We start from the raw sequence: 144,179 nt of genomic DNA on the forward strand, positions 1-144,179 counted from the left end.
TGGAGAGGACTGGCAACTGAGTACGCGGCTGGCTTTCTCAATTGGGAGGGAAACAAAAGCTCCCAACTGCTCTGAACTCCAGTTCCGGGCAAGACTCTGGGGACCCAGACTCATACGAGGAGAAACTGGACTGTCTGGCAGCGGGCAAAACTCAAGGGCGGCTTTCTCTCAGAGGTGCTTGCAGTGATTACCCGGGACACTGAGACCCAGAGGCCTCTTAGGGTAGGGCTGACGGGAAGCCATTGCTGTTTGCTCCACCCTGAGACTCCGCCCCATCCAAGCTGAGCACAGAGGTTTTTGCATATGAATGGCCTGGTCCTTTGAATTCTAAACTTACCTAACAAACTGCAGCTGAGTCAGTGAGACCCAGAACATCCAAAAGAAGGCCCAAGGCCCTGCAGCAGCTTGCATTGCTTCACAGCTGGGCCTCATCTGGGCACCTCCAAAACCCAAACAAAGAAGAGGAATCTGCAGATCTCTCCATAGCTCCTGCTGGGTGGCCTCAGGCAGAGGCTAAATTAGCACCTCCTTGGAGATCCAAGAGCCAGTGCACCCAGGGGTCAGAGTGGGACCATTCAGATTACAACTCCTCAGATCCATAAGGGACACACTCAGGGGGCAGACTCAGTGAGCACCAAAGCCCCACTGAAGCAAGTCTTGTCTCATAAGGGTGTCTCCAGCACAGAAGTTCTCCCATCCTAGACACAGCTGATCCTCACAGCCAATTGGCCTGGAGATCAATTCCTCCCAATGATACCAACAACAATCAAGGCTTAACTACAACAAGACTGTGCACACAGCCCACAAAGGTGTGCACCAAGAGTGTCCACCTCAGGTAACTGGGGAGGCTGAGCCACTGGACCCTATAGGACACCTAGCACACAAAGTCACTCTATCAACTAAGGGAAGCAACCAAAATGCGGAGACAAAGAAACAGGTCACAAATGAAAGAAATGGAGGAAAGCAAATGACTGGATATAGAGTTCAAAACCACGGTTATAAGGTTTTTCAAGAATTTTCTAGAAAAGGCCAATAAATTTAGCAAGACCCTCGAGGATATAAAAAAGGACCAACTAGAAATTAAGCATACACTGACTGAAATAAAAAATAATATACAGAGATCCAACAGCAGACTAGAGGATCGCAAGAATCAAGTCAAAGATTTGAAATACAAAGAAGCAAAAAACACCCAACCGGAAAAGAAAAAAGAAAAAAGAATCCAAAAATATGAAGATACTGTAAGGAGCCTCTGGGATAACCTCAAGCGTACCAACATCCGAATTTTGGGGGTGCCAGAAGAAGAGAGAGAGCAAGATACTGAAAACCTATTTAAAGAAATAATGACTGAAAACTTCCCCCACCTGGTGAAAGAAATACACTTACAAGTCCAGGAAGCACACAGAACCCCAAACAAAAGGAATCCAAAGAGGACCACACCAAGACACACCATAATTAAAACGCCAAGAGCAAAAGACAAAGAGAGAATATTAAAAGCAGCAAGAGAAAAACAGTTAATTACCTACAAGGGAGCACCCATACGATTGTCAGCTGATTTCTCAACAGAAACTATGCAGGCCAGAAGGGAGTGGCAAGAAATTCAAAGTGATGAATAGCAAGAACCTACAACCAAGACTACTCTTCCCAGCAAAGCTATCATTCAGAATTGAATGTCAGATAAAGAGCTTCACAGATAAGAAAAAGCTAAAGGAGTTCATCACCACCAAACCAGTATTATATGAAATGCTGAAAGGTATTCTTTAAGAAGAAAAAGGTAAAGATAAAAATTATGAACAACAAATACATAGCTATCAACAAGTGAATCTAAAAATCAAGTGAATAAAAAATCTGATGAACAAAATATACTGGTGAATATAATAGAATCAGGGGCATAGAAAGGGAGTGGACTGACAATTCTCAGGGGGAAAGGAGTGTGGGGGGTGCAGGAAGAGAATGGACAAAAATCGTACACCTATGGATGAGGACAGCTGATTGATGTCCTCATCCATGGGGGGAGTAAGGGCAGAGGGTGGGGTGGGAACCGAGTGGAGGGGAGCTATGGGGGGGAAAAGGAGGAACAATTGTAATAATCTGAACAATAAAGATTTAGTAAAAAAATAAATAAATTTAAAAATAAAGAGGTAAGGGCTACAGAAATAAATAAACAAACAAACAAATACCAGTCCTGAAACCTATAACATACAAGATGACTATTGCACCAGTCCAAGGACAAGTGAGAAAAACTAAGGACAAGGCGAGGAGTTTTTCAAAAGATAAATTTGTTAAATTGAAAGAACCATCTTTTTTTTCTGATAATATATGCTCCCTATAGTTCACATATTGGAATGTCATTTTATTTATAAAAATAAAGGTAATGCATCCTACCAGACTTTTTATGGTTTTACATTAATGATTTGTCAATTCCCAAACATGGTTTTGGAAATATTATTGCTTGATGCAATTAGATAGATTAGGAACGGCTCAGCTGGTCCAGTTTGGGGGGCCACGGGTGCAGAGCTGAGTTAAGAACACGCCTCAGTTCATGGGGCACTGCTGTCATCCATGTATCTTCTGTAAAATCTTTCTTCTCATTCCTGCTCCACATCCCTACACTCCTCCACATGAGTACCCACCGCGTAGGGAGGAGTGGAAAAGATAAGCAATGGTCTGTGTGCACTAAAAGCACAGTTACACACAAGCAGCATCACATCTGTATATATAAAAGCCTAAGCGACCAGATGACTGACCGACCAGCCAACCGGCCGACCAGCCGGTAGCTATGATGCACACTGACCACCAGGGGGCAGACGCTCAATGCACAGGCATGGAAACATGGAACAGACTGATGAATCTCAGAGGGAAAGGGGGAGGGGGAAGGGTGGGAAGAGATTAACCAAAGATCTTATATGCATACTAAAGGCCCAGTGCATGGATTCATGCACTGGTGGGGTCCCTTGGCCTGGCCTGCAGGGATCAGGCCAAAACTGGCTCCCCAACATCCCCCGAGGGGTCACGAATTGTGAGAGGGCACAGGCCAGGCCGAGGGACCCCACCAGTGCACGAATCCGTGCACCAGGCCTCTAGTATTTTATAAGGATCCATACAAACCAAAAGTCCTGTCTCAGTTCTCTCACTTCACAACTTCAGTGACTGAGGACCAGATAAGGGAAGTGACTTGCCCATGGTCACAAGAAGATATGAGTCAGAGCTGAGCTATGAACCAAGCCATCCTGCAGTCTCTCTGTTTTTTAAGAAGGTTTTTAAGTATTTTCCTAAGTGAAAACACACACGGACGCGCTATAAAGCAATTGTGAAAGAAATGAAATCATCACACACATTCACAGAAATATTCATTAGCTCTCAAAACAAAAACTATGAGTCCCAAGATTTCTATAAGGTTACTTTATCACTTGAAAGTCTTGTAGACTTGATCCATCTAGGATTTAACAAGTTGGAAGAAGATGTATTAGGGATTTTTCTTATTGTGATATAATGGACATATAACATTGTATTAGTTTTAGCTATACAACCATTACAACACACTTTTTTGTGATAATAACCTTTAAGATCTACTCTCCTGACAATTTTCAAATATGTAATATAGTACCAAACTACAGTCACCATGCTGTACATTATACATTTTTAAAAAAATACTGTAATGCACATAAATCCCTTAGGGGTCCTCCAAAGTGTGTTGATAAAAAAGTGGGAAACATATTAACCACAACAATCGAGAAACTCGTCTAGGATGCCTCTGAGCTCGCCCCATCCAAGCCCCAGGTTCCATCGTCCCTGGCATCCCCACTCCAGATCGCAAAGAGAAGGCCGTTTCCTCAAGTCACACCATCACTTCGGCCATTATTTGCCCCCAATGGTAGCACTGAAAAATGTCTCCTTCAGACACATTAGTGTCCGTCAGACCTGCCCGTGGACGTGGCCTGGGAAGCCACAGGCTGGGGCATTGAACACTTTTTTTTTTCACACTCTTACTAGAATTCATGAAGTGGCTGACTGCAGTATATGCCTCCAAAATATTTAATTTGTTACTTGCAAGTATATATCAGAGCAAAACGTTATCTAACTGTTTAGAAAATCCCGTATAGGCACAGCCTCTGGTCACAGGCAGCTTCAGTGACTGGCTTCCCGCCCCATAGGTGCTGACAAAGGAGCTGGCTCCATGGAAGACCCGTTTATGGAGAATGAACAGAAGAAACAGGCTCCCATTCGGCTTGGAGATTCCAAATTTAAACGGAAATCCCCCCACAAGCCAGGAACCAATGCTATTACCTACCAGAGCCCAGCAGCCTATCACCGGACATCGGGAAGCCAAAGGCAACCTTGACCATTCACACTACCTGAGAGATGTCTCCAATCACCACCCTGAGACTGACACTGTGCAGTTCACTTCAGCAGAAGCGATGCTTGCACGGTAAGAATGACTCTCGCTGCCGGGTGAAATCAGACTTCCTTGCAGTAGCCATTTGCATCCAGCACCAGTGAAAGCCACCCTACTTCTCCGATCCCAGGGGGACTACCCATCCGGGAAAATGCTTACAGGTTACATCCCTGCTTCTTTGGCTTCTCCTGGACCTCACTCCATGAAATGTGCTTCAGTCCCTGACACACCGCTTCCCTGGATTTGTAAAAGATGAAATTTTCAAATACGGTACTCTGTTTTAAAATACAAAACAGTGTTAAAGTGGACGTTCTTCACAACTTTCTCATAGAGTTTGATTCGTCTACTACAACCACATAGTCGCTAATGTACTCTATACACCAGTTAGAAAAGATTGTCTATGTCTGCCTGGTTAGACTATGTATAGGAAGGAAGGGAGGGAGGGAGGAAGAGAGATAGATAGTGAGGGTGAAGAAACTTGCTTGAATACAGTCATTTCCCAAGAAAAATGCATCACAGAAAAGTCAAATCCAAATAATAGAAAAGAAAACATAACTATCCTGAGGTAAACGTTATTCTTTGATAGAATTAAATACGTCAATCAAAAATTAACTACCAGTTTCTTTCCCTCTAGTTTATCTTCTGAGAGCTGTACACCAAACATGTGTGTAGGTATGTATGCATGCACACACATCCCAGTTTGCTGGCTATAGTGGAGGCACAATCAAAAGCATGGCGTGGAGCCGAAACCGGTTTGGCTCAGTGGTAGAGCGTCGGCCTGCGGACTCAAGGGTCCCGGGTTCGATTCCAGTCAAGGGCATGTACCTTGGTTGAGGGCACATCCCCAGTGGGGGGTGTGCAAGGAGGCAGCTGATCGATGTTCCTCTCTCATTGATGTTTCTAGCTCTCTATCCCTCTCCCTTCCTCTCTGTAAAATATCAATAAAATATATTTTAAAAAAAAAAAAGCATGGCGTGGAGTCGTCCTTCCTTATTTCATACATACTGAGATGTACTAGCTCTGTGGCCTTGAGTAAGTTACTTGTGACCTTAACAATAACAATATCTCTGAGCCTCAGTTTGCTCGTCTATTGAAGAGGGATTATAATTCTTTCTAACTCAGCTGGTTGTTGTCAGGATCATAGGAAATGCTTGTGGCATTTGGCCCAATGCTGACACACAGAAAGGACTGTGAGTGCTAGCCACCATCATCTCCGTTACTATTACCTTTGTCATTGTCATCATCAACATCGTAGTACCACAGGAACCTGGACTTCGAAAGGGAGTGGTAGGTTTAAGGAAAATCTTCCACGGAAATTCTTCTCCGTGACTTCCTGCTCTCTGCTGTCCTCTCTTGAGGCAGGTAAATTCTCCAAGGATATGGCCTGGCTCCATTTTCAAAAGAAGTGCTGAATTCTTTAGAGAATGTCTGTAGACATTACGCAATGGTTCTTATAAGGCTCCCTAAGAATATCACTAGGAAAGCTCCCGGATTTAAAAAGTCAACACATCACTCCAGTTATCAGTAAACAAGTCTCTGTTAAGTGGCTCATGTACAACTCACCCTACTATTGATTCAATTGCTACACCAAAAAGTACAGGTTATATGCTATATTCTCAAAGACTTGGAAACTACTTGGACTGGTCAAGTACGTAAGATATATACTTAACTAGTAGTATCTAGCAACATAAAATAACTATGTACACTCTGGGGGCTTCAGCAGTCAGGGAAGGCTTTCCAACGTAGACAGAACTCAAAATTAACTTTGAAGGAGGCGGGAAAGGGTGCTGACAGGAGCTTCACGATTATTATCTCATTTAATCCTCACAGCAACATCGAGAGGAAGATAGGACGATCCACATTTTACACGTGAAGAAACTGAGGAGCAGAGACATACGGTAACCTGCCCACCAACACTAACAAGGACTGGAGCTGTGGTTCCAAGCTAAGGTTTTTACCCCAGCCCACTCCTAGGTAGTCAACACCTCGGGTGAATGACACCAAGGTCCAATGATGGGAATTACAGTTCCCACATGGGCTCTATTTCCTTCCAAAAGTGTGTTCTTGTCTTTTGAAAAGTCAGATCACCATTGACCGCAGTGACTGAACGTATCAAGGGAATACATGAAGTAAATGTTATGAGACCATAGAGAACATTTGATTTCCTTGTCCAAAGAATACTACAGAGTTGAAAAATGGTTTGTTATAATGAATGCCCCCTTTACATATTCTCCCTAGGACTAGCCCACTTTTCTACATGGAGTCCTAAGGTGGGTGAAATACTTTCCAGTCCTTTTACCTTCCCCCACACCCTATTTAACATCGGTAAACTTGCCAGTGAAGGGAACCAGAGGCCCAGTGCCCATCTGGCTCACACAAATTGCCGATCTTCCTTCCATTCCACTTTCCCACCATTCTGAACGACCTTGAACTAGGATGCTGGTGGGACAATAAACAGAGACGCTCACCTGGTGGTCCAGAGAAGTCCCCAGTGCCATGATTCCTGACTTAGCCTCTGCATCCCAGCTTTTCCAGCATTCAACAACCATGTCATTAGTTAAAAGCTACATTGCAAACACGTCTCTCTCTTCCAGGCTGTTGCCAGGCTTCAGAATGGGTGAGCAGAAGGAAGGAGCTGAAGGGAATGAAACAGAACAGAAAGGACCAGGACAAAATAGGACAGGATCGGATGAAACAGGATAGAACAGGACAGGGCAGGATAGAATAGGACAGGTCCGAGTAGGACATTAAGGACAGGATAGGGTAGGATAGGGTAGGATAGGATAGGATAGGACAGGACAGTGGTCAGCAAACCGCGGCTCGCGAGCCACATGCGGCTCTTTGGCCCCTTGAGTGCGGCTCTTCCACAATATACCACGTGGGGGCGCGCACGTACAGTGCGATTGAAACTTCGTGGCCCGTGCGCAGAAGTCGGTTTTCGGCCTGGGCGAGACTATTTTGAAGAAGTGGCATTAGAACACTCAAGGGGCCAAAGAGCCGCATGTGGCTCGCGAGCCGCGGTTTGCCGACCACTGGGATAGGATAAACTCTTCATTATTCCATGGGATATAAGCCTCTTTGGGTAAGTAGAAGTAAGAACTATTAAAACAGTGCCGCATGATCTTACCACATAGACTCATTCTTTTTCTTGTCATTCAGCATGCATACTGTTAGCCCGAAATGACAGGTGACTTGAGAGTAGGTAAAAGGCTTACACAGTTCTCCCTAAGATAAATGCTTGTGAAAGTAGGTAGGTGTGGATGCAAAGAAAATATAATTTTTATCCTTAAAGGGAGAGAGGGAGGGAGGGAGAGAGAGAGAGAGAGAGAGAGAGAGAGAGAGAGAGAGAGAGAGAGAGAGAGCGCTGCCAGCGTCCTCAGTGACCTACACATATCAGATGACACAGGACGGGCTAAGAGGGTGGCCCATTCTCAAATCAGCCGGCAGATGCGCCACTGCATTCTGCACGAGCAGCAGGTGACAGGGAGGCCCTGCTGGAGGTCCTGCTGACAGAGAATTACGACCATCAAGCCTGTGCCCCCTCAGGGCCTGTGCTTACGGCAGCAAAATTGAATCCAGAGGCGCGACCTGCCTGCGGCCTAAAAGCACACGACCATCCATCGCCTTAACCTTCCCAGCACGGTCCATTGAAAGGGTGAGTGTGGTTTCCAAGCTCTGAGACTGCGCACAGCAGCCTGGCGTGGTCTGGTATTTGAATGCTCACCATTCAATCGCTGGCTCCGTCCGTCTCTGCGTGCTTCCTCCCGGTGGCCTTCTCCCTTGACGATGCTGCCCCCTCATCTGGACTTTCAATGAGGAGTTTGCAATCAGGAGGCTGAAAGCCGGGGACTGAGAAACGACTTCCTCCAAAGAACACTTTAAATAAAACGTGTGTGGCAAACGGTCTGAGAGAACTCAACAAAAGACTCGCAGCATCCAAAACGGTCTTGTGCCCTGACCGGCTTGGCTCAGTGGATAGAGCGTCAGCCTGCGGACTGAAGGGTCCCAGGTTCGATTCTGGTTGAGGGCATGTACCTTGGTTGCGGGCACATCCCCAGTAGGGGGTGTGCAGGAGGCAGCTGATGGATGTTTCTCTCTCATCGATGTTTCTAACTCTCTATCCCTCTCCCTTCCTCTCTGTAAAAATCAACAAAATATATATTAAATTAAAAAAAAAAAAAAACGGTCTTGTAACTTTCGAATACAACAAACCAGAATCTTATCTAGATCCAGCCACTGGTAATCTGGTTGGTTCCGTCACATGACTAGTATGTGTCTGAAAATGTCAATCAAACATCATTCCCCCCACTGCGTGGGTTAGTGGTTTTCCGGGTGGTGGTCCCAGAGCCGCAGGGCTCCGGAGGAGAAGCCAAGGAACAGCACCCACACTCAGCCCCGCTGCTTCCCCCTGTGCAGTCGGCCCGTCCCCGTGGCTCACCTCCGTCACCTGGTTCGAGCTGCCGCCCTGTCACCAGACCAGCGCAGGAGCCTCTCCCAGCTCTCCCCCTCCCCCTCCTGCCCGCCGCGCACAGCGGCCCAGCACTCTTTTTAAGACACGCGCTGGTCCAGGGGTCCTCAAACTTTTTAAACAGGGGGCCAGTTCACTGTCCCTCAGACCGTTGGAGGGCCGGACTATAGTTTAAAAAAAAAAACTATGAACAAATTCCTATGCGCACTGCGGGCCCGGGACGAGTCGGCTGCTAAGCAGGACAGGGAGTGGCACCCGGCGGGCCGGAGCAATGTCCTCGGCGGGCCGCATGTGGCCCGCGGGCCGTAGTTTGAGGACGCCTGCATCCATATTTCTCCCCTGCCTAAGCCCTTTGAATGGTTTTGCGTTTCCTTTCAAAGAAAATCCAAGCTCCTGGCCTCACCTCCAAAGATTCTGCCACACCTGGCAGGCGCCTACCCATCCTCCCCAGTTGGAGCCATTCTCGCCCTGACTCACAAGTCCCAGCTGTACAAGGAAGCAGTGGCTTGCTTTCCCTGTTCCTGTCTTGAAAATAACAAGCTCCTTTGCACCTCAGGGAATGCCAGGGTCAAGGCCTTTGCATATGCGGTTCCCTCCGCTCGGAATGTCCCCCCCACTTCTCTGCATGGCTGACTCCCCTTTATCTTCCCTATGAGCCTCCCCCCCACTTCTCTGCATGGCTGACTCCCCTTTATCTTCCCTATGAGCCTCCCCCCCACTTCTCTGCATGGCTGACTCCCCTTTATCTTCCCTATGAGCCTCTGCTCAAAGACACTGCCCCTGACCACCATCATCTCAGTATTTTTCTCCTCCGTGTCGCTCTCTCTCCTTGTGTCCTGTTCATTCTTTCACAACCACCACCACCCCATTAATGTCTGTCACAACAGCCATCCCGTTCATTTCTTTCTAATCCAATTATTTATTCAATTTATTGTGTCCCCACCCGGGCTGAATTCCATGAGCGTGGACGTTAACACCCATTTACAGGGTCACTGTGGCCTGCACTCCTGCCTTACCTTACATCGGCTCCTAGCAAAACTATCATGTAATCCATGTTTGATAGCTAAATGAAGAAAGGAAGGAAGACAGGAGGAAAGAAGGAACAAATCCGTCCACTTGGAATAAGTGACAAAAAGGAGAATATATGTCATCGGTAGGCTTAACCAATGCAGTCAGAGCATAAGGGCCGGAAATTTAAATTAAAGTGAACTCTGCCTGCTTTGAGCTGTTTCCTTACATGCCCTTTCTTCCCATGGCCTCGGGGGAGAGGATGAGGAAAAGGATTAGAAGTTTTGGATCTGGTTCTGCCCACCCAACTGGCCTTGCCTCCTGGAAGGCAAGCATCTGTGTGCTCCTGAGCCTCCGCTCACAGACGCTTTCCTATTGGCCCATGGTCCTCTGTGTGTGTGGCTCAGGCTGCAAAGTCCACACTTCCCACCCACCTCTGCGAGGCATCCCGGGCTCACAGAACATCTGGCAGCACCCTGAGATCACACGTCTGGATGCTCCAAAGGTATCTCCACACAGCACCTTCCCGCTCTGCGGGGAGAACCGTTATTTTTGGTTGAGATCGCTTTTTCATTATCCCAGGTCAAAGGGAGTTCATTCTCCCCATTGCTCAATTTCCCTCTGAGTCAAATTCTGTCTCATTTTAAAATAAGCTCTTTTACATAGATATATAGCAAAAAGCAAAGGCATGAGATTGAGTCTAATTTACAAGAATGAGTATAATAATGAAAATTAAGCCTTGTTTTAAATTGTAATTCACCATGCAATGTCAATGATTTCTACCCAACCATTAATCACACAATTTATCAATACACCTACCATTTTTTTAATTTCAAAAAGATTGTTATTCAAAGCTGCCTTTATACTGGGAAGAAGATCACCTACCAGAAAGTTTTAACTCAGTACCGAAAAGAGAAAAGAAATTGATGTACTGTAAAAACCCCAGAAGCCAGTGATTTAACAACTTTCACAAATGATGTTCATTTTAAAGCTAAATGTCCAAGTTCAGAGTTTTCAAACAAAGTTATAAAGCACTCACTCTGTCACCTCTAATTACTAACAATATTATAAAGAAATGCTCATACCATTTGGAAGAAATCCATGTTTTTCCATTTCTGTGAATGATGGGAAATTTTATAATAGATTAAAAGATTCATCAAAATCTGGTTAATAGCTTTCCCTCAACAACAGCCACACTACTGAATGATGTTCTAATACCTTTAATATTTTAAAATATTGGTGTGTTGAAGACCAACCAATTAGGACATGACTGAAAATGGATATAATGTTTCTTTCAGAGGTGATGAAAAATATCCTAAGGTTAGATTGTGGTGGAGGTTACACAACTCTGTAGACATACTAAGATCCATTGGTTTGTACACTTAAAACAGGCGCACATTATGATATGTAAATTACGCCTCAATAAAGCTGCTTTTAAAGCCATCAGTAGAGGCTGTGCTTCCAATCACACACCAACTCTCCCCCTTTCTCTCCGAAGAAGGGAGGGATCTGCACAGGAACAACCACCTTGGGTGAAGCTGGCTCAGCGGAACCCTGATGAAGCGGAAAATGCCAGCAACAACCACAAAAGATGGTGGGTGGTTTGAAGAAGATCATCAATACCCTCAACCTGGGGAGTCTGAGATACTCTTGGCGATGTAGCCATGGTCACAGTAAGAACACGAGGAAAGTCACAGCGTGTGCATTCCACGTCCCAGCAAACACCTCCCAGCAGGGACAGGGCCCCGTGGGTGCTCTCTGAGAAACAATGCAGCGTCTGGGCATTGCTCCGTGACTTCGAATGAAGACAGTGTGGCACCTGAGTCGGTAAGAGGAGGCCGGGCAGTGATGGCAGGCACAGAGGGAAGGAAGGAGGTATTGTCCCAGAGAGGACACTGTCACTGTGGGGAGAGCAGTAAGGATCACAGCAGCTGGGTCAGATGGTTTAAAAATCTAACAGCGGGCACAGACACTGGGGGGGTGGGGGCATGTGCCGGGGGATAGGGGAGGCTAGGAGAGGTCAATGGGGGGAAAAGGAGACATATGTATTACTATTTGTAACACTTTAAACAATAAAAAAACATGAAAGAATTAAATAGTAATATACAAGAAAAAAAAATCTCTAACAACAGCCCTGGTTTGGCTCAGTGGCTAGAGTAGCCGTGGGCAAACTACGGCCCGCGGGCCGGATCCGGCTGTTCTATCCGGTTCTCTTGCTCTCCCCTCTGCTCCTTTACTTTGAATTTATATTAGTTCACACAAACACTCCATCCATGCTTTTGTTCCGGCCCTCCGGTCCAGTTTAAGAACCCATTGTGGCCCTCGATTCAAACATCTGAGGGGAACTGTTTTGTCAAATCATGCCCGGTCATGAGAAACACCAGGGGAAGGGAGAAGGAGGAAAGATCACCTGCCTCCTCGCCTTTTCTTCTCTCATTCTTACACACACAAAAATGCAGCTGTGGCCCTAACCAGTTTGGCTCAGTGGATAGAGCGTCAGCCTGCGGACTGAAGGGTCCCAGGTTCGATTCCGGTCAAGGGCATGTACCTTGGTTGCGGGCACATCCCCAGTAGGAGGTGTGCAGGAGGCAGCTGATCGATGTTTCTCTCTCATCGATGTTTCTAACTCTCTCTCCCTCTCCCTTCCTCTCTGTAAAAAATCAATAAAATATATATATTTTTTTTTTAAAAAAATGCAGCTGTGTCCCAGTCTTCAGAACATCAGCTCTGAAAGATATTTGGTTTCCTCAAGTATATTTCGTTATGAAACAGCTAAAGTATGAATTAACAAGAATTCCAATGTCTTGAAAATATAATTCAACAACTCTATACTATTGCCAGTTAAAGCAATTTTCCAAGGCTCGTACTGGATTAGTTTTATAAGAACATCTGCTGCGTGTGTTTTCCTTCTAGAAAATTAATAATTTTGGCAAAGTGTCTGTGACGTGCTTTCTAACGCGCATCACAGGGGATATTGTTGCAACTGCCGCTTTGTGGACTCTGGCTCTCGAAGATGCTTTCTCACCTACTAAGTTGGAATTTTAAACTGTGGGCTTGGCCGTGGTGGTTGCCAGACAGCAGTATCGCAGAGTTAGGATAAAGTTAAGAAATTTTTCTTGTCATTTTGGATTTCTAGTTTTATTCAGAAAAGACACACATACACCTACATAATCTCAGAATTGCAGGCATGGGAGGTGTAGACTAATATTTTCTTTCAGATGAACAGTTTTCGCTAGTTCTGAGAGCTGTGTGGGGCACGTGCCATTGAAACAGCTCATTCCCAAACCAAGCCATCCTATATAAGAAAAGGATAATATGCAAATTGACCGAGCAGCAGAATGACCAGTCTCTATGATGCGCACTGACCACCAGGGGGCAGACGTTCAACGCAGGAGCTGCCCCCTGGTGGTCAGTGCACTCCCACAGGGGGAGCTCTGCTCAGCCAGAAGCCGGGCCCATGGCTGGTGAGAGCAATGGTGGTGGCGGGAGCTTCTCCCTGAGGCAGCACTAAGGAGCAGCGAGCCCGGCTTCTGGCTGAGCGGCGCTCCCACAGGGAGCTCCCAGGGGGCGCAGGCCTAAGCTGGCAGGCGGACATCCCCCGAGGGGTCCCGGACTGCCAGAGGGTGCAGGTCGGGCTGAAGGACCTCCTCCCCTCAGTGCATGACATTCTAGAATTGACAGCTACACAAATCCATCAAGGCCCAGGGGTGGGATGCTCAGTGAGTAGGCATTCAGGTAACTGACAGTGAAATGACGGGACCCGATGTTGGGAGAGAAATCAGATGTTTTTTAGATTATAATCTATTCAAAACCATCGGGCTTGAGAATATATGGAAGATCTTTATGTTTTTTTAATGATAAGCACACAGCTTATCAAAAATTTAACTTATCTCCTAAAATATGTTTAGATTACCCTCTCAAACCATAGCGCCAGGAATTGATTTTTTTTTTAATTAAAAAGACATTTTCCAGAAAAGCTAATATACTCAGGGTTTTGTGAAAAACTACGAGATTTAAAAATTTTTTCAGTAAAGTTAAAACCCTCTTATTTTAATTTATACATTGGGGTTTTTGGTTTTATGTAGCATTGAATTAAATAAGAAGGGGGTGAAAAAGAAGAGAGGACTTTTAAAACACATTCAATGAAATGATGGAATTGTATCCGGGGAACATGGGTCATGGGAGATACAAAAATTGTAAGTTTATTAAAGATAAGAAAAATTTCTTCAGATTCCACATAATTTTGTTTTTCATGAAAATTCTTAAAACACTTCCCATGAGCATCTTTGAAATTCTTACAAGGAGGGGAGGAAAGGGGGAAGATGGGAGATATCTGTAATACTATCAACAATAAAAAAAAATATTTTTTAAATATATTTTGTTGATTTTTTACAGAGAGGAAGGGAGAGGGATAGAGAGTTAGAAACATCCATCAGCTGCCTCCTGCACACCCCCTACTGGGGACGTGCCTCATAACCAAGGGGCATGCCCTTGACCGGAATCGAACCTGGGACCCTTCAGTCCACAGGCCAACGCTCTATCCACTGAGCCAAACCAGTTAGGGCAAAAAAAATTATTTTTTTTTTTAAGAAATTCTTACAAAAGGTAGGCAGACCTTCCCGATGGCACTGTACTTTGTCTATCACGGAGATATATATCTCTTACTGGATCAGCATTAGGGAGAAAATGACACACTGTTTCCAGAACACTGATTCCCAGTGGCATTCTTTAAGACTACAGAATGTCTTATGGCTTATAGAGGAAGGGAGATATACACAGGCATCAAAATCAAATGGGTGACACGATTCGAAATTCAAACACTGAGCTGGGCAATGTTGTCAATTATACAAGTTTTTTTAAAAAAATCCGTTACCAAAAGGCGCCATCTCCATACCTCATGGGCGTGACAGGATGTGGTGGAAGTTCTCTAAGGCAGGGAGCCAGTGTTCCTCACCCACGGGCATCACAGTGAGAAAATGACTCTCCTACAGAAATGTCTGCAACGGGGAAGCACTGTTTGCGTTTTTTACAAAAATGTGTGAAATGACTGCCTGGGAGATATGATGGCAAACAAATGAAAATCAGCCATTTCTAACTCTAAGGTGGTTCAACACAGAACTTGCTGAGGGAGACCTGGGAACACAGATGACAACCACAAAGACCTTTTTTAGTAGTTGACCAGCGCCATCTACTGTCTGGAAATTGCAACTGAAGCCATTTCATTCCCGCCGTGTGGTGGGCTCTGGGTTTGGGAAAGGCAAGGCTGTTACAGGTGCAGCTAATTCTGGAAACCAGCGTGAGCTCTGGCTGGTAAGGGATTGAGTATTCTGCAGAGGAGGAGGGAGAGGAGGGAGAGAGGAAAATAGGAAGAGGTAGTTACTTTGGCAAATGTGGTGACCCTGTAGCAACATCTGGCCACCATGAGCCTCTGTGGGAAGTAAGAAGGAATACAGCGTCCTGGGCAAAGTGTCACCAGCATGAATTACAGTTTCCCCGAGCCCTTGGCTCTTTTCTGAGAAAACCTCTCCTGTGCCATTTACTTTCTATACCTTCCTTTTTATATAAATATTTTTTATTGATTTTTCACAGAGAGGAAGGGAGAGGGATAGAGAGCTAGAAACATCAATGAGAGAGAAACATCGATCAGCTGCCTCCTGCACACCCCCTACTGGGGATGTGCCCGCAACCAAGGTACATGCCCTTGACCGGAATCGAACCTGGGACCCTTCAGTCCGCAGGCCAACGCTCTATCCACTGAGCCAAGCCAGTCAGGGATATATCTTTCTTTCTTTCTCCTTCTTTCCCTCCCTCCTCCCTAATGGCACCTTCTACAGATCTTTTAGATCTGGAAACCTGCTGACGATCCAAGGTTTTTAAAGTGCTTCCTAAATTAAGGAATTTCTGGCTTTAAGACAATACAATAACCTTTTAAAGCTAGACAGATCCTGACAGACCATCTAGTCTGCACTGAATAGATTAGGAGACTGAAGCTAGGAAAATTTAGGTGATCTTGGGGTCACCCAGAACGCAAACAGGACACACATTTTTCTCGAGGACTGAGCCCCGGAAGAATAAATGTTCCTGCAGTGTGGCCACGCCTACAAAATGTTCCTCAAACGTTTCACCACCTCCAGCCTGGTTTTATTTGTTTTGCATATCTTTGGAATTTCAGAGACTTAATAAAAATTATACATTTCTCTCATATATTTTCTGTGAGCTATTTTGAGGGAAATCGGAATTTAATATAAATACATAGCTACAAGAGAAAATAAAACTGGCAGTTATCTCGAAGTTGATTGTATCCAATACATTTCTGAAAAGACTAAACTGATTTAACTCTGAATTTTGTGATTTTATGGTCTTTTCTAACACAAGACAACAAATGAAGCACCTAGCTTTTTATTTTTAATTCCTTCTATCTTTATGCAACTTCCTGCCGTAACAATGCCATGTATTAAGAAATGAAACTTCCTAGAGTGTCAGGATGTAATCTTTATTTTTATTGTAAACCAGGTAGCTTCGGGTGACCTGGGTATTTGCCTTTATGGTGACGTTTCTAAATATTAAATCTGACTAATCAATCTTTTAAAGAAGATTTACTTTGTCCTATAATTACATATGCAATGCCTCTGCTAGTCAGTTACCACAAAGGTCACATCTTTTAATATGCACTTTATCTGCCAGAATAAAGCACCAAAGATACCTTTTCCTTTCATGAGTTGCTTTATTTATTCATCTTTTTTTTTTTCCAGGAACTCCCTGGAGAGGAAATTTCCAATGTTAAAAAAAAAAAAATAGCAACTATCAAGATTGTTTTTATTGTAATCCTTCTATAAAGAAGAGTATTTTCCAAATTCATTCTAAGTATAGAAGTTGACAATGTTGAATTTTACCTGAGAAAACAGTGAAGGTTAATGGAATGTTCTCGCCCTTTTGTGTCTGGAAGATGGCTTTCTACAAAGAACCATCCTTCTCCTATGACTTAACAAGCATTTTACCTATGACAAAGCCAGCCTTGGCCTCATACATGATTAGCTGAACCCCTGTTCCATTGATCAGGATAAAATGCTTGTTAACAAACTTTGGTTAACCTTATCTCCATCCGTTAGGCCCCTGAACTTGAGTCTCTTCTCAGCTGAGACAGCAAACAGGTCCTATTTGTGGATCCCTCCCAGAAAATAGCCTGATGTCAGGGTAAAACATTCTCTGATCTACTGTTCTGTAAACCATCCTTTCTCTTTTTGTTGTTGTTGTTTTTTTGTTAATCCTCACCTGAGGATATTTTTACCATTGATTTTTTTAGAGAGAATGGAAGAGAGAGGGAAAGACAGAGAGAAACATCGATGTGAGAGAAACACATTGACTGGTTGCCTCCTGCACGTGCCTCAACCAGCATACGGGCCAGGGAGGGGCCTGCAACCAAGGTATGTGCCCTTGGCTAGAATCGAACTTGGGACCCTTTGGTTCATAGGCTGACGCTCTATCCACTGAGCCAAACCTGCTAGGGCTACACCATCCTTTCTTTCATCCCACTTTCCCACACCCGGGTCTTGCTAGCCTTGTTCACTTCTCTTGTAAAAGAAATGCCCTTTTCGCCTAACTCTTGACATATGTGTACATCTTGTCTCCCTAATGCAGTAGCCCCTTACAGCATTGCAATCGTCCCTTTCCCACCTTGCAATAATCCTATCTAATAAAAGGTAATATGCAAATTGACCCTCACACCCTCACACAAGATGGCCACCCCCATGTGGTCAAGGATGGCCACCACAAGATGGCCAGCAGTGAAGGGCAATTGGGGGAGACCAGGCTGGTAGGGGAGGGCAGTTGGGGGCAATTGGGCCAGCAGGGGAGCAGTTAGGTGTCGATCAGGCTGGCAGGGGAGTGGCTAGGGGGTGATCAGGCTGGCAGGCAGGCAAGCGGTTGGGAGCCAGCAGTTCCGGATTGTGAGAGGGATGTGAATGCCGGTTTAGGCCCAATCCCCAAGGGGTCCCAGATTGGAGAGGGTGCAGGCTGGGCTGAGGGACAACCCCCTAGCCCCAGTGCACGAATTTCGTGCACCAGGCCTCTAGTCCTTTCAAATAAAGTCTCTCCATTCCAAGTCTGGATTTGCTTTTTGTCTGACAAAACCAAAATTCTGATTAAAGCTGAAGCAAATGGACTAAATAAAACATCAGGATTATAAGATAAAGTCTTCTTGCTCTAGAAGCAAAATCATACAACACCTATATACTCTCCACCGAAGATAACATTTCAAAACTGTTCAAGAGCCATGCTTTCTAGAAAATACTTGCATTCAAATAAATAGTCATTTTTTTTATTTTTTATTTTTTTTTTTTTTTTTTTTTTACAATTTCTACTAAAAGTCCCAGTATTTTCCAAATTTCACCCTGGAGTATCAAGTTTCCCAAATTTGCCCAGATCCAAGCTTTCCTTCAATGAGTGAAAAAACTACTTCTTTACTGTTAGCTCACTAAATAATCTTCTTACAACTCACTCTTGTACAGTGGGGTGAAAAAATCTAAATACCTTTATTCAAAATGCCTGTCAATATGCTCAGTGCTCACTTGTTTACCAAAATAGAAATGTAATCTAATTTTTCAATGACAAAAACCACACATCATAAGGCCCAGTGCTACCACAAATGTTCAGGACATTTCTATGGTCAGAACTGACCGGCACCATATGCCGTATCATGTAAACAAACATGTACCAATGGGCTCAACTGTATAAACCACAGGGGGAAACAAATACGATGAGCTGAACAGATGTCTTAGAAGCGTAATCATTACTCTGACAATCCAGAAGACAAAGACCTGTTTCCCTTTTGTCTGTGTAAATAGGTTGGGAATCTTTATACCACTCTTTATTAAAAGTATATATATGTATAGCAAACATTAATGAAACAATTAGTTGGCTTTTCATCAACTTAACAGATCCCGGTAAAAGTGAATTAATTTAGCTAGCGCCCTTTCCCACCTGTTGGAAAGAACCATTCAATTCCCTTGAATTCGTTCTGGGCTCAGATCCAATGCCTATATACTCTGATTCATTTCTACTGTAGTTATTTAAGGCTGCTATTTATTTTTTCCTTTATTTGTTAAATATTTACTGGGCCGCTACTATGTGCTAAGTACTTGAGCTACAGTTCTGAACAAAATAGATAAAAATCTCAAGTTCCTCATGGAACTTGTAATTTAGACCAAAAATGAACCAGATAAATTAATAAAATATACAGAATGCTGTAGAACTTGTAATTCAGACAGAAAAGGAAACAGACCAATAACTAAAATATACAGGATGCTAAATGCACTGAGAAGAAAAAAATAAAGCAGGAAAGGAAACTGCAACATGCTGTGGGACAGAAAGATTTCAGGAACTGACAAGTGATTTTTTTTAAATATATTTTTTATTGATTTCAGAGAGGAAGGGAGAGAGAGATAGAAACATCAATGATGAGAGAGAATCACTGATTGGCTACCTCCTGCTACCTGGGCATGTGCCCTTGACTGGACTTGAACCTGGGACCCTTCACTCTACCCACTGAGCCAAACCAGCTAGGGCCTGACAAGTGGTTTCTGAGTTAAGACCTTAAAGAAGTAAAGGAGCGAATCATGCAGATATCTGGGGGAAGGACACTGTCAAAGGCAACAGCGCGTGCAAAGGTGCAAGGGAGGAACACTGCTTCATCAGTGCCAAGCACTGCAGAGCCTATAAACAAGCTTAAAGAGCTTGGAATCTGGTAAGAAAGCCTAGAACACAACCGACTAAAACTGGTAACAACTCGACTCTTAAGTGTTGGATGAGAGATACAAACATGATTCCGTAGCAATAACGTAGTTGAAAAATGTCAACAGGCAGGGCAAGGTGGGGTTGGATTGTGTGTGTGTGTGTGCGTGTGTGTGTGTGTGTGTGTGTGTGTTGGGGGGACGGGGCGGGGGGAGGTCCAAGGAGGAGCTCAAACCTGAGAGGGGTCTGTACAAAGCATGTAGGCCCATAAAGCAGCACCCACGGTGCCAACTAGAGTTAGGACCAAAATATACATATGAAATACCTTACCTAATAAAAGAGAAACATGCAAATTAACCATCACACCGCTACGCCCACAGCCAATCAGAGTGAGTATGCAAATTAACCCTACAAAGATGGAGGTTAATTTGCATATGCAGGCACACGGAGTGGTGTGAAGCCTGCTGTGAGGGGGAGGGGGGCGGCGGAGGGAGCTACTGGAGTGGTGTTCCGGACAGAAGCGAGGACGTGCTGGCTCCGGGCGGCCCGGGAGCAGAAACGTGCCGGCTCCCGGGCGGCTGGGAGTGAAGCCAAGGGAAGGAAGGCCTGTTCTTGCACAAATATCTTGCCACGGGCCTCTAGTTATGTATCTATAGTATGTAAATTTATAAAAATAAATATTGTACAATATTTCAATTCTATGTAAATTATGTTTGCACATTTACTAAATCTATCACATTTCCCTAAGCATAGAACTTTCCTCAAATGTATATATGAAAGGGGCCCTCCTTATATATGTTATTTGAGAAAGGAAAGTGGAAAGTTCTTTGTCAAATATAAAGTCCTATCAATGGAGATGAGAGGACGGGTAGGAAATGGCATACAAATGTTGCTTTAGAACCCAGAAGAGTCCAGATAATTATTTTCTCTCCCCTTAGCAAAAGACAACCATTTAGCAAATATCATGAAATGTCTATTTTTTTCACGGTCCCTACCCTCCAAATGACCATACTCACCCCTTCTTTGACATGACCATACTCACCCCTTCTTACCTCTGGAATTTATGTCTTGGCTCCCTCATCAGGGGTCCTTGCTGTGAACATCTCTCTTCCTCCTTAGCCCCAGCCCCTTTATCCTTGGGTGAGGATTAAAAGTAACCCCAAATTGCCCTAGCCGGTTTGACTCAGTGGATGGAGCGTCAGCCCTCGGACTGAAGGATCCCATATGTAATTCAAGTCAAGGGCACCTACCTCGGTTGCAGGTTCAATCCCAGCCCTGATAGAGGTGCATGTGGGAGAAACCAATTGATGTGTCTCTCTCACATCGATGTTTTTCTCTCTCTGTGTCTTTCCCTCTTCCTTACACTCTCTCTAAAAATCAATGGAAAAATATCCTCGGATGAGAATTAACTTAAAAAAAAAAAATGTAACCCCAAATCTTCATTTACAGTATCTAGCAAGTACTCAGAAAACCTAAATTAATATTTCACAATGCAGAAAACCTAAATTAATATATAAGTTGGAGTTGGTGGTCATTTTCCACACCACTTCCTTCCTTTGTAAAACTTTAAAAAATACTTTATATACATGAATTTTAAGTTTCATTTCTAATTAAGAATATATAAGCATAAATACCCATTTTATTCCATTCTCTGCTTTTGAAAACAGCAAATAAAATATTCCTAACGAGCCCTGACCGGTTTGGCTCAGTGGATAGAGCGTCGGCCTGTGGACTGAAGGGTCCCAGGTTCGATTACCTTGGTTGCGGGCACATCCCCAGTAGGAGGTGTGCAGGAGGCAGCTGATCGATGTTTCTCTCTCATTGATGTCTCTAACTCTCTATCCCTCTCCCTCTCCCTTCCTCTCTATAAAAAAAAAAAAAAAATATTCCTAACGAATAAACACATTCTGGCATCTTAAAATATAAAATCAAAGTGGAAAAATATTTGTGATGCTGATATTTCAATCAATTCAGATCAAAATGATGATCCTCTTTCTGTAAATTTATGATTTCAAATTAATATTTTAAACGTTACTTATAGCATCACAGTCATTAATTTTACTCTAAAAGAATAAAGAAAAGCTGGGGAAGACTTCCATCTTCTTATTTGAGGGCTTATTAACTACAATTAAACAGTTTACAAAGCAACAGCTTGCTGCCCCCTGGATGTACAGAGATTTCTTATCTTTCAATAAAACTACCATTTTTAAAAGAATTAGTGTATATTGAAAAAGTGAAGTGGAGAATTTAGGAAATGCATTGCCTTCTATATATATCAGAGTACTAATTAATACTGATTAAAAACATGAACTTTTAGCCCAGTTGGTGTGGCTCTGTGGTGGAGTGTTGACCTATGAATCAAGAGGTCACTGGTTCGATTCCCAATCAGGGTACATGCCCAGGTTGCAGGCTCAATCCCCAGTAGGGGGCATGCAGGAGGCAGCGGACTGATGTTTCTATCTCTCCCTCTCCCTTCCTCTTTCTCTAAAAAAATCAATAAAAATATATTTCAAAAAACCAAAACATGAACTTTTAGATCAGACTGCCTAGGTTCAAATTCCAGCTCTGCTGTGTACTAGCTGTGTGACCTTAGTCAAGTTCCTGAATCTCTGTTTTCATTTCCTAATCCTATATAATAAAGAGCTAAGAAGCAAATGGTCGCCACGCCCTCACGCCATCATGCCATAATGGCTCAGACACTCAACAGTGGGGAGAGAGGAATAGGGACCAGCCAGGCACAAATGAGCTCACGAAAGAGGAATGGGGACCAGCCAGGCACAAATGAGCTCACAAGAGAGGAATGGGGACCAGCCAGGCACAAATGAGCTCACGAGAGAGGAATGGGGACCAGCCAGGCACAAATGAGCTCACAAGAGAGGAATGGGGGCCAGCCAGGCACAAATGAGCTCACGAGAGAGGAATGGGGACCAGCCAGGGACAAATGAGCTCACGAGAGAGGAATGGGGACCAGCCAGGCACAAATGAGCTCACGAGAGAGGAATGGGGGCCAGCCAGGCTGCAGCCTGGGAGAGGGACAAGCCACCTGCCCTGAGGTCCCAGGCGCCAGCGGCTGGGGCTGCAGCCCAGGAGAGGAACAAGCCGCCCGCCCCGCAGTCCTGGGTGCCAGCGGCTGCAGCCCAGGCAAAGCCGCCCACCCACGGTCCCTTGCGGCTGCGGCCGGCCCGGGCAAAGCCGGTCCGAGTCCTGGGTGCCTGCAGCCGGCCAGAGGGAGGGAAGCCCGGGTCTCGAATGCCTGCGACCAGCAGAGGAGGGAATCCTGGGTCCCGGGTGCGGAGCGAGGCAGAGGCGGTGAGGGGCAATCAGGCCAGCAGTGGAGCAGTTAGGGGCGATCAGACAGGCAGGCAGAGGTAGTTAGGAGCGATCAGGCAGGCAGAGGTGGTTAGGGACAATCAGGCAGGCAGAGGGATTAGGGGTGATCAGACAGGCAAGCAGGCAGGCGAGTGGTTAGGAGCCAGCAGTCCCAGATTTCGAGAGGCAGTCGGACATCCCCCAAGGGGTCCCGGATTGGAGAGGGTGCAGGCCGGGCTGAGGGACCACCCCCCCACGCACGAATTTTGTGCACCGGGCCTCTAGTTATATTAATAAAGATAATAGAACAATAATGCCTACCTTATTTGGGTAGAATGAGAATTAAATGAGTTTATAAAGTGCCGCAGCTGTTTAGCTCAATGCTATCAGTCAATGCCATACTTAAAAACAACAGGGAGGAACTGGAAATTGTCCACTGTGGTACCAGCACAGCTAATCTCTCTGACCTGCTCTACTTTTTGTCTTTGTTGTAGCAGTTATCGCCTTCTAACATACTACAGAACTGGATTATTTATGCCGTCTAGTATTCCTTGCCTGCATCGCATCACTAAGTAACCTCCAAGGGCACAGGGACCTGTGTTTGTTCTCTGATGCATGCCAAGCACCAGGGCAGAGGCTAACACATAGTAGGCACACTAAAATAGTTGCTATTCCGTGAATTTGCTGCCATCATTTTATCAACATTTATACAATCCTGGACTGTTAAAGTTGCAAAAAATGTCAAGAACAGCACATGCATTCTTCAGCCTTTTGTAGGCTTACTCTGTGACAGATGTCAATCAGGCGGCATGGTGTGCAAAATGACGACGGCACAATTTGAGATCAAGGAGCAAGAAATCCCAAAAACAAAGCATGTCCACATAGTAATGGAATGAAGGACAAAAGTGGAGGATTGAAAACGAGAGCGTGTACCCCTCAGCAGCAGAGGCGACTGAGCTCCAATGGGGTGCGGGTGCTCTCTGGGCAGCAGAGTATGTGCCAGTACAGGAGCACTTCGAAACAGAACCACCAAAGAGGTCACTGTATCTGAGGGAGTACAGGAGCACAGGGTGCTTATGGTGAGAAAAGGAAATGTATTACCATAATTGTTGGCTGCGAAGCTCTCAGGCACACAGGGGCCATGTTTGTGAGTGTGGGTGTTACCAGTTTTGGGGTTGGGTTTAGTTGGGTTGGGTTGGGTTGGAATGAGGCAGGACTACAAGCTGAGGGAAGGTACCAATGAGAGGCAGGGAACCGGCTAGCAAATAAACCAGGTTGTTACAGGTAGAGAATCCAAGAATAGATCCAGGAAGGAGCCAGGAAATACAAAGAAATGAGGGTAAGAGGAAGTCATGCAGAACACGGAAAGGAAATAACTACAGCTCTATTCTGTGTGAAGGTCCAACATATTATAAAAGTGTTTTATTCAATTTTTTAAATGTCTTATGGTTCACTGTATCAGAACAACCAGCAGGTTGGACCAACCAGAGGCAGGCTGGCAAGAACTGGGACAGCAAATAAGAAAAGCCCTCAGCCTGGGGCCAGACTAGAACCAGCTGGTGGCCTCTCAAGAACAACCTGAATGAGGAGGGTTTAACATTAATCCATTATTGGCTGAGATGACCCTATTGTCATGCTTGGATGTCATTACAGATTTGTTTTATTTGATTTAAATATTTAAATTCCCTGGTCGCCTCAGCATAATCCTGTCTAATAAAGAAGGAATATGCAAATGGATCATCACGCCATCATAAAGATGGTGGTGCCCATAGCCACGAGATGGCGGCGCCCAGTCCCCTCAGCCCCGCAGGAGTCCCCAGTCCTTTCAGCCCCGCCGGGGGGTGGCAGGCACGTGGTGAGGGTGGGTCCGGCCACTCCTTGTGCCTGCTGCCTGAGTCCCACAGTCCTTTCAGCCCAGCTGGGGGGGGGGGGGGGGGAGGGCGGCAAGCACACAATGCGGCTAGACCTGCCCTCAGCCCCCCAGCCACCCAGGGCCGGCCTGAGGCGCAGGCAAGCCTCGGATGGCGGCTGCCCAGCTGACGCCCGAGGTGTAGGCAAGCCTCAGATGGCAGCTGCCCAGCTAATGCCCGAGGTGTAGGCAAGCCTCAGATGGCGGCTGCCCAGCTAATGCCCGAGGTGTAGGCAAGCCTCAGATGGCGGCTGCCCAGCCACCCGGGGCCGGCCTAAGGCTCAGGTAGCCAGAGCCAGCCGAGGCTTGTGCTGCTGGCAGTGGCAGCAGCAGAGGTCTGATGTGGGCGTCGCCTTCCCCTGATGGCCAGGTCCCCTCCTGCCCCTGAGGGCTCCCGGACTGTGACAGGGGGCAGGCCGGGCTGAGGGACCCCCCCACCCCAGTGCATGAATTTTCATGCACCGGCCTCTAGTCTACTCAATAAAGCCTTTTGATGTCTCTGAAATCTCAAGTTGATCAGTCTCTCCTGGTATTAAGAAGGGGAACCTGAACTAAGTGCCTCTTAACTACCATTGCAGCCACCACCCTGACGTCCAGCGAAGGCAAGCCAGCCACAGAATGCTGTCCAAACAGACTATCCCTGCCGGGATGTACCACCCCTTCGAAGACCAGGCAACGCACCCAGCGGGCAAGCACGCTGGCATCATATACAAGAAGGCCAGAGCTTACTGAATAATAGAATGCTGGTCCAGCACTGGGTGTCAACAATCACCACGTCCAGTCTTCCCACGCTGAGACCTTGTGGTGTTAGTTACACTGTCAGCTGGTAACGTATACGACTCGGCCAAGTTGCCCCTACGCGAGGCAGTTGTTATAGTGAGTTGAGGGAAAGAAAGAAAAAAACCCCTTCAAACCAGTTACTCTGTACACAAAATGATGGATTGATGGATGAATTTTTCCACCTTTTCTATTGTTTTTCTTGCACGGCACAGAGGCCTCCACTCTCAGGATCTAAGTACTTCCCAAAGGCACACCTCCTAATACCATTCATTATCTCTTAGGGGTTAGGATTCTAACATGAATTTGGGGGAGACACAAACATTCAGATCAGTCAGCAGCGGCTTTGAAAGGTTGGTATGATCTGATCTACATTTTTTTATTCTGCATTACAGTGTGTAACTGTGGACATGGAGAGGCCCGTAAAAAGGTTTGTAATAAAGGTGAATGATGGTAGTCGCTTGGATTACAGTGATGGAGAAGAAGAGAAGAAGGAATGACTCAGCATATATGTTTCGGAAGAGCAACTAACAGGAATTGCCAGTGTGCCTGGGGAAAAGAAAAAAATATGACTACTGGTTTTTGACTGGAACCATCAGCTGGAGGGTGGTACCAGCTGCTGATACGTGTAAATTAGGTCCAGCTAAGAAGGTGGGGGAAGGGCAATTTGCCTACACTGTCCCGCTCTTTGAACTGTTTTTCCCTCTTTCTTCAACTAGTTAGCCCCCTCCCAATCTTTGGATCTCAGCACAAATGTCACTTTCTCAGTGAAGTCCTTTTCCCCACAACACAATCCAAACCAAACTTTTGTATTAAGTACTTGCTCTCTTGGTGTTTGTGCTTTTTCCTAGTTACTTGTGCTATGTTGCAAAAGTGCCCAGTAACATGTAGCCTCTGTTGCCTCTGTGAGGCCATCCCAGCTCATCCAGCCGCCAGCAGACCCGCCAGCTGAGCAGACTGATAGAACCCTGAGTCATCTCAAGGATTGTTGCATGCCACAAGGCTTTGTGTTGGTCTGTGAAGCAGCAAACTTGATACAGTAGCACATACCTCATTTGCAATATTATATATTTGTTTGATAAGTGCCTATTCCTGCAGGAGATTGTGAGTTCTAAAAGCAAAGACTCTTCTAAGGTTCGATTACTACTCCATGCTCAGGGCCAGGCATGATATCTGGAATACACCAGACATTCAATAGGTAACTGGATGAATGAGTAGAAGGGGAGGAAACAGGTATTTATCGTAACATGAGAGAATAAGAGTTCTAGAAGAGAGGTCACAAAGGGCTCAGGACATACATTTGTCCGAAACAAACTTTTATCAGTACATGGTACCGAAAAATATAAGTTTAAAAATGCAAGTTGTCAGGGGAGGTTTCTTGAGAGAGATACAGGCTTAAAAGGTGTTACTTGTAAGAGCAGCACAGATGAAGCCAAGGGGGCCAAAAGGACATGGGTGTTTAAAGGTAAAGAAAAGTCTCCTGTTTGTTATTTACCTCAAAGTACTTGTTCCGGTTTAAATCTCTGTCTCCTGGCGGGGAGCGCCCGCAGGGGGTGGGGGTTCTTATGATCTTTGAATTATTCCCAATGTCCAACATAATTTTTCCCCACAAAATAGGAACTCAATAAATACTTACGTATAAGTGAAAAGCTAAAGGTGAGGTGGTAAAGCACTGCTCCTTCCAATGGCAAAGGCTCACATTTTCAGAGTGAGAATCGGACAAATTGAGCAAATGTTTGAAGACGAAATGCCGCAGAAGAGACGGGACCCCACAGGCCTTCAGTTTCGCGTTCCTGGTGGGCTGGCCTGGAATTTTCCTCCTTTGCTCACACCCTGGCCCTTGGCTAGCCCGAGACGCGCCGCCCTTGGGGAACCTCTCTCCCGGCTCCCGCCGACTCCAGCATTAGCTTCCGGGACGCGCGCCGCGTTGCCTTGGAAACGCGGGCGGGACGCGGCGGCGCGCGGGGCGGGCTCTCGGGCTCCCGCAGCCGCAGCTCGCGCCCCGCGCATGCCCCGGCCCTTCGGATCCGGTCGTTGGGCCCCGGTCCAGGGTCTCGGTGGTGTGCGAGGCAAGATGCTGAGGCGCAACTTGGAACACCGGTAACCGCCCGAGCCCCAGCTGCCCAGGGGGTCCCGCCGGCGAAGGCTCGGTGCGGGAAACGGATCCTCTCTCCGTGCGGCCTCTGCGCCGAATTCGAGCCTCGGCGGGCGGCGGGGGTCCTGCACGCGGCGCCGTGGGGCCTACCTCCCCCGATTGCGGGAGCCCCGGTGGCAGCCGGGCGTCGGGGCTGAGCTGCCCTAGCAGCCGCCACCCGCTGCGTTGCGGCCCCGGGAGCCCGGCCTCTTTGTGCGCCCACCCCGGCGGGACTTCGAGGCCGGGCCCGAAGGGGGACGGGGGACCTAGAGGAGGGGAATCCGCCTCGGAGAAGCTGCAAAATGCCCCGGGAATGTTTGCCTATCAAATTAACGTGGAGATGAAGCCATCTTGTCCCTATTGAGAATGATTTGCTTTTTGTGTCACCTTTTTCTCTAGGGATGCTCAAACCAGACAACTGCAGAATGCTGTCACAAACGTGGAGAAGCATTTTGGAGAGCTGTGCCAAATATTTGCTGCTTACGTGCGGAAAACTGCCAGGCTGCGAGACAAAGCAGACCTCCTGGTGAATGAAGTAAACGTGTACGCCTCTACAGAGACCCCAAATTTAAAGCAGGGCCTGAAAAACTTTGCTGACGAGTTTGCCAAACTTCAGGATTATCGACAAGCAGAGGTACGGAGCGAGGTCACAGCGTCTTTGTTTTGAGTGAGCCCTGCAGTAGGTGGATGGAGGACCCAGGACGACTCACTGGTAACCTGCAGTGGTGAACACACGCTTGATGATAAACCTGTGTGGTCATGTCGGTGACGCTGTGTGAGTCTGTTAAAGGGAAGCTTCCCGTTGTTTTACCATTTTCAAACTAAACTTTAGGGTGTCTCGAAATCTTGACTTTCCCCATTTCATTTTCCAACCTCTGGCCGAGGAGGGGGTCTTAAACATAGTGTCCCTGGGGAAGAACAGGACATGACCTGTGTCTTGTGGTCAGGTAAGTGTGAAGTATGTCTGGAGATGGAAGATGCTGGGAATGGTCATGTAAGTCAGTAAGGAACACACGGACCAGAGATCTTGGCTGTTTCTTTGCTCAGGGAAGTTGACCACTGTTGTCACTGAGGGGGTGGGAGGGGCGCTGATTTATAGCGTGAATGCAAGCCAGTAGTGAGACTTCGTGGTGGTGAAATTGTTTTCCTTCCAAAAGCCCATTTTTTTCCTTTAATACCTCACAAGCACTTTCACTTATATTTATTTAGGTTTCAAGACAGGTTAACTTGTCAGAAGTTGTCCATTGCTTCTTTGGCCCTTTTCTCCTTAGTGCTTTTGATCTTTTTTTTTTCTAAAGCCTAAAACAGAAATTTCAATGATCAAAAACAAAAACAAAATGAGTATGATGATTTTTGGACCTATAATTGCTATTCATACAGAAATTTGAGTAGTTATGTTTGGGTGTACTTTTCTGGAAAACTGTTGAGTTTTGTCATACACTTCTTTTGCAATAAACAAGCAACTCTCATAGTTACACATAACTGGTGGCTTACTATTTCAGAAATAATTTCTACTGACAGGTAACCCTAAAATCCCTTGTTAACCAGTCATTTCCGTGTCCCTTTCTAGAAAACCTTTATGCTATTTATCAAATAGCAAAGTAAATCGATTCATTTGTTCTCCTTTTTATTTCCCTTGCTTACCAAATGGTGGAGGTGCTAATGAACAAAAGGTAGGCGACAAAAAGGAGAACAGAAAAAAGCCTTGGCTAACCCTTCCACTGAGTAATCAGTGTATGGATTATTCAAAATGGTATAGACTAACTATCCTGAACATTCATGGCTTTGACTTTAGGATTCCTAACATTAAAATGCTCAATGAGAACTTGATTTTCTTTGTTTTCCTAAAATCTTTTCAAATGAAACATTCAGATACATTTATAAAAGCTGAAGAAAAATCAATATGAAATGTACTCACTGATTATCTATCTAAACATGTATTATCAATAAAAGCCCTTTTCCTGCTACAAAATACTTGTTCTTAAACATTAAATACATGTCAGCTTGCATTACCTATCCTGAAAAAGAAAATTTTAATGTTCAGAAGTTATTTTTCTTATGCTATATACTTGCTTATAAAAAAAAAAAATCCACTTCTTTAAAAATCTATTAGTAAAAGAATTGCCCAATATGTGATAAAAGCTATGTTTCAGAAGTGTTTACTTCTAAATAAGAGAGATCAAATGTACAGGTGACAGCTCAGGAACACCTGAGACCATTTATCTTATTCCCTAAGCGTTGATGATTTATGAATGGCTTCCCAGAAAAAAATCGCAGCTAATACAGTGGTCTCTAAGCTTTCTTGATTTTGAGGTTTGTGTTGCTTTAAATGTTTCCAATATGCTGTATCCTTCAGCTTTGCTTTGCTTTTCTTATCTGGAAGATTGGTCTATTTACAGTGGTTGGCAAACTCATTAGTCAACAGAGCCAAATATCAACAGGACAACGATTGAAATTTCTTTTGAGAGCCCAATTTTTTAAACTTAAACTTCTTCTAACGCCACTTCTTCAAAATAGACTTGCCCAGGCCGTGGTATTTTGTGGAAGAGCCACACTCAAGGGGCCAAAGAGCCGCATGTGGCTCGCGAGCCGCAGTTTGCCGACCACGGGTCTATTACATTTTGGAGAATATATATTTAAAGTACCCAACACTGTGCTAAACACACTCAAAGTGGCAACTGTATTAAAATTTGAGATGTCTTGCCGCTGGTGTGGCTCAGTGGTTGAGCCTTGACCTATGAACCAGGAGGTCACAGTTCAATTCCGAGTCAGGGCACATGCTCAGTCCCCAGTGGGGGTTATGCTCTCTCATCATTGATGTTTCTATCTTTCTCTGCCTATCCCTTCCTCTCTGAAATGAAATCAATAAAAATATATTTTTTTAAAATGTTTGAGATGCCTTAAAACTTACCCAAAAGCTACTTACTGTAAGGTACGAAAGTCATGCAGAGATGGTACGGCAAGGATGAGCTCCTTGGAAACCTGAGGGATTTCCTTGCCATACTGTGCACCAGGTGATTTTCTGCTTTCATGGTTACTGTTCAGCTTAGCAGTTGTTTAATGTGTTCAAGGTTAGATTCTGAGTCTTATCAGTTCTGGTGATTACTGAAGATAAGTTGAACTGTGACATTTTAATTTGAAAATTTTTTCAATTAGTCTGTGTAGTAATTATTTTTAGGTTAAACAGCTTTTATTTCAGAATTGAAATTTTGATCTATGTTTCTTTTCAGTTATATTTTATAATTTTAATAGGTTGAAAGACTTGAAGCCAAAGTAGTTGAACCATTGAAAGCTTATGGGACCATTGTAAAATTGAAACGAGTAAGTAAATTCATTATTTTTCTACTATTATTAGGTATCCTAGCAAAAAGTATGATTCCCAATAATTTGTTCTTTTGATAAAAAGTACAATGTAGTGTTTAATCATTTTTTATACACGCTGAAGAGCTATTTCCTAGAACTTTGAGAATAAAAAGATGTTTTTAGTGAGCTTACTAAGTATACCACTGAAGCAACATAAAGCAATATTTTGTTTATTATGGACACTTTTAATATTTGTAGTCATGAAGACTATATGAACAGAAATTATTTTACTAAATACATATGAGTTTATACTTTTGTTTTAGAGCAGATAATAAAATGTAGACTAAAAATGGGAATAGCAAAATTCTATTTTTTAATTGAGGTATAGTTGACATAACATTAGTTTCTCGTACACAACATAATGATTTGATAATTGTATATATTGTGAAATAATCTCCACAGTAAGTCTAGTTAACATCTGTCACCATAATTACAATTTTTGTGTGTGTGAATAGGATTTTAAGATCTATTCTCTTAGCAACTTTCAAATATGCAATACAGTGCTATTAACTATAGTCACCATGCTGTACATTACATCCTCAGAGTTCTATTTTTTAAATAAACTTTTATTGATGTATAATTTACATGTAATAAAATTTTCCCGTTTTAAGTCTTCATTGAATTTTGACAAATGTGTATATATAACCACTATCAAAATTATATATGTGTAAATATATATATATACACACATATGTATATATACTGTATATGTATCTGTGTTTACATGGTTATAAATTTTCATTGAAATTATCTGGTCATTGTCATTTTGAGAGGATATTAAAGAAATACATATGTGTGCATTGTCACATACAGAGGTACACACTAATTCTGCAGCAGTAATTCCTGTGGTAATGATGCCTGAATCAAACAAGACCATTCTCCTATTCTTAAATCAGAGTGTGTGTATTTTATTTCTAAAATCACAGATTATTATTAACAAAAAAATGCCTATTTGCAGGATGACCTCAAAGCAACATTAACAGCAAGGAATCGAGAAGCCAAACAGTTAACTCAGTTAGAAAGAACACGCCAGCGAAACCCATCTGATCGACATGTTATTGTATCCTTTGAATTTTGATCTTTAAAAAAACATTTTGTAAGGTATGCAGTACAAAAGTAAATATATATGGAAATTATGCATTTCTACTTTTAAATGTGCAGAGAATCTATAATAAAAGCGTAATATGCAAATCGACTGAACAGCCAAACAGTGTAAAGACCATCTGGATGACCTTCCAGATGAAGCCACAGTTGCGGGGGCCGAGGTAGCCACCAGGGCTGCGAAAGCCTACTCTCACACGAATTTCGTGCACTGGGCCTCCAGTTTGAATATAATAGTCGAAAAGAAATATGCATTCATGAATTTCCACAATAAAAATTAGGTAATTTTAAAGAGAATACTAATTCAGTCCCCTTATATTGTTTTTCACAATAGATATTCAAAAAATAAAATAACATACATGTAAATGTTTTTATAAAGAGTATAAGATCCTGAGATTTTTTTCAAATGATAATGACTATTAATTATAAAATTAAAGATCTATGATTAATTATAATTTAGCAATGCTATCTGCCCTGTTTTTAAAAAAGGAAAGGAAAAATCTTTTTTTTGCCAAAATAATTCCCTTTATCTTAAAAAACAAATCAAAAACACTATATGAAACCACAGTTATGACTGCCAGTCAAAACCCTGAGATTCAAAGAGTATAATTGATGTCCACAGCACAAAGTGATCTAGATAGGAGTGTCTACTGTAACAAAGTTCTTCTGTTAGAATGACTGTTTCTTAAACTGGATTGTGCCTTGTTCATGACTAAACAAAAGAATAGAAAATTGCCAGCATCTGGGATGGTGCAATTGTATAGAAAGTACTAATTTATCCCACTGCCTCTTTTTCCCATTTCTTATGTCTCCTTCCTACTTCCTTAAGGTTTTTACTGCCCAGCTCAGCCAGAAACCACCTGAGGAGTGGCTCTTTGGGGTCTCTTGAGGTTCCAGAACACTTCCATTCCTGAGGGGAATCCCTTGAGCAGTGATTTGGGGCTTCGCCAATTGCCTGGTCCTCCTTCCTTTGGACCAAAGGTACATATGCCCAACCTTGTAATAAACAAAAATGGGCAGCCACAGGGCTGGGACTACCCATTGGAGGCTAGGACAGGAACATCTAGACAGTACTTGAGGCTTAAGATCTACAAACCAGAGATAATAGAGGTTGGGTTTTAAGTAAGTCAGACAAAGAATGCTAGAAAATTTATGACTGACAAATAGGGACTAAGGCAGAGGCCAGGGGATGTCACTAGTTTTTAAGAATTAAGTCAGAGGTCAAAATTTTGTTTTGTTTGTTTGTAGAAGAGTACATAGAGGCAGAAAAAAAAGTCACGTCTGAAATCCTGAGTGGTTGGCAAGATTGAGTGCGAGGCATTAGTATTGACACTCAACACGAGAAATGAATCTATTCCTAAAACACAGACGTTACTGACTTAGATGCTGTTCTTTCAACACTGCTGTGGAGGATGTAATCTTGTACCATAGATAAAACAGGTCTGCAGATTCACATGGGGAGGAAAATGCAACAACTGGATAGCTTATTGCTATAGGTGAATTGCTATGCTCACTGGGAAAGATCTGTGAATCCAATGGATTTTGACAACCTCAGACAAGAAAACAAATAACAATCTACATATAAATGTATTTGATATAAATATATATGTAAATATATTCAACCATAGCATCATAGAATATTAATCAGGATAGGCCCTTAAAATATATCAGACCATTCAAAAGAAGCACATTAAAGTTCAATACCTATATATATATAAAAGCCTAAGTGACCGAATGACCATTTGACCGGTTGCTATGACGCGCACTGACCACCAGGGGGCAGATGCTCAAGGCAGTAGCAGCCCCTCCCTGGATCCCCACAGGGCACACCAAGGGACCCCACCAGTGCTCATGCACCAGGCCTGTGGTGTGAAATAAAATGGCGTAGCTCTGGTACAAGAGGGTAAGGTAAAGAAGAATCCTAGGGCTCTGCCTCCTCACTCCTTAAGACCAGGTGGCTTCTGAACAAGCTGCCTGGATCACAATTTGAAAAACACCAATCTGACTCACCCCTTTATAAGCTGCTTTGCACTCATGAGATATACTGGTATTCATAAAGTCATATCGTATTTTAATCAAAACAATTTCCTACTCAAATCAGTATAGGATTTTGAAGAATTCTCAACAAGAAGAAACAAATCTATATCCTCTTTGTTAAAAATAGCTGTGTAACTTTGGGCAAGATGTTATGCTGGAATAAAAGGATTTGAGACTTTAAGAAATGAAGAGTAGTTCCTGGCGGTGGTAGATTAAGATACTGACGTCACAAGAGCTTCTGCTTCCCCATTTGTTCCTCCTTTAGCCAAATCTATCTACCCTTCCAAAATCTAAAATGAAACTATCAACAAGTGGGAAGGGGAAAGACGTGAACCAAAAGAAAGTACTTACAAGTAAAGAACTGCCTGAATCACAAATACTACTAAGAAATTAGTCCGCTTGAAACTCTCATTAGTAAAAGTTTAACATGCATCAAATAACTATAAGAAATTTTTTCATTCTAATGAATCTTCTGGGGAGCTCTATTTTACTTTTGAATTTTCTGTGATGAAGTTACATTTTTTAAAATCCCGAGCCCGGTAACATAGAGAATTGTTTTTGGTTACTAGTTATGATTAAAGTTAAAAGTTTGTGTGGTTTTAAAAAACTTTACACCCTATGGCAAGTGCATACACACACACACACAGAGGTATAAATGAATATATTTTTAAATGCTTAATATCTTGAAATTGTTTAATTAACCTAATTGTAAGAGTATATAATCAATATGTAGTTATAAAATTGTAAGAATATATAATTCTTTAAGAGTACTAGTATATGGTTTTAATTTATTGAAAAAAAACTGTTCTCTGAAATGTCTTTTTTCCTTTATGACAAATTTCAGTCACAGGTGGGTAATAAAGTGGTGTGTCGAGATGGATCCTTAGAGTAAACCGTTTTACTTATTTCAATTTATAAATTTTCTTGAAAAAGAAGGCAAGGGCTAAATGTCAATATTATGTGTCAAAAATGGTGGCAGATGCAAAGTTTCCTCATGGATTAACTATTAAATGATTATATGTGACACTTTTGAGCAAATAATAATACTAGCATAGGAAATTAAACTTGATTAAAAAGAACTGAATCAGAAAATTGGTCTGTCTTTTAAAATATCTATGTTACTGTTTAACAAAAAACTCTTAAATATTTTTGGTTAACTGTTGTCCTTGAAAGAGCTGCTTTTTTAAAAGAAACACATGATAAGATTGGAGATGTTCTGCACTTTTACAGAATTGCAGCCACAAGCTAATATATTGCTATTGAGCTCTTGAAATGTGACTAGAGTAACTGAGAAACAGATTTTAAATTTTCATTTAATTTTAATCAATTTAAGTGTAAAGAGCCGCATATGGCTAGTGCCACCATTGATTGTACAACACAGATCTAGACAGTATAAGTACTTACTATGAGTGTATGAAGTAAAGCATTAGACTTGTCATCTAATTTATTAGTTATTGGTATATGTAATATTTCATGTAATAAGCATTAACTAATAGTAACAGTGTAATATTGTTAGCTTATATGAATATACAAATAGAAACTCAATGTAATATATATTTTACTCCACCTGATTAGAATATTACAGAATTAGAAATATTTAATGCATTTGAAAATAAATCACAAGCCCTTCGTTTTGTGGGGGAGACAGGGATAAAGGGGAGAGAAATGATGAGAAAAATAATATTATGGGTGGCACAGACTGTGAAATATGTGAAAGAAGTAGAAAAAGACAGATATAATTGTTTTATAGTAAATCATCCAAAGGTGATATAGGAGGGAAAATGATTTAGTAGAAAGGGAGTTTTGTTTTCTTTTGTTAAAGATCATGAATCATGTAACTTCACAGATTTAACTTTATTTATTCTGCATGTGCTTTTTATATAGATCATTTTATTTTATGTAGCAAAAAATATTATCAGACATTTATACTGTTATGCCAAAAAGCCAATACTGCAATGGTAGTATTTACAAATTGACTCAAATTAACAGATTCTGACTTGATTTTTTTTTTCATATCTTTTGTTGGGCAATACTTTTGTAGGCAGAAACTGAATTACAGAGAGCTACAATGGATGCTACTCGAACAACTCGTCAGCTGGAAGAAACTATTGACAATTTTGAAAAGCAGAAAATAAAGGATATAAAGGTAATAAAGTAACTGTTAAGGTTCAAAACATGTTTTCTAACCTTTATGTTTTACTTAAATTTATGAAAAATTTAAATTACTGAATTTTTTTTTTCAATTACAGTTGCCATTTATTTTACATTAGTTTTGGGTATACAGCATAGTGGTTAGACATTTATAGAACTTACAAAGTGATTCCCGCCCCCCATAAGTCTTGCACCCGTCAGATACCATGTATAGTTATTACAATATTATTGACTACATTCCCTAAGCTGTACTTTAAATCCCCATGACTAGCCAAGACCGGTTTGGCTCAGTGGATAGAGCGTCGGCCTGTGGACCGAAGGGTCCCGGGTTCGATTCCGGTCCAGGGCATGTACCTTGGTTGCGGGCACATCCCCAGTGGGAGGTGTGCAGGAGGCAGCTGATCGATGTTTCTCTCTCATCGATGTTTCTAGCTCTCTATCCCTCTCTCTTCCTCTCTGTAAAATATCAATAAAATATATTTAAAAAAATAAATAAATAAAAAATAAAAAAAAATAAATCCCCATGACTATTTTGTAACTGCCAATTTGCACTTCTTAAAACCTCTGCCTTTTTTACCCAGTCCTCACCTTGTGGGATTGCATACTGGTTCAGCCACTATGGAAAACATTCCAGTGGTTCCTCAAAAAATTAAAAATAAAACTACCTTATGACCTAGCAATATTCCTTCTGGGTTTTATCTGAAGAGATCCAAAACACTAATTCAAAAAGATATATGCACCCCTATGTTCATTGCAGCATTATTTACAATAGCCAAGGTATAGAAGCAGCTTAAATGTCATTGATAGATGAATGGATAAAGAAGAGGTGGAAAATATATACAATGCAATAATACAAGCCATAAAAAAGAATGAAGTCTTACTATTTGTGACAACTTGGATAGATCTAGAAGGTATTATGCTAAATGAAATAAGACAGAAAAAAATCAAATATCATATGATTACACTTATATGTGGAATGTAAAGAACAAAATAAAACAGAAACAGACTTATAGAGAATAACTTACTCTGATTTTTTTAGCCGAGTCTGTGTGAAAAAGACATTTTTAAAATGTATCAGATGTTACTTTCTTATGGAAAAAAATGGTAGGCTACACATCCAACCAGAGACCAGGTATTCAACTTTTTATCACAAATATTATTTAATCAAAGGGAACATTTATTATGTTTTTATGTATCAGGCACTGTTCCAGGCACTTTATATAAATTATCTTTTAATCCTTACAGCAACCCCATGAGAATGAAGTGGCATTATCCATATTATCTAAAAAAAATAAGCAGAAGTATAAAGTAACTTATCCAGATAGAGACAAAATTTGAACTATAAACCAATTACATATTTTAAAAATCTGTGCTTCCATTATAATAAAAATATACTATTATTAATCTTTATAGCATAAAGATTTCTAATAACCACATTTTAAAATAAATAAATAGGGTAAGGATAACTAACCATATAAACTTGAATCCATCGTAATAAGGTGTCACAAGAATTGCCTTATTTTATTGTAACACATCAGTCAGTTTGAAACCTTGAGGATCATGGAGTCCAGAAGGTCTTCGTGACTTTTTCATAGGCATCTTAGAAAGATTTGAGGATTGTTTATGACCATATTATGTCCTTTAATACAAATCATTTGATTTACTGCAGATTTTCCTGGAACAAGTATTTTTGTCATTTCACAACTATTAACAAAGAAACATCCTGCTTTCAAAAAGTTATGTTCTTATCAATAAGCATTTTCTTCCACTTAATTATGTCATTCTTCTCTACAATCTGTGAAACAAAATCCACTTGCACCTTTAATTTCTTTAATTCCCTGCCAGTGTCAAAAGATTTCAGAATTTCAGTTTCACTGATAGCCAGGTTCTAAGGTCTCCGGTTTGGTCCTGAGGACCAAAAAACCTTTTTTAAACCTCAATTCAGTCTTCGTTCTGCTGGGTAAAGGTAGACTACTACACATGACAAGCATCTCAGGAAGCTGCCTGAGACAAATGCCTTTACTGAGATGGGAGAGTAGGAGCAGGATATATTTCGGCTTTAACCTAAAAAGTGAGAACGGAGACTTGTGAGGTGTGCCTGATTGCGCTGCCACTTACGGGCTTCCTCAGTGATGGGAATCTAATTCCTTGTTCTCACCAGTGTTCCTCAGGCCTGCAGACTCTTCCCTCACACAGGGCCATCTGTGTCTCTGATCTTGGGGCTCATGACCTCTGCAGGTGTTTTAATTCCCTGAGCACCAGCCATCATAAACTAGGCAAGAGTGAGTGCAGTATTCCCACTGCGATTTCTGATTCCTGGGATTTCCTGAAGAACTGGGACATGGAGCAAGGGACTGCACAGTGGAGGGTGCACAGAGAAGAAAAGGGCTTCCAAGTTTTTCTCTGCCTGCTGTATCATGCCCCTGGAAGAGGGAAGGCTGGTCAGACCACACACCCAAAAAAGGAGGACATGAAGAAACCCCTTTTTTAAAAATTCATACACCATGCAATTTACCCATTTATAAAGTGTTTTATCATGTTTTAAGATCTGTGCAACCATCACCACTCAGTTTTAGACCATTTTCACATTTCATCATCTTTGAAGTGAAATCTAGTACACTTTAGCTTTTACCGACCTGCTCTCATCCCCGCACACGCCCCCCCCCCAAACACACACACACACACACACACAGCAACACACACACACACACAGTCCTATCCCAGTCCTAAACAACCACCTCTACTCTCATGTCTGAATTTGGCTATTCTGGACATTTTATATGAATGGAATCCTAAAATACATGATTTTTGTCATGGTTTCCTTCACTTAGCATGCTTTCAAGATTCATCCATATTTGTAGCATGTGTCGGTACTTCATTCCTTTTTACAGCTGCATCTTCCATTATATGGGTATTGCCACATTTTACTTATCCACTCCTCAGGTGATGGACACTTGGGTTGTTTATACCTTTTGGCTATTATGGTTATAAGTCATCCTAGTGAGTGTGGTATAGTATTTCACTGTGGTTTTGATTTACATTTCCGTGATGATGTTTATTAGCCATTTAGTTTATCTTCCTTGAAGAAATGTCTATTCAGATTCCTCACCCATATTTGAATTGGGTTGTCTTTATATTATCCTATATAATAAAAAGGTAATATGCAAATCGACCAAACGGTGGAATGACCAGTCACTATGATGCACACTGACCACCAGGGGGCAGATGCTCAACACAGGAGCTGCCCCCAGCACGCAGGGGCCAACCTCTCAGTCCATTCTCCCAGCCAGCAGGCTCCAATTACCCAATGGCAAATGGGGACCCAGAGGTGGGGGACGGTGGGGGGCAGGGCCAGTTGCTGGGAAAGATGGCCCTGATCACAGGCCTGGCCTAGGGACCATACCCATGAATGAATTTCATGCGCCGGGCCTCTAGTATTGAGTTATAAGAGTACTTTGTATAATCTGATACAAGTCCTGTATCAGATGTATGATTTGCATTATTTTCTCCCGTTTTATGGCTTCTTTTCACTATCTTAATGGTGTTCCTTGAAGCATAATTTATTTTTAATTAGTCTGTTTTATTATACATCATTGCAATAGGATTTATATGCTAATGGTTTAACTTAATGTGAGTTAAGAAAGTAGTATCTCTAAACAGAATTCTACCAGCAAAAGTTAACTCAGAACAGACTTCTCAGAGCGTTTTTACAGTTTTACGTACATTTGACAGCCCAATGTATGTTTTTCTTTTGTTGCTCATGCTTTTAGTGTCGTATCTAAGAATCCATTGCCAGATCTGAGACCCTGAAGATTTATCCGTTTTTTTCCTAACCAATTTTAGTTTTTATTTCATATCTTTGATCCATTGAGTAAATGTTTGTATATGGCATGAGCTAAAGGTTAAAACTTCTTTTTCTTGTATGTAACTTTCCAGTTGTCCCAATGCCATTTGTTGAAGAGACTGTTCTTCCTCCAGTGAATAGTTTTGGCACCCTTGGTGATCTTTTAGATATTTAAATCAGCTGATACGGTTTTGTTTCTGGACTCTTGTTCTTTCTTTGACCTATAGGTCAATCCTTATGCCAGAACCATACTATCTTGATTAATTAGCATTACTTTTTATTAAGTTTTAAAATCAGAGTGTGTGTGTTCTTCCTCTTTGGTATTTTTTTTTTAATGTATTTTACTGATTTTTTACAGAGAGGAAGGGAAAGGGATAGAGAGTTAGAAACATCGATGAAACATCTATCAGCTGCCTCCTGCAAACCCCCTACTGGGGATGTGCCCGCAACCAAGGTACATGCCCTTGACCAGAATCAAACCTGGGACCCTTCAGTCCGCAGGCCGACGCTCTACCCACTGAGCCAAATTAGTTAGGGCCTGCTTTGGTATTTTTAAAGATTGTTTTGCCTACTCTGGACCTGTTGCAATTCAGTATGAATTTTATAATCAGTTTGTCAGTTTCTATAGGAAGTCAGCTGGAATCGGATAGGGATTGCATCAAATCTGTAGATCATTTGGGGGAATACTACCATTTTAATCCATTAACATGAGATGTTTTCCAATTATATGAATCTTCCTTAATTTAACAATGTTTGTACTTTTCCCTGCCTATGGATTATCTCATCTCTGTTTAGATCAACATGTACATCTTCATTCTCTTTGCTCATAATCTTCCTTGTCATAAGTTGTCAACATGTTCACAATTTATTTGTAAAGGAAATATTGTTTCCAGCAAGATCAACATAGTACAATGAGCAAGAGCTATAACTTCTGAAGACTCAGATTCAAGCCTTAACATTCCAATTGAGCAACACTGGGCAAGTCATATATTTGTAAGCTAAAAAGCTTTATGCAAATGTATGATGCTATTATCAGTAGTAGAAATATCATTATTACCACATAATTCCTTTGTTGTTAAAGAATGTAAGTAACATATAATAAAAAATATGGTGGGATATAATTCCTGTCCAAATAAACATTCTATTGTTTAAACATCAGTTGTAGTTGCTAAAATACCAGCTTCAGAACTGAGCTGCTTTACCTAATACTTATAGGCATGTGGTAACAGTACATAATGGCATACATTTAACTCAATATTTTTTATTACAAGTGTCAATTACAAGGCATAAGTAGAACTGACTAAAAAAATAAGAGGTAAGTAAATGGTAAGGTAGGAAATATTTTGCATAATTTGAAGGTTTTGCTACAAAAGGTCCTCCAACTATTTTTATTTGCCCTGTAGTAAAAAAAGATACCTCTGTATTCCATAAAATGGCAAGACTATATAGTAAGAAATAACTTCAGTACAGTCACAATGCAATTTTTATGATTGTTTAAATTCAAATCTTTGTGTTTTTTTAGACTATATTTTCAGAATTTATCACTATTGAAATGCTGTTTCATGGCAAAGCTTTGGAGGTCTACACTGCTGCTTACCAAAATATACAAAAGATTGATGAAGAAGAAGATTTAGAGGTAGGATTTTGTCTATCTAAGCTTAGTACTTCTATTAGTATGGAAATTTTTTAAAAAGAGCATTAGTTTATTTGGGTAAAAATATCTTAAATTAGAATTCTACAATGGTTAATTTGTTAATTTTGTTATTATACTGAATACATAGCAGTTCCAAATAGCTGAACTCGTATGATTTTTCTCTGTATTTTTAACTTTTCAAATTAACCACAGTGAAGTTTTAAGAGATAACTTGTTAATACCAGTAAAATATAATCTAAATAAAGCCATTACATGAAATAATGCATCATTTTAATATAATGGTAATAAGTCACTTAAGTGTGCTAAAAGCATTCACTGATTTGAACTAACATCTGAGTGTTTACACCATGCACAGTACCCAAAGCTTTTTGTGCATTTTCTCATTCACTCCTTAATCCTGTGAGGCAGGTGCTGTTATTCTCATTTTAGAGCTACAGAAACAGGTTTAGAGGCTTTAAATAACTTGTCCATGGACACTTAGCTAGTAAATAGCGGAATCAGAATTCTAACCAGTTTTCTAGGACTTCATCAGTAAGCCATGAAATAAACACAGGTGTGTGTGTGTGTGTGTGTGTGTGTGTGTGTGTGTGTGTGTATTATACTAGTATATATGGCTTGCTTTGCATCGATAAACGCAAATAAATCTGATTGGCCAACTAACATTAGAGCAATTTAATATCAAAACCTGGCTACAATAAGCATATCTGAAGAATTTATGTATGTCCTACCCTCTTACCTTCCAAGGGGAATGGGAGGGGAGGCACAACAGTATTTTTGCTAAAATAGATAAAATATTCAAGACATACTTTGTACATATTATCTCTACAGTAGAAATGAAAAAGGCCATGCATTCTCAAGATATAACTAGAATTCTGTAGTAAGTGGTGGAATTTGGGAGTGTCTGCCATTTGACAATTTTGAAGATTCCTCCAATTTCTTTTTCACTAACTTAACTTTTACAGGCTTTATACTACTCCGCTGGTTCCAGAAATTTAATAGAGTAAAACCAGATTATATTAAAAAAGGTACATGGATTTAGTTCGTGTAGTTTTCCAATGCCAAAATCTGTTTCGTTACTCAGACATGACCATATTTATGTTTACTGTTTGTCAATAGATGGCTTCCTGAGTGTCCATTTCTTCCAAATACTAAAGCTGTTTCTTCATTTTCAGTTTTCATGTCCTGTGTTTTTAAAACTAGGTTATCAAGCTTTTATCTGTCATTTGTGGAATAAAATAGCAAGTGTTTACTTTGGCCCAGCTACTGATCTATGCACTTTACTTTAATCCTTCCATCAACTTTGATGAAAGTACTTCTTGTCCTTTCTATGGATGAGAAAACTGAGGCACAGTGAGGTTAAGAAACTTCCCAGAGGTGCCCATAGCTAGTAACATAGCTAGGATCCAAATCCAGTACCTTTATAATAGACACTTTTTATCCTCTCTACATTATACTGCCAGAAGCGTGGTTCTTCATGAGTGACATGAACCATTTCCTGCAGAAACAATGCTGCATCGAGTAGCAGGTTCAGAATTGATCCCCCACTTTTCCTGTAAGACTGGAGCCCCCTTTACAAATATTTTCATTCTCCTTTTTCTAATATCCTTGACATGCCATTTAACTGACACTAAAGTTCCTTCAAGTCCTTTGGACCCCAGGATTTTTCCTCATTCCAGAGGTCCTTAAGATGTATTTTTGTCACACCACTTGCTTTACAACTTCTCTTACCACTATTTTTAATCAACTAGATAGGTAGCTTGTGGGAGGAGCAAATAAAAAATTAAAGTTCTCAGGGCTGTGTGGTAGATGCATCATAGTAGGTGCATTTTTTTTGTATCTCCCACTGTTTAATGGGAAAATGTTGAGCAAGTTAACTTTTCCACACTTCAGCATCCTCATCTCTAAAACAGATTCTTATGGCACTTACCTCATAAAATGTTTATTCAACAACTGTTTACTGAGCACCTGTTATAAGCCAGGCACCATTCTAAGTGCTGAGGATTTAGCCTTGTAAGTTGGAAATGGTCCAACTTGTCAAAGCAGAAACTTAAAAATCTACCATGGAGTTAAGACAATTAAAAAAATATACTTTGTAACTAAATTTTGTAATGCAGTCAGTCTCAGAGAAAATATATAGTGTGCTGTGAGTGAAATGTGATGGAGGATTCTAAATAGTCTGAAGCATCAAAAAAATGATTTAATTAGAAGCTTGAGGATAAGGAGAATGCCTGGCAACAACTTTTAGGCGCAGGGTATAGATATACAAAGGTCCTGAGGCATATGAATTATAGGTATAAACTATAACTATTACGCCATACAGAAATTGTGGAGAAGAGAGGACAATAGTCTGGGAGAGTTACAGAACCAAAGTAAAATTAAATCAAACAGATACTGAGAAGAGGAAGTTTCCTTTAAATGCAAGGTTTCTTGGCAATAAGTAGAGAAAATATGCAGAGAGGGACAGAGAAATTACTTGATATTCTTCTTAGGGAGTCCCTGCTTTACGACGACTTACTCTGGCAGCACCTCATTTCTCAGTTAGGCATCCAGCTGTGTCAAACCATCTTACCTTGTTTGTGCTTCACATAAAGGTACTGTCAGGCCCATTTTCTCTGTGCAGTCACTTCAGAGCATATTCGGACGTTGGGATTGACTCCTAGAAGAGTTCTTGGACCATATTGAAAAATGCATTATTGCCAATAAATCTGTTGTTTTGCAGTAAGAGATTAATATTTAACTGGTTTAAAATTTTATCCCAGGAGTGTATATTGTCTTCTGCTTCCTACATTTTACTTCATTTTGCTAGAAAAGTTTAAAAAATAATGTTCTAACAAAACATATATCCCTTCCAAATATTGGTAAGTCATCCAGTTTTTATATCACACCAGGATGCCAATGTTCCATGTCTGGTGCCAAAATACTATTGGGTCCTTGGTAACCTGCCAAATAACCTAATTAGCATGCCTGAATTTCCCTAAAACACAAGTCATGCCTCTTGTCTTAAGTTTCATTCCCTGATTCCTTTTGTGTCTGTACCTCTCTAAAGGTTAAAGGAATGCATAGATGTCCTATAGTTTGGTTCTCCTTTTCCCCAAAAACTTCAGAATTAAATTCATGTTAACATCATTAATTTACCAGGTCGTCACTGTCTTCAGCTAGGAAAATTTGCAGATAAAACAGGGCTCCTTGCAGGGGTGGAACTTTTTTTTCTGCCAAGGGCCATTTGGATATTGATAACATCATTCACAGGCCATTTAAAATTATCAACTTAAAAACTAGCCTGCTATATTTGGTCAGACATTTCATTAACTCACCCCTAATGCCTTGGCAGGGCCAGACCAAATGATCTCGTGGGCCTTATATGCCCGTGGACCAGACGGTCCCCACCCATGCTTTAGAGGAACTTAAAACTAGTTGTGGAGACATAAGTAATTACAAAACAGTGTGATGAAAGCTATACTGAGTATATGAACAGTAGGAGCTACTGACTAGAGAACAGGGGAAACCAGAAGATGGAATCTGACTTGGCTTTTAAAAGATGAGTAAGTTTACTGGAATTTCAGGATGAGAAACCAGCATTGCAAAGTGAGAGTATAGCATGTTCTGCCTGTAGGTATATAGGCTAGAGTGAAGAGTGATGGGTAGGTTTGGGTGATCTTAAGTCTTGGATGTCACCCAAGACATTTGGACTCTGGGTAGTCAGGAGCCACAAAATTTTTTGGTATAGGAATATTTTGGTCTTTAGTAAGACAATTCTAAGTAAACCATAAAGAAAAATGTATAGTCAAAAGTTAAAACAGAAATAGCTCAGGTGAGAAATTGAGAATGATGCCCAGCTTCTAGCTCAGTCTACTAAATTTGTGGTAATGTCTTTCATTATAAAGATAAGTCTAGAGATACACTGTCCAGTATATTAGGCATGTGTGGCTATTTAAGATTAAATTAAAATTAAAGGCTCAAAAGCCACATGCAGCCTTTTTGGACATCCTAAAACAGTAAGCATTTCCATCACTGCAGAAAGTTCTAGTCGACTGCTGGTCTAGGAGAACAGAAGACATTGGGAGTACAGATACAACTGTCAGAAGAGAGTCCATAGAGAATGGTTGAAGGGTAGCCATTAAACACTGCAAATAAGATCTTTCAGAGAAAGGTGTCAAAAAAGGAAAAGTGACCCTGACCAGTTTGGCTCAATGGATAGAGGATAGAGCATCAGTCTACAGACTGAAGGGTTCTGGGTTCAATTCTGGTCAAGGGCATATGCCCGGGTTGCAGGCTCCGTCCCCAGTTGGGGGCGTGCAGGAGGCAGCCAAGCAATGATTCTTTCTCATCACTGATGTTTCTCTCTCTCCCTCTCTGAAGTCAATAAAAATATATTTCAAAAAAAAAAAGGAAAAGTGGCCTAGGGGAAACCTTTTAAAAATATTTACCGTGTGGAGATGTGAAGGAATAGGGTAGCTGGCACATGAGGAGTGTAGCAATGGCATGCATGGAAGTTTCAGTACAAAGTCAGTGAAAAGGACAAAAAGATAACTAGTGATTTTTTTTTTTTGGCAAGAACCATTTCAGTGAAAAGTGATCGCTTAATTGTAGTTTATTGACAAAAGAATGGAGAAGTAGAATATTTGAGAAGTTTCTTAAGGAGTAAAGTTGTATCTTGGAGTGACTAAAAACAGGAGAGGGAAAAAGATTGATCTTGAACTTGTGTGCTGGGGAGGGAATCTGTGGAGAAATAAAGCCTTTTTTGTTGGTTTGATTTGAAATTTTGGACAAAGGAAAAATGCACCTTGAAAGAATCAGAATATTTACTTTTAAAAAAAGATGGGGTGAAGGAAAAAGGGAGGGAAGTTGAAGAAATTACATCTGGTAATCTTACCCATCAATTACATGTTAGAGAAATGGGGGAAAAGATACAGATAAGGAGGCTTAAGAAAGTGGTAAGATTTGGAACCACAGCTTTAAGGAAAAAGGACTGAAAGTAATGGCAATCCCGATCCTATTGAGACTGTAATGCATAAATTATAGTGGTTCCAATTTACTCTGATGTGCTGTACTACAGTGAAGTTAAATGGTAAGAGCTGAGTTGAGGACCAGCAGAGCAGAGAATCAAAGGGGGGACTTGCAGCCTTCCTACTGGATTGCATATTCTTTGAGGGTAGGAACTTGCACATTTTCCCAGGAAAAGCTCAAGTGATTGTTTCAGGGCCCATCACATAAGGTCCAAATAGATTTTTTTAGCCTTCATCTTTACAACTTAAAAAATATTTTTGGTAGTTTTGTTTTAAATGTACAATAAATGATAGAAATTTTGTATCAGGGAATTGGGATGGATGCTTTTAAAAAATAATATGTAAGAAGAATTTATCATGGCTTTCTAGATTTCCATTGTTTAATATCTCCTTTTATTGCAACAGGTTTTCCGAAATTCTCTGTATCCACCAGATTATTCATCTCGTTTAGATATTGTAAGAGCAAATTCAAAGTCACCACTTCAGAGATCACTGTCAGCTAAGTGTGTATCTGGAACAGGACAGGTGAGCTATAAACCATAATTTAAAAGAATTTGAGCTGCTGTCTTTGGAATTGTTCAGTACTAAAAATACTTCCCTTAAGTCATCTGACCTCCTATAACTACCCTTTGTTGTCTCTTAGGTAAAATGATGTCAGCTTGCACTAAGTGCAGCTCTGTTATTTCTTATTTTACTGTGTATACTATAACACATAATATTCTCTAAAGCAGAACACTTCAGAGCAAAGATGGAAAGCACAGGAGAATGCTAATCTAAATTTGTTCTCTGGTAGAGTAAGAGCAAATTCTCAAGTAAAACTGCTTAGGGTTTAAGCCCCACTATCATGATTAGTAATTATACCTAAAAAGGGCTTTTCCTGAGCATTATCATAGATCCAGAAGCACAGATCTTTAGAGAGCCAATTTTCTCATTTCTTCCATATCCAGAAAGTCTAAATTACCTGGTATATACTAGTAGAACAGGAAGAGGTCAACCACCTTTTTCTCTAAAGGACCACAGAGAAAAATAGATTTTGTGGGCTATGTGGTCTATATCCCTCTGTCCCAACTAAGAGCAACCATAAACAATACATTTTAAAAAACCAAAATGGTCCTGGCCGGTTTGGCTCAGTGGGTAGAGCATTGGCCTGGGGACTGAAGGGTTCCAGGTTCAGTTCCAATCAAGGGCACATCATTGATGTTTCTCTCTCTTCCTTCCTCTCTGAAATCAATAAAAATATTTTTTAAAATAATTTAAAACATAAAAAATGGCTGTGCCATAATAAAACTTTATTTTTTAAAGAACAGGCAAACTGGGCCATAGCTTGCCAATTCCTAATTGAGAGAGCTGTTTTCATATCTTGCCTTCAGAATTTAAAATTGAGCAAAATATTTTCAAAATACAACTTTTAGGTAAATTCGATCCAGTACTTTTTCATCTGACTCTCCTCTAAGCTTTTGCTTACTACTTTATATTCATGCATCTCTCCCCTTAAACAACTTACATTTTTATAATTCCAGCATTAAGTGCTGTAAACATAAACTACATAAATTTAGTATTACAGTACATATAAAGTTTTGTTTGACTTACAGTAATGATGTTACCTAAGTTAGCTAACATCTGTGTAGCACTTTAGATATCCCAGGGTTTCTCAACCTTAACACTGTACAGACTTGGTGCCAGACAACTTGGTGGTGGAGGGGGTAGTATTGGTCTGTGCCTTGTCAAGATGTTAAGGAGCATCACTAGTCATTACTAACAAGAGACTAGTAACACACACACCCAGTTCTGACAATTAACAGTGTCACCAGACACTGCCAAATGTCCCCTAGGAGGTATAATCACTCTCAGAAAGGTTTGAAACAAGATGACCCAAGTGATAATAGTAAGGACTTAACGCTAAGTGATGAATTCAGTTTATCAACTCATTCCATTTAAATCACACTATTTTTAAAGTTTAATATTTCAGTTGCCTCGTTGAAATATCCTTGTTTTTGCTATCCCTTTAATCATTCTCATTCAAATACCTGTTTTGAGACCCAAGAATTGTTTAACCTAAACTTTTTTTGACATTCATAATATACTGAGACTACTTTTTTCTTTTTTTTCTTTTTTTTTTTTCTTTTTTTTTTTTAAATATATTTTATTGATATTTCACAGAAAGGAAGGGAGAGGGATAGAAAGCTAGAAACATCGATGAGAGAGAAACATCAATCAGCTGCCTCCTGCACACCTCCCACTGAGGATGTGCCCGCAGCCAAGGTACATGCCCTTGACCGGAATCGAACCCGGGACCTTTCAGTCCGCAGGCCGACGCTCTATCCATTGAGCCAAACCGGTTTCGGCGAGACTACTTTTTTCTGAAAGTATTTTATGTTATTTTGAAGTACTGGTATCCAACTGGAATGATTAATTTCACATTTTTATTCAAAAAAATAACAAGTGAAAAATCTTTTGACTGTTTTTTACCTTAAAATACAGTAAATTCATAGGGAATTTTCATTACTAAAAATTACTACTTATGGACGTTTTTCTGAAATATTTGTCCTATGTATCATTCTCTTTTAGGGCATTTTAAGATACCAAGCATGTAAAAATATTTTTAAGTGAGAATTCTTTAAAATGTGCTTTTTAACAGGGACCCACTTGTCGACTAAGAAAGGATCAACAAGCAGACGATGATGAAGAAGAGGATGAAGACTTAGATGTAACAGAAGAAGAAAATTAATTTTCTTAAACTTCACATTTCCATTTTTATCTTAAATGCCTTGGAATCCAGAATTACTAAACTGTAAAACTTTATACTGGCTTGATACATCAAACTTCAAAATGAAATCCTTCTAGAAATGTAAAATAAAGGAGATTTATGTTGACAAAAAAATGGAGGCTTTAAAAAACATTACACACCAGTCATTTCAACATCCTATCTAGCGGTATGTGATCATTTTGTATAGGATTCTTTTTTTTTTTTTTTCAAAGACTATGGATTTTAAAAGTATTTCATATTAATGCACTATATACCTAGTTGAGGTTGCAATAGTAAATAGGTGACAAAAAAGAAAAATATTTAACAATTCCACTGGCTTCTTTTAGGTTAAGATACCATGCTTTCATTATCAAAAAAGGGTCCTTACTCATTCTGATTAAATATAAATTCTATTCCATTAAGCCTTAATCAAAAGGCATCTTTTTTTCTTTTTCACTTTTACTAAAACCTGAAATTTCTTCATTTAATACATAAATTTACTTTTCAACAAGAGTATAATCACTCTTGATTAAAAGTAATGGAAGTCTAGGATATCAGTGTTTTACAACTATATATACAGTATGTATTTCAGCTTTAAAAGGAGTGCCATATTCAGCCTGATTCTGGTTTTAAAGCAAAACTATCATACTAAAGTTGTCATGGTACTACAACTTCTAGGAACCTGTAATTTGGTGAAATGTTGCCTATGAAAGCATCATGGAAAACCATAAATCATTAAAAATTCTATGAAAAATGCTACCAAATTACCACCTAGTAAAATTGTCTTAAATTTTCACTTATTCCTGAAAATTTAAAACAATTTAATTAGAGCCTTTAGTATGCTGCTGCTTTTGTTTCTTTGGATAGGACATTGTACTTTATTTCATGGGTCCCAATCAGGCATATAAAAACTATGAAATTTATAAAATCATTTGGGAAAACTACAGAAAAATAAAGACTTTCTAGAAAGCTTTTTTGACTGTTATTCATGGTTCTGTTCTTAAGCACTGCTTCCTGAGGAAAATCCTATGTGGTAAAATTACTTCAGAACTTTAAAATATTCAACACATTATAAAATACTAAATTGATATTCTTAAAAAATTGAGGATATTATTGCATCTTTATGTCCCAGTATTTAATTTTGGTGTTGCACTTGAGAAATAAAAACAGGGTTATAGTATTTATTTTGCTGCTTACAATTGCAAGTCACTTTCTCTTGAGCATCAGTTGCCCTTTCTGTAAAGTCAAAATAGTGTCTGATATATATAAAACAATTAACAAATGATTCTGATAAAATGTATGCTTTGCTTACCTCAAAGAAATATTCTAAGGGCAAAAGGAATACTATAGATGATAATACCTTTCACCAATGTAAAATTAGGTTTCTTTTAGACCAGATAGAGATTGGCAAACTTTTTCTTTAAAGGCTAGATGGTAAATATTTTTTTATATTAATGGGCCGAGAGACAAAAATCAACCATTTAAAATGTAACCACCTTTAAAAATGTGAAAACCTCTTTTAGCTTTCTTGTAAAAAAGAACCTCCTCAACCAGTTAACATAGCCTACTTCTTATCTCCAAAATAGGTTTTAGGTTCTTGGGTTATTGGGATTAAATGATACAGTTAACTCATAATTGCAGATCACACATATATATTATCTAATGCAGCTCAATAAATGATAGCTAACATTTAATACAAATATGGAGATGACAGAGTCACTCCTTAATAGATGATATATGGACTAAGAACCATTGCTGTTGACCATGTTCTCAGTAATTGATAAAAGTACACTCCTAAAGAGATTCTTACCCACCTATTGGTTATGGGATTGGTTACTTCCTATACATGACTGATATTTTTTACATTAAGAGAAAGTAAACAAAATTAGCTATGAGATGATAATTACTGAAGCTGGATGATGGGGATATGAGGATTTACCATATTTTTTGTGTTTGAAATTTGATGGTTTGCTGGTAAACTGGCTCTCTAGAATAGAAAGCACCCCAATTTGTCTCATTTGCCAATTTCCATGGTGTAATACTCCATGGCTAATCTCAGTCATTAACATATCATTGGAGGCAGAGCTGGGAAAAGATGGGGAAAAATGGCTCCCAACCAGTAGAAGCCAGCTTTGTATAATAAACTTTAAAAAATAGTTTTAAAATATATTAAACTGGATTATGGAATAAAATTATTCATATCAATTCATTAATTTTACATTTATAATCTAAATACAAAGCTTATGTTTACATCTCACCAGGTGACTCAGTTGTTTAGAGCATCCTGTACACCAAAATGGTTATGGGTTCGATCCCTAGTAGGGACACTTATGGGAGGCAACTAATCTCTCACATCGATGTTTCTCTCTCTCCCCACGCCCCTAAAATAAACATACCCTCAGGTAAGGATTTTTTTTAAAGCTTATGTTTACTATTGTTGGCCTCACCTACCACTATCACACCACCCCAGCCTTTCAGCAGTTCCACATTGTGATATTTCACTTTTTAAGTTTCATTTTAGCTTTTGATATGTATTTGAGAAGTGTTTTTGTATTCCATACATTCCTTAAAAATGCTGATCAAATGAACCATCTATATAACCTTTTAGCACTTAAAAATATCTATTTTGTTCATTGTGCTTGGTTTGGATATTAGTTTATCATTTTCTTAGCTACTTAAAAGCTTACTAGTTTAAGGAGACATACATACTGATGTGCTTTTTTTTTTTTTAAAAAACAAATGTACCAGTTTATTCATTCTACCAGCAAGCAGAATATTCATTATTTAAAAAAAAAAAAAAACAACTAAGTTGGCTTCCTTTGACTTTAAATCACTGAAGATTAATCCAAAATACGTATAGTACTATTGACTAAATATATTCTACTTCTGCAATACCCTATTACTAAATGATAACTACTGTGTATAAACTCAAATTTTATACTTATTTGCTCAATGTGGATAATCTCTGGATCACAGAATTGAAAAAATTAACTTTTTATAACTATAAAAGCCCACAATCAAATTTAGTTTGGTAAAATGAACAATTTTAAATAAGTCAATATATAATGTTAGTATATAAGAGAAACCCTTGATATATAAAAACTTTTCAAGTTACTTTGTCTTTTATTAACAATGTTTGAGAATACTAATTTTATTTTTAACGCTATTTTTAAAACAATGGAAGAAAATTTGGCTCACGCTTGAAAATATTTTTAGCATCATCTTACTAAAATTTAAAGTACCATTTAACAAAGTTAGCTGGCAAAAGTGTTAAGAACATGAACTGAAGTCAGTACTGAGTCTGTTGTAACGGGCTCCATGATTTACTAGCTATGATTTGTTATTTAACCTCTCCAAACTTCATTATCTCATGTGTAAAGCAGGGGTAAATAATACTCATGGTTCTTATCATACCAAGATTGTGCATGTAAAGCACTTACATTTCCTAGCACATAGTAAGTGCCCAGTATTTTTTAGCCGTTGTTATGGGTATAGAAAAATCAAATCCAGTATCTGCAAAAATGTCTAAACTAAATGTTGAATATCAAAGTAAAAATTCAATCTCACAAGTCTCGTTATATTTAGTTATTAAGACTTTTGATACAAAGTTTTGAATTTTAAAAAATGAGAACCCAAGAGTAAATAGAAGTTATATGGATCATCAAAAAATTCTTCCTAGAAACACAAACTATACCCATTTATCAGCTGTTCCCAGCATAAGCCTGAAAGTCTCCTTGAATCTACAATTACTTTATTTTTTGTTTTTTAAATATTTTGAGTTAAATTATCAGTTTGTTTGATGAGATGTTGAAGAAACCATAGAACTATACATAACACTCTGCACTACATAAATATTGTTTAATGTAGCTGCTGAAAAACTTCACAAAAGAAGTTGTAATTCTTTTTACCTTTTATACAAATACAAGTTAATTAGTTGGTCTCTCCAGTTGTAATTTTTTATTTTTATAAAACTTTTCAAGATGTGAACATAGAAACTAAGAATCTCCTAACTTTTTTACATAAGTTCACAGTATTTTCATTTTGAAGTATTGATAATTAATGGGAAGCTTAACAGTAATATCTCAGACAAGAAAGAGGGCATTAATTCTGCAGGCAGTCGCAATAAAAATGCTAAACCTGAACAATCAGTTACTGACCATTTCCTTATACATTTTTTAGTAAAAGATGCAGACTACAGAATGCAAACGAAAGTGAATATAAAATTTATCTTCTTCAAATACAGCTCTACTCATACAGGTCTTGAGGTTTACCCATGACATCAACAAAAAAATTAATGCACTCAGGGAATGAGTCCTCTCCCCTACTGTCAATCAACAACAACCAAAAAAACAAACAAACAAAAGAAAACCATTTAATTTTAATTAGAAAAAAACGACAATTTGCAAGCAAAAGAAAACTAGACTTACATTCTACTACTTACATTTGTTCTAGTCACAGGTCAAATTTAAAATGCTTCATTAGATAATTAAACACTATTTTTAAAAAATGAAAGCATTTTACTGCATCAATACTGGGAAGAGGTAACTGACTTAAAAGTGCTCTCTAGAGCAAAATTAACCGAACTTTGCGCGGGCCAACTGGCCTATCATTTAAATCTTTAATAGCAGCCATGGCTTCGTTATAGTTTATCATAGCAACAACGGCTTCCCCTGTAGGTAATCCTTGCTCAGTATACTGTATCCTAACTGAATCAGGTATAATTCTATAACCATGGAAAAAGTCTAGAATTTCATTAACATTAGCTTTAAATGGAAGATTCATTATCTTAATAGGTGTTACTCTACCTGAACTACAATTTAATTTTGGATCAGGCATAAATCTCCCCTGAGGAAAACTCCCCACATTACGCTTTCCAAAATCAAATTTGCCACCTTCTGGGCGACCAAAATTCACAAAAGGGCGATGACTTCTAAAATCATCGGATGGGCTCCTGAACTCCTCCCCGGGCGGTCTGAAATCGTCCAGAAGTCTCGCGTCCTCCTCCGGAGCCTCCCTGCGCTCTTCCTCTGGGAGCCGCCTGAAGTCCTCATCAGAAGGGCGTCTGAAACCTTGCTCCTGGGGGCTCCGGAAGTCCTCCTCCCGAGGGTTCCTGAGGTCTTCATCCTGAAGGCGCCTGAAGTCTTCATCCCGCGGGCGCCGGAAGTCTTCATCCCGCCGGAAGTCTTCATCCCGCAGGCGCCTGAAATCTTCCTCCAGAGGGTGCCGGAAATGCTCCTGGGGCCGGCGGAAGTGCTCCTGGGGCGCCCTCCGCAAGTGCTCGTGGGGCCTCCGGTGTTCCGGGGGCAGCCGCCGCCGCAAGTCCTCCTCAGGAGAACGCCTGAAATTCTCCTCAGGAGTCCGCCTGAAGTCCTGATCGGAAGGCTGCCTTAAGTCTTCCTCCCTGAGCCGCCTGAAATCCTCCTCGGGGGGCCGCCTGAAGTCCTCCTTAGGTCGACGCCTCCATTCCCCCTGGGGAAGCCGCCTAAAGTCAGCCTCGGGGGGTCGTCTCCAATCCTCCTCAGGTGGGCCCCTCCAATCCTTCTCCAGTGGCCGTCTGAACTCTCCCTGGGGAGGTCGCCTCCGGTCTTCCTCCGAAGGCCACCTCCAGTCCTCCTCAGGGGATCGTCTAAAGTCCTTCCTAGGAGGCTGCCTGAAATCGTCCTCTGGTGGCCGCCTCCAGTCCTCCTCCCTGGGGTGACTTAAGCCCTCTTCCCGATGGTACCTGAAATCCTCCCAACGTCGTCTGAAGTCCTCCTCAGGAGGCCTCCGGAAATGTCCCTCTCGCCGGTGCCTGAGGTCCTCTGGGGAATGCCTAAAGTCTTCTGGAGGGCACCGCTCAGGCCGCTGGAAATCCCCCTGGGCATGCCTGAAATTGTCCAGTTGCCTCACGTCTTCCTGCTGATGCCTAAAGTTTACAGAAAGGCCCCTTGTGTATCTTGGGGGATCATCTGAGTCAAATGAATGGGCAGGGTCATCTCTATCACATGACTGGGAATGGTCTTGCCTTCTCTTGCTGGAAAAATTTACACCAAACTCCTGCATTTGTGCCTCAGATATAAGTCTTAACAATACCTCTGTCCCCAAGAATCTTCGACGATTTAGACGTTCGGCTTTCATGGCCTGTTCTTCTGATTTGAATTTCACCAAAGCTTCTCCCAGACCAACTCCTTTGTCATCATAAAGCAAGTAAATGTCATCCTCAGCAAGAGAGAAGTCTGCGAAGAACTTTTGCACTTCAGCTTTTGTAACATCAAATGGAAAATTTCTTATATATATGCACAGTTTCTGGCCAGAGTAGCCTTCTTGAGAGTATTTTTGTGAAACATGTCCAAGCCTCTCTTTCTCTATTGATGCTGGTCTTTTCTTTTCATAACATTCAATGAACTTCAGCATTTGTTTTCTAGAAATTGGATCAACAATAACTGGACGATATTGTAAAACAGTCTTATGTAAACCCAGAGCACTGTTATAGTCTTTCAGAGTCTTGAACATCACAAAGGCATATCTTGTTCTTCTTTCATCTTTATATAAAAACCTAATCTGTTCATTAGTCAGATCAGTATCTCTAAAGAAATTCCTTAAATCTCTTTTGTTAATACTTAGGGACAGATTTTTTAAGTGAACATAAAACCCGAGAGGGGAACGAGAACGTGTTCTTCTGGAAGATTTTGAATGAGATCGTTTTCGAAAATGTCTATCATTGATTCCTCTTGGTGGAGAATGTTCTTCAGTTCTCACAGGAATGTCACCCTCCTTAACTGTACTACCACCAAACTCAATCCACTGTTCTTCTGAGCCTTGCATTACTTCTATAAATCTGGAACCCATAAAACTTCTATGACATTTAAGACCTCCTGAAGCATCAATACATGAAGCAAATTTTACTATGGCATCACCATTATTTCGGCCATCATGATGTTTTAAGAAAATTACTCCATCCACACACAAACCAGAAAAAAAGACACGTACATCATCTTCATTTACTAAGTAAGGCAAACCTCGTAGAAACAAGTAAGGATTCTCTGCCTTCAATGGCCGTGTCTTTCTAGGCCTTATATCACCATGTCCTGTACCATTAGTATGAAACCCAGCATCTTGATTAATCGGAGAGCCACAGCCAGAATTACTTGCTTCTTCTTTAATACCCTCAACAAAATTAGATAAGCAGCCAACCCTTGATGCCCCAGATCCTGGTCGCTCTCTTCCTATGTGGTCAGTTCTTTTCATTTCTAGAATCTTCTGCATTTCTGCCTTACTGCTAAGAAAGAGCTCTACAGATGAATCCTTGATAAACCCTCCTGAACGACTTACGGCACGTCTTGCATCTTCATCTGTTGCAAAAATAATAAAAGCCTCCCCTTTTTCCCCTCCAATTATATGCACTCCTCCATCAGGAATAGTCAATCCCGTGAAAAAATGACGAACATCCACAGGCCCAGCAATAAAAGGAAGCCCCAGTAAACGGATGACTACAGCCATGCTGAGCTCAAATCACAGCAATAATGACCTGCAGACAAAAAGGTACACATAATAGCAAGTCTTATTTTTGAAGTACCTTATCCCACAATAAGCTTAATAATTACTTGGTTCCTACCTTCTTCAGCATATATAAATGAAAACAAAATACAAGTTCACAAAAATATTGATTGCATCCAATTTTTAAAAAAGGAATAAACTTCCTCCTATCTAAACATGTAAATAAACCAACTACTTCGAAGGTACATTTTCATATCACCTATCCTATATAGTATGAACAACAAAAATATCAAATCTTCTTGTAAGTCTGCCAAGTGCTGCTTCACACCAAGACCAAACTATTTTCAAACTCACTAAGAAACATATCTTCTGACACATGAGAGAGAACTTTGTGGTTTGAGGAATTTTACATATTTACAAAGCCATCTATGGTCAGTATATAATTTCTGCTCATAAGTTGCTTGCTTACCACTAGGTGCATCACTGGCCAGACATAAAGTACAGAAGGCATGGATACCCAAGATGTATTATTTTACTTTTACATTTTTTTTGTCAAGCCTCTGTAAAAAGCCTTAAGCTCTGAATATCTTACCTTTTTATTATTTCTTGGAGACCTGTTAATTCTGTAAAAGCAACTTAACTGTGGAAAGAAAATGAAATATAATTAATCCCAGGACCCTGTAATTGATCTTAAACAACGCCAGATTAGGATAGTCACTTCAGAATGACCTACTTAAACAGTGAAGCAATATAAGGAACCACAACTATGGACATTACAAGATGACCTTTTTTATTCCAAGAGGAAATGAATCATCCGTTAGCAAAAAGGAGGTACAAATTCAGAATAGACATCTGCAAATTATTTAAAAACAAAAACCTTTTATAAACTAAACTTGAGATGGTACAAGGAAAGGCATGATGGAAATGTTACGTATTTTAATTGGAGTATAGGTTACATGGGTGTATAAATTTATTAAGACTAAATTAATTCTATCTTTAAGGTCTGCATTTCACTGTATATAAATTTTACATTCACTTAAAAAAAAAAAAAAAGACAACTGCTCCACAAGTAAAATGACAATTTAAAAACACCAGAAAATTCCCAAAAACTTTCAATCTCTTCCAACGATGAAAAGACCCAACACCTAACTTATGTCTGACTCTTGCAATTCTCCTCCCTTTCCAAACATAAGACCAAATCAAATTTAAAAAGCAACCATTCCAAATGACAATAAACTAATGAAACACTAACATTTCAAATTCAAACACTACTTTTTAAAGCAAAATCCAAACAATGGCTATCATTTGGATACAATGTTAAGTTTTACATATACAGCTCACACAAACATGGAACCAAATATAATTAAGGCAAATAGTAAAATATCACTAAAATCAAAAATCTCAACTACTACCACTCCCTATCTTAAACTCAACTACTACTCCTTAAACTCCTAAAAGAATTACTATTAAAATTCATCTTGCCCTCGCCAGTTTGGCTCAGTGGATAGAGCGTCGGCCTGTGGACTGAAGGGTCTCAGGTTCGATTCTGGCCAAGGGCACATGCCTGGGTTGTGGGCTTGATCCCCAGTGGGGGGCGTGCAGGAGGCAGCCAATCAATGATTCTCTCTCATCATTGATGTTTCTATCTCTCTCTACCTCTTCCTTCCTCTCTGAAATCAATAAAGAAATATATTTTTTAAAAAAATTCATCTCAAGCCAAACAGAAAAATGTTCAGACAGAGAATCTTCTTAAGCTATGTCCTGAGTCCTAATGAAGAAACACAATTGACAATGTAGGAAAGTAAAAATATAATAAAAGTACATTAATTTGGAATGTTTGGAAACTATCAGTATTAACTACTGAAAAATCTCAACTTAGTGTTTAAGAAAATTCACATCTAATACTTTGAGATACCCAAAGTAATCTTTCCAAATAAGTTTTTATGACCTGCTAATAATTATAAATTTGTTCTTAATGGGCAAACAAATGTTTTAATTCAGTACTTACAGTTAAGTACTACTCTTCCACAAAGTAGGATCTTAAGTCATATTCTTTAAGGTCCACAAAGTTTATTTTCTTTTGAAAAGGGTCCATGGGTTAAACTTAAAACTATTAGCTAAACTAAAAAAGTTATCAAGAAATTACTTGACACAGTCTACATCTTAATTATCAATGTCAAATTGGTATTAAAAATATTGCGATTTACTGTTAAAATATTTGCATGGTAGGTATATGGAAAATCTCTGTGCCTTCTACTCAATATTGCTGTGAACCTTAAAAAAACTGCTCTAAAAAAATGTGTATTTAAAAGAAAAATCTGCACAGTATCAAAAAAATCGAGTACAGCCTAATTTATTCAATATACCAATCCACACCAGCAATTTAACAAAAACTATAAATAAATGGTTTCTGGAATAGTTGTCCCCATTCGAGTTCTGAGACTCCTTATGCAAACTGACTTAGCTCCTTTACTTTTAAAATATTTTAGAAAGCAGTGTAAGCACACATCATTTGTCCTTGCCAAATTTCTATTATTTTATTTTTTTAAAGATTTATCCTGAGAACAAAAATAAATCTACAAGAAAAGTTAGGGATGTTTCAATGAATAATTATATGTCAAATTCAAAAGATCTCACCGAAACCGGTTTGGCTCAGTGGATAGAGCGTCAGCCTGCGGACTGAAGGGTCCCAGGTTCGATTCTGGTCAAGGGCATGTACCTTGGTTGCGGGCACGTCCCAAGTAGGGGGTGTGCAGGAGGCAGCTGATTGATGTTTCTCTCTCATCGATGTTTCTAACTCTCTATCCCTCTCTCTTCCTCTCTGTGAAATATCAATAAAAATAAAAAAAATTAGCCGAAACCGGTTTGGCTCAATGGATAGAGCGTCAGCCTGCGGACTGAAAGGTCCCAGGTTCGATTCCGGTCAAGGGCACGTACCTTGGTTGCGGGCACATCCCCAGTAGGAGGTGTGCAGGAGGCAGCTGATCGATGTTTCTCTCTCATCAATGTTTCTAACTCTCTATCCCTCTCCCTTCCTCTCTGTAAAATATCAATAAAATACATTTAAAAAATAAAAATAAAAATAAAAAAAATAAAAAAATTCAAAAGATCTCTAGTAATAGATCCTCCCTAACTTAAAAACAATTACTGTAACTAAGTAGTTAAAATGAGGGCAAATTTTATAAATTCAGTTTAAGCAGACTATATAAAAATTGTTTCAATTTGTCACAGTTAAATATAACAAATGCTTAAACTTTTTTGCCTTGAGATATGAGGGTAATGTACCATTTATCTCTCTATAACAACATACGAGACCACCAACTACCTATAAGAGACCAGTTCTCAAAATAAGCACTTTTCCTGTGGTTGCCATGTAATTTCCTTAAGTAAATTCTGCAGAAATTCTATTCTTAGAACATCACACACAAAAACAAAACACAAAATACTCAAAAGCACTTAAAATTTTATATTTCTGAATGCAACACAAGTACTTTTTGTAACTGCTGATTTAAAGACAGAGATAGAACTTCTAACCTATGAAAAGAAGGAAATGGGTCCTTAAAAGCTCATTTAAGGGCAAGTTAGTGAAATTAATAAACTTACTTTGCTGCTATTTTTAGCCAACAATTCATCCCCCTTAATACCATTATCACTAAACAACAAGAAATGTGTATATTCTAACCAAGCCTGAGCGGGGAAACCGGAGGAGGGCTAAATTTAAATAGGCTTTATTTCAGATCCATTTGGTTTTAACTAGTGAATAACAAGTCATTTCCCAAACATGGTCAAGGAGAGAAAAATGCGACAACTTCTTAAAGCCCAAAGTTATGATAAGGCACATTCAAACTCTAAATGCATGAGTTTCCCCTGCAGAAAATAATCTACCCCTCGTCCACAATTATTCTTTATGATGACCTGCCCTTTATCCTTTTATGATTAGATGGTTAAAATGAAAACCAAAGGCATGAAGATACAGAGCCAGGGTCCCCAATAGGCACTGTAAATGACGACGAATCCACATGGCACAGGTTTTCCCAAAACATCCATCAATCCTCAAATGGGGAACAGCCGAAGGCAGAGCTTCTATACCCACAGCCTTTGTCCAGACTCCCAGGGGTCAGAGCTTCCTTCTTTCACGCCAGGCCAAAGTTGCTCTGTACGATCCGATGCTGTCGCCAGAACCTTCAGACAAAATCAGCTTTCAAATTAACTTGGACCGCCCAACCTCCGTGCCTTTCCGTTACCGGGTCCCAAGGACAAATATTCCACCATAACTCGCCACAGGGTGAACTGCTCCCAAACCTAACACTTTGCCCCTTCTCCTAAGCCTAACGAGCAGGGCCTTCTTTCCTGCCAACACTGACTACGATGACATAGCAAAGGGGGGGAAATACCTAGGAAATCCGTCGATATCTTCACTTTTAAGAAACCTGGGAAGCGCACACACAACAGCACATGGAGGCCGACGGGAGTCGGTGTTGAGCAAGGAAAGAGGGTGCCCTAACGGCAGAGCGGTGCTAGATGCTGGCGCGGCGGCCGGCCCCGCCTTTCGCGGCTCTTCCGTCTCCGAGGCCGACCCCTCCCCACCCCCGACGCCCCCACGGTAACGGCTTCGCACTTGGCAATAAGCACACACCACTGCCGCCGGGTCGGATACACAGGCGGGGGGCTGGGGGGCGGGAGGGGGGACACTCCCCGTCGCAGCAGCCTTCCCAGAAGGGCCCTCAGTGAACCTAGAAGAAGATGGCGCCCACTCACCCCTCCACTCCGGACAAACGGACGTACAGTTTGCCCATGCGCTCTCCAGGCGTAACCCACCAGCCCCGCGCCCCGGCCAGGTTTGCGCACGCGCCGTGACGCTCACCCACTTCCGTTTGTCGGGGGTGGGGGAGGTGCCAGCCGCAGCCCGCCCGGCCTCGCAGAGCTTCTGCGCATGCTCAGATTCCAGCCAACCAAGGAAAGGAGATATTCTGAAGCAAAACTGGGAGGTTAATTTGTAGCACTTCAGAACCTTCCATCAAGAACTGCCTGCGTACACTGCACAAACGTTCGCGATTTCGAGGAGTTAAAGGATGTAAAAGCAGAGAAAAGTTGGCGATTTCTTTTTTTTCTTTACAGCGCTGCACAGTTACTTGTGTGGTGTAAACAACTTACAAAAGGATCGTTGTAAACTCTTAAAAGGCCACAAAATGTTAGTTTTACTGCCTTAACTTATTCCCCAAGTACAATGCCAACACCCAGGGGGCTTAATAAATGCATACTATATTCAACTTTATAGACATTAGTAACTTTATGCCTGCGTTTGTTGATCGTCTTTTATGGTGTTTTGAAACATGAGAACAGAAAGGCCAATCATGAAAAGTGGGAAGTAAAAAGCACAGTTACGGGCATGTTCGGTAATGCCTGTTCTGTAATAGCTGGTGAACCACCTTGCATGTAATGTTATTTTATTATTTACAAATAACAAAGCAACCCACCATGTTCATAATTATATATGCATTTATCTGTTGATGCAAAGCTCACTAAGAAAGCAAAAATCACATCTTTAAAGTTTACAGATGAGAAAGAAAAATTGAGTTTTCAATCCCTAGCTCAGTGCAAAATACCCATTCTTTAATTTAGTGATATGATTGTGAGAAAGAAGAGGTAGTTTAACAAATGGACAATAGGTGGTTCCTGCAGTGAGAGCCACCATTTCCTGACTTGGGCAAATTACTTATAGAAGTAAATATGTTGTATCTGAGACCACATAAGTATTAATGACTTGTTTCAAATGTCAATCAGGGGTCCTCAAACTTTTTAAACAGAGGTTCACTGTCCCTCAGACCATTGGAGGGCCGGACTATAGTTTAAAAAAAACTATGAACAAATTCCTATGCTCACTGCGGGCCGGGACGAGTCGGCTGCTAAGCAGGACAGGCAGCGGCACCTGGCGGGCCGGATAAATGTCCTCGGCGGGCGGCATGTGGCCCGCGGGCCGTAGTTTGAGGATGCCTGGCAGAGACAAGCCTTGGGAAGGTAGGCTCATTGACTAGGTAGCATTGACCTTGATTATTCCCCATAGTCCAGGGTTGGGTCCTGGCCTGGCAAACTCAGGAACCTGAACTTAAAAGCTAACATTGCCCTAGCCCAGTGGTCGGCAAACTCATTAGTCAACAGAGCCAAATATCAACAGTACAACGATTGAAATTTCTTTTGAGAGCCGAAAACCGACTTCTGCGCATGGGCCACAAAGTTTCGATCGCACTGTACGTGCGCGCCCACACGTGGTATTTTGTGGAAGAGCCACACTCAAGGGGCCAAAGAGCCACATGTGGCTCGCGAGCCGCAGTTTGCCAACCACTGCATTAGAGGAATCACTACCTATGGCAGCTGTATATAGCCTTACAAAATGTATTTCTTAAATAAATAATACCTGCTAAGCACAAAAAGCAAAGTGCGATAAAATGCGGTATGCCTGTCCTCTGTTATAAAGGAAGAGGATTCTGTCCTCCGAGGCAGACTCCCTTTAAAAAGTATACAAAGGAGCTCCCTTGGGTCCTCGCTTCTAAGACAACTAAGAAAAGAAGGAACCATGGTTGTGCCAAAAAAGGCCGTGGCCATGTGCAGCCTATTCACTGCACCAGCTGCACCCATGGACAAGGTCATTGAGAAGTTTGTCATTCGAGCCCTGGCAGGTTGTGGCTCAGTTGGTTGGGCATCATCCTGTGTGCGGGAAGGTTGCCGGTTCGATTCCCAGTCAGGGCACATGCCCAGGTGTCAGGCTTGATTTTCACCAATGGAGGGTGCAGGAGACAGCCTACCAATGTTTCACCCTCACATCAATGTTTCTCTTTCTCCCTCTCCCTTCCTCTCTTTCTAAAGATCAATAATATATATATATATATATATATATATATATATATATATATATATATATATATATATTTTTTTTTTTTTTTTTTTTTTTTTTTTTTAAAGAAGTTTGTCATTCGAAACACGGTACAGGCCACAGTCCTTAGGGACATTTCCGAAGTAAGTATCTTCAATGCTTATGTGCTTCCCAAGCTGTACTCGAAACTACATTACGGTGTGAGTCATGCCATTCACAGCAAGATAGAGTAGTCAGGAATCATTCTCGTGAAGTCTGGAAGGACGAACACCCCCACACTGAGTTAGCACCCTGCAGAGGCTGCCCCATGACCTCCACCAATGCCCATGTCAGGAGTTAAGTCCTTAAAGACTGAAGAAAAGTTCCCTAGGGGAAAAATAAAATGCAAATTGTACTTAAAAAAATAAAATAGAAAGCACACGAAAGAAATGCTCCAGAATGTTAATATTGTTGATATTAATTCACAAGAAGAAACACTAGTAAAGTGAACCTGAGATGAACTCAAGCTGACCAGAACTTTCGTGGATATACACACTCTGTATATGAAGTCAAATTATCAGAGAGTTGTTTCCTAAGCATGGAAACAGCACACAAGTTACTGAATCTCAAAAAGTGTTTCTCTTATTACTATAGGACACTAGAGTGAACATAGGTCTTTTCTTTTTTTTTGGTCTTTTCTAATCTTCCGCTGCCTTTCTCAGGTGACCATACCATTACAATAAAAAATATTCCAATCTAAGTAATTGGGTTTAATTACATGGTATTCTAGTTATTGAATAATTTTTTGAGCCTTTAGTGTGTCAACTTTAAAATCCAATCATTTTAGAGAACAGAGAGAAAACAAAGTTTCTGAAACAGCGAAACAGAAGACTCTACCCTGAAACATGGTAACTACACCAAGTCATGGCCATTCTGTGGCTCTGTCTGGGCAATTAGTCAGTCCCCCATGTCCCACCAAGTGTATTGCCACAGTTATATACTATCTACCCTTCTGAATGATTTTGGCATCAGTTTTCAGCTGCATTTCCTAGCTCTTCAACATCCACAACTACAGTCTGTCAACTCCAAGGACCTTTCTCTCTCTTGCACACCTTGACTCCCATTGATTCAACCGGTATTTATTGAATATGGACTGTGGGTCAAGCGCCTCGCTTAAGACTCTGGAAAGACAAATGTGAAGAACCCACAGTTCTCTCTCCTCAGGAAGCTCATGCTATAGCAAAAGAAACAGCACACACGTGCATTTAGTCATCACACACAAGAAGTCATGTAGAGCATAGGAATTAAAACCATGAGCTCTTGGATCAGGCAAATCCAAGTGTAAATTCCAGCTCTGCTGCTTATGACTATTGACAATTCATATCCTTACTAGAGGCCCAATGCATGAAATTTGTGCAAGGGGCTCGGCCCCCACCACCACGGCAGTCGCCTCTGCCTCCACCCCTGCCGCCATGGCTTCGTCCGGAAGGTCATCTGGAAGGATGTCCAGAAGGATGTCTGATCTAATTAGCATATTACGCTTTTATTATTATAGATACTTCTCCATTTATACAGTAAAGATAACAGTATCCATAATACAGGCCCATTATGAGGATTAGGTGAAATAATGCTTATAGAGCACTTAGCACCATGCTTAACACACAATAAACTCCCCTTAGAATCCAAGGAGGCTGGCTCAGAAATCAGAATACCATCATAGTTTCAAGCCTAACTCTATCACTTCTTAGCTATATCACTTTAGTTGCTGAACCTCTCTGTGCCTCAGTTTCTTCACCTATCAAATAAAGATGACAACAGCAGGGTTGTTGTGTAGATAAAATGATATCTCTCACACACACACATGCACTAAAGGTACATAATAAAGCACCAATAAAGGCATATAACATGAAATATTGCATATTGCTCTGGTGGCCTGCACGCTCCTTTCCTATTTCTCCATTGCAGTGGTCCTCAAGGCACATCTGCAAAACCCCTAAGAGTCGTTAAGAGTACTGTTTGGGCACTACTGATTAAATAGGGAGCTCGCTCAACTGTGTGTGACACAACTCAGATCTGAAAGACTTAACAGAAGCAACAAATGAATGATGGAGGGAAATAAGAATTATACAGGACCCCCAGCATTTTAACTTGGATAATTTCTTGCCAGAGGTAAATGAGAGTCTTTTCTCCATACTGGAAAGATGGAGACAGAGATCCTGAACACTCTATGGATGCTACAGGCTAACAAAGGAGGCATGCAGAAAGGGTACTGTATAAATCCTTGTGTTTTACTGATGAGATGAGCCCATTTCTGGTGAACAGCCAAGAGCACACGTGAAACAGGATGTCTCCTGCTGTTCAGATTCCCTCTCCCTGGGTTTCACCCTGTCCCAGGAACATAAATAGCAAGCAGCAGCAGTAGGAAGACCTAAGAATCTACAAAGAAATTTCCAAGAGAGAATATAAGGAAAAGACCCGAGAGAGAGAGAGAGAGAGAGAGAGAGAGAGAGAGAGAGAGAGAGAATCCAGAAGATTTTGTATTGGAAAAGGGAGTCTCATGAAGCCCATCCCCCTCAGCTGCATATGAGCCTTGGGTCTGGAATACTTCTTACCAAGAGGTAAAGAGCCCACTCAGATTGCATATGGCTTACCACCTTGTATAGAAATAACTTGCCTTGTTTCAGGCTCAGTGAATACTCTCATCTCTGCTTTAAGTGTGTGCATCACATGGCACCTGGCCAACCCACTGTTATATCTGTCCTCCAGGGAGAAGAGGCAAGGTTCCTTCCACTGCAGCAGGAGTGAGGTGCAGTGTCTAAGCCAATTACCTTGTTGTTAGCAGCCAGGAAAGACCTGCTGGCCACTGGAGACTGACACCCACTATTGAAGCTAATCTTGCTCTGTCTCTTCTCTGTGTTAAGCAAAGTCTTGTCCCAGTGCTTGACTGTGTATTATTATTACTATTATAACTCGAGGCCCAGTGCATGAATTCATGCACGGGTGGAGTCCCTCAGCCTGGCCAGTCTGGCGGGGCCGTTGGGGGGTGGGGGGAGGAACCATGGGAGGTTGGTCGGCCAGCCCAGCCCCCAATCAGGGTGGGGGGCCGATCAGAGGCAGGGCTGGCCAGGAGGAGGGGCCACGGAAGGTTGGGGGGGCCAATTGGGGCCCCGATTGGGTCAGTTGACTACTGCAGTGTACATCATAGTGACTGGTCGTTCTGTTCCGGTAGCTTGGTTTATAGATAGATAGATAGATAGATAGATAGATAGATAGATAGATTATTTGGCAATTCTGATACCAAAATACAATGGAAAGAAGTATTTGTTAAGAATGAAGATAAGCCGAAACCGGTTTGGCTCAGTGGATAGAGCGTCGGCCTGCGGACTGAGGGGTCCCGGGTTCGGTTCCGGTCAAGGGCATGTGCCTTGGTTGCGGGCACATCCCCAGTGGGGGGTGTGCAGGAGGCAGCTGATCGATGTTTCTCTCTCATCGATGTTTCTGGCTCTCTATCCCTCTCCCTTCCTCTCTGTAAAATATCAATAAAATATATTTAAAAAAAAAAAAAGAATGAAGATAATAGGGTGGGAGGGAACAGCAAAAAAAGCTTTGCAAGCAGGAGGCAGATGGGAAGGTGATAATTTCTTTCATGAATCCCAAAAGGTTGAATCCTAAATTGACAGTGGAGAAGCTAAAAAGAAACTTGATATGCACCAAATAAGTTGTTAAAGACTTAGGAGTCCTCAATAGCTTCTCTTGGGGAAAGAGATGAAAACAGAGTTCATTCACATCAATTTATAAAGCACTAAAAACATGCATTTAAGACTTCCTTCCCACCAAGAAACCAGCTAGAGTAGAAAATTGAAAGCTTATTCTCCAGAGGAAGTATGACTAGGGCACAACCAATACACATGAGATCAGTGGGTCTATATATAAAAGAAGGACATTATATGAATGATGAAACTGAATGATGAAATTCACACCCTATTTCCCCACTACACCTGGCAGCAGCCAGGCTTAAATCCTCCAGGGAGAGAGGGTTCTTTCTGGGGAATCTGATGAGCACAACAGTGGGGTGAGAAGGAGGGAAAAATACTGACATGGAAAATACCCTATGACCAGCCCAGGCAAATCACACCACACATTGTAGTCCAGTCAAGAAACCACAACTATTCTTGTAGAGACCAACATAGTGGTTAAGAACATACATGCCTGAGGCAACAGAAGCAAAGTGGGACTCAATCCAACTAAAAAGCTGCACAGCCAAGGAAACCAGCAACAAAAATAAAAAGGCAACCTATGGAATGGGAGGAAAATCTTTTCAAATCATATATCTGATCAGGGGTTAATATCCAAAATACATACACAACCCCTATAACTGAATAGCAAAAACACACTCTGATTTAAAAATGGGCAGATGGCCAAAACCGGTTTGGCTCAGTGGATAGAGCGTCAGCCTGTGGACTGAAAGGTCCCAGGTTCGATTCCGGTCAAGGGCATGTAACTTGGTTGCGGGCACATCCCCAGTAGGAGGTGTGCAAGAGGCAGCTGATCGATGTTTCTCTCTCATCGATGTTTCTGACTATCTATCCCTCTTCCTCTCTGTAAAAAATCAATAAAATATATTTTTTAAAAAAATGGGCAGACGATGTAAATAGTCACTTCTCAGGAACAAAAACATACCCATGGCCAACAGGTACCTGAAAAGGTGCTCGATATCACTAATCATCAGGGAAATGCAAATCAAAACCAGAGTGAGATATCATGTCACACCTGAAAGAATGGTTATTATAAAAAAGATGAGAAGTAACAAGTGTTAGAGAAGATGTAAAGAAAAGGGAACCTTTGTGCACTGTTGGTGGCAATGTAAATTGGTGCAGCCACTGTGGAAAATCTTACAGAGATTCCTCAAAAAAATTAAAAATATAACTGATACCATTGTAATCAACGTAATGATGAATACCTGGAAAGGCGCAAAGGGAAGGCCAAATATTATAGGCACACCATTATATTACAGTGCAGTTTAACACTCCCCAGGGAGTCTCAGGGTCTGCTTCCCCACTCTTCTCCAAAGGTCGCTGGGGGAAGGCACTGAACAGGGGAGAACAGACAAATGCCCAGTAAAGTCTAGGTGAAATAGTGAAGGTACTTGTCTGTAAGTCACACCTGGAAACAGGTCATTGGCCAGAGTAGGCGTGGCCACGGTAAGCACAGGAAGATTTGAGATATTTAATCTCCTAAGCATTGGTCTGTTCTTGGCCTCTTGGCTCCTGGCTTCCTCTTGATCGACTCCTGGCTTGTAGGGCTCTCATGCGCCTACATTCATGGCCGTGAGCCATGTGGACCCCGCACCATGCATGGACTAATGGACTGCAAGTAGCCTGATGGTATACCGGACCCAACTCCAACATGGAACAGAAACTCTGGACTCTGATTCTGTTTCTAGCTTTACTGGAGAGATGTAATTCCATGGAAATAATGCTTTCTACCATATCAGATCTTCCCGTGGGGGCCTCCAGAAATGCTTATTCCAGCAGCACTCCAAGAATCCCACTCCCACTAGCAATGGAGAAAGACCACTCACGCTTTTCTCCAAATACGTAACTACCATATGATCCAGCAATTCCAGTTCTGAGTATTTATCAAAGAAAATGAAACACTAAACTTAAAAAGATATATGCAGCCCTAACCGGTTTGGCTCAGTGGATAGAGCGTCGGCCTGTGGACTGAAGGGTTCCAGGTTCGATCCCAGTCAAGGGCATGTACCTTGGTTGCGTGCACATCCCCAGTAGGGGGCGTGCAGGAGGCAGCTGATGGATGTTTCTCTCTCATCGATGTTTCTAACTCTCTATCCCTCTCCCTTCCTCTCTGCAAAAAAAATCAATAAAATATATATATATAAAATAAAAATAAAAAAATAAAAAGATATATGCACCTCCATGTTCATTGTAGCATTATTTACAATAGACAAGATATGGAAACAACTTAAATGTCCATCAATGAATAAATGGACGAAGATGTGGTATATATATGTGTGTATATCTATACTAATAAAAGGGTAATATGCTAATTAGACCGGATGTCCTTCTGGACAAAGCCACAGTGGCAGGGGCCAAGGCAGAGGTGGTTAGGGGCAATCAGGCCGGCAGGGGAGCAGTTAGGGGGCGATCAGGCCAGCAGGGGGGCAGTTAGGGGCATCAGGCCAGCAGGCAGAGGTGGTCAGGGGTGATCAGGCAGGCAGGCAGGTGAGTGGTTAGGAGCCAACCAAGGATATTCTTCTATTGCTTTTTGATATAGTGGAAGCAGGGGGGCGGGGGGAAGGAGGAAAGGAGGAGAGGAAGGAGAAAGAGAGAGAGAAACATCCATGTGGGTGGGGATCGGGATAGAAGCTACAGCCCAGGTACATGCCTTTGACTGAGAACTGAACCCATGACCCTTCAGTGTGCAAGCCGGTGCTCTAACCACTGAGTAACAATGGCCAGGGTGATAAACATTAAAAAATATATATGTATTTATTGATTTCAGAGAGAGGAAGGGAGAGGGAGAGAGAGATAGAAACAGTGATGAGAGAATCATACTAGTACATGGGCTGCTCTCTCACGCCTCCTACTGGGGATCCAGCCAGCAACCGAGGCACACGCCCTGACGGCAAATCGAGCCATAACCTCCCGGTCCGTGGATCAATATTCAACCAGTGAGCCACACCAGCCAGGCTAATGTAACTTTTTTTGATCCTCAGTTTCCGTTTTTGTAAAAGAATTCAAAGAAATAAGATTGCCTCAAAGAGTTATTATGAAGAGTTGAGGTTAATGCCGTCATGTGCCCAGCACAGTGCCCTGTGTGGGACACAAAGAAGACCATCGTGAGTGGGAGGTCTTTCAGTACTTTAATTATATAGCAGGCAATGCATACATTTTATTATCCTGATCTTTTTTATAAAGCATATAACAATAGTGTGCATTTCATTAAGGAAGACTAAAGTGATTCACCCATAGGAAGCTTCTACATATTAATCTCAACGATTCTCACCGTACCCTTTCGGAGTCCCCATTAACATTTATACAGTCATATGGTTTTACAAAATTGTATTCTGTAAGTGATTTCCACTTCAAAGTAGACACTTCAACAACACAGTAATTATTCAAACATTTCTTAGAATTCCTCTTTAAGGAAGGGTTTTCAGAACATATACCTCCTGTGTCATAGATATTAGTGGGGGCCTCCAGAGTGAATGCTGATCTTTTGGGGTTGATCACATGAGAAGTCTTAGGCCTAACTGTGCCAATAAAGTTAACTAACATCCTTACATGCATTTTTCATGGGCATTGAAAATATTATGTCATTTTCCTTAAGAGGAACAAATAATCATTTTTATTACAAAATGTGTATGGGGAGGTTTTGTTTGTTTTTGAGAAAGCCAAAAGTTGTTTTATGCTGTTGCTGCTGAATAAGGTGGTTTAAAATAATTCCAGGCCATTTGGGGGTGGGGGACAAAAATACCAAAAAAAGAAAAATACAACAATAATAAGTGAGATTTAAATATTAAGAAATAAAAAATTTATTTTATGACCTATAAACTGGCTCTGAAGGTAATTTTGAATTGTTTTGGGTCTAATAGCCTCCAAGGGTGACTACTTTGCCTTTTAAAAAATATTTTTCTTTTACCTTTTTTTTTTAAAGGATGTCTACTTTGAAAGACAACATTCATGTATGTATAAATTTGATTTTAAAATACGAGTTTCCTTCTTTATTCACAGGTGGGATACATATGATCACATTTTACATACATGATTTCCTATGCTCAAAACAAGGAAAGTAGAAACGCAAAGAAAGGTCTGGCAGGAAATATCTTTCTTTGGTTCCTGGGCCAGTCTTCCAGCATTGCATATCAGTATTTTGCCTACTTTTCTGACAAATGTATTTTGCCAAATACTTTTTTGGACTGTCTCCTTTAACACGAAATGACCTAGTCTGGAGAAATTCTGATATAAATATCATATAACAGTTTAATGAAACAATACTTTAAATATATATATTTCTATTGATTTCAGAGAGGAAGGGAGAGGGAGAGAGAGATAGAAACATCAATGATGAGAGAGAATCATTGATCGGCTGCCTCCTGCATGCCCCCTACTGGGGATCAAACCCGCAAGCTGGGCATGTGCCCTTGACGGGAATCGTTCCGGTCCCGGGACCCTTTCAGTCCCAGGCCAACGCTCTATCCACTGAGCCAAACCGGCTAGGGCTGAAACAATACTTTTAATTTGTGAGATGCAATCAGCTATTTTCTTTCCGGTGGCATTTTATTTCCCGACCTCCACATTGATTTCACGTCCCGCCTTTGGATCGCGTCCCAGAGTTTGAAACAAACCTTTTAAAGAGAGCGTCTCCCAGCCAGGCTTCAGGGTTAGCGCACCCCCAATCCGTCCTTTTTAGGACCAGCCAGCTTCCCGCGCGGCTTTGGTAACCTAGCAACCAAGCAGCACTAGTAGACACTTCCGGAACCTTAGGCGGGAGTTGTCCAATCGGCTCTGCAGAGTCGCCGCAAAGGCTGACGGGGCGCTGGAGTCTGGGCACCGCCAGCGTCGGCTCCTGGTAACTGGCCGTGGCGGGCTCGGGTGGCGATGGCTCTTGGGTCTAGCTGGGCGGTCGCGGCCGTGACTGTATTCCTCCCGTGGGTCCTCCCTCGCGTCTCACAGGCCCAGACCTTCTCGTTCCCTTTCCGGCAACCGGAGACCTGCGGCCACAACCAGTACTTCGATATCTCCGCGCTCTCCTGTGCGCCGTGCGGAGCCCACCAGAGGCAGGACGCGCGAGGTGAGATGGTGGGCCCTGGCCAAGCCGACACCCCGGCTTGCTGCTGTGCCCAGTCCCCGGCCGCTGAAACACCTTGTCGTCTGCGGGAAGACTGTTTCTGGAAAGTTAACCGCCAACGCCGGGCGGATTTCCTTGGAGGATTGCAGTTTAGGGGACCCCCGAGTCCGCTGCTTGCCGCCGGTGCCCCTCCTCCTCGGCCCAAGGGTCTTTAGGGAGCACCTGGCAAGCTGCCTAGCGAAGGCAGAAAAAATGGAGAAGTCATCTGAGGTACAGAGGAGCAGGTGACAGCACAGGTCGGGGAGGGAATGCAGATTAGCCCTCGGGGCTGTGATAACCGTTTACCTTACTTTTCAAAAGTCAGACACTTAGAGCTGGAAGGGGCCTTACACTCAAGCAGGTCCAGTCTTCTCACTTTACAGATCAGGAAATTGCAGTCCAGGTAAGGTTGTAACGTTCTCTTTGCCACCTCAATTGGGGACTGGAAGAGCAGTTTGCCCTGAGCCTGGACCTATGTATTTCCACTATAGCATGCATCTATAATATTATAGATTTCCTTAGGACTTATTCCTTTCATTATTGAATATTACTAATTGACCTTAAAGTCTCTTTCAATTAAGCCTAATTTTTATCTATTTATTTTTTTTGCTTGAAACATTCATCATTTGGTCCTGGTTCTCTTCACGGAAACTGCTTAGAACAAGACTTTTCCTATGTTCTAAAGTCTAAGATGTTTTTTTGTTGTTGTTGTTTGTTTTTTAATTTATCTTTATGGTTGAAAGCATTATAGATATCTCCCCATTTTATCACCCTCTCCACCCCACACCAGCCCCTCCCTGGCCTTCACCACACTATGTGTCCACGGGCTATGGATATATACATCATAAGTTCCCCGGTTAATCTCTCCCCACCCACCTTCCCTCTGAAATTTCTCAGTCTCTTCCATGCTTCCATGTATCTGGATCTACTTTGGGTGACCAAATCAAGATTGAAAAGTCTTAAGATGTTTTCAGTCTCGATTTGGTCACCCAGGGTATTAAATTTCTGCCATCTTCCAAGTTGACATATCCCCATTTAAGTCGTCATATAGGACAGGTCAGGCCCCTCCGGTGAGGAGATATCAATGAGAAAGAATTTCACAGCCTCTATAGTGTCTGGTGTCAGTTTCGTAAGTATGAACGCGGATATATGCATTCTAGCACAAAGATTCCTATAGGTGCTCTTTCCACTTCAGGCTTCCTTAGAGAAGGAAGTCCTTACTTCCCAGCAAATCGCATAGTGATTATCTCATGATGTTTACTATCTGTGCAAACAGAAGAATATGGTAATTTACTGGGATGAATGTAACTTTTCTAATAAGGTTTTGTTTTGTCAAAGTGAATGTAAATTTATTGAATATGTGTGTATGTTTGGGTAAAATAGAAATGTGAAATTTCCATACCAGTTAATAGTTTAATAGTTCAATAACTTATTATGCTTGCACTAAAAAGGGTAGCGACAACAATACCTACTGTATGTCCCACACATTCTAAGACCTTTACATATGATAACTAATTTAATATTCCTACTAACCCCTATGAGGAAAGGATTGCTTTTTTCCACTTTACCAAAGTGGAAGCCAGAACACAAAAAGTTCAGTACTTGCTCAAGGTTAGAACCCAAGGAGTATGTTTCTGGATTTGAACCTAGGCAGTACTGCTCTAAACTACTATACTACTTTTCTAGATCTTAAGACTTACTAAAAGTTTCCCTGTCTTGGAGTTATGTTTTTATTTACCAAGGTCAAAATTGGCTCTCTTGTTTTTAGGAACTTCCTGTGTGTGTCTACCAGGATTTCAGATGATCTCTAATAATGGAGGAGCAGATATTATTTGTAAAAAGTGCCCAGAAGACAAGGTATGGAGTATTTAAATAATTTTACTGTGAAAATAGTAAATTAAATGCATTTTTTAAACTGCCATTTAATACTGTACACTACTATTTCCCCACAACCTTTAACATTGTAAAGCTAACTTTTTTCTTGTTTTACTAGAGTAAATTTTGAGAGATTGGTAAAATTTTATAGCAAACTTGGAGTAAGTGGGAATCTATTGCTTTGCTTTATAAAATTTGAAATAAAAAACTCCCACAAAGATGGTGTGTTTTTACTTTTCCTCAGAGTAATTCAGTTATAAAGAAAAATAAATGAATGATACATATATACAGCAAATTGGAATATGTGTATCCTTTGGTACAAATTGAGTTCCATGTCTTAGACCTATATTTCAACGTTTTATATAATAATTTATGCTTGCAATGATATTACATTGGTAAGTTCATGAAATGCCAATTTGCATCGTTAAATAGGTTAAATAATATCTGTTGCTATTCTCTTAGTCATTTCATTATATCATTATTAGAGGCCCAGTGCATGAAATTCGTGCACTGGTAGGGTCCCTAGCGGCTGGCTGCTGCCTCCCTCCCTTCCCCCTCCCTTCCCCTGGCCGCCTGCTGCAGGCCGGCCCCGCCCCCTGGTCGAACTCTCTGAAGAACTCAAGGTCAAGGGGACAATTTGCATACTACGCTTTTATTATGTAGGATTTTTGGAAAATTAGGAAGCTAACAGTTACTATATGATGATTTTTTTTTTAAATATATTTTATTGATTGTTTACAGAGAGGAAGGGAGAGGGTTAGAGAGTTAGAAACATCGATGAGAGAGAAACATCGATCAGCTGCTTCCTGCACACCTCCTACTGGGGATGTGCCTGCAACCAAGGTACATGCCCTTGACCGGAATCGAACCTGGAACCCTTCAGTACGCAGGCTGATGCTCTATCCACTGAGCCAAACCGGTCAGGGCTATATGATGATTCTTAACAGAAATATCTTTTCAATCATTTAGGATAATTAAGAGTCTCTGTGTGCCAGTTCTGACTTTTCTAATATATCTTCTCATTATCTGTGTTAAAAAAACCTTGAATTTGGGAATATAATATACAGTTACCAGTTGTTCTATTTTATGGCTAGTGCTTATAGATTTGATGATCATTTCAATACTTACTTTTTACTTTTGGAAATATTGGCCTTATGATAAATAGCCACTATTAGGAAATGATGCCAAAGGAGATTTGTTTTTCAATGACATTACTAAGAAGTCATAATTTTTAAGTAGTCTCATATAAATGTGCTGCCAAATATAGGAGCACTTATTGATATATCCAGTTTTTCAACCCGAATTTAAAATAATTTGTGGCATTGTTTTTTTATTGCCATTGTTCTCTGTTAATTTTGGCTACATTCATGTTCGTAATGTAATTACTGTATTTTTGTCTCATATTTTTCCTCAATCATATAATAAGCCCAATTTTGAATGATGTCGTATTTTACTGATATAAACTATTAATAGATGGAAGGAAATAGCCTCATAATTTAATTTTAACAACTTTGTTTACGTATCACTTATATATCATATATTAGCCTATTTTGAATCATAACTTTATTTTTAACAGCTAATGTATTTGGATTATTAGAGATTAGAATAATTTAAGACAAGTAAAGCTAAACTGAATTGGCTATTTATTAAATTCTGTTGAATGTTGTTTTATCTTTGTAAATGGAAAAACTGAATGACAGTATTAATTATAAAAGCAAGGACTATTTTGAGCTGAAAATCATGAAGAAGGAAAGAACTATTTCCCAGAGTTAATAGTAGCCAATACATGGTTATAAATGTATATCTTAATTTTGGAATATAAACACAAATTGGCTACAAAGGAAATTTTTATGTGGACCATATGTATATTATGTATGTGAATAAAAACTACAAATTATACAGTATTGTGGCTTTTGGACTTACATGATCAAAAGGAGGAAGCAGTTAAGAAGGAGAAAATAATTTTTTTTTAATTTAGAAAGGTGTTACCAAAGATGGCTGGAACTGCATTTCTTGCCCTGGTAGTTTAACTGAAGAAGGAAAATGCTACTGTCCCAGTGGCCATATTTTAGGTAAGAAGTAGATTTCTTATGAAATAGTAACACATCTTCATTTGTGTTTGTTTTTGATAAGGGCATTAATTGAAATAGCATGGTGATTTCTTAATTTCTTTATTACTCTTTTTTCAAAATTTAATGATGTTTGAAAAAGCAGCAGGCATTAGGAAGAAGATAAAAAGCCCTACCTGATTTTTAATAATTCTTAATAATGTAAGATTAGATGGATACTTCCTTAATATAATATGATAAAATATAAGTTTCAACTCAAAAGCCAACATGATGCTTAATAAGGAAAAATAATAAGCATTCCTCTTAATGTCAGGATCCAGCAAATGGAAAAGGAAAAAAAAAAAAGCTGGGGTAGCAATACTCATCTCTGACAAACTAGACTTCAAAATGAAGGCCATCACAAGAGACAACAAATGTCACTACATAATACCAAAGTGATCAATGATACAAGAGGATAGAACGCTGGTAAATATATATGCACCCAATATAGGAGCACCTAAATATATAAAAAAACTTCTAGAGGACTTTAAGGGAGAGATCGACAACAATACAGTCATACTAGGGGACTTTAACACCCACTAATTTCACTGGATCGATGTTCCAGACAAAAAAATTAACAAGGAAACAGTGACGCTAAAGGACACTCTAGATCAGATGGACTTAATTGACATTTGTAGAACATTTCACCCCAACGCTGAAGAATATACATTCTTCTCAAGTGCACATGGGTATTTCATAAAGATAGACCACGTTAGGTTGTTTTCTAACAAATACTGCTTCGATGAAGACCCTCATATGCATGTATATGTGTTTCAGTAGGTTAGGTCTCTAAAAATGAAATTGTAGCGTGTAGGGTATGTGAATGTAAAATTTTAATAGATACTATCACGAGCCCTCCAAGTGGCAGAAACTTAGCAGCAGTCTGTAAAAATGTTTGTTTCCCCATTCTCAAGTGTAGCAGGAACATACAGGTAAGAGGTAAGGAAAATTTTCAAGAAAAAAATATTAATTTATCATGAGGATTTGGAGAATTAGTTTTTGTATTTTTTTTATGTGAATGGGGAGGATTTCACTTTTCTATATAATTGAGGTGCTTAACATGCCTTTAATGCAGTTAATGTTTTGAGAATTATTAGAATTGCCAGTGAGATTTAGTAAGTGTGTACAAGCTTAGATATTGACTATGAGTCACATCTGAATTTTGTTTTTCTATTTTAGTGGAAAGAGATGTAAATGGAGCGTTGTTGTCTCAAGCAACTTGTAGGCTCTGCGATGGAAATGAAAACTCTTTTACAGTAGCAAATGCTTTAGGAAACAGGTAAGCAGTGTGCTGCGTGCTGACTTCATTAACATCATGTTATATTTATGCAGACTCTGTACCTTTGTAAAGTACTCTCCCATGTCATTTGCTCCTCACAATAACCCTGGGAAGGATAGAAATCGACATTAACAACTAAAGAAGCTGAGACCTAGAGAATGAGACAGAATAGGGTCCATAGACCCTGGATAGCTCAATAGGTCAGTCTCCTTGCTTTAGAGTGGTACATCCCCCCCACTTCATAGGCTGTTTTCACAGCTTAGAAATAAATGTTAAACTCTTAGCATGGTGCTCCAGAGTAAGTGCCCATTAGCTACTTTTGTTTGTTATTATGTAATTTGCATATATATCTGTAATACAATATATAATAGTAACTTCTGTTTACATCATACTTACTATATACCAGGTACTGTGCTTTATATATTAAGTTACGTAAGAAAACACATTAATAAATGTAATGATAAATATAATAATTTAGTTACACTCTTGTAGCCCTCTTCTCTATCACTTCCTGTTCCCCCTTTGTGCATGCATATGTACACACCAAACACGCATGCATACACACCACTCCCTCTCTCTAATTCAGACACATTATTCCTATTTCAGCTTGTTCAGTTTTAGAGGTTACTTCCCTTTAAGTATAGTTTTCAGTTCACTTGTCAAGTTCAAGTAGAAAATACTTGAGGAGCTTCTTCTGGGGATACTTAGTGTTGAATCATCTTTTCTTCCAGGCTGCCCTGCATTGTAGACCCAAATACAGACTACTGGGCGGGTCCTCAGATCTTCCCCTCCAATACCTCTCTAAGCCACCCCGAGCCCCTCCTCCTACCTGCTCTATCTTGCAAGTAATAAATATCCATCTAAAACCATCAGTGTCCCCAACTAGTTTAATGCCTCTGTCCCTTTATATTGTTCATTAATGAAAAATATATTTTCCTAAAATAAAGATGAATAGACTTTAAAATTGTTGGTTGTGAGTTTGATAAGCAGTAGATACATGTTTCTTTCAGCATGTTACTTTTTTGCTTTGTGGCAGATAAAATAGGGAAAGTATATTTGATATAAGTACTTATAAAAAATGGATTTGGTTTCATTTATATGAGTTTGTTGGGCTCATTTGTTAATTGAATGATTTACCCATCTTTGCTATTCAGTATTATTTATTCCTTACATCCCATATAGTTTCAAAAGAATACACTCCTATTACTGGTTAATTTTATTTATTTATAACTGGCCTTGTAATACTAAGAGTGGCATAAAACGATTCAAGTCAGTGTAATATTTTTAATTTGTTTTCTTATCACAAGTAATTGCTTAGCTGAATGAATCTAATCTAGTGTTTAGAAGGCAAGTTCTTGATTAAATTCAGAATGTTTAGTATAATTCATTGACATTTTAAATACTATTTTTGTTATATTGACAGGTGTGTCCGATGTGAGCCAACATTCATTAATACCAGCAGGTCCTGTGCGTGTTTAGAACCTAACACTGTAGTAAGGCTAATCAAATTGATAAAGTTTATATTTTAAAATTAAATTGCTTATACTGTTCAATTGTTCCAAAAATTGTTCCATTTATTTATTCATTTGTTCATTCATTTTTTAGAAAGGGGGCTTATGTTTCAGCAGCACAGGGAATTTTCCTCTACCTATGATTTCACCTGCACGTTATGGAGAGCTTGTGAGTATATTTAAATTTTTTGTTTCATTGTTAAGAATATTTCTGCATTTCTTTAGTAATTAATTTGGGATTAAAATAAGGAGCATATATGTGTAAATCACTTTTTTTTTTTTAATATCTCTTATTGATTTTAGAGAGGAAGGGAGAGGGTGAGAGAGATAGAAACATCAGTGATGAGAGAGAATCATTGATTAGCTGCCTCTTGCACATCCCCCACTGGGGATTGAGCCTGCAACCCGAGCATGTGTCCTGGACTGGAATTGAACCTGGGACCCTTCAGTCTGCAGGCTGACTCTCTATCCACTGAGCTAAACCAGCTAGGGCTGTAAATCACTTTAAAACAGAAATTATCAGTCTAAGAAACAGACTAACAACTCAGCATTATACTTTATAAGTTCAGTTCCTGTCTTCTCTACTTTGGCTCATTCCTTTTTCAGTGAATCTCAGAATATTTAGGCTGAAAGGTCCATTGTAGGTCATGTAAAGAATGCAGTATAATTTAGTTAGGAGCACCAGAGACTAAATTTCAACTCTGGATTTACCAGTCTTCTGCTTTAAATCTTTGGATTTAGTTAACATTTCTAAACTTCAGTTTCATTGTCTGGAAGTTGGGCATAATAGTAACACCTACCTCACAGTGCCTGTACATGGTAGTCACTGGAGAAATGAGGATTTTTCATATCCAGCCAGATTCTTTATTTATAGATGACAGCATGGTGGCATAGAGTTAGAGCTTTTGTAACCGATCCCAGTGATGCCAGCATCTGGGATGCAAAATGGGAAGTTTGAATAAATTGGAACTGAAGAGGTCACAAATCCAAGAGAATAGGAGTTAGATGACTGACTGGGAGTTAGTTATAAGCATGGAGTATAGTGGGCCGCGTCAGGCCAGCCAAGGCGGGTGCCAGCAGAGGCCCCGATCGCCGCCACCCCCCTCCCGGTCACCCCACAGATTGGCCCTGATTCCACAGATCAGCCCTGATTGCCGGCCAGGCCTAGGGACCCTATCCATGCATGAATTTCGTGCATCAGGCCTCCAGTATTAAAATAAAGGAGTTTAGGAGAAACCAAGATGGCGGCAAAAGATATACACCTGTATGTGCTGCCTCTCACAACCACACCAAAACTACAACTAAAAGACAAAACAGCTATCATCCAGAACCACGGGAAAGCTGGCTGAGTAGAAGTTCTACAACTGGAAGGAAAGAAAAAAGCACATTGAGACTGGGTAGGAGGTGCGGAAGCGCGGAGGTACGGAGGCGCGTGAAACGGGCTGGCAACTGAGTACACTGTTTTTTTCAATCGGAAGGGAGATACAAGCTCCCGACTGCTCTGAACTCCAGTTTCCGGCGAGACTCCGGGGACCCAGACTCCTACGGGGAGAAACTGGACTGTCTGTTATTGGGTCGGAAAGCGAGGGTGGCTTTTTCGCAGAGGTGCTTGCAGGGATCATTGTTACTTCGTGAGGGCGCGGGACACAGGGACTCGGAGACTTGGAGATGGCTGACTGGCAGCCATCGCTGTTTTCTCCGCCCTGGTGATTTCCTGAGACCCCGCCCCACCCAATTTACAACCCCACCCAAGCTGTGCACAGTGGCTTTTGCATATGAATGGCCTGTCCTTTCGCAGCCTAACCTAACAAACTACAGCTGGGTCAGAGAGTTCCAAAACGTCCAAACCCCAAACAAAGAGGAGAAATCTGCAGATCTCGCTGTAGCTCCTGCTGGGTGGCCTCAGGCAGTGGCTGACTTTGCACCTCCTTGGAGATCCAGGAGCCAGTGTACCTAGTGGTCAGTGTGAGATGATACCAGATTTCAACTCCTCACATCCTTAAGTGACACACTCAAGAGGCAGACTCAGTGAGCACCAAAGCTCCACTGAAGCAAGTCCTGCCCCATAAGGGTGTCTCCAGCACAGCAGTTCTTCCATTATAGACACAGCGGGTCCTCACAGCCAGTTGGCCTGGAGGTCATTTCCTCCCAGTGATACCAACAGCAATCAAGGCTTAACTAAAATAAAGGAGTTTAATTCCAAATGGATACTTCGGAGTTCTTTTTAATCTCTCACTTTGAAGGTAGTGAAACCTTATTTTTTTTTAAATATATTTTTATTGATATTTAAAGAGAGAGAGAGAGAAATACTCCCTTCAGAAACATCGATCGTCTGCCTCTGGCATGCCCCCTGCTGGGGATGGAGTTGGCAACCTAGGCACATTCCTTGACCAGTGCATAGGACAACGCTCTAACCAGCTGAGCCACACCGACCAGGACTAGAATTAATTCTTATGTTCCCATTAGAATCTATGTTTTTAATCACACTGAGAAAGTCATGTTAGTCTTTTTGCATTCAACAATATGCATATTAACATCTTCCTAACATTGTAGTATTAAGGAATTTTTATTTGAACTTAAAACTAAAATTTATCTTTTTGTTTGCAGGGCATGTCCATCCCTTCAGAATGGTTTGCAAGGTATTTGCATTCATCAGCAGCTGCTTGTAGGGTAAGTTTGAATTTTTTAAAAATAATTGTATATAATTTTGAAGAATTGTACTTTTTTTCCCCCTCAGATCACAAAAGTTTTCTAAGTAGATATATCTCTTTGACTATTAGAAGAATAAACCCTTTCTAGTGGATTGAATGAGAATATATAAAGAAAATGTTATTAATTTTATATTTTATTATATAAGATTGAATGAATATCTCTGATTGAATGTCTCTAAGCTTATTCAGCTGAAACTGATTCATACAGTCATTTAGTAAATGTTTATTGATGACCTACTGTGTTCCCAGCCTTGTTCTTAAATCAGCTTATGTATTTCAGAAAAAGACATTTAAAAATGTCAGGTGATGCTAAGTGCTATGAAGACAAATCAGGATAAAGCACACTGAGAATGGAAGAAGGTGCTATTTTATATAGGGTGGTCAGGACAGGCATCTTTGAAAAGGTGATATTTGAGTGGAGATCTGAAGGAAGTGAGTGTGAACCACGTAAAGGGAAGAATGTTCTAAGCAAAGATCATGCAGGTACCGAGGTCCCAAAGCAGGAGTTATCTGGCTTGTTCATGCTTAAGAAACAGGAAAGAGTCTGGAGTAGCAAGAGCAGAGAGAGCAGGGGAAGTGGAGAAGCAAGTTCAGGGATGAAAGGAGTGGCTGTGGCGAGGATCTAGGGTTTACTGTAAGGGAGATAAGGATTTCCTACAAAGGAAGACATGATTGAACATCAGGTTTTAAAAGGACCACTATAGCATAGAGAGCAGATTTTGTTGGGGCAAGGACAGAAGCTGGGAGACCAGTTAGGGAGAGTATTAGGGTAATCGAGTAAGGGACAAGGATGGTACTGTGGAAATGAGATAGACTTTTGGATATACTTCTGCTTATATTTTGGAGATTGAGCCAGCATGACTTACTAATTAATTGGATATGGGAAGGGAGAAAAGAAGATCACTCTAGTGTTTTGACTTGAATAACTGTAAAAATGGAGTTTCCTTTTTCTGATGGGGAAAACTGAGAAGTTTGAGGGGCTAAATAAATTGTCTTATTTTATTATTTATAAAACAAATTACTTAACTAAATGGATATATATATACACACACACACACATACGTACACACACACACACACACACACACACACACTAGAGGCCCGGTGCACGAAATCGTGCACAGGTAGGGTCCCTAGGCCTGGCTGGCAATCAGGGCCAATTGGGGCTTTCTGGCTGCCGGCCAGGGCCTCCCTTCTCTGGCTGCCGGCTGCTGGCTGGGCCTCCATTCTGTGCCGCCCCCTGGTGGTCAGTGCACGTTATAGTGAGCAATTGAACTCCCGGTCTCCCAGTTGAACTCCCAAGGGGACACTTTGCATATTAGCCTCTTATATATATAAATAAGATCTAATATGCAAACAAATTATTCTTTCAAATATAATTATTCTACTTAACAGTTCTTTTAAATGTCATGCTATAAGTTTTTAGTTCATTCAATTGCTTGTTTTTAATTTCAGCCTAACTTTACAATCAAAATGTCCATCCCTTCAGAATGGTTTGCAAGGTATTTGCATTAAAGTATACATTATTCTTCTGCCATATAGAAAATTCTTTTGTACTTAAACAGAGAAACGGTATCAAAAAATAAAGGAATACCCAAAAGAATAATTTGTAGAATAGGTAAAATTAAAACCAAGCATAATCTATTATATCAACTTTTCTTATGATATTAAATTCCGTGTTACATTTCTTTGTCATTTTTCTCTTGTAGGTATATGCCAATCTAACATCTTGCCAAGCTCTTGGAAATATGTGTGTGATGAACATGAATTCTTATAACTCTGCCACTTTTGATGCATGTCGACTATTTCAGTTTGTCTTTGAAAATACTGCTGGACTGCGCACTGTTCATTCTGTTTCATTTTGGTGAGGATAGTCTGATAGATGAACTGTCATTTTGACCAAATTCAGTGCAGTTACTTTCACAAATATTAATATAAATTTTGCTTCCCCATTATTAAAACAATTATAATTGTTTATAGGAGACAGAATCTGCCATGGCTGTTCTATGGAGATCAGCTTGGATTAGCACCTCAAGTCCTCAGTACTACACCTCTTCCTTCAAATTTCAGTTTTAAAGGGCAAAACCAGGTATAAGCATAACTACATTTTTATATTCAATTTGAAAAGGTAATAAGAATGGTACTAGTCATAAGTATTGCTTCTTTAGGTTGTTTTTAAATTTTAATTACTAAACTAAATCTAAGTATCAGCTATTCATAGTAACTAAACAAAATAGAGTTTAGCTGTCTTATTTGAGTACATATATATATATATGTCTGGATTATGTGATTATGGCAGCAAGTACTACTTGTGGGGTTGGGAAAGGTAGTTCTCATCACCAAATGCAAAATAATCTCTGTCCCTTTATATCTCTATATATTTAAGAAGTACTTACAAGCACATTTCAGGGCTCTATGCCATTTCCCCAGCACTTCACGTGTCCCAGTTCTCACCTCCAGCTTTTTGACTTTGTGGAATGAAGTAATAGATCATTCCCTCCCCTATCCCTACCCCCTATTTAACAGGTTTGAAAGGAGGTTATCTGTCACTAGCACTGCCCCTCAATTCTGAAACAATAGTTTTCATGCCAAAAAAACAACACAAAATCTGGTCCATTTATTTTTATTTTTATTTTTTTTAAATATATCTTATTGATTTTTTACAGAGAGGAAGGGAGAGGGATAAAGAGTTAGAAACATCAATGAGAGAGAAACATCAATCAGCTGCCTCCTACACACTCCCTACTGGGTATGTGCCCGCAACCAAGGTACATGCCCTTGACCGGAATCGAACCTGGGACCCTTGAGTCCGCAGGCCGACGCTCTATCCACTGAGCCAAACCGGTTTGGGCTGGTCCATTTATTTTAAGTGTGTTCAGTCATAGAGACACTTGGATTAATTTTGCTTCAAAATTCAGATAACTGAATTTAATATTTGATCTCTGGAAAAAGATGAGTCATCAATAACAATTTCTTTATAGAATACTAGTGGCCTAGTGCACGAATTTGTGCACATTGAAAGGAAATTAATTAGAAGAAATAACAACATGAGATAACAAAAACATGATATAAAAACAACAAAAACATGACATAAAAACAACATTGATAAAAACAATGACTGATAAAGTGATTAAACTTATTCTAATATCTCCCTGTATACCACATTAAGAGGAAAAACACTTTTAGAGTGCTTGACTAATTTCCCTTGTGATGAAGTATTTACAACTTTAACTTAACGCCACACGCTCTTCAAACTCGAGAGAAAGCTACATATAACTGACCATGTCCAAAAATGGGTTCAGGTAGGAATATTCCTCCTCTGCCTAGACTGGTGCAAGAGCTTTATATGTATCACACATGTGCGAGTCAACGTTTATTTTTAAATTGCCAGTGTGTGTCATATGTACTGGCTGGCCAGTTGGTCAGATAGTCGGATGGCCAGTCACTTAGCCTTTTATATATATATATATATATATATAGAAGATTATATTGCTTTTAGAGTATGTGACTTTATTTTATTCTTACTTTTCTTTAATCAGAATACACAAATGAAGTTTGTTGCTGCTTCCTATGATGTAAGAGGAAATTTTCTCAAGTGGCAAACTTTAGAAGGTGGTATTTTACAGGTCAGCATGATTCTAGCTAAAGAATTACTTATGTGCCTTATTTTTGCCTGAGGAAAAGATTAGTTTATTGCTTGAATAATGGAGCATCAGTTGCATGCTACCGTTGATTTTCTTTGTGTGCTTTAAATTGGAATTTCTTAAAACCACCTTGTTAGGACTTTCATTTAACTTTTTTCCTTCTTAACTTTCATACCTTTAATACATTAGATAAGTATTGTATAAAGTATATATCCATGTTGGGAATTGAGAATTCTTGACTACAATCCAAGAAAATATTTGTGAGAGATATTTATCAGTTGTATTCTTTTGCTGTAGCTTTGTCCAGACACAGAAACAAGATTAAATGCAGCTTATTCTTTTGGAACAACATATCAACAAGACGTAAGTTTAAGTTTGAACTGCATTAAGCAGTCTGTATTTTGTTTCATGTTCACATTAGCATAATTGGAATAATCTTTGAATGTTTGAAATTGGAAATGTTTTTAATTGTAACGAAGAACTTCACTGATAGACATTTTTTTATTACCTGGGTACAGAAAATCTTAATTTAATTAGCATGAAGTGAGTACCTTGTCCTCCACAGAGTTTTATACATCATATAATGTTAGATTTTAATAATCAGTTGTTGATTCGCTTTTAGGCATATAGGTCTTCAAAACAAAGTGTACTTCTGAGAGTTTTGGAATAAAATAAAAGTGTTACTTTATTTTTAGTGACTAATAAAAATGTTACTCACTCCCCCCTCTCACCCTCCCAGTAACAAATAAAATGCTTTTTTTAATCTTTTCCTCCTCCTTCCTTCCCTGACCTTTCTTCTTTTCATACCGCGTTTTGAAATTATAATATTGTACAAAGGAATATTATGAACCATTGAACACTCAGTAGTTTACAAAAATACTTCCTGATTAAATGCATATACATACACCGTAGAACAAAACTGTGATTCTAGTTTTGGTAAAGCCATGATGAGAAATCTATCATAGAAAACAATGGAAGAAAATAAACTTTTTTAATGTGGTTATGTCTGTGTGATAGGATTACACATGCCTTTCTTTTCTTTTTTATATTTTGCAAATTTTCTATCACGAATGTGAATTCACTTTTATCATCAGAAATGTCAGATATTATTTCCCCCCAAAAAGAAAAATAAATGTTATGTGTCTACCATGGCCAGAAGAATCAATACTTGTTAAATGCCTGCTGCTGTGTGTTGAGCATTTTATCATTGTTATCTGATCCATGAGATACAGGTTATCTGTGCTTCACAGAGAAGGGAATGGTGCTCTGTGAGGTTAGGTAATTTACTGAAGGTCTTGCATCAAGTAAATTGTGTAGCTAATGTTCTGTTAAGTTATACAACTGTGGTTTTTCCATTGAACTTGACTACCTCTCAAGTACTACACAGAGTAGTAGAGAAAACAGCTATATAGACAAAAATTTGCAAAGAATATGGTAAGTGTTGGTCTATATGTATGGGCAAGGTACAGCATTGGCAGTTCCTGAGGGAGTAGAGAAGGGCTTCATACCTGGGCTCGTAGAATGAATGAGTTTTCTAGGAGAACATGGTGGGGAAGGGACTGTCAGGCAGAAGCAACATTTACAACGATAGACACATAGAGTAGCATAGCATATTTAGGAACAGCAAGTTGATTAGTGTGAATGGACTATACACTGGTAGGGAGCAGTGAGAAATGAGCCTGGCTTTGTTAAAGGGAGCCAAATCATAGACGGCATTGTACATCAGGAAAAAGAATTAGGGCCTCATCCCTTTTCACTGCTGTACCTTTAATGTTGAGAATGAAGGCATACCCGCTATAGCTGGGTTGTAGGACAAGAGCCAGGCAGTTCTTTACTGTTAGTTTTTTTTGGTTTTTTTGGCCCTTATTTTTAAAAAATCATATTTATAGCTTCATGTTTTTGAAGGCACCAGGAAATGCACATAAACAAGGTAATTTAAAGATACTTTATTTTGTAAAAATAAAAAAAAAACAGTCTTTTAAAGATAATAAATATGCTTTGTAATATTCAGTTGGGATGCTTTTATTTTTAATTTTATTTTCCAGTGTGTGATTCCTGTCTCTAAGATCTTAACTGACTTTCCCAGTCCTATATTTTATGATTTATACCTTGAATATACTGATGAAAATCAACACCAATATATTTGGGCTCTGCCTGTGTTAAACCTTAATCTTCAACACAATAAAATATTTGTGAACCAAGGTAAGACATCCATACATACCATTCTTTCTCTGAGCTGAACTCAATAAATAGGTCAACCAACTTGATAATTAATATACCATGTATTATAAGGAAGCTCATAGATTCTCTCTTACTTTATGATTTTATATAGCATGCTAAAAAGTGAAACAATTACATTGCTGGTATATTTAGAAATTTTTACAAAATGTGTTAGGCTTACTGTTAAGAAATTATATTATTGCTAAAAGTGTGTCCTGAGAAAAATTAATAAAACTAGGTTTCTTCAAGGTGTCCTGAAGCTGCTTTAGGTACATATTCATGTCTTTCATTGTTTCCCATATTATAAAATTCTGCTTATTCAGGTAATTTGCAGGGACAGTTCTTCCAAACTGATGAAGAGTCCAAACAATCAGAAAACATTCAAATGAGGTAGAAAAATCTAGTAGGAATTTCTTACAATAGGTGTGTTTTGTGTGTTGTTGTTGTGTTGTTTTTTTTTGCAACAATTTTATATAAAACAAAATGTATTAACTTTGTGTGTTAAATTTATTCAGTAAGCTTCTCCTTGAGAGCCATCTTGAACAGTTTTTTAAAACATTTTTATTGATTTCAGAGAGAGGGGAGGGAGAGAGAGAGAGAAACATCAGTGATGAGAGAGAATCATTGATCGGCTGCCTCTTGCACACCCCCCACTGGGGATTGAGCTCACAGTCTGGGCATGTGCCCTGACCAGGAATCAAACCAGCAGCCTCTTGGTTCCTGGGTCAAAGCTCAGCCATTGAGCCACACCAGCTGGGCAGATCTGGAACCATTTGAAGGTACTTTTTTAATGCCATTTTTTTCTCTCTTTATAATAAAAGACAGTAACTCTGGCAAGTGGCTTCTAACTCGGCGCATTTTCTTAGTGGATGCACTAAGTGGACGAGAAAATGACTTGGGAAGTCAGCCAAGATTAATTCGAATTGCTACACGAATATCACTGAGGTAAACGAATGTCTAATGCACTAAATTAGGCTTGAAGTATACCAGTAATTATCAAATGAAAACAATAAGGACAACTGAATTGAAAAAAGCCCCCATAAGGTTATTTTAGATATCTGTGCAGTAGATTGGTTTAGGCCAGTGGTCGGCAAACTCATTAGTCCACAGAGCCAAATATCAACAGTACAGCGATTGAAATTTCTTTTGAGAGCCAAATTTTTTAAACTGAAACTTCTTCTAACGCCACTTCTTCAAATTGACTCGCCCAGGCCGTGGTATTTTGTGGAAGAGCCACACTCAAGAGGCCAAAGAGCCGCATGTGGCTCGCGAGCCGCAGTTTGCCGACCACGGGTTTAGGCCAACAGAGGCGAGGAGCCAAGAGGAGGATGACAACAGGAGCTTGTGGCGCTTTATCAGAATTCACGTCCCGTGAGGCCTCCCTCTAGAGCCGCTGAATGAGAGTGGGTTGAGAGGTGGAGGGTAAGGGAGTATTAGTGGGCTGAAAGGGTATGTTAGAAAGAGCCTGCCAGGTGAATGCAGTAGGCATATCTTCTCCCCTTTAATGGCTACTGTTTTAGGTTGGCCCTGATTCACTATCAGCACCTCCCCCTTTTTGGCTACTTTAATGATGACCCAATTACTGTACCATGCAGCCCTCATTTCTCTCTTTTCCAGTGTGAGATTACTATCTCTAAGACCTTAACCAACTTTTCCATTCCAGTATTTTATGATGCGGACCTAAATACGCTGATGAAAATCAGTCTATCATCTTACATTAGTCTGGCACTTCAGTATATATATATATTTTTTACTGCTATTTTGATTTTCATAGCAATCTTATGAGGTAGGCAGTACAGAAATTTTGTCTGGTATCTCGCTGAAATCTAAATATACTGGGTTTTTAGTATTCCCTCAACCTGCTAATGTATCCCTAGCAAAAATGAAATCAAACCTAGTCAGGCTTGACTTGATTTTAGTAAAACCATGCTGGTCCCTGGAGCTTGGCAGTTTCCTTTTTGACTTTACAAACTGTATATTACTAATGCATTGAATTCAGCGTTGTTTTGTTAAAATCATTGAAAATCAGGATTTATCCGCCTTTCTCTGGGGCTTATGTGCCACTTCTTATGCAAATATTTCTCAAAAATGGTTCACAACATCTCAGTGATTTAATTTGTAAATGTCACAGGACCTACATCAAGAAGAGTTTCTAATTTGTCTCAGAGGGTTTATTTGTTTTCTTAATTTTAGAGAGGGAGAAAAAGGGAGGGGGAGAGAAACATCGATGTGAGAGACATCAATCAGTTGCCTCCCGTAATGCCCTGACCAGGGATAGAACCTGAAGCCTAGGTATGTGCCCTGACCAGGAATCAAATGCGTGACCTTCTAGTATGCAGGACAATGCTCCAGACAACTTAGCCACACTGCCAAGGGTTCAGAGGGTTTGCTTTAATATTAAAAATTTAACCACTTAAGATAGCTTGTGTTATTACCATTAGTTTATGTTTAATTTTCCCTAGTCTTTACTAACTGGTTGGTTCTGAGATTACCAAAATTGTCCATGTTAAGTTCAAAAGAAACGATAAGTTAAATATATGTTTAAGGGCCTAGATGTACTTATAACAAGAAGTGTATTTTCTTTTAAACAGCATCCACCTTGTACCCAACACAAAAAAAGGAAACATCTACCCTCCCTTAATTACCATTGGCTACAGTGACATTGATGTCAAAGATCCCAACAGCCAGTTTGTGAAGGTGAATTCTTTACTAATCAGTGCCTCTATATGGGATTCAGTTTACATTACAGTTTTACATAAACGCTGCTCTTTATATAGCCAATTATTGATTATTTTTTACTAATGATGGTCAAAGGTGAGTTCTTACGGATCCTGAGTATTAAAAAGGCAAGACTAAGTTTTTGTAGACATTGTCACCACCAGTTGGGCATCCCTATTCAGGATATTGAGGTATGCTGAGATGCAGAGTCCGCTCCTTACTCTCTTTGGCCACCTTGCTTCTGTTAAGGTTTTGTCTTCTCCTCAAAAATAAGCCAATGGATGCATAAATAAGTGGAACAACAAATCGATGTTTCTCTCTCTCAAAATCAAAAAATTAATAAAAGATTTTGTCTTTTTTTTTTTTTTTTTTTTTCAATTAAACCAGGAACTCAAACTTTACGGTGGGTAGTCTTGCCCACTGGAAGACACACTTTAACAGGCAGGAAGAGATTTAAATGATCAACTTTATCCCTAGTGCTAAAATGAACTAGAGAATGCAGTTTGGACCTGCAGCCAAGTTGGCTTTCTATTACTTCCCCAACTCAATTAATTAAATTTCACCCCAGAACTAAAGGCCTCCCCTGCCTGGCAGGGTCTGGAGTTGGGAGAGAGACCGTCTAAGCATGTCAAACCCGCCAGCTGAGAGTTTGACATGCTTGGCCCCTAACGACAGGCTACACCAGTGGTCGGCAAACTCGTTAGTCAACAGAGCCAAATATCAACAGGACAACGACTGAAATTTCTTTTGAGAGCCGAAAACCGACTTCTGCGCATGGGCCACGAAGTTTCAATCGCACTGTACGTGCACGCCCGCACGTGGTATTTTGTGGGAGAGCCACACTCAAGGGGCCAAAGAGCCGCATGTGGCTCGCGAGCCGCAGTTTGCCGACCACTGGGCTACACCAAAGAGAATGAGCCTGGAAAAGGCTGGGCCATACATGCTCAGTGCCTCCTCTCAACCTCACCGGTGGATAAAGCATTTCTGCTTTGAAGACGGGTAAATGAGGGAGGGTACACTCAAAGCAGAATCATCTTTCTATGCGTTTTACTCAGAGAGATTAAGTGGTTATCCCCTGCCCTCTCTAAAAACATGAAAAATGGGGGGATAAGCACCTCTTTCCTCCAAGACGCACTAATAGCTTTTAATTTCCGCTGTTTTACTTTTCTGAATTTGAATGTTCTGGTTTCTTCAGCCGGTGCTTTTGGCCTCCCTGTTGTGCTGGTACTTGTACTCAGGTGTTATTGGATTTAGGCTTTCGTGAAGTGAAAAGAAGGCACATAACATAGCTTTTCTCTAAAAGATTTACATCCTCATTTGTATTACCTAATCCAGTGTTAAAATTCGTCTTCATTGTCTTGGCTTACATACACTGTAATAAGAGAAGAAGAAAATCCAGAAGCATGCTTAGTAACAAAAGACTGCTTGGTTTAAAATTTCCTGGAGTGATTATTCTTGGGTAACCAAGAGTATGAGTATATTTATTTTAACATAAAACATTTCTGGATCTTTTCTTTAAATACTTTTCTTGTCCAAAATATTCCAAACTAAGTCTTGACAAACTGGGAAATAAGAGAGTTGAGAGAATCATAAAACTGTACTAACAAAGTCCACCTCAAATTCATTCTAATTGTAGAATATACAGTTCTTTCATTATTTCTTAATTTCTTATGACAGCTGTTAAAAAAATTCTACATTAGTGTTAAGCATTCAGCTACATCTCTCCAACAGCAAATAACCTTCCCTCATATTTTATGAGGATAGAGACTATTCAGTATGAATTTCCTCGGATTTCCTCTTTAATACTTCAGAATCTCTGTGTTTCATTATCCTTCTTGTCTCTCATTCCTATTTCTAAGGGGAAAAAAGATCCTTCCTCCTTTCTTCAGCTGATGTACTTTTATTTGTTTACAGACCTTCTCCAATGTTCTGTTTCACCCCAACCCCTTAGTCAGTCAGCTTCTGTTAGTCCCTTTCTTTGGCTTATAACACCTTTCAGGTTGCCCCATCTTAAAAGCAAACTAAAATACACAAAATAATAAAATGCTTCCTTGATTTTGTTAGCTTTTCAGCTTGCTATTGTATATCTTTCCTTGATTTTCTAACCATTTACTCTTTCATCATTTGCAAGCCACTATAATAAAAACAACATAAGAACAGTCATGTAGATCAGAGAACCCAGAAATCAACCCAAACCATTATGCTCAATTAATAGTGACAATAGAGGCAAGAGCATACAATAAAGACAGTCTCTTCAATAAATTGGACAGGTACATGCAAAAAAATGAAACTAGACCACCAACTTACACCATACACAAGAATAAACTCAAAATGGATTAAAGACTTAAATGTAAGTCGAGCAACCATAAAAATCCAAGAAGAAAATATAGGCAGAAAAATATCAGACATCTCACATAGCAGAATTTTCACCCGATACATTGCATATGGCAAGAGAAACAAAGGCAAAAATAAACAAGTGGGCCATTTTGATTCTTTGAAAAAACTCTATCCATGAAGGTCTGCAATGAATTTCACATACAACGGTTTTATTTCTTTAACTTGACACACACATTTGACACTGAACTCTTGACCTTCTTCCTGAAACTCCCTGACCATGGTAAGGCTTATGTATCTGCCTCTCCTACCTCTCACAATCCCGTTTCTCTTATCTTTTACTGGTTCTTCTTTCTCTTCCTGTCTCTTAATGCAGTGGTATCCCTAAGATTCTTGTTCAACCCTTTGTTTAATCTGCCTTCTTAGGTTATGATGGTTTAGCCAGTAGCTAAATTCTTGATACATAAGTTCTGTCACATTCCTCAGTTACAGAAACCTATCAGAAAATGAAATATGATTAGTTTGGATTGACTGCTGTTAATGAACTAACGTAGCTTCTAACGAAACCCTCTTTTCCTGAATGTGTGTTCAAAAGGAATATTTAAGCAGCATGAATAGTTCCCCAAAACATATCCATTTATGTTTAAGTTAGGGTCAACTCTAGTAGTATTGATAGTTCAAAAGTAGGGCATTTATGGTAAAATCCAGCTACAAATGTATTTTTATAGTAAAGGTAGATTTGTGTTATATAATTTCAGTATGGCTAATTTGCTTTATTTTAAATATCAGGTTTCCTTCTCAGTCGAGTATGAAATGAATCAAGAAGAAGCACGTATCCAGACAGATGTGAGTTTATTTTAACCTGTTGAAATATTTACAGTATATTTTTTAAATAAAAATTTAGATGGACAGGAATGTTGTCAAAAAAAATTTGAATTATATCCTTCACCCAGCCTCTCCTTAATGTTAACATCTTACTTAACTCCAGTTCAGCGATCATAACCAGGAAATCAATATTGATACAATCCTATTAACTAATCTTTGAATTTCACATTTTTTTTTTACTATTTTTTTGTTTGTTTGTTTAGGATGCAGTCCAGGGTTGCATATTGCTTTTAGCCATCTTCTCCTTTGATCTGTGACAGTTCTTTAGTTGCTCTTTGTCTTTCATGCCTGCCCCTACCACTTTTGAATTATTTTGGCTCTTAATTGGGCTTATCTGATATCTTCCCATGATTAAATGTAGTTTTAGAACAGATACTACAGAAATGATACTATGCCCTTCTCAGTGAATCATGTCAGAAAGTATTGGATGTCTTATTATTAATATTAACTTTGATCATATGACTAAGATGATTATCTGCAGAGTTCTCTACTGTATTTTACCATTTGTAACTAATAAATATCTTGGGGAGAGATACTTTGAGATTAGGCAGATATCACACTTATTATTTTGACCTCTAATTTTAGCGTCTATTGACAATTCTTGCCTGTAAAAAGTATTACTGTGATACCTGTGTGATGGTGATTTTCTGTTTCCGTCATTTCTTCTATATTTGCCAATTGAAATTCTATAAAGACGAGCTGTTCTTTTGCCCACATTTATTTATTTACTTATTTAAATCAGTAAGGACTAGTGGATACCTATTTATTCTTGTGATCATAGTCCAATCACTATTTTCTTGCTCAAATTGTTCCAGATGTGGCCACTGGGGCGGGGGGGAGGGTCCTTCAGTTTGGCTCCTATGTTCTTAGAGCATACCATCCACTACCATGTTTTTAGTACTTTTAGACTTTATAGTGTTCTTTTTGAACACTGATGAGGGAAATTATGTAAATTCCTAAATTTTCTTTTCTTTTCTTTCCTTAGATTGCTTTGGGTGTGTTGGGTGGGCTAGCTGTTTTAACATCTCTTTTGAAGACCGCGGGGTGGAAGAGGCGCATTGGGAGTCCTATGATTGATTTACAGGTATGGTCTCGGGAGATCTGAAGTATATTTTTATCTTTGACTATTGTATGTTCTTCTAATAAGACACAGCTAGTGGTGAGTAAGAAGTCTGCCTGGAGTTTCTCTGGCGTAGAGGCATCCCCCCTGCCCCTCCCACATTGCTGCACTCCGTCTGTAGCCCCCTCCGTGCTGCTCTTGCTTCCTCACATCTTCGCCAGCACTTGGTATTTTTCCAGCCTTTCCATTTTTTGCCAATCTGGGGGTGTAAGGAGTATGTCATTGTTGACTCAGTTTTTATTTCTCTGATTACTCTTCATATGCTTCATGCATCATTTGGGTTTTCCCTTTTGTTTATATCTGTTGCCGGTTTTCCTATTAGACTTCCAGTTGTTCTTATTTAAAGGGGGTTGTTTTTTTGTATTTTCTAAATATGAAACCCCTTTTGGTTTTTTATGTTGAAATTTCTTCTCCAAGTGTGACCCATCTGTTATTTATCTACATGTTCCTATGTTTAACAGAAACTCTTAATTTTGATTTTGTCACATCTGAATAGTTTTTCATATTACAATATATTTTGCTTTTAAGATCTTGCTTAAGAAAGCCTTTCCCATCTCAAGTTCAAAAATATTTTCTCCCATGTTTTATTCTTTTAACTTTGCATGTAGACCAGGGAACCCAGAATGTGACTTTTAAAATAGATTTTGTTTTAATTTTTACCTATCATTTACTGAGTATTTACTATGTGCCAGGCACTTTTTTAAACTTTATATGAATAATTCATTTAATTCTCACAATAGCTGTATGAAGTTGGGTATGACTATTCCCATTTTCCACAGAGGAAATTTTGGCAGGCATTAAATAAATTTTATACTCATTTAATTTTTATAGCAACTCAGTGATAGGTGGTATTTCCATCCAGCTGATTAAGAACATGAAAAAGCAACATGGTAACTTGTTTGTGCTGGGATATCTTCGGACTCCAAAGCGAACCGGCCAAGGGATTCAGAGGGGTGGGCTTGACTTCCTATTTGGGATCGTCAGGAAAGGCTTCCCAGGGAAGTGGATTGTGAGCTGGTGTGTTTTTATCTGCATTCCTCCCTCAAGCAGTCACGGGGGCCACTGCGGAGTGCCCGGCCCTCTACCAGGTGCTGGGGCAAGTGGTAGTGAGCCAAGACAGACATGGCCTCTGCCCTCAGAGCTCACAGAGTTTACCAGAGAGAGTAAGGGAAGAATATTTGATGAAACAGGACCCATTTCATTCCACAGAATGTTTGAGATGGAAAGGGTGGGGTGGCAAATCATTAAATGGCCGGCATTGGCAGATGAAGCTAAAGAAGTTAGTTTTGGTCTAGGTTGTGAAGGACCTTACAGGTTAGGAATTTATATTTCAGTGAAGAGTCACTGATGAAGAGTGACAGTCAATCCAATTTACATTTACAGTCGAGGAAGCTGACTCTGGTGGTAGTGTGGAGGATAGACGGAGGAGAAGGGCTCCAAACGGGGAGAAAATTAGGAAGCGGTTCTGTCGCAGATGGTGAAAGAGGAGGAGGGTTAAATAAAACAGGCTATCGGGAATGGAACCAAAGGTGGGACCCAGAGGGTATCTAGGAGTGGCCGCAGTTGGTCTTTCTAACGGATCCATGCATACATGAAACAAGGCTGCAAGCTTGAGAAACGGGTACAGAATATGTTATTAAAAGTGGTGGCATAACTGCATTGAGTCTGTAACAGCTGTCATTCTTTTTAAATTGCAGACAGTTATGAAATTCTTGGTGTACTATGCTGGTGATCTGACCAATGTATTTGTTATCATCACTGTGGCAACAGGTCTTTATTGGCTTATTTTCTTCAAAGTAAGTGAGTTTCTGAATTTAACCTGAATGCCAATGAATAACTGGTAAGTGCTCGTTCTAAAGGAGCTGCTTTTATTTGGGAGTATTTCTGATTGCGAGCATTGAGACAAGTACTAAACTCAGCATTCCTTGAGTATGCTGTGTTTATTGAGAGCATTACCGCCTTCCTCTTACGCTTTCTTCGGGCTAGAAATTATGCTTAGTAAAAACCTATGCTTATATTACTGGTGTAATTTTTGTCACAGGCACAGAAGTCTGTCTCTGTTTTTCTGCCAACGCCGACTCAGGAAGAACGTTTTGTTACTTTTGTGGGATGTGCTTTTGCTCTGAAGGTAAGTTTCAAAGCACAGGTTACAAAATGTAAGAGGCCGTGGTTCTCAAACTTAATTCATTTCAGAAGGCTGTTCAAGGAACGATTTGATTGAAAACGGAATCATTTTTCCCCATTAGAAATAATGTAAATTAAATGAATCCGTTCCAGTTTCCCAAATAATTCCATGTTTTAACCTTTTTCAGTTGCCTGTGATCTTTGTTTTGTGAGCACTTTCATACCCTTAGAAACATCAGCATTCCTAATGGCCTCTTTCTGTTTTAAAATTGTGCTAGTCATGAATTTCACCATGCATGGTCAGTAGCCAGATCAGACATGCAAACAGTTCTATCATACTTTGCAATTATTTCTTTTTTAAGCTCTATCATTATTCTCACAGCTTTCCTTTTCACTTCGCTGCTGTCACTAACCTTCTTAGGACCCATGATGATTTACTGTATGTGCTTAATAATAATAAGCAGCAATAAAAGCAAAAAAAAAAATCCCACTGAAATATTCACAGCACAATTTCCTGAGATGTTAACAAGGAGAGGTTTAGTGGTAAATGGACTCATACTCGCGCATTCTCACCTTTGTCACCTGGGAGACGTGTGACTGATCATACAGATATCAACATGAAAGGGTTGTCGGGTAGAGAACAGAAGTTTTATTCAACAACTGAGAAATTTTTTTGAAAACAACTTGGTCGAGAACCGATTGTTCAAGATGGGAGACATCCGAGAGCTGAGGTTTGACTGTACTTTCAAAATCTTTGGAATTTAGTTGGATTTTGAAAGAAAGCATGAATTACTGTTTTACATAGGAAGTCTACTCTTTTAAAAAATGTATTTTTATTGATTTCAGAGAGGAAGGGAGAGGGAGAGAAAGAGATACAAACATCAATGATGAGGGAGAATCATTGATCTGCTGCCTCCTGCATGCCCTCTGTTGAGGATTGAGCTCGCAACCCAGGCATGTGCCCTTGACCAGAATCGAACCCGGGACTCTTTAGTCTGCAGGCCGATGCTCTATCCACTGAGTCAAACTGGCTAGGGCTATACTACTTTGATGGGTAATAGCTCATTTTGAAAATCCGGTTTAAATAACTTTTTCTAGGGAGCCATAAATATGTTTGAATTCAATGATTTGTAGCTAATTTGATAATATAATATTTCATTTTATGACTTTCTTCTTTAAAGTCTGATGATGCCCTCACAACAGGGATAAAATGCCTTCAGGCAGAATTTTGTTTCTGTAAATTGAAAGTAAAAGGTACTGAAATCTTAGAATTTGTTTTCTCTGTCTCCATAGCCGTTTCCTCCTCTTCTCAGAGCATCCTTCTCCTCACTTCATTGTTTGTCAGTGTAGCTGAAGCTCTTTACATGCCTCTGTGGTAGATCTCATCTCGTTGTATGATGATTTGTAACTGCTTTTCCCACTTATTGTGACCTCCTTGAGGTCACAATACTTAGATTTTTATCCTTTGATTAATAATGCATCAACTAGGAAGAATGCCTCATTTTAAACATACTACTTTCTATAAATGAAAAATATGTGTTTCAGCCACACGTTTTTTAAATCAGAAATCTCAATATCAGAAATAGAAAAAAAAAGGATTATGAAAGTACCTTAAAATTTTAATTAGAACAAGCAAATTACAGTGGGAAAATATCTTTACTAATAAAGAAGTCAGACTATCTAGAAAACAAAGTCTCTTTCTGGAAACCTTGGAAAAGAGAGTCAATTATGCCAGGCCCCTGTATAGGAGAGGCAGTATATCTCCTTTTTTCATTATTCTTATTGCAAACAAAGATGGAAGAAGGGACGACGAAATAATATGTGCATAAAATTTCTGTGAATTAGGTGATTCCATATTTTATGAACTTCTAGTGATTTCTGATGGTATTATAACTGTCACTTGTGAAAATTGTATGTTCTTATGATTGCAGTATATTTGCTTTTAAAGAATTAGTATTGGTGCCCTGGCTGGTGTTGTTAAGTTGTTAAAAGTGTCAACCCGTGTACGGAAGGGTCGTGGGTTTGATTCCCGGACAAGGGCACGTACCTGGGTTGCACGCTGGATCCCCGGCCCAGTTGCGTGTATGGGAAGCAAACCATTGATGTGTCTCTCTCACATTCATCTCTCTCTCCCTTTCCTTCTCTCTCTCCATCTCGCTCTAAAAAAAAAAAAAAAAAAAAAAAAAAAAATCAATGGAAAAAATAATGCTCGGTGAGGACTAACAAAAAAGCAAACACACAGAAAAGAATTAGTATTATTCTTTTTTTTTTTAAGTAGGCTTAATGTGGATGCTTTTATAAGTAGGCTTAATGTGGATGCTTTTCGGTGTTTTGTTTGTCATTCTCAGGCTCTGCAATTTTTGCATAAGCTCGTATCCCAGGTTACCATTGATATATTCTTTATCGATTGGGAGCGACCTAAAGGAAAGGTTCTTAAAGCTGTTGAAGGTAACAAGTAACCATTCGTGTCAAAATTCTTTGCTCTCCTTGCAGAACAAAGACGAAGTAACCCTTTTACTCATTTTATCTCCCTGACCAGGTGAGGGTGGTGTACGGAGCGCTACCGTTCCCGTAAGCATATGGAGAACATACTTTGTAGCAAATGAATGGAATGAAATTCAGACTGTGAGGAAAATTAATCCACTTTTTCAAGTACTTACTGTCCTCTTCTTTTTGGAGGTATAAACTATTTGACGTAATTGTATGCAACTTATGGGTACCACATAAATGTTAATTTAATTCCAGCTAAGTTTTCATATGAGCTGAAGAGTTTTCTAAAGGTTGAAACATTGTTCAAATGATTTAAAAAAGAAGTGGCTTTGCCCTGGCCGGTTTGGCTCAGTGTTTAGAGTGTCAGCCCTCGGACAGAGGGGTTGTGGTTCAGGGCACATGCCTCGGTTGCAGGTTCAAACCCCAGCCCGTCGGGCCACCAGTGGAGTCGGGCCACGAGTGGGAGGCAACCAATTGATGTATCTTCCTCACCTTGGTGTTTCTCTCTGTCCCCTTTCCCCTTCCTTTCATTCCCTAAAAATCAATGGAAAAAGTATCCTCACTCTTCGGGTGAGAATTAAAAACAACAACACAGGAGTGGCTTTTTAAAAATCATGGTAAAATATACATAATGTGAAAATTATCATCTTAACCATTTTTAAGAATACAGTTCAATAATAAGAACATTCATAATGTTGAGCAAACAATTTCTAGAACTCTTGTCATATTGCAAAACTGAACCTTTGTGCCCATTTAAACAACTCGCCACTCACTCTCTCCAGCCCCTTAAAACAACCACTCTGTTTTCTGTCTCTCTGACTTTGATTGCTCTGGGAAAGGAGTGGCTTTTAAACCACTGGCTTATAGCAGAATCCCCTGGGAAAGCTTCTACTAACTAAATACCTATGCCTCGCCTCGTCCCCTAGAGACTATGTTTGGTTCAGTAGCTCTGAGGTATGCCCAGGTATCTGTATTTTGAAAAAGTCCCTTCGCTCCATGATTCATATTCTTAGTCCTGTATTAGAACCACTATTATAAGGTTGAAGTTTTCCAATAAGTTTTTATTCAACACCTACTATGAACTGTGTTCTATGTTAAGAGCTGAACAAGACACAATGAATGGGTAAATGCCCTTTATAGCTAGTTCATGGATCTGGTTGGAATTACTAAAGGAAGTATTCAATACTGAATATGGGACTGAAATATGGAAACTGTTTATATAGGTAACAGATTTTCTCAGGAATCATTAATCTTATGTCTGTCTGCCTTCCTTCCCTTTGCCTTCTTCCCCTCCTTTCTTCTTTCTTTCCTTTTTTAAAGCTAGGAGAATATGTGTCCCTAGGACATATGAACACTATCTCAATTATTTATAGTAGTGGTTTTTAAAGCTTTAAAGGGCATTACATGAGAAGTTTATATCCAAGTAAGTTTAGAAAACACTGGATTCAATAGTCATGTAGATTTCTTTAACATAAAAAGAATTTTGCATAGTGTCTGGCATATGTTAAAATCGCATGAAATGTTTTTTGTTGGTAGTTTACTGAAGAAAGTTTTATTCTTCTGACAAATTTTTGAACTTTTTCAGTGTAAATGATAATAGGGTTATATTTGGCCTTCATTCATTGAAGAAAATACCAGATGAACTATTTTATGTTAAGTGTTTTGTAATTAAAAATACTAGATAACTGTTTTTATCTAGATTTTCTACTGTTTGTGTGAACTCGAATATTTTCATTTTTTAAGGTGAGTAGGGAGGAGTATTTAATTTTTAAACTAGAGAAGTTTCCTTCATTCTTGTCTGTTTAAGTTATTATTTTTCCTTTTCACTACAGGCTGTGGGATTTAAGAACTTAGCATTAATGGACTCATCCTCCAGTCTTTCCAGAGACCCCTCCAGCTACGTGGCTCCTTACAGTCGCATTCTGAGATACGCAGTGTCTTCCGCTCTGTGGCTAGTGATTGGGATGATACAGGTAACAAGAGATTAGACTTCTAAGCAACACTGCCGCTCTATACTTATAACTGTTTACATCCTGATTACCCTCAGATAGTGACCACCTTCTGATAACTGACAATAAGAACAGTAATAGCTAATAACTAATTCTTATGTAATGTTACAATCCAGGCACTGTGTGAATTGCGTTGTGCATGTTAACTTTTTAGATTTTTATAGTAGCCCTCAGAGATAGGTCTGTTAGTAACCTCATGTTACAGATGAGGTCCCTGAGGCACAGAAAGGTTAAATAGTTGCCTTAAGCGATATCAGCCTGGCAGACAGAAGTAGTTAGGGACAATCAGGCAGGCAGGCAGGCAGGCAGGCAGGCAGGCGAGTGGTGGGAGCCAGCAGTCCTGGATTGTGAGAGGGATCCCAGATTGGAGAAGGTGCAGGCTGGGCTGAGGGACACACACACACACCCCCAGTGCACGAATTTCGTGCACCAGGCCTCTAGTATTCTATGATACTTGAATAGCCCTAGTTTTTGCATTGGTACATTACATTTGATGCTACAATGTACCTACTTTGTTAATACAATTAGAGCTTGGCAGAGCTGCAGTTGGAACCCAGGCATTCTGATTTCAGAGATACATTCTAATCAATAGTGGGGCTCTGAAGTCTTTCGAAGTCTGAAGCTTTCTAGTCAGATGATGGACTCCTTGTTTAGTTTATAACTACAGTATGGCTAACTTACCTTTAATATTCTTTTTTCCTCTGAACTATAACTTATTAACAATTGCTTAATATCATTTAAACTCACTCAGATTGCCAATACTCCTAGTGAATTTTTCTTTAAAATATTTATTGAAGCTAAAAAGAAATATTCTCAGCCTCAGGTCCCATCTGACAGAAGAATCAGAAATGATGAGGATTTTATCCCATAAGAACCATTAGGAACACTGTGTTCTTGGTTGGAACTTCGTTTGTCTTAAGATACTACATTGTGACTATAAAAGAAAATTAAATCCTAAAAGTTAATAAGCAAGAGCTTGGTTTAATGTTTCAGATCGTGTTCTTTGCTGTCTTTTATGAGAGATTTATAGAAGATAAAATTCGACAGTTTGTGGATTTATGCTCTATGAGCAATGTAAGTACTTTCTGACTTTATCTTGCAACTGTTATTTTTCCTTTTTTAAAGGTCATGAATACATTAAGAGAGGCTTTAAAAGTGATTTGGTATAATTGGATTTTTAGTCTAATTTCCATGGTTGTTAATTCCAGAGATAGTTATAATGAGCTACAAGTTAATATTTTTTGTCTTCATTTTTTCATTTTTATTTGCAGTTTCTTAATTATGAATTCCTTATGCCACCAAATAGTTCACCCAGCTGAGAAAAGGTTTCATATATCAACCTATTTCTTCCTTTCTTAGAAAATATCTTCAATCTCTTTTCCATCTACTTTTTTAAAATAACCTCCCTATCTTTTATTACCTTCTTATCCTCCTCATATATTTTCCAAGAATTCAGCCCTCATTATTTTGAAAGGAAGCAATTTTAAGAAAAGTTAATTTTCACTGCTTTGCAGATGAGTTGCTAATTGCTCCTTATTCTTTTCTTTTTATAGATATCAGTGTTTCTGTTATCCCACAAATGTTTTGGATATTACATTCATGGCAGATCAGTCCATGGGCATGCAGATACTAACATGGAAGAAATGAATATGAATCTGAAAAGAGAAGCGGTAGGAATGTACTTTACATCTTTTTAAGTTGAAGGATAGGTTCTCTTTTCTTAATCTAGGATTTGTAATAATATATTTTTTAATCCTCATTAATTACTTTGAAAGTTGCTAGGATACCAACTCATTACCCTGAACATTGATAAAGGGAAAGAATTAAATTTCATCCTGCAGTTCCTATATGAAGTGTATTTCAGAGTACCCAAATAATTCATGAGGGAAAGTTCTTCCTTATACAAGACAGTAAAAGGAATTCTAAGTTAAGAAAATCATCATTTTGTAATGATTGATATAGGCTATAATCATCAATGGATGCTAAAACGATTAAGTGAAAGTAGAGAGGGAACTTTGTAATCTGGAATCAGGTTCTCATAATCTGAATACACTGGCTCAATCTTACAAGTAAAAATTAGGAAAACTGACATTATGTACTTCCTGTTATGGCACAGTGCAAAGTACATAATCTCACCCATGAAATATTCTTGCCTAAGAATATAATCAAGCCTCTAGATCTAACCACTAGTTTATAGGAAGTAGAAGGGATAGAGAGGAAAATTAAATAATATCACAGGAAGCTCTTAGTAAAATTCAGAATATAAGATATTTCACAGGACAAAGACCCAGTGTCGCCAACAAATGGAAGACATGAAAATAAAAGAAGGGGTGGTGGCGATGGGAGAAGAACTGCTAGATAATAAGATAAATTTAAGAAACAAAGCAATCAAATACAATGTGTTGACTTTGGATCTTGATTCAAACAAATCAACTGTAAAAAAATTTGGAAAAAAATCTGGAAGATTTAATGGACTGTATATTAAATTATATTAAGGAAAATTAATCATAGGTCTAAAAATGGCATGATGGTTTTTTAAAAAAAAACCACCTTATTAGATGCGCTTGAAACTAATACAAAATAATATTGAATGTAAACTGTAATTGAAAAATATATATATTTTAAAAAAGACCTTATTAGGGATACATACAGAAGTATTTACAAATGAAATGACACGAGGTTTGTTTTTTTTAAAAAAAGAAAAGTTGGAGGGATAGATTAAACAAAACTGTCAAATAAATACCTAAGAGGAAAATACAAGAGGACTTATTGAAAAAGGGACTGTACCTGGACTTTTAAAGTAGGACAGAATAAAGGAGATGATAGAGACCTGCAAGGGAGTATGGCAAAATAGAGATCAGTAAAACCTTGAGAGAATGGGAACCTTGGATGATGTTGGAATCTCTTTGTCTCAAATATGGTTTCAGTAAAATTTCAATTGGCATCTGAATTTTGTAATATGTGATACCAACTAAAAGAAAAAGTTGTCTTTTTTTTAAAAAAAAAAGAGGAGAAATGTTCATAATCTTTATCTTGACTTAAATCCATTAACTTTTCAGGAAAACTTGTGTAGCCAGAGAGGTTTGGTACCCAACACAGAGGGTCAGACTTTCCAGATTGCAATTTCTAGCCAGATGAGACAGCACTATGACAGAATTCATGAGACACTAACGAGGGTTTGTATACAATATAATTAAGATATATTTTGCCAGTATTTTATGTTTAAATACCAAGAACTTTAAGACATTTGCATTTATTCTTGTCTCTTTTCACATTAGAAAAATGGCCCTGCTAGACTATTGAGTTCATCAGCAAGTACTTTTGAGCAGAGTATAAAGGCATATAATACTATGAATAAGTTTCTGGGCTCTTTCATCGATCATGTATGTATGTCAGCATTTATACTTAAGCTAGAATCAAAATGCAGTTTAAAAAGTTAACCAAGAATATCAGTTATTTCTTTAGCTAAGCAAGGTGGTGGACTTAGGATAGTCCCCCCCTTTTTTTTGTTTTGCTGTTAAAATTAATCATGTGGCTTAAGGATATAGATGTAGGTTATGTAAAAGTAAAATGAGATTTTACATGTCTGTTAGCATATTGTCTATATGTCAATACTGGAATTTTGTTAGCCAGCTACCAAAATCTTTTATATTATTCATTATAGAAATAAGTTTTGCTGTGGTTGTATTCCTGAAAAACTTCTTATAAATCAATTGTCAGTATATCTAGCCCTACTAAGGGCACTTAAAAATTAAAATATTCCTAAAAGGAATTTTGTTATAAAGCCCACTGGAGTAAATTAAGTCTTTTTGAAGAACAGATTTTCTTTGTGTATTATTGTTTTCTTTCGATTTAAAAAAAAATTGGGAAACATTTATTTCAATGCTATTTTTTAAATGACTGGCTTTTTTTGTATTAGGTTCATAAGGACATGGACTACTTTATAAAAGATAAATTGCTTCTTGAAAAAATTCTTGGAATAGAATTCATGGAACCAATGGAAAAAAGCATCTTTTATAATGGTATCGTTAACTGCCTTTGCAGAACTTGATTACTATTTTCAAAGTTTGAAAAAAAAAAGTTGGCGTAGTTATTAATTTTTCTTGTGATTTTATAAATTTATATAAAAAGGAAGAAACAACGATTTCAGTTAACTTCATGGAATTATAGTAGTTTCTCATTTCTATTTTATCATGTCATATAGCTAGAAACAAATACATAAAATATAAAAACATAATTATTCTACAAGAAAGCAAAAAAGCTGAATTTCAAAAGCAATGGCCCACATAGAAGAGATAGTAAAACAAATAAAATTCAGATCTTATTGGAATGTCCATTCAGTAGCAAACTTATGAAAGACTTAAATACCATTTGTGACTAACTTTTAACATTTAATTTTCATTTTATTCAAATTCTTAAAAATTACAGATAATCTGTGATGGGAATAGTGACTAAACATGATTTCTTAACATTAAAAAATTAATATCTGTGCCACTTGTGATGTGACTGATAAGCTCCTGTCTGGCTTGGTAAAAATGGCTGTTAATAACCAGTGTCCCGGCCTCGCTGCACTCACCGAGTGCCACATGTCCCAGTCCTGGACCACACAGACCGGTGGTCTCTCCCTGGAGCAGCCTCTTAGTGGACTAGGAAAGGTCGGCCTGTGAATGGGGAAGTGGAGAGATGCTGGAATAGATGTCTGCAGGCACAGCTTACACTGGAGACAGCAGGAAAAGCAGAAAATCCAACCAGACACAGGGCGAAGCCAGAGAAACTTGAACTGGGTCTTAAAAATAAGTTGCTATTGTCCAACAGGAGGGTCAAGGGAAGAGAGGCAAAGACGTGTGCAGAGGGAGACGGGCATTATGCACTGAAGAGCTTTGTGATTGAAGCCTCGTGTAAAGTGGACACAGTGAGAGAGTTCTTGGGAGAGAGAGGGCCGAGACCCAACCCCAAGGCTTTGTCTAATGCCCTAAGGAGTTTTACTCCAGCCTGCGGTTTCCAAAAAAGTGTTTTTAATTTTTGTCCCATAGGAGGTGTGCAGGTTGCTCCTTGGAGATTTGAGAAGAAAATATTAAAATGTCTATTTGTATATTTGCAATTGCATCATTTTTAATTTATATTTTTTAAGATGTATAATATATAGTAATAATAAAATATGCCTACTGTGGGGTGCATGCTTAGCACTGTATTCTGATAGAGATACATGTTGAAAACAATTTGGAAACTACAGTTAAGGAAATGAACATGGATGTCATCAAAAAGTCCTAAGCAGATCTGATTTGTAAATTGTGTGTACACACACACACACACACACACACTTTGTAGGGATATAGCCTAAAGGTCAGGGAACTTTCACAAACTGAATAGCGCCCTGTAACTGGCGCCCTGAACAAAGAAGAACATTACCAGCACGCCAGATGTCCCTGGTAAAAGAGCTCCTAACTGGGTGCTACAGGCAGTTCAGTGGTTCTCCGAACCGCCCCGATGTTGTGTGCAGGATTCGCCTATGTGTACCTGATGTTTTCTCCTTTTGGTGAAAGGTCTGGAGCTTCCATCAGAATCTTAAAAGGGCGTTTACATCTCCAAAAGGAAAAAACTCTCCTTGTGAAGTGAGAAGAGGTTTCAGAGCAGAACCTGAGAGGACTATTTGAGACACAAATTATAGTCCTTGTTGGTTTTGTTTTGCTCTTTTAACTCGATGATTCTTTAGCCTTTAGTTATATAAACAGAAAGGGATATTCATTACTTGGTCTTTTAAAGGTATTGATGATAAACTTACACTACTCGCAATTACCAACCCTTGATGCAAATGTTAAAAACTGAATTTTATGAGCAGAGTTCCTTGACTGATCTTTTTCGGTTTCTAATTTATATCTTACAAATTGTTTTTTTTTAAATAGATGATGGTTATTCATTCAGCAGTGTTCTGTATTATGGAAATGAAGCCACTCTTCTTATTTATGATCTGCTGTTCTTCTGTGTTGTGGACTTGGCTTGCCAAAACTTTATTTTAGCAGCCTTCCTTACATATCTACAACAAGAGGTAAAGTTTTACGTTTTTTCTGGGTTTCTTTTTATAAAGAAAGTGTTGGAAGTAGATGTGCTTATTCTCATAGCAGAAAATAATGATTTCACTAGGAATTTGTAAAGGTTTAGAATATGATTAACCCTACCCCCAAAATGAATAATATTTTAACCACTGTCATTCTATACTCTGTCGAGTCAGTGAAATACTGGGGTCTTATAGAGGGCATAAGTTACTTGAGCACTTAAATTTTCCATATCCTAGGTGCCAGATGTGAGCAGTAATTAGAGCCCCATACACCCTCTGTACCAGATGTTAACATAATAAAAAGGCAAGCACTGGAGATCTAGCCCAGGGCCAGTTTAATTTAGATATTATAATTTATTTGCATATTTAGTTTTCTTTATATGTAGATTTTTATAATTCTGAATTGTTTTATTCCCCCCCCCCAGGTTTTTAAATTTATTCGTAATGTAGTAGGACAGAAGAATTTGGCATCTAAAACATTGGTGGATCAAAGGTTTTTGATTTAACTTGTTGAATAGATAACTTAAAAACTCAATATAATCATAGCCAAAAAAGGTCATGATTATCAGGTTAGTTTGCCATATTTTTTAATACAAATTATTATATTTTGTATTTGTTTTTAACCTACAGAAAGATTTATTTTTATAATTTGTGGATACATAATTTGCTCTCAGAGCATATAATAAGATATAATGGAAAATACTGTGTTACCATTATATGTAGTATTTAATTCACCAACTCATCGATTAGACAGCACTGACAATGGGGCCAAAAAATCCAAACGTTGCTTTCAACGTAACACTTTTTAATGATTATCAAAACAGTCCCCATCATTTGTTTCTAGATTATTTTTAAGCTTGGATTTGCCTGCATTTTCTCACATTGAAAAAATTATTTGACTTCAAGTTCAAGCCTAGTTTTTAGTTTAGTATTTTCTTGTTTTACATATTTTATGATTAAATAAATGTTGAAAAACATTTTTAAGTTTACTTAGAAATTTAAAGTTGTATATTGCTGTCTCAATTTGCCTCATCTTAATTGCTTACCCTGCTTGGCAGTGGACTAATTGACTATTGGACTAATAGGCATCTCAAGACATGGTACATTACATATTCATTCCATCATGTATCTGTATTATTAGGTCAATATACTCTTTTCATGAAATGTCATTTGTCTTTATTAAGATATAATGTGTGATATTTTCCCCAATATAGTTTTTTAATAGACTTTAAATTTACTTAACATTTTAAAAGCACTATCAGAGTTTTGCTCTTCTATGTTTAACGATTGTAAATAACAAATAAACTGTTTATTTATCATGTTATGTTGACAAGGTGGTTTACTGAAAGCAAACTTAGTCTTCATAAGACAGTAGGCTTGTGGGGTTATATTTTTAAATAAGGAAACACTATTGGGATCCAAAATATACTTTATGTAAATTCTGAATTATGTAGCTAATAATATTATATGATTTTTTTTTCATTAAACTTTTTAACAGTCTTTTTCATTTATACTATGTACTTGAAAGGTACCTTATATTTCAAGGATAATGATCATTAATCCCCAAATCAACATTTCTTACTGCCTTCTATGTTAATGCTATGTAAATATTTACATGTAATGCTATGTAAATATTGTTTATATTTTTGAATTAAAAGTATAGAATATTTGGTATTTCTATTTCCTGTTTAATTAATGTGTCTTTCATGAAATAGCATTTAGGGATAAATACAGCATATAGAGACAGAGATCCCCAGCCATTGCCAAAGTTGAATCTTACACATTTCCCTGAATCTTGAAAATTGTTGAAGAGGAAGAGGGAGGGTTAGTAAGTCAAGTATTTGAAACTCCAGTATCTGAAGGGACACATTACAGGAATCCCTTTATAAAAGCTGCAGAGATAAATAAATGTACTAGCACAGATTTTTAAAAACCACCTACACAGAAGCATATGAAAGAAATTTAACTCTTATTCCACGTATACAAAGTTAATATTAATGTGAATGTTTTTAAATGGAAATTTTAAAAAATAGGATTAGTTGATGCATCTGCTGATAAATTAAAACAGAGAAAAGACACTTAAAAATGATTCTGCACTAGTTTTGAACAGAATTAACTTTTCATTTTGGTTAGATACAGAAAAATGTGTTCAGATTTTCATACACTGTTGACTCCTTTGTTCACATTGCCATAATTTAAATTTTATGGTCACAAGACTACTTTTCTACTAAATTTATAATATTTTATCTAAATTTATAATCTTTTTACCAACTCATTGTACTTTGCATCTGTATCCCTAATTTTACTGATTACTAGAACCATTGGTAAGTCTCTTTATCCTATATAATAAAGAGCTAATATGCTAATTAGACCCAACAGCAGAACGACTGTCCAGATGACCTTTCGGACAAAGCCAGGGCTGCGAGGGCCGGCCGAGACTGCGAGGGGCTGTGAGGGCTGAGCCCCTTGCACAAATTTCAGGCATCGGGTTCTCTAGTCATCCCGATTCACCTAGAGGCTCTTTACAAGCTGCTGTGCATTTTGTATCACCCCTAGAAATGCACAGGCCCCTAAAATAATTCTGCAGCTCAAGGATAAACAGATGACACTGGAATTGAGTCTAGACATGATCCACAGGTATACAGTCTGTGACAGGGTGGCGTGCAGTGCAGTGAGGAAAGGATGGTTTTTCAATTGACATTTGAATATCACAATGGAAAAATCTCTACTCCACTGTCACACAAAAGTCAACTTCAGGTCTATTGTAGATATAAAATGTGAAAGGTTAAATGATAAAGCTTCTAGAAGATAACATAGAATATATTTATGATGTTGTATAGAACAAGATTTCTTAAGACCCCCAAAAGGCCAATCTTTTTTTTAAATATATCTTTATTGACTTTAGAAAGGAAGGGAGAGAGAGATAGAAACATCAATGATGAGAGAGAATCATTGATTGGCTACCTCCTGCACGCCCCCTACTGGGAATTGAGCCTGCAACCCAGGCATGTGCCCTTTACCGGAATTGAACCTGGGATCCTTCAGTCCGCAGGCTGATGCTCTATCCACTGAGCCAAATCAGCTAGGGCCAAAAGACCAATCTTAATGGAAAACATTAGTAAATTGAAGTTTACATTCTACATTAAATTTACACTTATGTGTATTTCACATTAAGTGTAATTTTTCTATTTACATTGAAATTAGGAACTCTGTTCATCAAAATATATCATTATAAGAATAAAAAGATTAACCTCAATATGAGAAAGAAATATTTTAAAACATATCTGACAAAGCTCTTCCATTCAGAATAGATAATTCATATAATCAGGAAAAGATGACAAACTAAGAGAAAAATAGGCAAGAGACTGAAGATATATGTCTCCATACAGGGTTTCCAAATGACAAATAAGTACATATAAGTGCTTAGTATGAGAATACAGCCTTTATATGAGAATACAAATTAAAATAGATAACACTCACTCAGATACCAAAACAGCTAAAATTTTAAAACTTAGAATACCAAGTATTGATAGGATATAGATGGAGCAAATGAACTTTTCTGGTACATTTATCATGTAAAGTGAGGTGTTAATCTGTAAACTTTCCACAGGGCTATTTTGTAAATTCAAGACATGAAGTTTGTGCTGTTTGATGGAAGCCACGGTGACAGCAGATGGCAGTAGAGGGCACACTAAGCTCTTCAGAGCGGTGAGCTCACAGGATCACAAAGGCGGGAGAACCCAGTGCTCCTTCTCTCTCCCTTCACTACCTGTCAGAGCCCTCACATTGCCCCTCCCCTCGTTCACCAGAGCATTGGGCAGCTCAGATGATGAAGGGTACTGCTCCATATGTAGTGTGGAGGTTTGTCAGATCAGATGTGGGAACTGAATGCTAAAAATAGAAATATACTTTCATCTATCTCCCAGGGACAGGGTCACAAAATAAGTCACATCTCAGGGAAAAACAAAAAGGGCTGATTAATGATTATGGAATCCCCTTCCCTCATTTAAATGCAATATACATTTACATTAAAACTTTTAAAAAAGCGAACCATTATTCAGAGTACGTAATGCCTCTTTTGCAAATACAGTCTCCCCAAATGGGACTCTGTGACAGTTTTCTTATATCAGGTGATACACATTACATCATATATGATCTACTATATACATAGAAAACCCTAATATACAAATAGACCGAACGGTGGAACAACCAAACAACGGAACAACCAGTCGCTATGGTGTGTACTGACCACCAGGGTCTTGCATGGAACATGGTGGATGTTGGCTGCAGCAGGATGGTGGAGCAGGTGAGTGGGGATGCCAGACCAAGGCGGGGTGCCAGTCGCTGTTATCGGGGCAAGCCTCTGGTGGTTACTGAAAATTCTTTGCTCCTGTGGGCTGCAGTCCCACCCGGCACTTGCACCTGCTGCCAGGGCCGGCCCCGCTCGCATCCGCAGCCAGCACCAGAGCCGCCGCTCACACCTGCTGCCTGTGCCCGGCGCCGGTCCCGATCGCTCAGCACCATCAGTGCAAGTCAGGGGCTGCCGGCCCCAATTGCCCCTGAGGGCTTCTCCACCTCCCCCTGCTCCTGAGGGGCGATCGGGGCAGCAGCCGCCACTCGCACCCACTGACGGTGCCGGCCCTGGCCCCAATCGCTCCGCACCGGCAGCGGATGCGAGCAGGGCTGGAGCCATCAGCATGTGGGAATGGCGGTGGAAGGAGCAGGGCAGACAGGGCACAGGGGGTTCACAGCAGGAGGGGCCGGGTGCGGAGGATGGGCCGAGACCCACCTTTGTGCCCACCAGAGCCTCGCGGCCCACAGCTTCCTTCAAGGTGCACGAATTTGTGCACTGGGCCCCTAGTGTTACATATTTATTTCAATGTGGCCACTTTAAACCTTGCCAAAGGCAATATGGTTTCAAAGACCATGAAGCCCACTTTCTTCTCTTCGGTTCTCTCAGTTTGTTTTATTCTAAATGAGGCTACCATATTAAGCAAGATTACCAGAGATGTTTTTCACATGTATAAGTTTGTATTAATATGTGTTTTTTACCCCATTTTTGTTTATGTAACATTTGTATACTTTTAAATGCTATTATGCTATTACTTTTCTAATCCACGTCTCCTATATTTATTTTTTACTTGATGGAAGCAGAAAAAGAGAAAAACAAGCATGCAGAGTCTTGACCTGATAGAGAGCTCTGGGCAAACCTGGTACTGGGTCTGGTCTCTGTCAGTTACCCTGAACTTGCACCTGTTTCTTTTCCTTTGGGAGAGAAGGGTGGAATGCACATCTGGTGGTCCAAGTTGTTTTGCATCGATGCTCACTCAAACAACCTTCTAGTAACTACTTGAATTTACAGACAACTTTTCTTATATACATCTTCCCATTATAAATCTACTAGAGGCCCGGTGCACAAAATTCATGCATGAGGCAGGGGGTGTCCCTCAGCCCAGCCTGTACCCTCTCACAATCCAGGACTGCTGACTCCCAACTGCTCGCCTGCCTGATTGCCCTTAACTGTTTCTGCCTGCCAGCCTGATCACCCCCTAAACACTCCCCTGCCAGCCTGATCGATGCCTAACTGCTCCCCTGCCAGCCCGATGGCCCCTAACTGCCCTCCCTTGCCAGCCTGGTTGCCCCTAACTGTCCTCCCCTGCAAGCCTGGTTGCCCCTAACCACCCTCCCCTGCTGGCCTGGTCGCCCCCAACTGCCCTCCACTGCAGGCCTGGTCCCCCCCAACTGTTCTCCCCTGCCGGCCCGGTCACCCCTAACTGCCCTCCCCTGCCAGCCTGGTTGCCCCTAACTGCTCTCCCCTGTAGGCCTGGTCCCCCCAAATGCCCTCCCCTGCAGGCCTGGTTGCCCCTAACTGCTCTCCCCTGCAGGCCTGGTCCCCCCCAACTGCCCTCCCCTGCAGCCCTGGTCCCCCCCAACTGTCCTCCCCTGCAGGTCTTGTTGCCCCCAACTGACCTCCCCTGCAGGCCTGGTCTCCCCAACTGCCCTCCTCTGCCAGCCCGGTCTCCCCCAACTGCCCTCCTCTGCCAGCCCGGTCACCCCTAACTGCCCTCCCCTGCTGGCCTGATCGCCCACAACTGCCCTCCCCTGCAGGCCTGGTGCCCCCCAACTGCCCTCACCTGCCAGCTTGGTCTCCGCCAAATGCCCTCCCCTACAGGCCTGGGTCCCCCCCACTGTCCTCCCCTACAGGCCTGGTCACCCCCAACTGCCCTCCCCTGCTGGCCTGATCACCCACAACGGCCCTCCCCTGCAGGCCTGGTGCCCCCCAACTGCCCTCGCCTGCCAGCTTGGTCTCCGCCAAATGCCCTCCCCTGCTGGCCTGATCGCCCACAACGGCCCTCTCCTGCAGGCCTGGTCCCCCCTCAACTTCTTTCCCCTGCAGGCCTGGTCACCCCCAACTGCCCTCCCCTGCTGGCCTGATCACCCACAACGGCCCTCCCCTGCAGGCCTGGTCCCCCCCAACTTCCTTCCCCTGCCAGCCATCTTGTGATGGGCATCTTGTGTCCACATGGGGGCAGCCATTTTGTGTGTTGGAGTGATGGTCAATTTGCATATTACTCTTTTATTAGATAGGATTGTTTGTTTTGACCAATGACAGCAAAGATAAACAAGGTTTTTCACCAAAGAATTACTTCATCCCCTTCATCTCCATCTGATTACCTTGGACACTTAGGCACAAGCATGTAACAGAAAAGACAGCTCCTGGTAGCTGGTGGCGCCGCTTATAAATTCTCACCACTAAGGGGAAAACCAGGTGTGTTTCGCTCACTCTTTCATCCCAGTTGCCCGGCATTGCAACAGGAACATAACAGTAAATGAAGAAAATAATGAACCGGCGTTCTGGGTGGGCTTATTGACTATTAGAACAAAGAGCCCCTGGGTGAGATCTCCTAATGCCATTACTGCTTACTTGAATGGAGAAGAGTCAATTTACAAATATTTATCTAGTGCTTACAAATGCTGGGTAATGATGCTAGGGGATACAGAAGGCTCTAATTTGATGGAGCTTATGGTTGAACAGAAAAGATGGAACACATATAATAAGGACTGTACTAGTTTCTTATGGCGTCTGTTAAAAATTACCACAACTTAGTGGCTTCAAACAACACGAATGCATCAGCTTACAGTTCTGGAGAACAGAAGTCTGGGACTCACTGGGCTGAAACAACGTTGTCAGCAGGGCTGTGTCCATCCAGCGGCTCCAAGGGGACCTTTCTGGCCTTTTCTAACTTCTAGAAGCCAACTGCTTTCCTTGGCGCTGGGCCTCTACCTGTTTTTCAAGGCCAGCAGCATAGCATCTCCAAATTTCTTTCTGACTCTGCCTCTCCTGTCTCCTTCTTTTGCTTATAAAGACTCCTGTGATTGCATTGGGCCCACCAGGTAATCTTCATCTCGAGACCCTTAACTTGATCACACCTGCAAAGTCTCTCTTAACAGGTTCTGGGGATTAGGATGTAGATATGTGGGGTTGGGGGTGGGCATTATTCTAACCACCGCAAGCACCAATAAGCAAATATGCAGGGCCCAAGAGCACAACACCCAAAATAGTTTGGTAGCCTGGAATGGCCGATGGAAGAGGTATTTTAGCCAGCTGGGAGGAAAAGGTGGGCATGAGGGTGAAGATGCTCAGATAGCAGGAACAGGTGTGCCAAGTCCCTGAGGTGGGAGCAGTTTTGTTTACAGAGGCTCTAAATTGGCCATTTGACAGAACTGACCAACAGTAGAGAAAGGCTTTCCTTAAAGTAAAGGATATCGTTTCAAAGCGAGAAAAAACTAAGTGGTTGAGTCCATCTACTTCATGTTTTTTATCTTCCCCATTGCAGCAACCGAAGAAGATTTTGTTTTGCTTTAGCTAAATGTGCTTCTACCACTGAACAGTTCTCATTTTCTGGAGCCTTTCTCAAAGCCCTCGTCACACAGAGTTTCAAAGGATCATTACCCATAAAGGGAGAGGCCGAGCTCAGAACACAGAGCCGGAGGCAGCGCCCTTGTCCTACTGGGAAAAGCCTGCTGCTTGCTGGGGGTCGGATGTTACTCTGATCATGGTTTCCTGTTGGCGGGTTTCTTTTGCATCCACTCTAGTTGTGAGGAGCCGATGGACAGAACCGACGCAGCAGGAAAAGGCAGTTAGCAGATCGGGGTATTTTAAGAAATAGTTTAAAAATGACTGAAACCTTCGCAAGCCAGCTCTGACTGAAATAATCATCGCCAGAGTTTATGTGGCACTTTGATTTCCAAAATTTTTTTTAAATATATTTTATTGATTTTTTTACAGAGAGGAAGGGAGAGGGAGAGTTGGAAACATCAATGAGAGAGAAACATCAATCAGCTGCCTCCTGCACACTCGCTACTGGGGATGTGCCCGCAACCAAGGTACGTGCCCTTGACCGGAATCGAACCCGGGACCCTTGAGTCCACAGGCTGACGCTCTACCCACTGAGCCAAACCGGTGAGGGCTGATTTCCAAAATATCAATGAATGTTTAAGTGTCACAACAATGGATGCGTTTCAGCGGCCTTGTTTGAGAAGAGCACAGCAACGCCCGCTGCCAGGAAGATGCTTTCAATGACACTTACTAGACCACCTAAGCTCTAAACCCAGAGGGTGAAGAGTTATAAGACAGACGTTAGGCACCAGAGCATCTACCCTGCCAAACCAGAACTCCAAGCCCATTTCAGTTATTCTGTCCACTTTCCTTGGTTCTTATAAAGCTGCGAGAAGAGCCCTCATTTCATCCTCTTTGCCTGTGTGTCTTCTGTACACATAGGATACAGAGGCAGAGTGGAATGGTAGCTCAGAGCAAAAGCTTGAATTCTGAGAGACCTGGATCTGAACGCCCCACGTCTCTGTCCTTGGTGTGTGATCGCAAGCAGGCGCTTCCACCACGATGGGCCTGTTCTTCGTTCTGTAAAACTGGATAAACATCTGCCTCCAGAGGGTCACTGTAAGAACTGAAGGAGAGAATAGGGTTGTGAGCACGGTGCCTAAAGCAGGAAGTGCACAATAAGTGTAGTAATTCATTGTAACAGAAATATTATTTTGACAACCACAAAGCCAGTTAATGGGACACGCTTGCGTGTGAAGGCGTCTGTGGTACGCGAGGTAAGGGGAGATAGGGCAAACCAGAGGGGATCTGGCCCAACAGCAATGCTTCGGGAAAGAGGAAAAGCTTCAGCTGACCGAACAAGCTCAATATGGAACAACACAGGACGAGGCGGTTAATGAAACATAAGGCCCACTCACTGAGTATCCAAAACAAAGGAGGAAATGGCTCTACTATGTGCTGTTCACATCCATGGTATACTGTCTAGTTCTGAATGTACTGATTCTGTGGGGCCTTCCTAAATCGGGTTTTATTTGGAGAGTAGTGATTAGGATGGGAAGGATCTAGAGATGCCCCAGGAAGAAAAATAGAAGGAACAAAAAAAAAACTGAAAAGAAAAGAAAAAGATTAACCAGAACCATGATGGCTTTCTTCACATACTTGTCCCATGAAAGATGGAGTTAACATTCATATAGCTCATGGGGCGAGGGTTGGAGGGTCAGCTTTTCTGGTCAAATCTGGAATGAGTTGCCTGGAGCCCTCCTCTTGAGACAGCTCCTGAATGGGATTCACTGAGCCCAGTTGGAGAGCCGCCAACTTGGAGCAAGAAGAAAAGGGGGAGGGCTAATTGCCATACTCCGGGGACAAGAGAGTAGCTTACACAAAACCACATTGGCATTTTCACTGGGGATTTTCTTAAAGCCGCGTTGAAACTCTAATGCTTCCAGAAGCCTCCCCGAGTCCTACGCAGCACTAATATTTTTCCCGGCCTGCTCTGACGGATGCCTGACACTTACAGTGCCTGTGCTTGCACACTGGCAGCCACAGTGCCACTCGCGTGCAGATCGCTGGCTGAGAGCTGAGGCGGATCTCTCTTTCCCAGCCCATGCACGTCGGTTCTCATCACCAGAGGATGGGTGCGTGCACATCTGCTGGACCCCTCGCACTGAGGTAACTGCATTTGCCACAATTACCATGAGATTCTCATGTGATCTTGAAACTACAGCTGTTGAATACAAATTGCCCTAGATATGTAACATGTACGCTTTTTAAAAAATTGAATCAACTGAACTTTTCCTCCTAATTAAATTCATGGAGTCTGCTTATTTCAACACTGTTCAGGCCTTGATCCCAAATCCAATAAAAGCAGTTTGGTTATTAAATCAGAAAGATGTGCCTGGCCTAGGTGGTTCAGTGGTTGAGCATTGACCTATGAACCAGGACGTCCAAGGTTTGATTCCTGGTCAAGGCACATGCCCAGGTTGTGGGCTCGATCCCCACTGGGGGGGGGGGGGGGGGCGCATGCAGGAGGCAGCTAGTCAATGATTCTCTCTCATTATTGATGTTTCTGTCTCTCTCTCCCTCCCTCTCTGAAATCAATAAAAATATTTAAAAATAAAAAAAAGAGAAAGAAATACCTACTTACACGATAAAGACAATAGGATCAAGGAAATGAGAGCAGGAGACAAAGGCAGAAGAAAGGACAATTGGTGACATATTAGTGGCTACTGTTAAAACAACCACAAAAATGAAAATCTCAGTGATTTAACACAATATACGTTTATTAGAGGCCCAGCACACGAAATCATGCGCGGGTAGGGTCCCTAGGCCTAGCCTGCGATCAGGGCCATCTTCCACCCGCTCACCAGTCCCCAGTCCTGCCCCGCCACCACCCACCCCAGTTCCCTGTGGTTCCCCGCTCGCCATCCTGTGATCAGAGTCTACAGGCTGGCGGAGGGGGTGGGGGGACCGAGAGGTGGTCAATGCACCTCATAGCGACTGATCAAGCAGTCGTTCTGGTCGTTACACCATTATGGTCGCTGGGCTTTTATTATATAGGATTTCTCACTCAAAGTTCAACGTTGTGAATGTTTATGACTAGTGTGTGGGCATTCCTCACATGACTTGGCCTAAGGGTCCTCTTGATTCTTAAGCAGAAGTGAATTACCAGGTTTTCAAATGCCAAAAAAAAAAAAAAAAAAAAAAATGTTATTACTTTTAATCATAAGGCTCAATTCAAAACATTATATTTAAAACATTGTATTGCAAATAATGAAATAAAATTTATTTGAGGCAGCTCAGCATTATTATATAAATGTTTCCATTACAGGCTCTTTTAAAAAAAAATCTTCTTCACATTCTTACCCCAAAAAAGATTTTTAAACCAACTAGACACATACCCACTGAACCATAGAATAATTGGAATTCTGACAGGAAGATAACCATAAAGCAAATTTTTAAAAAAGAACACCATTCTGCTTTATTTAAACTCCACAAAGTGGGTGAGCGTTTTATGGGTCGAGAGTTTCTATGGGGAGTTATGCAATGGCTCAGCTTAGAATAGGTCTCTCCTTTGTTCTCCTTGCACACCATGCACATGTCATTTGGCGACATCCTGCAAAGGAAAGGTTATTCTACATCACGTATCAGAGAAAGCTTTGATGATTCATAAAGTTAAAGCCTTAGGTCCCTCGCAGGAGAGATTTTGCAGCCGACATGTTGAAAGGCGAGTGGCTGTATTATAACTTGCCCCTGGTAGAACCTTACACCCCAGCTGGCTCTTTGCAGGAAGGACCGAGCACCAAGCCAACTTTGATTAGACAGCTTTTAAACAGCACAAAGAAGACAAAGACATTTTCAACCCACAGAAAACGAACTGACCAGTGCCAGTAAGTCTGCATGCTCTAAAAAATATAAGGATTGTTCCAGCAAACGTTTCCTTGTGAGGAAATCTACATCAGGCTTGTGTCCCTAATGAGCTGTCGTATACCACTGGTCCATGCCACTGAGGTATGTCTGCTAAGATAAATTTGCCTCAGAAAATAAAAATTGCCCAGCCGGCATAGCTTAGTGGTTGAGCATCAACCTATGAACCAGGGGGTCACGGTTCGATTCCCGGTCAGGGCACATGCCCGGGTTGTGGGCTCGATTCCCGGTGTGACTTGTGCAGGAGGCAGCCAATCAATGGTTCTCTTTCCATTAATGTTTCTCTCTCTCCCTCTCTCTTCCTCTCTGAAATCAATAAAAAAATATTTAAAAAAAAGAAAAAAAATTGCATTAGAAAATGTGGTCTATACCTGACTTCATATTATACTACAGAGCCATGATAAGCACAAGTCTCTGACAAGAACATGAGAAGATCATCATCCGTGATCTTTCCAGTTGGCTTCCTGAAGGTGTGTATAGTGTCCCTCCCAAGCCTGGCAAATGATAAGTTGCTGTCACCCTCATCAGTGCATTTGACAAGAGGGTAGCACTGGGGGTGTCCAGACACAGGAGTGGCTGCCCAGAGGTGCTCCTTTAGGAAGATCCGTCCAGTTACAGAATGCAGTCTGGGATGCTGAGGGCAATATTGCCAAACAGGGGCATAAAAAAGGATGCTTGGGAACAGATGGGCGCTATTTTTGTTTGTTGGATCATTTCTTTCTTTCATTCCTTCCTTATTCAACGTATTGGGGTGACAACAGACCGAGGAGGTAGGCGCAGTCAGGAAAGGCTTTCTGAAACAGAAGAACTGCCTAAAATGAGTCGTGACGATGAATTAGGAGTTAGCCAGGGACGTGGGAAGGGAGAGAAATGCAAGGCTAAAAGTATCCCGGGGAAAGCCTCCGCCAGGAAGCTGGGTGGTGTGGCGGGGATGTAGGGTGAGGGCGAGGCGGGCCTGTGGAGACTGCCAGGAGGCCCCTCCCCAGCAAGGGCCTGCCCCCGCTGCAAGGCTCACCTTGTCCCCTGCAGGTAGCAGGAGACTTCAGGCAGGCGGGTGGCAGACCCAGACTGGCTCGAGGGGAGGATCGCTCTGGAAAGGGACAGGGGGCAAGGCTGTGGAGAGACCCGAAAATCAGTGACTAGGGGTGTTGGCGGTTAATTTAATGTGCCAACCTGTCTGCCCAGATGTTTGGTTAAACATTAGCGTGGGGGTGTGCCTGTGAGGGTGTTTCTGACTGAGACGAACATTGGATCAGTAGGCTGCGTAGAGCAGCCTTCAATCCACGGAAGGCCTGGCTGGAATAAAAGGCCGAAAGACGTCCCTCTCTGCCCATCTTTGAGCTGGGACATGGGTCTTCTCTTGCCTTTGGACTGGGACGTGGACAGGAACCTACATCATTGGCTCTCCCGGTGCGTATGCCTTTGGACTGGGACGTGGACAGGAACCTACATCATTGGCTCTCCCGGTGCGTATGCCTTTGGACCCGGACTGGAGCTATTCCACCAACTCTCCTGGGTCTTGATTTCTCAGTCTGTACAGGCACATGAGTCAATGCCTCGTAATAAATCTGTTCATACATACGCACACGCCCTGTTGGTTCTGTTTCCTTGGAGAACCCTGACTAATAAACTGGGATAACCTATAACCCTGTAATCCTCACTGGTCTGCTTCCAGGCTTCCCTCCTTCCCACTTCCCCTGGATATTTCTAGCCAAGTTCTCTTTCTAACATATATCTAGCAGGCCAGGTCCTCCCTTGATATTCTTCTCTAGCTCCCAGTTACCTACAATTCCTAATTCATAGCCTGGAACAGGACAACTCTTCCCGACTCCTGGGAGGTGAGTGGGGTTAGACAGAGGCCAACAGATGTGCTGAGTATAGGGCTGAGCCGAATGGCCAGAGATTTTGCTCTGGGTTGACGGCCTGGCTGGCTGCTGGGTGATGTGGAGACCATCCTTCAAAATCCGCCTACTGGTTCAGCTTCCCTGCCTCTTTCCCCATCACCACCCCAAACTCATCATGGTCTTTCATGCATTGGTGGCATCATCTGGAGTGTCCCTCCCCCTTTCTCTCCCGGGCTGGCTAACCGCTAGTTAGCCTTTAAGCTCCAGCTCCAGTGTCACCTCCTTGGTAAATCTATTCCCGATTGCCCAAAGGTTCGCACCCTGAGCCTCACTCCATTTCATACCTGTCTCCATTGTGGCAGATATTACAGCTCGTCATGGTGATTCATGTAGTGTCTATTTCTACCAATTCACAAAGTGTTTCTCAAGGGTATAGACCATGAAAGTTTCAGTTTTGGATTCCAAGAGCCTAGAGCAGGGGTGGGCAAACTTTTTGACTCGAGGGCCACAATGAGTTCTTAAACTGGACCGGAGGGCCGGAACAAAAGCATGGATGGAGTGTTTGTGTGAACTAATATAAATTCAAAGTAAAGGAGCGGAGGGGAGAGCAAGAGAACCCTCTGTTCTTTCGGCTCCACGGGCTGGGTAGAACAGGCGAATGGGCCGGATCTGGCCCGTGGGCCGTAGTTTGCCCACGGCTGGTAGAGTTTAGTAGGGACTCAAGTGCCTAAATGTTGAAATGTTAGGCATGGACAGATATGTGAACACATGATAAATGAATGGAAGAGACAGCGTGGGCAAGATTGATGATCTTGACCCCACTTAGGACAGCTCATTCTCCTCTTTAAAAAAAATTTTTTTTTATTGATTTAAAGAGGAAGGGAGCAGGAGAGAGAGAAACATGAATGATGAGAGAGACTCATTGTTCAACTGCCTCCTGCACACCTGCCACTGGGGATCAAGCCCGCAACCGAACCGTGACCTCCTGGTTCAAAGGCCGATGCTCAGTCACTGAGCCACACCCCAGCCTTTCAATGTCCTGTTAAATGAACTTCATGATTTTCTTTCCCAGGAACATTATATACTGCATTCCAAAAACAGTCAATAATCAACCGTGAGATTGTTTCTATATTTTTAAAATTCTTGTCAAATTTTACCCAGTGTCTATTTGGGCTTGAAGAACCTGGGCTGACTTCTGGGACGGCCCTTCTCCTCCCTTTTTATGCTTTTATTTTGTACCGGAGAAATTTCAGAAACGTATTCTGATGCTTTTCAGACGTCCATTCATAGCATTGTTTAACGTAAAGCTAGCATTTTAGAAAGGACAGAATTTCTGGAAAAATGTTCTTTCATCTTGTTGAGTTATAATTAAATCCATTTCAGAGTTTTAAAACTCAAGCTCTATCTAGCCCTCGTTGGTTTGGCTCAGTGGATAAAGCGTTGGCCTGCAGACTGAAGGGTCCCAGGGTTGATTCCGGCCTAGGGCACATGCCCGGGTTGCAGGCTCAATCCCCAGTGGGGGGCGTGCAGGAGGCAGCCAATCAATGCTTCTCTCTCATCATTGATGTTTCTATCTCTCTCTCCCTCTCCCTTCCTCTCTGAAATCAATAAAAGAAATATACTTTTTAAAAAACTGAATTGCCAATTGCTTCTTCAGATGAATGTAAAAAGTCACATTAGATAAAAGTTTAAAAAGCAAACAACAACAACAAAAAAAAAAACAACACAAAACCTCAAGCTCTCTAACTTGTGCCAGAGGGTGGGAAGGCTTTATAGAGGAATTACACTTTTTAAGAAAAGTTGAAAACTTATGAGATTAAGGAGCAGGCAAACTTATTGTGGCAACTGTCCCTTAAACAAGGGGAGAAAAAGCCCAAGTGTAGGGTCTTCAGGATAAAACCCCAGCGGGGCAGCAGAGGTGCGTTTAGCTATTCTTAAAGCAACATTGAGACTGAAAGATGCTTTTACCCTTCCTAGCACATAAAGTAGTTGCCTCAATGTTTTGCTGCTGAGCAACTGGGGAAATGAGTCTATTCACTGTCCTGCCATTTGTCTTCTGACTCACCTTGTGTCCGAGTTCTAGAAGCTTGGTATGCGGAAGAACATGGAAACTCCACTCCCTCGTTTCTAGGTAAGCCCTGTCCAGGTGAAGTCAGGCTGCTTCGGTGTGAGTTTTGTGTGACTGTTCAATTCCAAGTATATTTTCTAGGGCCCTTGACATTTGGGGTAAGGAATGATTTTTCATCTTTTTATTTTATTTTTATTTTTACTTTCTGTTAATCCTCACCTGAGGATATTTTTCCATTGACTTTTAGGGAGAGTAGGAGAGAGAGGGAAGACACAGAGAAACATCGATGTGAGAGAGACATGTCGACTGGTTGCCTCCTGCACGAGCCCAGACCAGGGCCTGGGCCGAGGAGGAGCCTGCAAATGAGGTACTTGCCCTTTGGTCTGCAGGCCAATGATCTATCCACTGAGCCAAACTGGTTAGGGCTCATTTTTAACTTTTTAAGGAATGTAGACACAATGTTATACATGAACAACAGCAACAACCACAGACATATTCCCCTTCTTGTTCTGCACTGTGAGCCAATGTACACACCAGCACCATGACTCTGGACAAGTAATCACTATTTCTGAGCTTCATTTTCCTCATCTGTAAAATAGGAGCAATATGGGCCACACTGGATTCTGCAGGAGATCAATGAGTGAACATATGAATAAATATATAGCTTAGTGCGATGTCTAATACATACTCATTGTTGTGGTGGTGGTCGAAGTAGACCATATTATTAATGATTAGAGGTCCGGTGCATGAAATTCATGCAGGGGTGTATGTGTATGTGTGTGTGTGTCCCTTAGCCCAGCATGCACCCTCTCCAATCTGGGACCCCTTGAGGGATGTCCAACTGCCTGTTTAGGCCCAATCCCAAATGGGCAGTCGGACATCCCTCTCACAATCCAGGACTCCTGGCTCCCAACTGCTCACCTGCCTGCCTGCCTGATTGCCCCTAACCGCTTCTGCCTGCCAGCCTGATCACCCCCTAACCACTCCCCTGCCAGCCTGATCGATGCCTAATTGCTCCCCTGCCAGCCTGATTGCCCCTAACTGCCCTCCCCTGCAGGCCTGGTTCCCCCCAACTGCCCTCCCCTGCTGGCCCGGTTCCCCCCAACTGCCCTCCCCTGCTGGCCCGGTCACCCCTAACTGCCCTCCCCTGCAGGCCTGGTCCCTCCCAATTGCCCTTCCCTGCTGCCCTGATCACCCACAATTGCCCTCCCCTGCCGGCCATCTTGTGGTGGCCATCTTGTGTCCACATGGGGGCAGCCATCTTTGACCACATGGGGGTGGCCATCTTGTGTGTTGGAGTGATGGTCAATTTGCATATTACCTCTTTATTATATAGGATGTGATGGGAAGAACATTGGCCTGGAAATCAGAAAATCTAGTTTTTTAAAAAGTAACGACTTAACCTGTCAGCACACCTATTTTACTTCCTTAGTGTATTTTGAGCTATCTTAAAATGAGGAGTTTGGTGCAGGTAACTTTCCAACTTTAGGATTTATGGCTCTGACTAAACTGGGCAGCAGATGGAAATACTCTCAGCCCCAACCCTGAAGTGCTGGCCCCTTTCCTGAAATATTCCTCAAACACGAGTGAGTCTCTCTCTGTCTCTCTGTCTGTCTCTCTGTCTGTCTGTCTCTGTCTCTCTGTCTTTGTCTCTCTGTCTCTGTCTGTCTGTCTCTGTCTCTCTGTCTGTCTGTCTCTGTCTGTCTGTCTCTGTCTCTCTGTCTCTGTCTCTCTGTCTCTCTCTCCTCTCTCTGAGGTGGCCGGCTCTGTGTGGGTCCAGAACAGCTGTGCAGAACTGAAGAGGGAAAGACTTCTGTGGGTAATGATTTTCAAACCCAAGGACATAATGTCTCGAAACCTATTTTCAGTGCTAGGGGGTACAAAGGTAACATTTAGACTGATCTCCAAGAGATACTGTTCCATTGTGAGTGAGAACCGGAAGATCAATGCCTAGTCCTATCTGGAGCGAAGTTAACCATTTTAACTTGGAAACAGAGACTTTTTACCTGGGGAAATAAAATTCTCAAGACCAATGCCAGTTAAGGACGGGCAGCCATAACAGCGCAATCATCACCCCTTGCATGTGTGTGGCTTGCTGCCTCTACAAAGCCCTTTGTTGCCCATTGTGCCATGTCACCCCTACAACAACGTATAGGCATGCAGGGCAGCGGTGAACATTCCTGCTGCCGAAATAAGGAAGCGGAGGTCCACAGAGGTGGTGTGACCTGCCTCAGACGACACGGCTCATGAGGGCATGTGCGAGGCCAGAGAACGGTGGCTGACTGGCATTGTGGGAAACCTAGAAAACTCCTGACACCCGAGCAGGTAACTGTCTTCCCCCACGGCTCTCTCTGGGGATCTGGCAAAACATTTCAGGATCTCTATCAGACAATTAAACAAAGAAAAGTTCTCAAAGAAGGATCTACCAGGCCAGCTTCTAAGCACGCCTGCTGGACCAGGGTAAGGGTAAGGGGAGGGAGGCTCTAGCTCATTCTCTGTCAAGAGATCCTATTCATCGATCATTCTTGTCAATGACACGTTGAAAAGGGCTGTAACCCTATATACATCCCAATATGCACAAAAATGGCCCAGGAGGGTCACACTGAACGCAAAAGGACAGTCATTTAGGACATTTTTATAGAGAAATTTCTCTGCTCAGTACAAAGGAAAACCAAAGCATTTTATAAACGGAATCAATTGCACAAACATACAGCAAGAACAAAATCAGGCTCATAAATCAGGAGAAAGCTCATCCGTGGCCTGTCCAGAGTTCTGCTTAGTCAGTTCTTCAGATGGAAGATAACGGCACAGGACGTGCCTTTCTCGGATGTTCCTTGTTGGGGCTTGAGTAAGAAAGGAGCTCCTCCTGGCTTTTGCACATTCCTGCTCAGACCCTCTTCATCCAGGACCTTGTGGCGGGCGGTGTGAGCTCAGAGGCCCTGGGGGTGTTGGGTGGGCTTGCCCATCACACACGAGGGATTTGTCAGCCAGTGGTCTTTGGTCCCAGTTCAATGCCAGCAGGAGTGCCCAGTTTGGGGCGCGGTGAAGAAGGAACCTTTATTCAGTGCAAACAGTTCATTTCTGATACAGCATGGCTGCGGAACAGCTCAGGAGGGTTACAGCTCCATTAGGAAGCTGCACAGCTTGGCTGGGAGGCAGCCCTGGGGCCAGGTGGCCAGGGGCCAGGTGACTCTGGTTTGACAGCTCCGCTCTGACTCAGTCTCTGAGCCAGAAGGGAGGTGTCATACTGACAGAAGTCCCGCCCCTAGTCTCTGATTGGTTCATCCTCATGCAAATGAGGACTCCAGATCCTTGAAGTTTGATTGGTCCAAAAAGCACTGTCCTGGTTGGTGACAATGGAGCCTCTCTGATTGCTCAGTGAAGATGCTGATGGCCGGGATATAGCTATGCAGCTCCAATTGAATCGAAAGCCTTAGTCCTATGGATTGAAATGCTATTCCAGGAACTCCTCTGTAAGGTTTGGTTCAGATGGAAGGGACACGGAAGGCAGGCAGTTCAGTGTGGGAGGCAGGCAGTTCAATATAGGCTTCTCCCTGAAGTGCCGTGTGCACGACAGGCCCCTGTTTAGACACGGCTGCTGGGTTCTGCTTTTATTTTTTTTATTTTTATTTTTTTAAAAATATATTTTATTGATATTTTACAGAGAGGAAGGGAGAGGGATAGAGAGCTAGAAACATCGATGAGAGAGAAACATCGATCAGCTGCCTCCTGCACACCTCCTACTGGAGATGTGCCCGCAACCAAGGTACGTGCCCTTGACCAGAATCGAACCTGGGACCCCTCAGTCCGCAGGCCGACGCTCTATCCACTGAGCCAAACCGGTTTCGGCAAGGGTTCTGCTTTGAAATTTGAGCCCAGTTAGCCCAGCTGGCCTGGCTCAGTGGTTGAGCATAGACCTATGAACCAGGAGGTCATGGTCAGGGCACACATCCGGGTTGTGGCTCAAACCCCAGTGGGGGATGTGCAGGAGGCAGCCAATCAGTGACTCTCGTCATTGATGCCTCTCTCTCTCTCTCTCTTTCCGCTCTGAAATCAATAAAAATATTTACAAAAATGAAAATAGAATGTGAGCCCAGTTAGCCACTAGGAGCCCTTTTCTGTAGGTACCTTCTTTCTCGAGGTCCAGAGGTTGCAGAGAAGCAAAGCTGGGTGTCGAGCCTTTGAGAGGCTGGACTAATGACTGCAAAGGGCCCTTCTAGCTGGAGGGCTGGAGACCACCCCTGCCCCTCCTGGAATCAGCCACCCGAGCCCCGTCCTGCGCTTGGGCTTCCAGCAGGCACTGTGTAAGCCCCCCGAGAGAGGAGAAGGAAAAGGAAACCTCAGGGGCTCTCCTCACCCTATTTCCCCCTCACTTTGCCCTGAGCAGGGCCACAGCCTTGGCCGCTGCTGGGAGAGAGAACTATGTCGGTCTGAACACCACTTCCAAGCTTGAGGAGGCAGGGCAGGTAGCGAGGTTTGGGGATGGCAGAATCCGGCCAAGCCTGGCCTGCCAAAGTGGCCACATGTGAGGACCCCTTGATGGGCCGGGTGCAGAGGTGCCCCAGAGGTGCCCAGAGATATGGCTCTTTAGCCCCCAAGCCATTTCACCAGCTTCCCAAAGGTTGGGGTCACTTTATGAAAGCCCTCGCACTGGCTTTTTTTTTTTTTTTTTTTTTCCAATCTGTCAATTTTTTGCAAAGCCTGGCTCATCAAAATCCAAAAGCATCCGAATAAAAAGCCGACAGACAAGCTGTGAATGCACCACCATTAACCCCTGGCAGCTTTAAAGAGAGTAATAATGTCCGCTCAGCCCAGGAACTTCACCCAGAAGCAGCCCTTTTCTGTCTCACGTTCTCCCCAGCCTTGCGAGGTAGGTGCTCTTACTATTCCCCCTCCACAGCACAGGAAATAGATTCAGTTATCACGGGGTAATTCATTTCACTTAGTAGTGAAAGGTGGTGGCAAATGAAAACCCAGGCTCCCCCCTTTAACCACTAAGTGACATTTCTTCTGGATGGACGAACACGGCGGTTTTCCAACCCTTTTCAGCTCGTGGCATGCACGCACTAATTACTAACGTTCTTGCAGCATGCCCGCTGGAAATCGCTGGGCTAGAAGGACCAGAGCTTCTAGCTAAAGAACTGGCTCATCCGCCAAAACCGGTTTGGCTCAGTGGATAGAGCGTCGGCCTGCGGACTGAAGGGTCCCAGGTTCGATTCCGGTCAAGGGCATGTACCTTGGTTGCGGGCACATCCCCAGTGGGAGGTGTGCAGGAGGCGGCTGGTCGATGTTTCTCTCTCATCGATGTTTCTAGCTCTCTATCCCTCTCCCTTCCTCTCTGTAAAAAATCAATAAAATATATTAAAAAAAAAAAAAAGAACTGGCTCATCCAAGGAACTACTTTATTCAGTTCCTCTCCACTCTGACCTGCACCCCCCAGTCTAGAAAGGCAGCTGCTCTCAGAGACCTTAGGAAATACAGAGCCAGAGCTTGGAAAGAAAGTTAGAGAGAGTCATGCATGCGATGGGGCTCAGTATCAGTGTGTGTGTGTGCACGCATGTAAACTGGCCCCGTGTCATGGACTGGCCTCTGTGAACATGAAGAAGAGAGAGGGACCGCTGTGTACTCCGGCTCCAGGGAGTGCTGCCCAGAATAGCCTGGGCCTGGCGGGGCCTCATCGCATTACACCCAGCATCCCCGGTGAGTCCCGCGGCCACCCCCTGCTCTCTGCCTCCCGGCTCTCCTTTCTTTCTCTGCCCTCTGCCCTCCCTGTGGGTCAGTGCCCCGTGGCCAGTTGGGTTTGTACTTCCACAAGCTGAATCGCACTTCCTCTCTCCTCCTCTGGTCTTTGCAGCACCTGCTGTGCCTGCTCCCTTCCAGCTTCTTCAGCCCCCACCAGGGCTGCTGCCTGACGCCACCATGGAGCCAGTGACCAGCTGGCCCCTCAGCTGGTACCCAGATCGCAGTGCTTAGCCTCTAAGGCACGCTGTGAACCCCAGCTCTGCCAGGGGGCTGGTACGTCACTTCCTCGGACTCAGCTGTGTTATCTGTGTGATGGGTACAACAATCCCTTCCTCAAAGAGTTGGGCGAGTTTAATGACATAATAGTCTGAAACCCTTAGGTGACAGCTGTTGAAAAATTGTAGCTATTGCCAAAACCGGTTTGGCTCAGTGGATAGAGCGTCGGCCTGCGGACTGAAAGGTCCCGGGTTCGATTCCGGTCAAGGGCACGTAACTTGGTTGCGGGCACATCCCCAGTAGGAGGTGTGCAGGAGGCAGCTGATCGATGTTTCTCTCTCATCGATGTTTCTAACTCTCTATCCCTCTCCTTTCCTCTCTGTAAAAAATCAATAAAATATATTAAAAAAAGAAAAATTGTAGCTATTATTAATATTGTCATTATTATGGGTCTTGTTCCTCATGTAACATGGGTCTTCCCTCCTATTCACTCCCCAACCCAGCATGTACATGAAAATAAACATTATCTCGCTAACCTTTACAAGCAGGTGTTACTAACTCAAGTTACAAGGAAACAAAGTTATAGACAGGTTATATAACTTTCCCAAGGTCACACCGTTTGGACAAAGAACAAGTGGGATTAATTAGTTCCGTCTCTGACTCCTTCGGGAAACATTTACTGGGTGCTTTGAATGCCATGAACTCAGCTAAGGGCTGAAAAGACCACGGTGATCAGACACAGGACTGGGGGGCGGGGAGGGGTACAGTCAAATGGGGAAAGAGGCAGGTGAATGGATGATTATGGAATACTGTGCTAAAGGGATGATTATGAATACTGTGATAAAGGGATGATTATGGATACTGTGATAAAGGGATGATTATGGATACTGTGTGATAAAGGGATGATTATGGAATACTGTGATAAAGGGATGATTATGGAATACTGTGATAAAGGGATGATTATGGATACTGTGATAAAGGGATGATTATGGAATACTGTGATAAAGGGATGATTATGGAATACTGTGCTAAAGGGATGATTATGGAATACTGTGCTAAAGGGATGATTATGGAATACTGTGATAAAGGGATGATTATGGAATACTGTGCTAAAGGGATGATTATGGATACTGTGCTAAAGGGATGATTATGGAATACTGTGATAAAGGGATGATTATGGATACTGTGATAAAGGGATGATTATGGAATACTGTGATAAAGGGATGATTATGGAATACTGTGATAAGGGGATGATTATGGAATACTGTGATAAAGGGATGATTATGGAATACTGTGATAAGGGGATGATTATGGAATACTGTGATAAAGGGATGATTATGGAATACTGTGATAAGGGGATGATTATGGAATACTGTGCTAAAGGGATGATTATGGAATACTGTGCTAAAGGGATGATTATGGAATACTGTGATAAAGGGATGATTATGGAATACTGTGATAAAGGGATGATTATGGAATACTGTGCTAAAGGGATGATTATGGAATACTGTGATAAAGGGATGATTATGGAATACTGTGCTAAAGGGATGATTATGGAATACTGTGATAAAGGGATGATTATGGATACTGTGATAAAGGGATGATTATGGAATACTGTGATAAAGGGATGATTATGGAATACTGTGATAAGGGGATGATTATGGAATACTGTGATAAAGGGATGATTATGGAATACTGTGATAAAGGGATGATTATGGAATACTGTGATAAAGGGATGATTATGGATACTGTGATAAAGGGATGATTATGGAATACTGTGATAAAGGGATGATTATGGAATACTGTGATAAGGGGATGATTATGGAATACTGTGATAAAGGGATGATTATGGAATACTGTGATAAAGGGATGATTATGGAATACTGTGATAAAGGGATGATTATGGAATACTGTGATAAAGGGATGATTATGGATACTGTGTGATAAAGGGATGATTATGGAATACTGTGATAAAGGGATGATTATGGAATACTGTGATAAAGGGATGATTATGGAATACTGTGATAAAGGGATGATTATGGAATACTGTGATAAAGGGATGATTATGGAATACTGTGATAAAGGGATGATTATGGAATACTGTGATAAGGGGATGATTATGGAATACTGTGATAAAGGGATGATTATGGAATACTGTGATAAAGGGATGATTATGGAATACTGTGATAAAGGGATGATTATAGAATACTGTGATAAAGGGATGATTATGGAATACTGTGATAAATGGATGATTATAGAATACTGTGATAAAGGGATGATTATGGATACTGTGATAAAGGGATGATTATGGAATACTGTGATAAAGGGATGATTATGGAATACTGTGATAAAGGGATGATTATAGAATACTGTGATAAAGGGATGATTATGGAATACTGTGATAAATGGATGATTATAGAATACTGTGATAAAGGGATGATTATGGAATACTGTGATAAATGGATGATTATGGAATACTGTGATAAAGGGATGATTATGGAATACTGTGATAAAGGGATGATTATGGATACTGTGATAAAGGAATTCAAATAGGCAGCCAGGTGGCAGGACTCCTGTGTTGTGTGCTGACTCCTTCACCACAGAGCTAAGCACAGTGGGGCCTAGACTGTGTCCCGCTGTCTGGCACTATCGGGCCCACAGGAGAAGAAAAATCCTAACTCTGACGGGGGAGAGCGGGGACAGTACAGACCAGTAGCCAGCTGTATCAGACAGGTTTCAGGGGGAGGGACGTAGGGAAGAGATGGGAGGTGAGGTCTCTAGGTGGTAGGACAAACGTGAGCAGGAGGCTGAAGGCCAGAGGATTCATGGTGGGAGGGAGGCTGATGATAAGGGTGGGGCCAGGTCAGGCAGAGCCTGCAGTGCCAGGTTGAGGAGCTTTTATTTTGCTTTTTTTTTTGTTTTAATATATTTTATTGATTTTTTACAGAGAGGAAGGGAGAGGGAGAGTTAGAAACATTGATGAGAGAGAAACATCGATCAGCTGCCTCCTGTACACCCCCTACTGGGGATGTGCCCGCAACCAAGGCACATGCCCTTGACTGGAATCGAACCTGGGACCCTTGAGTCCACAGGCCGACGCACTATCCACTGAGCCAAACCAGCTAGGGCTATTTTGTTTTTTTAATGTATCTTTATTGATTTCCGAGAAGAAGAAAGAGGGAAAGAGAGATAAAAACATGAACGATGAGAGAGAATCACTGATCGACTGCCTCCTGCACACGCCACTCTGGGGATTGAGCCTGCAACCCAAGCATGTGCCCTGACTGGGAAGCGAACCATGACCTCTTGGTTCATAGGTTGATGTTCAACCACTGAGCCACACCAGCCGGGCAGCCACTCCAAAGGCAGCCTTCTAAGGAGCAGGTCAAGACAGGAGCTCTTTGGGGTGGCAGCTTGCACATGGAGGCTCTGCAGGAGAGAAGACGTTTTAGGCAGGAAGGTCAAGGGTTCTCATGTCGATCCAGGTTAGTCTCAGTTACTCTGACAGAGACGGTGGTGGTGGCATCAGACCCCCAGGACTTAGATAAGACCTGAGAAAGGAAGGGAAGGGAAGACAGAGCGTGGTCCATCAGAGCTCTGCTGCTTTGACGAGTCAAACATGTCTGAAAAGAAAGAAGAAAACAAACACAGAGAGGCAGAAGTAGGCAGTATCCAGAGGAAGGGGTTCCATGACTCCCTAAATTCAGCAGCGTTGTCACAGCAGTGGGTATATTTTACAGTACTGTGTGTCTTGATGCCATCAGCCTTTCAGTCTATGTCACCGTCTCTCCATGCCCTGACTTTATCTCCTAAAACAGCCAGTCTCTCCTTGCTCTTTATAAGTTATGCCTAGTGATATTTCTGCTTTGCATGCAGAACCTTCTGAAGGGGAACAGAAACCACTGAGCCACCAACACAAACGTCCAGTACATTGGGCCAGAGGCAATGGAGTGCAGTGGTTAAGAGCATGGTTACTGAGTTTGAAACCTGCAGAGGGCTGCCTGGGAAGGCACATGGGCATTTCTTTAAATTGTTGTCAGCCGAGCCCGAGGCGACTGGCAGAGGCGTGTCTCGGTTACGCCCTCCCCAAGAAGGTGGGGGGCGTTATCAGTACTGACTTTTTACGTTAGTCCAGGTGCTGGGGAGCGGGCTTTGATATGTAAATCAAGGCAAGCACCGGGAATACTAGGGCCTACTCGAGAATGCAAATAAGCTCCTTTGATCCTAAGTTTTGGTGATACTTCCTGGTATTTGGGGGTATAAAATAAATGTGCTGCCTGGGCTCCGGGGTTGCTGCCTCTCCATCAGAGAGGATGGCGTCCCACCTGGCTCCCAGCTTTGTTTCTATCTTTCTATCTGGTCTCTTTCTTAATCCCCAGCTCCTCCACTCAGGAACCAGACCTGTTCCTTTTCCGTGCTGGAGGCGGAAAAGAGAGAACACCTCTACAGAAACCTTCTAGCTGTGGCTGGGGGGAGGTGGAGGAGGATATAAGGGGGCTAAATGGTGATGGATGGAGACTTCAATTGTGTGCTGTTTGTAAATGTTTACTTCACAGGATTCACACTGTCATCTTGAATAAGAGTTGAGACTTAGGTATGAATTACTTTAAAAAAAAAAAGAGAGAATGAAATCACTTGCAAAGTCACATACAGCCGTAAAAGAGTGCAGCTGCTATAACACTGAAGGAAATTACCTCCAGGCTTCCATCCAGTACAAGGCAATTTTCAGCAACTAAGATAGAGGCCTTGAAAATAAGATGTATTAATGGAAATGTTGACAAACCCATAATTCCCAATGCTGGATGAATGGCCGAGGAAGACCAGAATAATAATGACATCGTGTGAATTTCCAGTGTTTTTATCTAGTGTTGGCAGCAAGTGACTGAGCAGGCTTTCATAATGACAACATAATTAAATTACCAAGTGTCTATCTAAATAATTTCTGAAAGTCAGGGGAAACAATAGCATTATTTAATTTTGGAGGAGATCTCATTTCGGTGAGGTTTTTACTTTCTGCCCATAAGTCCGAGATTTCCCAGATGGACCACCACCCTGTCATGGTTTACAGACCTGGTGTCCACCTTAGGTCACACGGAGGGAGACGCGGAAGAAGGCAGCTGTAGCATCTTTGTGTACGTGTCCCACTGAGAACTGTGGGCCTGGGGGTCTGGAAACACGTCCTCTTTCAACTCGCTGTTCAGTGCTTTTCCCTTCCAGGGCTTTGACACCGTTTTCTCTTTGAAGCACAGGGACATCAGGAAAAGAATGGGGTTCTCATCTCCATTGATGCTGCCCCCTGCTTGCAAGCCACCCCATCCCCCAAGACCTCAAAGGGTCTCCTCCTCCAGATGGCCAGAGCTGGCCCAGCAGGAGGTGCTGGCTGGTTTGAAGGTGCGGCTGCCCTCATTCATTACAGAGCATCCTCTCTTCTTGTCTTGCCTTTCTTTCTTTCTTTCTTTTTTTTTTTTTTTTAATAAGCCTGAAGGACAAAGAGAGAGGAAAGAGTTTTGCTTCTCCTCATTAATCTGCTCCAGATGGGGGCCTATCCAAATTATGAAATCATCTGTCATATGACAATTATCTTTTTAATGCATCTTATTTTATGTAAATTACATAAAATTAAAAACTTTGACCATCAATTATTCAGGCAAATAAAAAGGACAAAGAGGATAACTGTGACAAGCGAAACAAAACAGCCTGTTATGCCAAGAATGGACACATGAGTCATGATCCAAGACGACGTCTGAGGAATCCTGTTTCCCAAAGACCGCATTTCTCCTGTTTTGTCATGACCTGGAACTTCCTCCTCGTCAAGTCTCTCCTGAGTTCCTCAGCCGTCCAACGCTGACTCATGTCTGGACTGAAAACGGTGGACACACAGAGCCTCAGACTCTCGGGGCCGAAGGGACCTCAGACTTCACCTTGCACATCAGCTTCCCATTCTTGTTTGGGGGTTGGAGAAACAAGGATGCAGCGTGTTATAGGTTAAACCGTGACCCCTGGAAAGATATGTCAGAGCCTTAACCCCTACTACTTGTAAGTGCAACCTTATTTAAAAGTAGGGTCTTTGCTGATGTACTGGTAAGCAAGCTTGAAATGAGGTGGTTGGGTAAGTCCTAACCCAATGTAACTGCTGTCTTCCCTAGAGGATACGGGGGCAGACAAGGCAGGGAGAAGGTTATGTGACGACAGAGGACAATGAGCTGCTGCAGCTGCGAACCGGGATCGCCAAGGAACTAGCAAATCACCAAAAACAAGGAAGAAGCGAGGTAGACTCTCCCCCTATAGGTTTCAGAGGGAGCATGGCCAGCCCATGACACCTTGATTTCGACTTCTGGCATCCAGAACTGTGAGACGATACATGTCTGTTTTTAAGTCACATCATTTGTTATGGGATCCCTCGGAGATGCATACAGAGAGTTTAGGCAGATTGCCCACCCTCACCGGGCTGTGATGGCAGAGGACACAACAGAACGAAACACTTGTGAGTCCTACTGCAAAGTGTCATCCATGGTCCCGGATTTATTCCTCGGAGGTGTGGCAACTCAACTGTGTGCATGTGTGTTTTCTTACATCTTCGGTTTTTGCAAAAAAAAAAAAAAAAAAGAAAATCAATGGAGCCCCTTAACAATGGAGCTGGACCTGCGATGCCAGAGAACTGCCTTCACATCTGAGGCCTCAAATCCTTGGAATGTTTGAAACAGGGCAAGATGACCCAGGCAACACTGTGTCCCAAAGAGGTTCCCAAGAATAGCAGGAAAGCAGATACTATGGTTACCATACTGATGTCCACCAGACTGGACATTCTTTAGAATGAACATCGCTATGTTATCTACGCCTTCCTTCTCTGATAGAATTGTCCCCCTTCCCTTTCTCATAAATACCCATTGCCTTTGTCTCCTTGTCGGAACATTTTTTTGGGGTTTCTGCCTGAATCACGGCATTTTGAACAGCTATTCTTGGATCTCAAATAAATGTTGCTTCTCAGTTTTAAAGACCTTTTCTCTTTAGGTTCACATTTTCATTGTAGATTTCTGTAATAATTGCCTTGAAATAGACTTTCCTTGTCTATGCCCTTTTTATTTGTATAAAGTTGGAACCTACAGAAAACTTGAAAGAATAATACAATCAACACACACATTCCCTTCACCTAGATTCAACAATTAAGATTCGGCCATGTTTGTTTCTCTCTCTTCACATGTTTGCTTTTGTTTGGAACCATTTGAAAGTTGCAGACCTCATGACATTTCGCACCTAAAAATTTCAGCACGTGTCTCCTATAAATAAAGACATTCTCCTTCATAACCACCAGACTCAAGGAACTTACTACCCATACAAAAAGATTATCTAATAAAAAGATTATATTCCCATTTCCACCCAAATATCCTGTATAGAGATTTTCTTCTTTGCTCCTTTCCTTCCTCCTCTACTCTCCTATTCTTCATTTTTGGATTGAGCACTCTCATCATTCAGCTGCCCATCTCCATAACCCACACATCTTTTTTCTTTTTTGGGTCTTTCACAGCATGAATATTTTTGAAGTGTCCAAGCCAACTGCCTAACAGAATGTCCCACCATCTGGGTCCCTCTGCTGTTTTCAGATGGACTAGTTCCCAGTGAAACTTCTTGGGTAAGAATATGACAGGTGATGCTGTGTACTTCCCATTGCATCTCATCAGAGAGGACATGTCGGTCACTAATCAACATCATTGATAATGTCATGAAATCAACTTAATTGGAAGTTACCACTTTTCACTAGTAGAAGCACATGAAACCACCATCATTGGTGAGGGTGGTATCTGCAGATATCTCCATTGTAAAGATACTATTTTTTTCTGGTTGTAATTAATGAATACTCTTCGTGGGATAGTTGAGAGAAAATGTGTATTTAACTACTTAATACAGTGCATCCAGAGTTAAACACACATGTTGACTTGGTATTAGATATCGCTCTGTAGCTGAAATGCAACACCTCATGTGCCCTGCTTAATGTACTGCATGTTTTTTCAAGGGTGCAGGGGAGGGTGTGTGTGTTAAGCTTCAAGCTAACCCTCCTCCTTTACCAATCACCAGCCTACAGAAGAAATCTAAAGGTCATTCTCATGACTTTCCCAGCACATAAATGTTACCCAGGTTTTGACCTCAGCCAAGATTTTCTGGCTCATTAAAATTTACATTGAAACATAAGAAGCCATACCAAAACAAGCTAAATATACCGAAGAGTAAAACCCTAGGTGGGTAAAGCCAATGCTTAAAGCACATCACATTAGCTAAATCAAAGGTCTGCTTTTCAGCATGTCAGTATCACGGAGAGCTCAAGTATCATGGATAACAGAGCTTGTACTTTTGCACCGTGTCAGGGTGCCATATTCCTTGTTGGCTACCACCAAGGACCTAAACTTGAGAAAGCAAGACAAAAATAGATCTCCAAAGCCATGTCAACCATCTTTGAGAGGTCAAAAACACGCAGAAACTTTAAATGGAAGTTACTGCTTCTAGTTAGTATAATGACATGAAAACACAGCCCTATGTCTCTGAATATCAAGCACGGTGATAAAGGAGAATAAGCCACTAAGCCCACCCTGAGGATACTCCTATGGCTCAACTATGAATGCCTGTGCGTGTTTTCTGTATTGTTTGCCCCACTCGTTTAAATTCCACGAGAGTGTCAAAAAATTATTGGTTGAATGAATGAATGACTCAAAATAGTGTTCTTCAAGGTTAGGTCATTTCAACATTTCTCAAGAAGAGATACAACCTTGTGACCTCTCCACCTCCTTTTAATTTAATTACAAAATTTGTTGCTCTGGACTGTGTGAATAAAGGGGCCTTCATAGCATCTCTGTCTCCATCTCCAACAACTGAGCTAGTCATTTCAGGACAGACAGGCGTCAAGGCACACCTTTGTGCGCCAGATCATGTCATGATCCTACCCCTACAAGTCCCGTATCGAGGTCTTGTATCTCTCTCTCTTTGTTTTTGTTTGTTTGTTTTTTGCAAAGCAGGAAGCAGAAAGGATGTGTAGTATTCCACTGTCCCATCAATACTAGTGTGTTATCTCCTTCCAGTAGTTCCACTGCTGAGTTGCTAAAGGTCCTGGGAAGAAGAAAGTCTGTGGAATGTAAATAGAATATATAATTTGCTTAAATACTTAACATTTTTCTCTACATGATTTTTGTCCAGAGATATTTTTATTAATTTGTTTACATATATGACAGTTTACCAAAGTAAGTGATCTGTCCATAAACACTAGAGTATTTCTTTTTGTTCATGTACAGATGCTTTAGTGTCAAGGGAGCTGGAAGAATCAACTAGTACGCATTTTCTCTTTGAATCAGGACCCTCCAGACCCAACGACGGTAGACAGCACACAGGAGAGAGGGAGAAAAGGGGCAGGAGAGAGGCTCCCCTCCCAGAAGGAAACAGCAATAATAAAAATTAAAATATAAGAACAGTAGTGGGGCCCTAACCGGTTTGGCTCAGTGGATAGAGCGTCGGCCTGTGGACTGAAAGGTCCCAGGGGTTCGATTCCGGTCAAGGGCATGTACCTTGGTTGCGGGCACATCCCCAGTAGGGGGTGTGCAGGAGGCAGCTGATCGATGTTTCTAACTCTCTATCCTTCTCCCTTCCTCTTTGTAAAAAATCAATAAAATATATTTTTTTAAAAAGAATAGTAGTGGTGCCGAAACCGGTTTGGCTCAGTGGATAGAGCGTCGGCCTGCGGACTCAAGGGTCCCGGGTTCGATTCCGGTCAAGGGCATGTACATTAGTTGCGGGCACATCCCCAGTGGGAGGTGTGCAAGAGGCAACTGATTGATGTCTCTCTCTCATCGATGTTTCTAGCTCTCTATCCCTCTCCCTTCCTCTCTGTAAAATATCAATAAAATATATTAAAAAAAAAAAAAGAATAGTAGTGGGTTGTGCTTATTGCATACGGATTGCTTGTTTACAACAGCCTTACAGAATAACAACTATTATTCCCATTGTAAAGAGGAGAAAACTGGGGATGAGCAAGGTTGGACTCGACAGCAAGGTGTCAAGCAAGGATTTGAAGGGAGCACAGCTATCCTCAGAGCCCTCTGGCTTTCCGAGACGTAGGGAGAGCTTCCACGTGCACAGTAGATTGAGAACCTGTTATTGACAAGTGTTGTCTGGCAACTTTTCAAGGAAATCTTTGATCATTTCTTAAAATACTTATGCTAGGAAACATTCAGGACAGATAAACTGTAAGGTCACTGCCCCGGAGTTCAGATAGAGGAATCCCTATGCTCCCATTCAACATCTACTGGTATTATTCAGTTCCTTTATCCTCTGTCCTTCTCCTTGAATCCCTCTTCAAAGGTGACACATTCCTCAATTTCTGGATATAGCTCAATTCTTGAGGGACATCCCTTTGCGAATAGATAAAAAGCTCTGCTAATGTCGGTGAAATGAAGCCCAGACACTGGGCCCAGCCAGCTTTCCGCCTGGCCACCTTAAAGATTTTATTCTCGCTGCCCTACTCAGACTCACAGACATGAAGGCTCAGTATTTCTTCCATCCCCTTGCAAAAAATTAGGGGGAAAGGGCCCACACATACAAAGGTTCTTATGTTTAAACCTAACTCTTGGGAAGAAGTAGACGCCTAATTACATCTAAACTTCTTAAGATTTTATGGGGGAGTTCCTTCTAAAACAGTATTCACGTTGAGAGCAGCGGCTTTCCGAAGCTCCAGTTCACATTCTGTACCACTGAGGACACCAGTTTTCTCTCTTAAATCCACCTTCCCAAGTCCACACTCCCCCAAACACATACAAGAAAGATCTTCCAAACCGGTGGCAATTTCCTTTAAAGTCAATGTGGTTAAACTGTGGACAGGCAAACAGCAGGAACTCCTTTACACAGGAGTATTTCTCTCCCAAGCCCAGCTCAAATGTAACTGTAACAGCCATGTCCAACCGTTGTCATCTCACGGCACACATAAATTAATGACTACAATTCTGTGGCATACCAGAGATTATATTTTTTGCAGATCTGACAAAAAAAAAAAAAAAAAAAAAAGGCATAATTTTGATTCTTTCACCGTGGACGGCTATTGTTGTACTGGCTGTTGTCATTTTTATTTGACAATCTAAGGGGAAATAGGTCAGTGCCCCTGACTAAATAGTCACGTACTACGTTTTAAAAATGCTTGTGGCACTCCGGTTGAAAATTGCTGATCTATAACAAGGGCTCTTAACCTTTTAGATTTGAAGGATCCATAAATGAATGAATACAAGAAAATGCAGATCCCTCTGAGGTTGACAAGTTTTATTTTGCAAATAAAGAAAACAAATACTAATACATATTGTCATTATGACTTCATAAAGTACAGTGTAACAGAAAAAGACACATCCTATATAATGAAGAGCTAATATGCAAATGGTCATCACGCCCTCACACCATAAAGGCTCAGACACTCAACACAGAAGAGAGTATGGGGACCAGCCAGGCACAAATGATCTCACGAGAGAGGAATGGGGACCAGCCAGACTGCGGCCCGGGAGAGGGACAAGCCGCCCGCCCCGTGGTCCTGGGTGCCTGTGGCTGCGGCCCAGGTGAAGCTGTCTGCCCATGGCCCCCTGAGGCTGCAGCCAGCCCGGGTGAAGCTGGCCCGGGTCCTGGGTGCCTACGACCAGCTGGAGGAGGGAATCATGGGTCCTGGGTGCAGGGTGAGGCAGAGGCGGTTAGGGGCAATCAGGCCAGCAGGGGAGCAGTTAGGGGCGATCAGGCCGGTAGGGGAATGGTTAGGGGCGATCAGGCAGGCAGGCAGAGGTGGTTAGGGGCGATCAGGCAGGCAGGCAGAGGGGTTAGGGGCGATCAGGCAGGCAGGCAGGTGAGCAGTTAGGGGCCAGTAGTCCCGGATTGCGAGAGGCAGTAAGACATCCCTCGAGGGGTCCTGGATTGGAGAGGGTGCAGGACCGGCTGAGGGACCACCCCCCCCCCCCCCCCCGTGCACCGGGCCTCTACTCTATATATATATAAAAGGCTAATATACTAAGCGTCCGACCGTCTGACCGGTCACTATGATGCACACTGGCCACCAAGGGGCAGACACTCAACACAGGAGCTGCTGAGCTGCAGTGACTTGGCAGCGGCGGTTCTCAGGTGACGCACCCTGAAACCAGAGAGGGAGCCTTATTCCTCGCGGGGCCGTGCGATTCCACCTTCGGCCGTGGGTTATGTTGTTGCTGGGGCACTGTTGGCCCCAAATCTGGTTTACTGCACACTTGTGTTTGCCGAAAGCAACTTTGCAGAGTGCCCTCTCACACTCCGGGACCCCTCGGGGGATGCTGGAGAGCGGGTTTCAGCTGAAACCCAATCCCCACAGGCCAGGCTGATCCCTGCAGGCTAGGCCGAGGGACCCCACCTGCTGGAGGGACCGCACTCACACCGCAGACACCGGGGAGGGACCTTGGGAGGTTGGCTCCAGGGCGTGTCCGGTCCGTCTCGCCCAGTCCCGCCCCGCTGGCCACCTTATTTCCTTTTAATGTGCACGAATCCACGCACTGGCTCACTAGAAAGTACATAATTTCAGGCCAGAGAATTGTTTTAAATTATAAAGGTAGCTTATGGAATTTAGGTTATTCACAGAAAACAAAATCAACACCAGCATCTCTCTCCACTGTCCACCAGCAGGAAAAACTAAATTCCTTCTCCTGTCTCTTCAAGTATTTTGTGAATATTTCTGTTATATCACATGGCTTCATTATGATTCCTGTTAATGTTTACCTAGCAGCTAGACCACAAGTTCTTAAAGGCACAAAGACGGTCTTACTCTTTTATCCACTGACAGAATGTAGCACACAGCCTAGGACACAGTAAGCATTCTAAGAGTATTTATTCATTTGTGCATAAGGAAGTCAAATGGAAAGAGAAAGTTGTCTCTCTATACAAAATTGATTATCTAATTTGCAAACTGGCATAACACATTAAATCCTGAGGGGAGATTCCAGAGATGTAAATAAAGTTATAAAAACATTCTAATACCACTGGCACATAGCAATGACTTGCAAATTTAAACTTAAGTTGAAAGAATTAGTCAACAACATTGCTCTGGAAAACAATCTCAGCTAAGAAGTTATTTTTTAGCCGAGTTGTGTTTAAACATTGATAGTGACATTGATTTATGCATAATTTAAATGAAAATGTAATTTTCAGATGCAAAGTAGAGTGAGAATCATCAAAAGGTAGGGTAATAGCTAGTGGCAAATGAGATCCTCTGTGTTCATTTATCCAGGTGGTTTATTGGTGAGTCATGGATCTGTGATTTGAAGATTGAAAACTGAGCCAGCAGTTCCCTGAATCCAGGAAAACAACATGTCCTAATTTACTACCCTGACAAAATGTGGCTACAGTTCAGCAATGCAGTAAAAATATGTCCCATAAAAATATCTTTATGGATTTTTCTCATTACATTGACAAATGAGGAATGAAATCGTCTTATGAGGGGCAGAATCATAAAAAACTTTTATCCTTTCTAAACATACATCTCCCATGAAGCAAAGAACATAAAAAGTGAAAGGATTAAAATTACAATCGTTTCTTGCACTACCAAATTCAGAGAATATAAGCATATATAGTGTTATGTTAGCTATTATTTTAACTCCTTGGTGGTATCCAAAAGTTATTCAAAAGTTAAATTTATTAAATAATCCAATGATAATTTTTTACTTAAGGATAAAATTTTATTTACCTTTAGTAGTGATCAGAGTTATGAAGCTAGACAAAGCTTTGTGGATGAAATTGTGACAGCATTGGCAATTATAAAGCAGGATCAGCCTGGCCACTGTGGCTCAGTGGATTGAGCATCGTCCCATGCATCATGAAGTCACTGGTTCGATTCCTGGCCAGGGCACATGCCCAAGTTTCAGGCTTGATCCCCAGGATGGGGCCTGCAGGAGGTAGCCAATCGATGTTCCTCTCTCATCAATGTTTCTCTCTCTCTCTCTCTCCCTTCCTCTAACTCTAAAAATCAACAAAAACATATTGTTATTATTATTTTATAAAGGCAGAATCGAGGAAGAAACTGGAAACCCAGAACATCACTGCTTGCTGGTTCTCATTTTCTTAGTCTTCAAGATGATAGAAACAGTCTGGGGGCCAAATTTGAGCATGTTTGAATTCAACAGTTTATAAATGCATCATCGTGCAGGGTCATCTACATTATTCTTTTAAATTATTATTATTTTGGTTAATCCTCACCTGAGGATATTTTTCCATTGATTTTGAGAGAGGGTGAAAGGGAGGGGGAGACACACAGAGAGAGAAACATCAGTATGAGAAGAGACACATCGCTTGGTTGCTTCCTGCACGCGCCCCAACCAGGGCAGGCGATCAAGCCTGCAACCGAGGTACGTGCCCTTGACAGGAACTGAACCAGGGACCCTTCAGTCCACTGACTGACACTCTGGTTCATCTACATTATTTACTCACGGTGGTTAGCAGCCTCCAAGATGCTCCCCAACGACCCCGACCCCTGGAATTCATACCCGGGTGGAATTCCCTCCCAAATTTCAGGGTTGGTTTGTGTGACCAACAGAATGACACAGAAGCGATTGTTGTCACTTCTGAGAAAGAGGTATAAAAGGCTTTGCAGCTCCTGCCTCAGTGTCTCTCTCTCTGTCACTTGGCTTTGA

General features: G+C 41.1%; 3 protein-coding genes across 6 annotated transcripts; 2 read left to right on the forward strand and 1 right to left on the reverse strand.

The window, feature by feature from the left end:
• The first annotated feature begins 27,532 nt into the window (after window positions 1–27,532).
• On the forward strand, window positions 27,533–50,601 carry CIBAR1 (CBY1 interacting BAR domain containing 1). The gene is made up of 8 exons (XM_080646176.1): window positions 27,533–27,693; window positions 28,127–28,361; window positions 30,980–31,048; window positions 32,049–32,150; window positions 36,270–36,374; window positions 41,746–41,859; window positions 47,289–47,408; window positions 49,522–50,601. The coding sequence occupies exons 1-8, from the start codon at window positions 27,602–27,604 to the stop codon at window positions 49,609–49,611; spliced, it is 927 nt and encodes a 308-aa protein (XP_080502302.1). The 5' UTR covers window positions 27,533–27,601; the 3' UTR covers window positions 49,612–50,601.
• A 1,553-nt stretch (window positions 50,602–52,154) lies between these two features.
• On the reverse strand, window positions 52,155–61,971 carry RBM12B (RNA binding motif protein 12B). Of its 3 annotated transcripts, none has more exons than XM_080646175.1 (3): window positions 61,864–61,971; window positions 57,698–57,745; window positions 52,155–57,136 (listed from the first exon to the last, which is right to left on the reverse strand). In XM_080646175.1, the coding sequence occupies exon 3, from the start codon at window positions 57,106–57,108 to the stop codon at window positions 54,193–54,195; it is 2,916 nt and encodes a 971-aa protein (XP_080502301.1). In that variant the 5' UTR covers window positions 57,109–57,136; window positions 57,698–57,745; window positions 61,864–61,971; the 3' UTR covers window positions 52,155–54,192. The 3 variants fall into 3 exon arrangements, 2 of the variants coding, with proteins under 2 accessions (XP_080502301.1, XP_080502300.1); XM_080646174.1 differs by having other exon boundaries at window positions 61,500–61,901; XR_013959286.1 differs by lacking the exons at window positions 52,155–57,136; window positions 57,698–57,745 and adding an exon at window positions 57,875–61,287 and having other exon boundaries at window positions 61,500–61,874.
• A 10,529-nt stretch (window positions 61,972–72,500) lies between these two features.
• TMEM67 (transmembrane protein 67) lies at window positions 72,501–109,562 on the forward strand. Of its 2 annotated transcripts, XM_080646228.1 has the most exons (28): window positions 72,501–72,769; window positions 74,574–74,662; window positions 76,659–76,752; window positions 77,968–78,067; window positions 79,491–79,560; window positions 79,673–79,747; window positions 82,186–82,248; window positions 83,999–84,153; window positions 84,270–84,378; window positions 85,829–85,915; window positions 86,231–86,296; window positions 87,979–88,135; window positions 88,975–89,098; window positions 90,745–90,850; window positions 93,995–94,051; window positions 95,076–95,174; window positions 96,908–97,006; window positions 97,252–97,338; window positions 99,683–99,782; window positions 99,874–100,013; window positions 101,657–101,797; window positions 102,827–102,907; window positions 103,387–103,503; window positions 104,893–105,009; window positions 105,112–105,216; window positions 105,753–105,855; window positions 107,737–107,879; window positions 108,314–109,562. In XM_080646228.1, exons 1-28 carry the CDS (start codon window positions 72,577–72,579, stop codon window positions 108,392–108,394), a joined length of 2,958 nt encoding a protein of 985 aa, XP_080502354.1. In that variant the 5' UTR covers window positions 72,501–72,576; the 3' UTR covers window positions 108,395–109,562. The 2 variants fall into 2 exon arrangements, with proteins under 2 accessions (XP_080502354.1, XP_080502355.1); XM_080646229.1 differs by lacking the exons at window positions 107,737–107,879; window positions 108,314–109,562 and having other exon boundaries at window positions 105,112–105,220; window positions 105,753–105,836.
• Window positions 109,563–144,179: the final 34,617 nt, after the last annotated feature.

This window comes from Plecotus auritus (genome assembly GCF_963455305.1).
Source record: "Plecotus auritus genome assembly, chromosome: 11".
Classification (NCBI taxonomy): Eukaryota; Metazoa; Chordata; class Mammalia; order Chiroptera; family Vespertilionidae; genus Plecotus; species Plecotus auritus.

Coding starts and splice junctions, on each gene's coding strand:
- CIBAR1 (XM_080646176.1), top strand. CDS start 27,602: ATGCCCCGGCCCTTCGGATCCGGTCGTTGGGCCCCGGTCCAGGGTCTC. Junction 27,694..28,126: donor AGGCGCAACTTGGAACACCG/GTAACCGCCCGA, acceptor CTTTTTCTCTAG/GGATGCTCAAACCAGACAAC. Junction 41,860..47,288: donor ATGAAGAAGAAGATTTAGAG/GTAGGATTTTGT, acceptor TTATTGCAACAG/GTTTTCCGAAATTCTCTGTA.
- RBM12B (XM_080646175.1), bottom strand. CDS start 57,108: ATGGCTGTAGTCATCCGTTTACTGGGGCTTCCTTTTATTGCTGGGCCT.
- TMEM67 (XM_080646228.1), top strand. CDS start 72,577: ATGGCTCTTGGGTCTAGCTGGGCGGTCGCGGCCGTGACTGTATTCCTC. Junction 100,014..101,656: donor CTGTCCTCTTCTTTTTGGAG/GTATAAACTATT, acceptor TTTTCACTACAG/GCTGTGGGATTTAAGAACTT. Junction 107,880..108,313: donor TTACATATCTACAACAAGAG/GTAAAGTTTTAC, acceptor CCCCCCCCCCAG/GTTTTTAAATTTATTCGTAA.